At 38.5% G+C, this 125,000-nt stretch overlaps 3 protein-coding genes across 6 annotated transcripts in view; 1 reads left to right on the top strand and 2 right to left on the bottom strand.

The window, feature by feature from the left end:
* Positions 1-1,974: 1,974 nt before the first annotated feature.
* Positions 1,975-27,202, bottom strand: LOC109429543 (glycogen phosphorylase; the record flags this gene model as incomplete). Its single annotated transcript, XM_062849205.1, is given in 4 exon segments — positions 1,975-3,581; positions 3,642-3,938; positions 4,004-4,235; positions 26,688-27,202. Coding segments are annotated over 4 exon segments (2,379 nt in total), but the record flags the coding sequence as incomplete, so codon positions are not given.
* Positions 27,203-46,479: 19,277 nt separating this feature from the next.
* Positions 46,480-107,103, bottom strand: LOC109429541 (reticulon-1-A). Of its 4 annotated transcripts, none has more exons than XM_029864235.2 (6): positions 105,931-107,103; positions 88,730-88,765; positions 53,886-54,093; positions 53,604-53,812; positions 53,428-53,533; positions 46,480-48,023 (listed from the first exon to the last, which is right to left on the bottom strand). In XM_029864235.2, exons 1-6 carry the CDS (start codon positions 106,808-106,810, stop codon positions 47,969-47,971), a joined length of 1,494 nt encoding a protein of 497 aa, XP_029720095.2. In that variant the 5' UTR covers positions 106,811-107,103; the 3' UTR covers positions 46,480-47,968. The 4 variants fall into 4 exon arrangements, with proteins under 4 accessions (XP_029720095.2, XP_029720098.1, XP_019561063.2 ...); XM_029864238.2 differs by lacking the exon at positions 105,931-107,103 and adding an exon at positions 89,308-89,766; XM_019705518.3 differs by lacking the exons at positions 88,730-88,765; positions 105,931-107,103 and adding an exon at positions 81,593-82,160.
* An 11,226-nt stretch (positions 107,104-118,329) lies between these two features.
* Positions 118,330-125,000, top strand: part of LOC109429540 (serine palmitoyltransferase 2) — a 16,173-nt gene continuing 9,502 nt past the window's right edge. The window contains exons 1-3 of the mRNA XM_029864240.2: positions 118,330-118,790; positions 119,101-119,310; positions 119,387-119,541. Coding sequence (XP_029720100.2) covers positions 118,662-118,790; positions 119,101-119,310; positions 119,387-119,541 — 494 coding nt within the window. The 5' untranslated portion in view covers positions 118,330-118,661. The remainder of the gene's footprint in view (positions 118,791-119,100; positions 119,311-119,386; positions 119,542-125,000) is intronic.

Raw genomic sequence — 125,000 nt, 5'->3', positions numbered from 1 at the left:
CGTACACAAATTACGTAACGCCATAGGGGGAGTGGGCAGGGCCGGATTTATAAATGTGGGGGCCCGGGGCCACAGTGTTGTGGGGGCCTCTATATAGAAGATAATTTTGCACATAAGACCTAGGGGCAAGACACTGTGCAAACGAGAGCAACTCTGAGAAATTCGGAGTTACTCTTTTTGTCGATGATCGACGAAATTTGTTGAAAGACATCCCCAAAAGTGCAATTTTCATTCAGCGCACGCAACACTTTGCAGTTTGGCATTAGTACCAGATCACACTTTGATATGGGTGAGAGAATATCTGAGGAATTCTGAAAAACACTCCGAACACAGATTTTCTCTCGTTAGATCTGTCTTGCTCCTAGCATAAAACATGGAAAAAATAAAAAAGCACTTTTTCAAAAATGTATTAATGGTTGAATTGATGTCCTTGTGGGAGAATTTGATAATACGACAATACGCAGAGCTTGGAGAAATGCCCGCTATAATTCTAATTACATAACAGATTTGAAATTAGAATGGGAAAGAAATACAGTAAAAAAAGGTTTTCATGGCTGTGATCGCAGCATTAGATCCCATAGATTTAAAAGAAATTCTTGCCAAAGTTCATATATAAATTTCAAGAAAAAATTGTAGCTGAATATGTAGCGCAATCGCTTTTGCGAAATCCAAAGAGAGTTTCTAGAAAATTTCTACTGCCATCGCTGGGAAAGTTGCTGGTCAATTACCATAAAGAATAAATACAACAAAAACAAGCTAATGATGAAATTTCTGACTCCCGTTTCCAATAAAACTTCCTATTATTATTTTTTTGAAAGTCTTTTGCAGAAATCCTGGCCAAATTTGAAGCCAATTTCGCCACAAATTTCTTCTGCGATTTCCTCAAAGAAATCATGGGTTTTATCAGGATTTCTCCAAAAATATCATCATTTTTTTTGAAAAAAAAAACCCAACTCAAGAAATTTGGAAACTCTTCAAAATAATCTGCCAAAAATTATTACTATAATTCCTCTGAAAAAATTTCAACAGTTCTGGGATTCTTTAATTCGAAAAGTTGTAAGTCGTATGTTAAATCAAACTCTAGAGTTCCAAATAAGTAATTGACTCAAATTCCTGAAATGCTCTATGAACTCTTTGGAAAATTCTTCAAAAAGTTTCCAAAAGTTTTAGACAAATAAACACAAATGTTCAGCAGACGCTTTTTTGGTTCTCAAATTTATAGAGTATAGGAGTTCCTCTAGAATTCAGGCAAAGATTATCTCCAGAATTTGCGGTAGAATATCTTGAGCAATTGTTCAAATAAAGAAAGGAGGAAAAACTTAAAATATTGTTGAATTCAGTTTTACTCAAATGAACCACAGCATATCACATACAGTAGACAGTAATTTAAGGACGAACGGGACGGTCGAGGAAATATTCGCCATTGCTCTGTTGCTACTAAGATGGTAATCTCAGATTCTACTTCATATTTTGCAACGAAAAACCTATCATTGTGTATGCTCACTTGCAGTGCATATGCTGATTGTTTTTCAGCATCTTCAGTGCGATAGAACTCGAGATAACCATCTTCAAAATCGCGAAGCAAATTGTTAGAAAGAGAGGCAAGATAGGAAAAATATCACGGCATCCCGTTTCACCTTAACGTTCGTATGACAAAAAATCCAATCAGGAGTAGTTTCCAGCACTACTTTTTTCTTGCCTTACATTTGTTTCTGCGTGAAGTGAAATTTTGTGGTGACCCCTGAAACGTGGGGGCCCAGGGCCATGGCCCCTCTGACCTCCCTTAATTCAGCACAGGAAGTGGGGGAGTCAAACCTGTCGTTACGACCCATACAAAAATGTTTGAGTATACATACAAAAAGCGTTACAATGGGAAGGGAGGGGGTCTGAAATGGCTGGTTTTGACGTTACGGAGTTTGTGTACCATGCCTATGGGTTAATATTAGTGAATAAATGCTCATATGAAATATATACCTGATACGTGGCCGACACCTGATCCTGTGCCTTGATGTACGATTCATAATCGGCAAACAAAAAGTAGCGATCGTACTTCATCAGCACGTTGGCGATGTCTGTGAACTCGTGAGGATTTCCAGGACTGAAGAATCCACTCTGGATCTGATCGACGCACTGCTTGATATCCGGGTTGGTGTTATAGTAATCGTAGGCATTGTAACCACGTTGCTTCAGATCTTCGACCTCATCCACCGTCATACCGAAGATGAAGATGTTATCGTTGCCCATCTCCTCTGCCATCTCAACGTTGGCACCGTCCAGGGTACCGATGGTTAAGGCACCGTTCAACATGAACTTCATGTTTCCAGTTCCGGACGCTTCCGTACCGGCGGTGGAGATCTGCTCGGACAGATCGGCAGCTGGCATGATCTTCTCGGCCAACGTGACTCTGTAGTTCTCCAGGAAGATAACCTTGAGCTTATCGCCGACAATAGGATCGTTGTTGACGACATTGCCAACGGCGCAGATCAGTTTGATGATCTGCTTGGCGATGTAGTATCCAGGAGCAGCCTTTCCTCCGATCATGATGGTACGTGGAGTGAAGTTGGCCGTTGGGTCACGCTTGATGCGGTTGTACAGGGTGATGATGTGCAAGCAGTTGAGCAGCTGACGTTTGTACTCATGGATACGCTTGACCTGGATGTCGAACATCGAGGCAGCGTTGATCTTCACGCCGTAGTCCTTCTCTAACAGCTGAGCGAGCTTCAGCTTGTTTTCCTGCTTGACCTTGGCAACGTCCCGCTGGAATGTTGGATCCCTGGCAAATGCCTTCAGCTTGGTCAGTTGATCCAGATGCGCTGGCCATTCGTCTCCGATCTTGTCTGCGATCAGATCCGCCAGACCTGGGTTGCACAGAAGAAGCCAACGACGTGGAGTAATGCCGTTGGTCTTGTTCTGGAACTTCTCCGGAGTCATCTCATAGAAGCACTTGAAGATATCCTTTTTGATGATTTCGGAATGGATGGCAGCGACACCATTCACGGCATGCGAACCTACAATCGACAGGTTGGCCATGTTGATGCGCTTATCGCCATCCTCTTCAACACACGAAAGAGCACGCATGCGATTAAAGTCTCCAGGGTAGCGCTTCTCAACTTCTTGTAAATGCAAAAAGTTTATGTGGTAGATAATCTCAAGATGGCGAGGCAGAATTGACTGCAGCAGTGACACTGGCCAACGTTCCAGAGCTTCCGGAAGAACGGTATGGTTGGTGTAGGCACAAGTGCGCACCACAACATCCCAGGCCTTCTCCCAGGACAGCTTCTCATCATCGACTAGAATTCTCATCAGCTCGGGAATGGCCAGCGATGGATGGGTATCATTCAGCTGGATGGCGACCTTGTTCGGGAAGTCTTCAAAGGATGTGCGGACGGCATCACGGGTACCGAACTTGGAGGACTTGTAACGGCGAACAATATCCTGCAGGGTGGCCGCACACATGAAGTATTCCTGCTTCAGACGCAGCTCCTTGCCTTCGAAGAAGTTATCGTTCGGGTACAGAACGCGTGAAATGTTCTCAGCCAAGTTACGATCCAACACAGCCTGGATGTAGTCACCATCGTTAACTGCAAGTAGAATAGATCGTGATATTTGAGTTCTAGGCTTACAACCCTACTTATACTTACAGAACTTCAGGTTGAAATCAATTGGAGACTTGGCCGACCACAGACGCAGCGTGTTCACGAAATTGTTTCCGTATCCAGGCACTGGGTTATCGTAAGGCATGGCGAAGACGGTTTGAGTATCAACCCATTTCTTACCCTCAGCGGTATCGATCACACGTCCGTAGAAATGAACCGGAATCATGTACTCCGGACGAGCCTTCTCCCACGGGTTTCCGTAACGCAGCCAATCATCGGGTTCCTCGATCTGCTCACCGTTCTTGATCTTCTGGGCGAAGATACCGTACTCGTAGCGAATACCTGTGAATCAACGCATACAGAGATAAGTAACCGATCAAATGATCAAGACATCGTCCAAAACTTACCGTAACCATAGGCCGGCATTCCCAGGGTAGCCATAGAATCCAGGAAACAGGCAGCCAAACGACCGAGACCGCCATTACCCAAACCGGCATCCTCTTCCAGTTCTTCTAGCTCTTCGATGTCCAGACCCAGCTGGTACATGGCTTCATCGCAGGAGGTTTGGATGCCCAAGTTGATCATGGTGTTCTGCAGCGAACGACCCATGTAGTACTCCAGCGACAGGTAGTAGACGCGCTGTTGGGGATGAAGATTGAAAACGACAATGTTTTAAGAGTATTCAACTGAGTTCGAACGACGAAAGTGACCTTCATTAATTGTCTTCATTACTCTGGACCTGGATTCGCAGTCAACAATCGTTAAAGCCGTGACCTTCCTTGTAGGACACAGCAGCGTTGCATCAACAGGTGACATGCGAAGGATATCCGACCACAGTCTTTGCAATGGAAACGCTCGGGTTTTGTTTTTCATCTCTATAAATAGGTCACCAAAACAAGTCAGCGGTGGATCATCTTCTTTCCGCTGCTTGTTTAATTGCCGTGGATTTATTTTTGTACGCATCGACGCACAGTTTTCGCCACGCGAAATGTGAATGAACGCTGAAATATTTGATCGAATCCAAATGGCACACCGCGTGGGATCGTACGTTGAATGAAATCATGATTTAGTATGCATAAGGATTGTAGAATTATTTTCATTTTTGCAAAGTAAAGAATTCGAATCACGATCATATGTTAGACAGCCCTCACTCCGGAAGTACTGATGATGACAAGGACGCATTCTACGCACAGCTCGTACGCGAGTACGATCGCTGCCCAAGCCACTAGACGGATTCGCAAATCGACCACGTTCTGATTTGATGGATGGCACTTCTCCAACATTATCGACGTCAGGGCCTAGCGTGGCGCTAACATGGACTCCGACCACTACCTGGTGATGGTCGTACTGCGCCCAAAACTTTCCGTCATCAACAACGTACGGTATCGACGGCCGCCACGGCACAACCTAGAGAGACTAAAGCAACCGAATGTATCCTCAGCATGTGCGCGTAATCTCGAGGCAGCGTTGCCCGACGAGAGTGAGCTGGACGTGGCCCCTCTAGAGGACTGCTGAAAAACAGGTTAAGCAGCCATTAACGGCGCAGCCGAGGGCACCATCGGATACGTTGAACAGAGACGACGGAACGATTGGTTCGATGAGAAGTGCCGGAAAGCATTTTTGGAGGTGAAGAACGCAGCGCGGGCAGTAAGGAACCCGGCCGAACGTGGAACGTTACGAACAGAAACGGAAATAGCAGACTCATCTCTTTCGGGAGATGTAACGCCGCCTGGAAGAAGCGGTGTGCGAAGAAATGGAACTGCTGTGCCGTTCCCAAGAAACACGGAAGTTCTACCAGAAGCTCAACACATCCCGCAACGGCTTCGTGCCGCGAGCCGAAATCTACAAGAATAAAGATGGCAGCCTCCTGACGGATGGACGTGAGGTGATGGAAAGGTGGAAGCAGCACTTCGATGAACACCTGAATGGCATGGAGAATGTAGGTACGGGAGGCCAAGGCAACGGAGGAAACGACTACGCCAGTGCAACAGAGGACGGAAATGATACACCTCCCACGCCGAGGGAAGTTAACGATACCATGCACCAGCTCAAAACCAACAAGACAGCTGGTAAGATCATCAAGATTAGCCTAGAAAAGTTAGCCATCTGCCTGCACCGGATGATAGTCATGATCTGGGAAACCGAACAGCTACCGGAGAAGTGGAAGAAAGGGGTAATCTACCCCATTCACAAGAAAGGCGACTGTTGCGAATAGTTCCTATATGTTAGAATCTTTGGGGAACTGGCAACCCTGAAACACGACGTGCACCGCAGTAGCTGCCTATTACATGTTGAAAACGAAGAGCAGTGCATTTTAGTTCGCGGTGGAACACTTACGAATTGTGCGCTGTTGTTGGGTGACTTGTCCGTGAACTGATACTACAATGTAAGCTTGTTTTATACTGTAATTAAATATAAATGAATTAATAAGTGTTTAATAAATTTGCAGTTATTAAAGCTGCTTGAAATATAAGCTGCTGTCAATATGGTATCATAGTTCCGAGCGTACCACACGCCCCAACAAACTGCAATAAATTGTATTCCACAAAAAGCATTCCGCCTTGGAAAGTATATAGAGAGAGCTTTCCCTTCTAGAAAAGAAGAATGAGTTGTGGCGAAAGCAATATGATGAGAGGTTGAAACTTTTGGAACTTCGCTATGAGCAAGACCTAGCGAAAATTGACAAGGAGTTTAGAAAAGCTGTACACAAAATGGAACTGGATTTTAGCGCTAGGAAAGAAGCACCCGGATAAAAATCAACCATATAATGTTTGGTGGAAACCTTTCGTGCACCATACAGTATATCAGCTGCAATAAAATGTATTGTAATGTAATGGTGTGATTAAATCTTAGCATATTGTACCTACTATACCGTTACATCAGATTTTTATGTAACAATATATTGTACTGTTTTTCTCCCTGATTTGAACCATTCACATTTTCGAAATATTTTTTCCGTGCATGTTTGGTTTTTCGATTTAAGATTTTTTCCATGCGTTGTTTTGCTTATATAAAATGTTCTACTTGTTCTAAATGTACTTTTTGCAGTGAAGGAAAGGCAAGACAGAAGGCTAAATTTAGCTGAAAAAGGCAATGTAAATTTATTGATATCCATTAAGTGATAAACGAGATACCAAAAGAACTGATGCTGGAATCCGGCGAGGATGCCGGTCAACGACAATCATGACAACAATCTGAGCTGCTCCAGGAGTTAAGGCGGACTAGGTATGTAGAGTGTGGTGAGAGGCACGCGAATACAGGTCAATCCGGAAAGATACATGGGTCAGATTACTGTGAATCAATGCCTGAGTTTCGACATGAACCGTGACCTTTTTTTTCATTTCTATATAAGGGAATGGGGGAATTTTCTTCCCTTCCCATCTTTAACATCAATCATTTAAATTACGATTGATGACATTTATCATTGATATAGAGCCATCTTTAGCATATGGACTGGGCACTGAAAGGCTTTCTAATATACGTTCTTTTCTCCGGGTTGCAGCTGTGTTCCAAGCTTATATTTAAGTCGAATTTGTTAGTTTTCTCATAAGTAAACCTCTGAGTTAACCAGGAGTTAACTATATAATTCGACGTAAATATTTGTTATGTATTCCAAGCTTGATTACAAGTATTAGTCAAACGGGTGCCTCAAATGTTGCAATAACGGTTAAGCGCGCTGTAATGTTACTTATGTACCTCATCGCCCACTTCATGCAACTACATTAGTGGTCTAACAACACTTAGCGCGCTCGGCAAAGTTCCATCATGCCGCTCAAAGTGTTGCCACAAATAATGGTTAGTTTGCTAAACCCAGTTTTCTGGCTAGTGGGGCATGGGAGCCTAAGCTTCAGCTGCTAATGCACTCAGAGATTACCCAGTCTTTGACATAGACGATCCTATAATTGAAGAGTTATTCAAGCCGTTTCGGAAAATTTCCAAAGTACAGTTTAATTATGTTGAACTTGATAGTTTCCAGTCCGAACGCTCAAAGATAACTCTATTTCACTAAATTTTCATGTTCGTTTCGCTGGCAGGTTTCAAATGCCAATAATAGGAGCATAATTTAAAAAACGTAACATAGTACGATTTTTGTAATGTAAAACAAAACAAAATAATAAAAGAGAACCATTCCCAAACCATTAAATGTATTGTACAGCCAGTATTGACACTACAATAGGCTCCTAAAGGCCTATCTCAATTTCTGCATAATTCGATCAAGCATTTATTAAAACGAAATGTTTACTCATTTTTTAAGTATCCCTATTAGGTAAAGCCCATAAAATATATTTTCAAAAATTTTAAGAATTTTTGCAACACTCCTTGTTTAGCACTCAATTTTGGGTAAATTTTGTTTAACGTGTATGTCAAACAGGAACATTAGTTGTCAAAAGTGAGCCAATGTGATGTCTTTTGCAACCCGCCGTTTCACTTTCGTTACGTCAAGGTTGACCTCGACTGTCAAACAAGACCTGCTCATCATTAGTTTATTTTCGAGTTTATTAACTATTATGTCAATGTTTAAGTTCGGGAAAAATACCATTGAGATCGGAAAAGCATGCTTTTTTGTGTTATGTAGCCAAAATCGGGAAAATATTTTTCATTTTAGGACCCTATTCAAAACAGTACAATCCCTGTACATTTTATTGTATGAAACCATACATACACTGAAAAGCAGCTTGCAGTAACGCCAAGCATAAAAATGTTTTTAAATTTACCATGGCAAAACATGATCATCGACCCACCAACGCTTCTTGTGTGCGTTTTGTTTCTTCTCACATCAACCGGTTCGATAGCCGAGTGGTAGCGTGCCAGCCTGGTGATGTCAAGGTTCTTGGTTCTTGGTTCTTGGTTCTTGGTTCTTGGTTAATTGGTAATCGAGTCCATTGCAAAATTGAAAACATAATTCTGTTGAATTGAAAAGAAACTCAGTCTGCACAAATTTAGTGGCGTTGTGTATTTAAATTGACCCTCAGAATAGTAATTTTCACCGCAAGCCGCCGTGTATACCATACTTACAATGTACGGCATATTTGAACCTATGTATCAGAATTCACAACAGTTAATTTACAGTAAAATGTATGGTTTTGCTAAAATATTAGTATGATAAGAAATCGTTTTTTGTATTGTTACATCAACATCCGTGGTTGTTTTGTGTGCTTTGCGGACGACATGAATATTATTGCCAGAACATTTGGAACGGTTGGTTATTCTGTGTGAAGTTACGATTTGCATCTCACAAGATAGCAAAAAACACGGTCTCCTGTTTCACCTTCAAAATTTGTCCTTAATTATAAAAAAAAGAGTTCGAACCTTCGTAAAACAGCGGTCATCTCGAATTTCGGTTTGACATCATGGATTTTCTGCACATTATTTTAACCGTTCATCAGGTCTTCAAAAACGTTGCGCTTTGATGTGTCGCATGCATGGCTTTGGTTCACTTTTATATTTGACCAGTTCCGGCGGGTCACCCGTAATTGGTTCTGGAATACTACCGACAGACCCCAATGTGGTCTGAGCCTACCTTCTTAATAACCGGTCATCAGGTTATTTGAAAAGCTGTGATTTGATGTGTCGCATGCATGGGTTTGGTTCACTATTATATTTGGCCATTTCCAGCGGGACACCCGGAACCGGTTCCGGAACACTACCGGTTTAGATATGGTCTGATACTATTTTCTTGCCAACCGTTAATTAGGTTATCAAAAAAGTCACGCTTCGATGTGTCGTATGCATGGATTTGGTTAACTATTATATTTTGGCCACTTCCGGCGGGATATCCGGAACACTATCGGTTCAGATATGGTTTGAGATTATTTTCTTGCTAACCTTTCATCAAGTTATCGAAAATGCTGCAGTTTGGTGTGTCGTATGTATGGGTTTGGTGTATTTTCATGTCTGGCCCCTTCCAGGGGTACCAGTCCTAAATGGCCTTAACACCTAAATGGCCATAGCTCCGGAACGGCTGGACCGATCCGAATCATTTTTAATAGGAAACAATGGGATCAGATTCCGCGTCGAATGAACCGTCGGTCGTTAAAATCGGTTGAGATTTAGTACAAAAAAGTGATATGAGACTGTTTTCTTACTAACTGTTCATCAGGTTATCCAAAATGCCACAGTTTGATGTGTCGCATGTATGTGTTTCTTACAGTTTTATGTAATGCCCCTTCCAAGGGTACTGGTCTGGAACACCTAGAAGGCCATAACTCCGAATCGGCTGGACCGATCCGAACTATTTTCAATAGGAAACAATGGGACCACATTCCGCGTCGAATGAACCGTCGGTCGTTAAAATCGGTTGAGATTTAGTACAAAAAAGTGATATGAGTTCATTTTGTACACACACATACACACACACAGACATCACCTCAATTCGTCGAGCTAAGTTGATTGGTATATGTGATTCGACCTTCCGGGCCTTCTATCAAAGAGTCATTTTTGGAGTGAACATATAGCCTTTCCAGTACACTTAGTGTAGGAGAAAGACAAAAAGAGTTCGATACTCCGTAAAACAGCGGTCATCTTGAATTTCGGTCAGTAAATTAATAAACAAAACAATCAACCTATTGACCACCATGCGCCTCCTTTATCTGCCATTACTCCTGTGTAAAATAAGATCTTACTTTATGGCCGCCACGAAGCAACTACACATTGGTAGCAGCACAGTATGAGTGCGGTCATAATTATAATGTTCAATACATTCATGATGAAACCGTAAGATTTGATTAACCGTTATGTGTCCGACAAACTTTTTGCTTTTTTCTACACCGTGCATTTTAAATGGGCGCTGGGTACCCGAGTACCCCATCGGCCACATAAGGGTTAATATTTGCGCATATTTAAATATTTAACTACGTTTTTTTCGTTATTATGCTTCTGGATTGAGTTGTTGGAAAGAGAGTCAGAAGACTTTTGTCTGTTGATGCTTTTTATTTAATGATGGATGGTTTTGATAGTAATGAATCCACCTTTTATCATTCACAAACAATGTTGATATGGACAAAACAACAACCAGATAGAAGAAACGATTATGAAACTCGTCTTACGTTGGATCATTGAAGCAAACTTTTCTGATACTCATCGTTTCAAAACTAAGGGGCCACTGTATATGGACTATGTAACAGTAGTCAAGTAATGTCAAACACACAAGGCTACGGTGGCGCAATCTACTTATTCCATAGTGGCCATTTTCATTATTTCAATATTCCATTGATAACCCATTGTTTTCCGATTCGAAAATAATTCATTTCTGTATTGAAATTCATTACATGCACGAGATAGTGCCAATAATAATAAATAAACAAAAATGAGATCATTACATGACAGCGTGGTTAAGTTTGTGAACAACATGCGTTCATTTGTGCATTCCTTAGTTAGAATTTATTCAGATAAGATTACCTACGGAAATGACAAAAAAAAACACATTCTAGTTGGCACAACATCAACCTTGGCATCTGGCAGTCGTGCGCCACTATTCTGATAACGTTCGTCCACAAGATCATCCTCTTATCGATGAAACCTTCCGTTACTATAAACATGAACATGAACAATCAAACAAAACAAAATCCTCTAAGATCTTCTAGAAACATGGCCGGCTCGGTGCAATGTTTTTAGCCCGCTTACGACGTGAGACAGTAAACACCCATCCAAGTTGGCGCTAGCGCAAACATGTCGCCTACCGCGATCAAATCAATCCGATTAATGAAAGAAATTAGCGCCCTGTTCCCATTGATTAGAGGCTTCTATTCATACGCAACGGCTGCCTCCGCAGTAGGCCGTTCGGCGAGGGATAGGATTATCAATTGATACCGTTTAACCTTGCTGGATGGGGTCATCCATGTAACGCCTGTCTGAGGTTTGGGCAATCGTCAGTGTCCCCAATAATGGCAGTCAAAGAGGGACCGCCGGAGTTAAGCGATAGAGTATAATTTACACGACTGTCGCCACTCGCCACCGCCAAAAATCTAGCGCCGACCGCCAGAGGTCTTTTGAAAGACTTTTCCAAACCGCGAACACAGTGGTGTCGGACCTTCTATTTATAGGTCATATTTTCTGGTGCAAAAACGTGCGCTTGGTGACGGCGCGCTCACGATTCGACGACGGCGGCGTGTTGTACTACAAATTGAGACAGTAAACTGCCTTTGTCGTTGATGCTGGTGGCGGTAAACCGGACCGGACAAGGGTTGAGGGGGCGAAAAGTTGAACATGCTGTGCATATCAATGAAGTGCATTTTGTTTCTGTCATACCAGTGGTTTTCAAAAGGTCAGAATCGTTTGAACATAAAGTTATGGAAGAAAAATGTTCCATCAGATTATCAGGAACATAAACTTCATAGCAAATTTCTCTATTATGTTTAGACTAAAAAACACAAGGAAAAATCAGGAATTCATAGCAACGTTTTAGAGAAAATAGATAGAGAAGCGAACAGTGAACAGCCGGTTGAACGGCAACACTTTTTCTGTTTTGATTTCATCACTCGGATGTTGGCAACTGCCGCAAAGCAGATTATTCCTACAGAATTTTCGATGTAGCATCTGGCTGAATTTTTGTGAGAAACTTTTGGTAATTATTAGAGATTTTCTAGATGATCTCCGGTAGAAAGGCTTCCAAGGATTTGTTCATGAATGGCATGTTCATAGGAATATTTCTTGAAGAATTTCTGAAAAAGCTAATAAACTAAAATTTACCTATATTGATGTACAAATGTAAACAATTGCATGTGTGCAAACTTCACATGTCACGGTCGTGGCAGACCGTGTTAGAGTTCTATAATAATTCTCTGTAAAGAATATTGAAGGATGTTAATAGAACATTTGTTTGGCATTTTTTTTAAGGCATTGTTTAGTCATTTACAGTTCAAGGCAATCCTGGAATGTTCGCACCAATTTTGGATCAAAATTTTGAAAGATCCAATGGAAAAGTAGCTAATGTTGTTTGAACAAAATAGTAATGTAACTGCTTTTCGCATCACAGTTCATGCTGGTTATGATTACAAGTCACGATATGAGGCTCTAGAAGACTGTAGAGATCGATATCATAAACTACTCTATTCAAGTAAATCGATAATCAGTGAAAATTTAATTTATGAGTGTTCAGTATTGTGTTGTTCTTTGCTGTGGATGCGAGTGCCGAAAAATAGTGTCGCACGATTGTATCGTTTTAGCGATAGGTCGACGAGTGCTCGAATGAATGATTGATGATTGGTGAGCTTGTTCCTTGTTTTTCTTTGAAAAATGTAAATATATCTGTTAGTTTAAAATCATCCTTCATGTATTTACTCAACAAGAACTGCAAAGTTCGTCATTTCAAGAGTCGGCCAAATTTTTCAATAAAATTGTTATATTTTAAATATTTTAAATAAATTCTCCTGTAATTTTGTACAGTCCGGCACCTTACGGTGCTGGCCACACTGATTTGATCTGTAATTATGCGTGAGTATTTTGCCTAAGTTTGTGCGGTCCGTCACTGTTAGTGTCGGCACAATATTTTGTTTCAATATATCGATTGAAGTCGAGTCAAGTACAAGACACTGAAGACGACCTTACAGTTGAGGTCGAAATACGTATCTGTCAAAGGATGAAAATTCTTAGTGGAATTCAAAGGAACAGTACTTAACGCGATTTTCTTTTTATTTACAGATATTCCCCTAACAAGCCCAGGTTAATCATCGTCCCAAAGATGTTTTACTTTAAACTATAACAAAAACAAAGTACACCTTAAATCTATAAATGAATGGCCTTAAATGAGCGTCGAATGTTGCCGGAGAAAGTAATACTCTCTTAAATAAGTTCAAAAAGCACATAACGGGTAAGAACATATGCAAATTTAGTGATCCCACATTCAAGTTGTAAGTATATTTTCAATCCAAGCGAACATTATTAACTTGGATGATCAATGTTAGCCCAAAACAATCAAATCATAAATAAGATTAAAAAGCCCATGAGACAGAGTCCACGCGCTTCTACACCATGATTTTTGAACTTCTTAACACTCATAAACAAAGATAATTACTTACATTTATCTTTGAGTACTTAAAATTCTGAAAAATGTTCCCAGAAGGTGGCAAATTTCGTGGTACAAAGCCAGGATTCGCCATTTTTTGAGTTGTGGTGTCGCGTTACGCTCTGTTTCCTAATTTTGTCAAAGTTTAATCGAAAACTACTTTATCAAGAAGACATGGGACTCTGTTATTTTCCCATACTAACGGCAAGCGTCACCGACGGCACCGCCATCTGTTGAATTATGGTGGTACCTTTCGATAACGATCAACGATCAAATCTGACTATACATGTCAATAGTTGCTCCTCCGTGATTGATCTGAGCTGGTATCAATTGCACTGAGATCCAAATGAATAAGGGCTGGGACACTCCACTTATTCTCAAAGTGCAATTTAAGCAGCTCATACGTTTTTAATCAATAACGGCGCCGGCCACGTACAGTTGGGAAGGGAAAGGAATGTTAGAGTGTGCTGGTTGTTGCTACTAAAGACCGAGAGTACCTCTGCATCCCCACAACCAGCACGGACTGGGGTATTGGTTAGACGGAAAGGATGGGAGATCTGGGAGTCACCGTTGGGTCGGTGATGCGATCTATGGATAGGGGATATTTATAGTATTCGTAAGGTGATAGATTGTGTGGTGAATACTATGAAGGTCAAGCGGCACAGTTACTTGGTTGGATAAACCGGTCGGATATTCAAATGTTGATATGTTTTTCTGTCCCTTCGATCTGCTCACGATGAGGTATTTTGGAACGTCACATTGGATTTTTTGGTTACCTTGTTTTAACTCCGGGAATCTTCTCCACACCAAATAGACCATTGCAAAATTCAGGATTTTAAATCTCTGTTGCGTTTCAAACATAGGATTGCCATCATACATTTTTTTCACCACAGTTTCCAACTCCGAAAAACATTTACAAATATTCCATTAAAATTCGCAATAGTGAATTGTGCATCGCCTTCTTGAATTTGAAAATACCATCTTGGATATACTGGACTCCGGACTACTTCCCTATATCAAATACAAATATTCTCATACTTCATGGTTTTAGAGCCTTAAATTCGAGCGAGGTTTTTGGTAGTGTTGTGCTTTCTACAATGACGCGCATCCTGAAGGATTGAACAGGCACCATTTTGAATTTTGGGCAATCATCTTGGATGATTTAGTCACCAATTTTTGACTCCGGGCATCTTCTCCATACCAAATATTTATACCCATATTACATGGAGCTTAAAACTCCTTAAAACAAAAGCCATATTGAATTTTGAGCTTCCATCTTGGATTTTTTGGTCGCCACTTTGGACTCCGAGTATCTTCCTCATAATAAATATACCCATATTGCATGGTTCTAGAGCCTGATACTCATTAAAACAGCAGCCATCTTGAATTTTGGATTTTAGGTCACCATCTTGAATGTTTAACTGACATCCAGAGTTGCACTCTGTCACTGTCAACGGTAAGCAAATAGCTGACTTTGATAGGCCGACTGCGCTCCAAGTCAGCGTGCACTCTATTGAGTCACCGTCACTTTCCTTGCTCCATCAGAACTGGACTGACTGTGATGGTGTGTGGATATCACTGATAGGCTATCTTTAAAATTCGTTTAAAAATACAAATGAAGATTTACCAAGATGATATTTTAATATCTGGTACAAAGTAACAAGTTTTGCATGTTGATCATACAAAAGTTTGAGTTTTGGCGAAAACCACTAATATCACATCAGTTGCAATCAGGGATACCATTTATTCAGATTTATCTGTATTTATTATACAGAATTTTGAGCATCCGTACAGATTTCGTTTTATATGAAATACAGATTTTTGAGCTAGATGAGCTATTTTATTTTTGTATGGGATACAGATGTTTCACCTAAATTTTGTATGGGATACAGATTTTTGGACGGAATAGCGATACAGATTTTTCAAAAAATCATCTGGTAACCCTGGTTGCAATGATTGTGATCTAGGGTGCCGGTCAATATCAAGTCGTTGCCTGTCATTGTCGTTTTGATTTTGTACGGCCTGAAGTGATAGTGACGATGGTGCAATATCAGTAGTCACTTGATAAGACTGATATTGCGCAGCTCGGCTGACATCGTGGATTTTTTTGTCTCCATTGATGAACTCCGTATAAAATTCATCAACCATGTTACGGGTTACTAAAGGCGGCGCAATGTGATGTGTCACATGATGGGTTTGGATCATCTTTATATATGGAAATATCCATCGGTACTGGTTCGGATCACTAAACTGGCTATAACTCCGGAACGCCATGACCGATCCGGATCATTTACAATAGCAAACAATGCGGTAAAATTCTGTTTCGATTCGTGAAACACCTTAATTCGTCGAACTGAGTTGATTGGTATATGTGACTCGACCCTCCGAGCCTTCTATCGAAAATTCGTTGTTTGAACATAAAAACGAACCTAAAGCCTTTCAGTACACTGGTGTACAAAAATATGCCAAATCAAGCACCTTAGAACACCCATCTAGGCGTGTCTACTAGAGGTATCAGGTATCAGAAGGTCGGCTCCAGAGGCATGTTATCCTCCATTTGGGACATTTGTGCCATCGCCATGATGTAAGCCTATTTCATCATTTACCTGAGGGAGAATGGGACAAGGGATGGAATGAGATTAGAAAAGGGAAAGGTGATGAAATAGGAAGGGGTGCCCTAGAAAAGGGAATGAACGCATAAGCGCAACGAGAGCTCATAGCCCACACCACAAGGGGTTTAATCAGTGCCCTGAAAAGGACACTGTAAAACGCATAAGCGTAAAGAGAGCCAGCTCATTGGAGGTAGCTTGTGACGTCATGCAACTTTCAATATGACATTGAATGGCACGTCATCGAAAGCAGTCTCAATATTCAAGAAATTACCCAAGCAAAAACTACGTTTGAGCGAGTACTTTCTTGAAAACTTATACAACTTTGTGTAAAAGAGTCAATGTGGACATCCCAAATTGGGAGGCATGTGAGTTCACATGAATAGGCATGTCAGTCAAACGAAACGAACATCACAGATGTGATAATCGACAATGTGTTTCAAGCATTTCAAAAAGAACCAGGTAACCAGGAACTCATTCCTTCTTTATACAACGCACGCACCCTTTCCGGATAAAACTATCAAATAATTTCACGCCATGGAAATATCCAATAGAAAACTACAAGAGTTCAAAACATGTTTGAATACTCAAATCCCTTTAGAGAAAAATAGGGCAAACCACCATTTGCTCCTGGAGATTGGAAGTAAGCAAATCTTTTTAGGGCCCACTAAGTCGATTATATAGCTATAATTCTCGGGCGGAAGCTAGAGATTCGTAACTATACAACATAATGGTTTGTCCGAAGATATTTTGAACTAACAGATCAGAGTTCCATTCAGGAATACCTCTTGTGATCCGCACAGACCGCAGAGGACAAGCTTCTTTCAAAGCAATAGTTATGGTATACCACAATGGAGGGCGTTGTAATAACAAAACCACCATGAAACTCTCTTGGAGTAGCAATGGAAGCGAGTTATCCATTAAATGTGGTTGCAACCAATTAGTACAGGTTCCCCCATTTTTGAGCAGGGACGCCTAAATACGCATAGTATGCGAAGGAACACTCAAAAGTGCAAAGAAGGTCAAATGGAGACTCCTCATCTGACACATGCCAACCAGTCAACTCATGACAAATTCTGCTCATGCAGATTTGGGTTAAGTGCAATTCTATGTTAAGTTATCCATGAACTATACTACCTAAGTAATCCATCAAACTGAAGCATCTCAAATTAATGTTTGAGCTACTTCAGATGATGTAATCATCGTAGTAATACTGGCAAATATCAGCGATAAGATGCTGAATACAAGAGCTTGCTTGAAGGTATCCATAAGGAAAGGTTAAAACATACTGTTAACGTTATTCTAAGATAAACCATGCTCGAGGCACGACACTTCATTTACAATGAAAGAAGCGAAACTGGGTTCACAAGGTAACCTATACAGAAGTTACCCTACGAAAATGAACTTTTTGAAGTAGAGCCAATTGGGCAACGCACGCTTTTTACGCTGGTTTCCTAGCCGTAGCCACTACCCAAACTAGACAGGGTTACACTCTTCACAATCACAGCACAAAAAGGAAACGTCAAACAAACTATATCGGTGTCGATTGAAAAACGCCAATGGCGAAAACGCATTAAGCGAACCCATATTGTAATTTAAGCTAATTTACAACATTTGAATAATCCCGCCCTTATTTAGCCTCAAATTTGAGACTTAAGAAAGGCAACTGATTATTTCGGAGAAACGAAAGGTCCACTGCACTATTGCTCCGGTTAGAGCAGTAAGGGCGTATTACTGTGGAGGACGCCCTAATTCTCCACAGGCTCCGTTTGTGGTTAGATTTTTATTAGACCCCCCAAACCATTCATTCCTTGGCACGGTAAGCATAAAGCCGCATAACACCATGAATTAGGGGTCACCTGTTTAGTGGACTCTTACCACTGGATCAGGCGGTCCGTAGAGTAATTCTTAGCCAATTGAGACAACCGCTACCGACACTACACAGCTATCTAGGCGGATCGGGAATAGAAGTTAACATTGATGGTTAACTTCCAAACGAGCCCGAACAGCCCAATAGCAAACAATAGCAAACAATGCGGTAAAATTCTGGTTCGATTCGTGAAACACCTTAATTCATCGAACTGAGTTGATTGGTATATGTGACTCGACCCGAGCCTTCTATCGAAAATTGGTAATTTGAACATAAAAACGAACATAAAGCCTTTCAGTACACTGGAGTACAAAAATATGCCAAATCAAGCACCGTAGAATACCCATTAGTGTGGGTCATCGGAACCGTTTTCTTAGATCAAAGCTTTTTTGATTCCGTTTCGGGTCCTGAGTATCTGTGCAAAATATGAGCACGATCGGTTGTGTCTACACTTTGCGCATTGCAATTGAAATTTGTATGGGATTTTGTATGGGAAAACATATTTTTTGCATTTTAGCCATATTTTCAACTTAGTTTGTCTGAAACTTTTTAACCGATACTGTAAAATGATAGCCTAGGATGTGCTGAAAAACTTTGTTGAAGACCGCATATCGATCCGATGCTTGTAAAAATAGTTATAACCAACGAACCGCATGCATGTGTTTATGTTTTAACATGTAAAGGAATAACAATAGCAACAAAATCATGCTGTTTCGCCAAGCAATGCCAACGCTATAACTTTTTTCATAAGCATCAGATCTCTTCGCGGTCTTCGACAAAGTTTTTCAGGACACCCTAGGCTATGTTATCAATTTATCGGTTACACGGTTTTAGAAAAATTTGAGCTTGTTATGAGAGAAATGCAAAAAAGCGTGTTTTCCCATGTAAAACCCCATACAAACTTCAAACGCGATGCGCAAAACGTAGACATAACCGATCGTGTCCAAATTTTGCACACCTATTTGGGTTCAGAAATGGGATCAAAAAAGCTTTGATCTGATGGGATACCATTGAATTTTTCATTTTTGCCTTTCTCGTACACCAAGGTGTACCGAAAGGCTATATGTTCACTCCAAAAATGAAATTTTGATAGAACCCCCGGAGGGCCAAGTCTTATATACCAATCGACTCAGCTCGACGAGTTGAGATGATGTCTGTGTGTATGTATGTGTGTGTGTATGTATGTGTGTGCGTGTGTATGTGTGTATGTGTACAAAAATGTCACCTCACTTTTGGATAGTAAATATCATCCGATTTCAACGCTTTTGTTTTCAATCGACGCGAAATATTGTCCCATTGTTTCCTATTGAAAATGGTTTGAATCGGTCCAGCCGTTCCGGAGTTATGGCCATTTAGGTGTTCCGGACCGGTACCCCAGGAAGGGGCCAGATATGAAATTGCAACAAACCCATGCATGCGACCCAGCTAACCACGGCATTTTCGATTATCAGACGAACTGTGAGCAGGAAAATAGTCGCAGATTATTTCTGAACCGGTAGTGTTTCGGAACCGGTTCTGGGTTTCCCGCCGGAAGTGGCCAAATATAAAAGTGAACAAAACCCATGCATGCAACACATCAAATTGCAGCTTTTTGTATAACCTGATGAACGGTAGACAGGAAAATAGTCTCGAACCATATCTAAACCGGTAGCATACCGGAACCGGTTCCGGGTGTCCCACTGTAAGTGGCCAAATGTAAAAGTGAAACAAACCCATGCATACGACACATCAAATCACCGCTTTTTATGTAACCTGATGAATGGTTAACAGGAAAATAGTCTCAGACCTAGTCTCAGACCATATCTGATCCGGTAGAGTTCCGGAACTGGTTCCGGGTATCCCGCCTGAAGTGGTCAAATATAAAAGTGAACCAAACCCAAGCATGCGACACATCAAATCGCCGCTTTTTCTATAACCTGAGGAACGGTAAGCAGGAAAATAGTCTCAGATCATATCTGAACCGGTAGCATCCCGGAATCGGTTCCTGGTGTCCCGCCGGAAGTGGCCTAATTCATACATGCGACACATCAAATCATGGCCTTTTCGATAACTTGTACGATCAGTAAGAAAATAAGCTATGCCCACATTAGAAACTACTGATAGTGTTCCGGAATCGATTTGAGGTATCTCGCTGAAAGTAGCCGAATGTAAAAGAGAAATAAAAAATATTCGCGACACATCAAATGGCTTTTAAGGTATCCTGATGAACGGTTACCAAGAAAAAATATCTCAGATCATGCTTGGGAAAACTAGTAGTGTCCCAGAATCGGTTCCCGGTGTCCCTCTGGATGTGGTCAAATGTAGAAGGGAACCCAACTCCATGCATGCGCTTCATCAAACCGCGGTTTTTTCGATAAGCTGATGAAAGGTTTTCAAGAAAACCAGCTCAGATTACGTTAGAGACCACCGATAGTATTCCACAACCGGTTTCAGGTGTTCCGCCGGAATTGGTCAAATGTAAAAATGAACCATGTTAGTTTTCCGGAACCGGTTAAGGGTGTCCCACTGGAAGTGGACATACATAAAGTGAATCAAACCCATGCTTGCGGTACATCAAATCGCTTTTTTGTCAGCAACCTGATGATAAGAAAATAGGCACAGTCCACAGAAGTTACTACCGGTAGTGTTTTTAGTTCCGGGTAACCTGATTAACAGTTTTATAAACTCAGATCACATTTGAATATAGCGGTAGTGTTACGGAATCATTTCCGGGGGTCTCGTAAGCAATACAAAATATACTCAGATTACATAAGAGGCTACCGGTGGTGTTGCAGAAGCAGCGTTGGGTGCTTTAGCGAAATTACGAAATTGAACTAAATGAATGCAAGCGATAGATATGTGTAAGAGAACCAGAAACCTAAAAAAACTAAAGCGATCTCATTAAATCACACCATTTTAGATTCCTGAGACGTAAATTTACAGTAGGATGGATCAACCTTGTATGGAAAAATTAAAATTTAAGCGCATCAGCCCGGAACATTCTTTTAAGTCTTTATTTGCATCTAAAATTACTACGCAAAATTTTGATGCGGCTGGAGGGCGAGCTCTGTAATGTGGTTGATATTTGAATGTGATATAGCATTGGCAATTCAAATTACATGAATTTTGCAACCAATGATAATAAAATATAGCATAAAATATGCAGATAAAACTTTGTCAAAGTGTTCTGTGGAAAAAGTTTAATCCTGGCCAGTAATTGTCATCTTGGTATGAATTAGCCTCCAGTGAAGGTGGTCAAGCAGTCAACTAAAAGGACTGATACTTTCAGCTCTGCCCATACGTTGAATATAACGTCGGAATAAGTGCCCAATTCGATGATGACCTTGATAAAATTCATAATTTTCTAAATAAAGTATTCTCAGAGATTTGGGACTGATCACTGACTCTAAGGCAAGATTGATTGCGTCGACGGAAAGATCATGAGTACATATTTGACGAGAAAGGCACTATCACCTCTAGGTGGATAAATCTGGGTTTTTCATATAAACGATGACCCACTCTAATACCCATCTAGGCGTGTCTACTAGAGATACCTACTAGTGCTAGCATGACCATTATTTTATTGTGCAAATGAAATGTCAAACCCCAAAACTTGAAGATATTTGAGTTTGGGAGCATCCATTAAGTACGTCACGCTAAAATTGGGAATTTTTGACCCCCCCCCTTCCTCCATCGTACGAGTTTTTCTTATACTTAATACATTGCTTGTCACACTTTCACAAACCCCCCCTCCTCCCTACCCAAGTAACACAGAAAACATCTTTGAAAATAAAAATTTTGGAAGATGTATTACAAATGTATTATTAGCGTATGATAAAACATCTTGTGTTATTATAAAGTTCCAATTGTGTTGGCCAATAACAAACAGAAAAATAAACGTTCAATCACCTATTGGAATTTTTCTTGGCATTATCATGTAAAGAATACGTTGATTATGCACCTATAAATCGTTCCTGTAGCATCAAAAACGCTAGTTGATTTTACGATTTTTATGGAGAAATCTTGTTCATAAATGCTGAAAGATTTATCCAGCAGTCCTGCATGTCTTCTAAAGTTCTCGTCTAATTCCCAAGGAAGAACACTAACCGCAATGCGCTAGGAGCTTATACTCACCAGTATGGCCGAACCGGGAGTCATCAGTTTGGCAGAGTTCAATCTACAGGTCCACCCGCATGAAACGTCCATACATCTGGAGCTATCCGATCTCCAACAAGAGCTGCGATCCAGTTCAACTCAGAAAATTTGCTGGCCACTTCTAACAGCTGTTGGTATCCGAAGGCATCAATCTCCGGTAGATTTTAGCACCACTGGGAACCTGCACATCTCTACATGAACCTTTGTTGTTTTGATTGATGATGCAGCATCATTTGATTGAAGCCCCAACTTTTATTAATATGTGCCTAAATTCGTCAACCGTCCAATCACGTATTTTTTACACTATGGCCAAATAAATCATCGACTATCGTGGAATAAAATTCTGGTAGAGGTAGAGAAAACAACGCGATTTTCGATAAACATATTTTGACATCTGACATTCTGACAGGTTAAGTCCCACTCAGGTCTCTGTTGTAATTTAGTATTTTTGGAGTTGTATTATAGTTGTAGATTTTAATTGACACTCATAATGTCAACAACACGTTGAAGAGACGTATAATAAATGTTTAAAATAAATTCTTCAATAAAATATTATTGTGTTGCTTTTAAGACGTAGTTCTGACATGATTCCAACGTATTTTCAAATCAAGGCATTGGATTTGTGGATCAGTTTAAAAACTATTCAGATTACAGTACCGCTCAAAATTATTAATAGATAGGCAAATATATGAAACTAATTTACATGATTCTACATATAATCATTACAAAAAAAATAGTTGAACAACGGGTCTTCGAATATAAAATGTTGTGAAGGGGCTGTTCATAAATCACGTAGACTTGTAGGGGGTAGGTGGGATTGGTCATGTCAAAGTCTACGCACCACATGAATTTCAAAATTTTTGTATGAAGAAAAGTCTACGAGGGTGAGGGGGGGTGATCTGAGATGACCAAATTTTGGTTTACGTGGTTCATGAACAACCCCGAAGAGACGAACCAGCCAAGGGCTGAAAGTCTCTTTAATAAAGACAAATCAGATAATTTCAAGGAATATTCTTCACTTTTCTGAACGGCACTGTAAGTTTCATGAAGCTTGCGCCATGTTGTTTGATCTTGTGGACCGAAACACAAAAATGATAAAACAGCATTTTTCGGGTGGTTCATGCTACAATATAGGTTTATCTCAGTGGCGCTTGAATTATGGTTAAATAAAATTAAAAGTTCCACGATAAATTTTTAAGCGCAGATAAAATATCGCTACCTTCAATAAGAAAAGGCCTATGCAAAAATATATTATCCGGATAATTAACAATTTCTGACTCCATCACGTTGACATAATTTTTTGCATTGAACTAGTTGAACATTATTATTAATTTTATTATAATGTGCTTTTTATTAGTTTTTGCCCAGATTTTTGTTTTCACTTGTTGTCTCTTATTTGTCTGTTATAAAAATGGTTTATGCAAGTCATATTACCTTCATATAGCTGAATTTCAACCTATGCATATGACATGTAATATATATGCTTTCTTAAAGTCATAATATCTAAAAATAGCTTATTTGCAACCAATGGATGTCTTTGTATGATATAAGCATTTTTCTAGTTCATTTTACTAAAGAATAACTTGATTGTAAAACATGCCGTTTTGAAAGTTAGGTGGATGTATAATCATTAGTACGCCAAGTGTATTCAAATACATCTTATACAACTAGTAAGATGTTGTATAAGACGCCATTTTTTGCGCTGTTTTCAATATATAGGTGTCCGGAATGCAGTCAATAATACAGTTAAAATACAATCGACTATGTATGAAACATGCATATTTAACTACTATATAACTAGTTGTGTTACTTGGGTAGGACCGTGACGTACTTAATGGATGGCCCCTTTGGCACTATCCATAAACTACGTAGACTCATTTTTGGTCATCTTAGACCCCTCTCCCCCTCCGTAGACTTATGTTCATACAAAAATTTGAAAATTTGTATGAAGAGTAGACTTTTGCTAGCCTCCCCACTCCCCCTCAGAGTCTACGTAGTTTATGGACAGGCCCTTTTTAGGTTTTTGAGTAGTTTTATTTGATGTTAAAATGGACAAAATTCGATCACGCTATGTCGTTAAAGGTTACTATTTTGCCGAAAATTCATTTGGAAACATTTTTATTATATGTAATGTCACCACAGAAGTTGTTTCCAGTTTACCGTACTACTGGAAGCGTTTATTTGGACCCACCGCTTTGGTTGAGAAACGCTGGACGAAACAGTTTCTGAGCCAATAAATTACCAGATAGTGAGCAGTTTGGCTTTCAACATCGAATCACGTGATGCGAACCAAACACATGACCGTGCACGCGATCGCAAGCGATCCTTGCTTCTCTCACCATTCAACGGCTCCGTATGGAGGCGAGAGACCGCCTTCAAAGGGAATCTGGTTCAAAATGCCACATTTGACATTCCATATCTATTGTGAAGCTAAGTTACTTTATTGTGTCAAAATGGTCTTCTGTAAACTTACGTCTGGTGTTGACTGCTGCAGAAGTGCATGCAACAAAACAATTTGAAATTTAATTAGTTCTGGTGAGGCTATTGCCGTTTAAATTTTTTATTTTTATTTCATATTCATCGACTAAACCTTCTCGAATTATTTCGACTCATGTGTCAGACCAACTTCATGTTAACCATAATTTCCTATTATTCCTTTAACCAGAGTCGGTAGGCGTAAAGTTGTTTTTCGCCTCATGGATAATAAAATGTATGTAGGTACTTATTAGCAACCATGCGTCTCCACGAGTTTGCTATGTTAACTCCCAACATAAATTTCGCTTAATTAAGCTTGAAAAGGTGGAAATGTGGCAATTTAGAAACCAATTAAGGTGAAGATATGACGAAGCCACATCTTAAATTTTCAAGAGCACAAATCTGAAGAACTGAAAGTCGGTTTGTGCTGAAAAGTGGATCGATTGGTTATCCGCTGGTGGTGACCAATTGATCAACTTTTCAGTGCAATCTGACATTCGGTTCCGTAGATTTGTGCTCTTGAAAATTTGAAGTGTGGCTTCGTCATATCTTCACCTTAAAGGATACTCTTAACTGATTTCGGTAAAAGAGAACATATATGTTGAAATCGTTTGTCAAGGATGTTTCAAGAATAATCCAGGGGTGTTTTTAAACGTTAGGCGTTTTGAGCCACATTTCCCTATTTGCTGAACTGCATAAACACAGTGAGCCGGTAAAGAACATACAACAAAACTGCTACGGCGGAGGCTGTGGAGCATGGAATAGAGAATAGAGGATAGCGACACGGTACTGGTTGGCATTGTATTTTTGACGAGTGGGTATCATATGAACATATGAAGTTCATACAGTTACCCTAGTGAACTGGAGGAAATGAAATTCGAAGGGCAACTTGTTTTTATTTATTTAGTTTTAGCATAGAACTGCAACTGCGTCGGGAAGTTCTTAAACTATTGGAAGTTTGTAACAACATTGAATCTGCGGTAATCATTCATCAACGGCTGAGAACCAATCTGATTGAAACACTCAGGGAAATGAGATCACAACTGCCCCGAATGGCTAGTCGATTGTTGATTGCTTGTTGGTTTGTCCTTTTGCCCTCGTCATTTTTTCCAATTTTTTAACCTTCTATTCGACCTCTGCCACATATCAGAAGTGAGTCACTTGCATTCCTTTAAAAACAGTAAATGCCGCACTGGATTAAACCGGATCCCCTATGGGTTAAAAATGCTTAGTTTGTAATTAAGAGCGATAACAACGCATCGAGACCGTCATGGCCGTTTGTAGTGATGAAAATAGAGACCCAGTGCCGATGTCCAATTGACCTTTGGAGTAAGCGATATTATCAATCAGCATCCAATCTCATGATGAAAATTTTCTGTCAAAATTTCTAAGCAACTTGCTTATATAAAACGCTCCCTACAGTTTTGCTGCTTGATTGGTAAATTGTCGTCGGTGACAATTGAGAAGAAAAGGCTCATACAGATCGGACTGATCTGACGAATAACCGGCATTTCTCACCAGATGAGGGCGAAGATTCTCTTCGCCGCACACAAAAACCAATTCTACCCACTACTGACTGCTGTTAGGCGGTGCCGGTCCAATGATTAGGATCTCATCTCTGATGGTGGTCAATGCTCTCACTCTCGCCAATTTTAGAGAATAGATTGATTAAAAGGACGGAATAAAATAAAAGCGAGAGTGATCTAACAAAAAACGTTTCTTATTACCTAATTTTACTTTCACTGGATTCGATCCATGGATGAGTCCTTTCGCATGCTATGTGCGATGGAATCATTATCAAAATAGGTCAACTCTTTTAAGACACGTTCTATCGCTTCTGGCTGCTGTAAAACTGTGTCACGGCATTATCATGCGTTAAAAAAATTACACCTCTGCCGGAGCCCCCTGAAGACAATTAAAGGTCAAATTGGTGCATGCTTCCGTCTCCACCAGACCTGATAGGGGCGGTAGGACATCACCATTTAGTGATAATACCTTACCTTGGGGTCGTTTTCATAGTAATGCTGCTGCGTTCGGATCCAGCGTGACACCAGATGATCCTTGACGGTGTGGGCCAAGGCGAAGTAGTAATCGCGCACGGTGGCGACATTACGATCCTTCACCAGGGTGTAGTGGAGATGGCGGTTGAAGCCTCTCTTGATTTCGTTCACATCCTCTAGAACCGAGATTCCTCGGACACTGATCTGCTTCCGCTTCTGCTCATCGGACTGTGGTTTGGACATTTTAAGACCCGGACAATCACACTTAGATGCTACACCACAAGTATCACTCAACAACTGTCCAAAACCGTTCAATTCACCAATTAAATACCCCAAAGAAGTATCGGGAGGAGAACACTCAAGTGCGACCCGCTCGGAACCACAGTTGCACTACAAGTGAAAACAGCGATTCTCCAACTGAGATGCGGTCACCTTGTGGAAGGTCAAACATGCGCCGTCGTCGCCGCGAGTTGTTGTTTGGCCGCTCTCTTGTCATCTGTCTTTTATACCTCGCCTACCTTTAGCTAGTCGGGAGGATTTGGTCCGGCTGCTCCGCCGACTGTCATTTTGACTGGCCGCACATTTTCGCCCTCTTATCATTTTTTGTTTCTCGCGTGAAGCCATCCGCGGTGCATGTATGGATGAGTGGGTTGGCTTTCAAATATGTATGCTGAACATTGTGCATAGTATGGAGTGAGTCGGTGGTGAACAGTGAGATTGAACTCACTCGAGATGTCAAGATTTGCCACCAGAGTCACCATTAGGGAACTTTAAAAGATTGTTCAAATACAATTATAACAGAAGAGTCCTTCAGTGTAGAACACTGATTTTGAAGATTCCACGGAATTTCAACTAGCTTACGGTAGCTATCAACAAACAACAAGGGCGTAGCAAATTTGTACCTACTCGCTTTTATAACTAAACGTAGCATGAAGAAATTGAATATAATAACCTTCAAGAAATTACCAGTAGTGCCCTAATACGAGGTTTTATCTTGGCAGCTAAGCAGGTATAAGTACACTGATTGGAAAATAAGCTGGAGTGCTTTGGATTGTACCTTAAACTTGCCAAAATTCCTCCCAATGCTTTTGAAGAGCCCCTAAAACATTCCTTCATGAAAATTAATAGATGATTAAATATAGAAATTAAACTAGTAACTAATTGACACTAAGGAAGACTGCAAGTGGCAGTCGAAATACGCGTATCTGTCAAGTAATAAGCATTAGAGGGCAGTCCACTAAAAATCTGAGGTATCGTTTTCATCAGAATTTCTCCAGCAATTTGTTACGTTTGTTAAGTAGTTGTGGTGAATGTTATATAGTTTTAAGAATTTTCCATGAATTGGAGAATGCAATTCATGGAAAATTCGTCGATTGTTGCATGGAGTGTGTTACGTTTGTAAACTGTTGAGAACATTTTGTCAATTTATTTTGTATGTTATACTATGGTTTGTACATCTGTCCTGAATTTTAATGTGCATTTATAGCGCTCCAAACATTCTAGGAGCGATCCAGTACAAACACGCAAGCCGTCCCCCAACACGGATATTAAATTGTTGACAGTCTTGTGTTGTTGCCGGAATCTAGATGCCCCTTAGGATTAGAAATTCCTAGACCAAACACAAGCTATGAAAACAACTATCGTTGCGAACTAAAGGCAACCACCCAGAAAAAATACAATCACAGGATTGACTGATGGACCTAGAACAATTATGAAACCTCGTCATCCTGGGTTCGGACTTCGTTATCCATATGGATGACTGGGCACAAATTAATGTTATGTGTTGCATGTTTGTGTTTTGTGCATTTGTAATGTTCCATTTCATTTTGCGTATCTAAGTTCCCAGACGTGGGGCCCGATACGGAAAATAAAATGTGCATTCATAAGGTTTTAATTTATCTGTTACATTGGCGCCCAACGTGGGGCCAATACGCAAAAGAAAATGATGCAATTGTAAGGTTCCAATTTGTTCGTTACATTGGCACCCAACGTAGGGCGTTATGCATTTATAAGGTTCCCATGTACTATCTGTTACACTGGCGCCCAACTAAAAAACCCACGTTCATGTTATAGTTTATCGTTTCTTTGTTGATCCATCTGGTTTCGGTTAGGTAAACTTAGAGTAGATCAAATATGAGTGTCCGCAACAGTAAAAATAGATAAAGGCTAAGTGCTTGGTTGATGGCAGTTCTTTGGCCGTTGGTTAATGGCGTTAGATCATACCCTTTGCCAGGATTCGCTGGCGTTATTAGTTTTAAGTTAGCCTGGTGGCAATTAGTTTAAGGTTAGCCTGATGGCAATTTTATTCGTGGAGTTATCTGGTAAGCGTTTGGCTTACGTAATTTAGTTAGTCTAGTGACACCAAATAAAATGATCATCGCTGCCATCAACCGACTACTTGTACTTGATAGTATGGTAAATAGGATTGTTTTAGAATTTTTCAAGAATCGCGATTTCGATTCTTGAAAAATTCTTCCGCTGTTGCTGGTGTTGTGTTACGTTTGTTGAGTAGTGGTGGTGAATGTTATATTGTTTTAAGAATTTTCCATGAATTGGAGAATGCAATTCATGGAAAATTCTTCGATTGTTGCATGGAGTGTGTTACGTTTGTAAACTGTTGAGAACATTTTGTCAGTTTATTTTGTATGTTATACTAGGGTTTGTACATCTAAAAAGACGAAATCACCGAGCTGAAGAGGTAGTTAGAATTTTGTCTTCGAAGGTCGACGGAAATTCGATGACCCCGGTGGCGTATACACCGTGGTCCGGTTTTAATCGCATTGTTCGGAATCGGTCGAGAAATACGCTATTTTTCTGTAGCAGTCGCTTATCGATCAGCTCAAACTAAAACGAAACATTTATTTAGCTTAAAGTTTAAATTATTCTTACTTGAACTCACAAGAAATAGTTTTTTCTCACTCCAGCGATGCCCTACAACTACTTCAGCACTTTGTATATTTCCAGCGCTAGTCCTGTTTGCGACATTTACCGATTAGTTACACTAAAATGCACTTAATAGAATGTCTACTCACGCCTATTTGATGTAATGGCTAGCCACTAGCTTTCGGAAATTCACCGTGTTTATTACTTCCCAACTTCTACCAAACGCGTGTGCAGTAGCCTGAGGGTAAATGGCAATTAATTACAGTTGCTATCAAGTTGCACAAAATACTACTCACTAATTCACTGAACTAGGCTAATCTACTTTGATTGCCTTCCAATTCACGGATATTACACTACGCTAACACGGTTTAAACTTTAATTTTAATTTTGCTCCTCAACTTCAATCGGATTTTATTACTCCAAGTTTGTTTTTGTTTTCATTTGCTATTTCTCCTTTCTTTCATGTAACATAATCAATGGCCTGCAACCGCAGTTGACTGGCCGCGCATAATACTGTTGCGTTTACACGTATCCCTCTCAATGTGAACGCACTGTTAGCAGGGTAGAGCTCGACGCCGTCAACACGCATGCTTACTCCGAGTAACGTCCCGAACACCCCGAAACGGAAACGTGTGGAGAGTCTACCCAAGGAGAGATCATCGACAATTCGTGGTTCCAAAGCAGCGTCCGAAATGGTAAAAACAGTTCCACCACCAGAGGAGTTGTTTTGGCTCTATTTGTCAGCATTCGACCCTTGTACTTCCGACGATGACATCACTTTCTTCGATAGGAGTTGTGTGAATCTTCCTGCCGATGTAGTGCCAAAAGTGGTTAGACTGGTTCCTAAAGATAGAGATCCAGCAACCCTTAGCTTCGTCACTTTCAAGATTGGATTGAGCAAAACTCTCAAGGAAACCGCGCTGTCTAAGGAAACGTGGCCTGATAACGTTTATTTTCGGGAGTTTGAAAATCAGTCAAAAAACCAACGGAAAGCTCTGATGACTTTCCGTTGGTTTTTTGACTGTTTGCAGGGAAGAATCCGCTCGACAGACAATAGATCCACAAAGGACACCGGGACGCACGCCTGCCTGGAGCCTTTTGAAAGCCTCGGATCCGCCCACCACAGTCGAGCCCCTCCCGCCAGCGACCTACAGCCGTCCCGGTCCTGTGTGTGGTGCCGGCGATGAGGTCTTCCAAAATCTATATGCAGGCAAGTACTACGCTTACTTGAACAACCATTCGTGCCCTGAAATCTCTGTAGCTTCCAGTCCATCCGCAAAACGTGATTCCAACAGACGAATTTCGCCCCAAATCGTATTCGGAGTTGGCAGCACCCTCTCAGATTACAATGAAACTTTCTGGGTATGTACACCAAGACTAGATAAGCCACTTTGCATACTTAGTTTCTTCAAAATTTATCTGGACTGACTTTTGAAAAGGGCTAAACTTTTTTTATGGATTTTTTAAAAATGTTTTTAATCAAGAAATGACTACTCCTACAAAAAAGTGTTGTATGGGTGATTATCGCAAAATATGTCAAATTTTAAGAAAAAAATACTGAAAAAAATCCAAAATGAGCCCTACACTGAAAAAAATCATTTCTAAAAATTCAAAGTTGATTTAAAAAAAAACACCATTTTTGATTTTGATGAAATTTTGTCTCAAGACAGGTAATTATGTTCCCTACCAACCGTCCATACATCACAAGATGGGCACTCTTAAGGAAAAAAAGTTTTTCTAACAAAAACTTTTTCATGTCCAAATTATTATTTTTTCAGTGTCTTTTTTTAAAAACAAACTAAACCAGTGAAGGTTATCTAGTAATCTCAAAATGCAATGAAACTTATTGTGCCATATGCGACAATGCAATGCACCCATATTCACGCAGCAGCACTCTAGAAGTACGAAACAATATACAATTAGAACACGCATTTCATACGTGCTGCTGTAATTTCTACCCAAACGTTTCTACCCCATGTTCTTACCTAATATTAGGTAAGGCTATTTATTGGATTCGAACTACCTAATCGAAAAAAAAAACAAATCAAGAGTTGTACCTAAAGCAAATATGAACAAAACAAGAAAATGAATCGGTATCATTCAACGTGTTACTTCTCTTTGGTTATTAAAGGCAGTCCTGAAAAGTAATGGATCAATCGTATAAATCAAAATTCAACAAATTCAAGTGCAGTGCAAAAATAAACAATCCAAAGTGCAACCGTCATAATCTACGGGGCATGTCATTAAGATTGATAGATAAAATTCATTCCATGGGATATACACATGAAATCGACGAATCGATGAGTATTTGTGAGTCATGTCGTGGATTGATAAGTCACAACAGAAGCCCGAATACGAAAAAACGCCGATCGGATGGAAACGACGAAACTATGCAACCATCATTTAGTGGGCAGCAACATCATGATATTCCAGAACCATCAACGAGTGGTCAACAAATCGAACATGAGCTGGGTAAGTAAGCCTTCAACGTGTTAGCTTCTTTTATATAACTCATTTTGCAGCTCGTTGCAAAACTACATTTTTCAGTATTCTTCGTATTTATCCAACCCGGCAAGCCTCGTTGGATAAATGTACTACTTGTGCGAAAAAAAATCATTTTTGCAACTCGTTGCATAAATAACTATCATTAACTTTCCACTGCATTCATTATTATATTGTTAACCTTAACTTTTATCTTACAGATATGGTACCATCTATTCCATCATTGGAGTCAATTCCGTCAACAGATCAACTACAGGGTCCCCATAATATTGAGAAGTTTAATACCATTGCTGAAACATTGAGTTTATCGCCAATCTCATCTAGAAACATGAGAAGCAAGGAATATCGCATAAACAAATCATTGCAGATTACGAAAGCAGTTCGAAAAAATATCTTCGGAATAGATTCAACGGATGTTGGCAAAGTGGAGGCGTATGACGAGATAATTATGCAGTTAAAGGATAAGTTCAATCACCCTACAACTGACAGAAGCGAACAGATTAAAATACTATCTGTACTTCCTAAGTCTTGGTCGGTAAATAAAATCACAAGAGAGTTTAACGCACCAATGTACAGGGGATACTCAAAATATCTGGGACAGGTAAAATTTTCACTTTTCAAAAAATGTTCAACTCGCTGTAACTTTTTGAAAAGGGCATCAAATATTCTCAAATTTTTACTGTAAGTTCATCAACTAGTTGTGTATCAGTGGTTCAAATTTGGAAAAGATCGGGCTATTCTTCACGAAGATATAAAGATTTTTGAAAAGGGTATAATTATTCGATAGCCAACTTTGAGCTTTTATATCTCCGGATTCAATGAACTGATTGCAATAAAATTTTGACCACTCATGACTTATATGATGAACTCTTAAAAACGTTTAACTTATCTTTAAAATTTTAACAAGAGAAAAAGTTATAACGATTTCATTCAATTCACGATTTTTTAGTAAATTCATCAATTTCTAATATGCATCCCATTACTTTCTCAATTTATTAGCGGCTATGTTGTAACTTTCCTTCAAAACACATTTATATATAAGTCATTTAGAGGGAAATTAATTGAACTATAATTTGCATCTTGAATTTTGAAACGATGTTGAAGTTTTGGATAATTTGGTGTTTTATTAGAAAAATAATCTAATCGTTATAATTTTCTTCCGTGTTAAGAATTTTAAGTTAAGTCAAAGGTTTTTCATAGCTCATTATACAAGTCATGAATGGTCAAAATTTCATTGCATTCGGTTCATTGAATCCGGAGATATAACAGCTCAAAGTTGGCTATCGAATAATTTTACCTTTTTCTAGAATCTTTATAACTCCGTGGACAATGGTCCGATTTTCTCCAAAATTGGACTACTGATACACAACTAGTTGATGAACTTACAGTAAAAAATTGAGAATATTTGATGCACTTTTCGAAAAGTTACAGCGAGTTGTACATTTTTTTAAAAGTGAAAATTTTACCTGTCCCAGTTATTTTGAGCAACCCCTGTATATGGCGAGGCAGGTGAAGGATCTTGTTTATGAACAGGGTATTCTTTGTACCACCGAAAAAAGAAGGGGGCATGGTATTGATGACGATACAAAACAAATAGTAAGAGAATTTTTTGATGATAATGATATCAGCAGGCCAATGCCAGGAACAAATGATTTTGTTTCTGAGGTTCGAAATGAAAAAAAAAACAACAAGTTCAAAAACGACTTTTGATGATGTCGCTCAAAGAGGCTTATATGATTTTTGTAGATATGTACAAAACTGTGAATATTGGTTTCACAGTATTTACACAGTTGCGACCAAAGCATTGTATTTTACTTGATTCTACTGGTATACATAATGTATGCATATGTACTATTCATGAAAATGTAAATTTAATGTTCAACAGTATAAGAATTGTGTCACAAGATGAAATAATACAAAAAATGCTTTGCGATATTTCCACCTGAACAGATAATTGCTTTTTCCGTGCTTGTGAAAAGTGTGCTTGTAATGAACACATTGAAAAGGAACTTACATTGATATTAGAATCAAATGACAAAGAAGAGATTATATTTCAGCAGTGGTTGAATACTGATCGCTGTAATTTAGAAACGATTATTAAACCTGTTGATGAATTTGTTCCGTATCTTGTTGATAAAATTGACAAACTTATAACACACGACTTTATTCATAAACAACAATCATCATTTCTCAGAAATAAAAAAGATACATTAAAGGATGATGAAATTCTTGCGATTTGTGATTTCTCTGAAAACTATTCATTCATAATTCAAAACGCTGCTCAAGGATATCATTGGAACAACTCGCAAGCAACAATACACCCATTTGAAATTTACTATATGAAAGATAATAAACTTGTAAATGTTAGCTTCATTATCATATCGGAAGTAATGGCTCACGATACAGTTGCGGTCCAGTTGTTCATCTCAAAAATGATAGATTTTATGAAACAATTAACGAACTTTTCTAAAATTTATTTTATGTCTGATGGGGCAGCATCACAATACAAAAATAAGAAGAACTTTGCTAGTCTATGTAGATTCCAGTCAAAGCATGCATTAAGAGCAGAATGGCATTTTTTTGCAACGTCCCACGGTAAAGGTCCATGTGATGCTATTGGTGGCACTCTCAAGCGAATGGCAAAGAGAGCAAGTCTTGCTCGAGATTATGGAAATACCATAACAACTCCACGAGAGTTATATAACTGGGCAGTTGTACAGACAGATAAAAATATAACTAAATTAAATTTCTGTTACGTATCCACTGAACAGTACATTAAAATGTCAGAAGATCTCGAAGAAATATATAATAACGCCAAAACAATACCAGGCACTCAGAAATTCCATAGTTTTTTGCCTATTCCTGGCGACAAAGTAAAGGCAAACAGGTATTCTAATTCAGAAGATGAACCAAAAATATTTAGTATGATCGGAAAAAAAATAGAAAAGAACATGTTTGAAATTGGCTCTAAGACACATATATATATATTTGAAAAATTCATAATTATAAATAATTGTATATTTAAAAGTGCACTTCAATACATATTGCGATCAAACATTACATTTCCTAAGAAAATACATTTGTAATATTTTGAAGTTTTTTATGTATAGGAAAACCCTTCCAAATGATTGAATAAATAACACAAAATCTCCTAGAAAATTGAGTTTCATTGGATTCTGGGATTGTTATGGCCTTCACTGGTTTTATTGTTGATAACAAAATACACTGAAAAAAAATCATTCGAACAAGAAAAAGTTTTTGTTAGAAAAACTTTTTTTCCTTAAAAGTGCCCATCTTGTGATGTATGGACGGTTGGTAGGGAACATAATTACCTGTCTTGAGACAAAATTTCATCAAAATCAAAAATGGTGTTTTTTTTAAATCAACTTTGAATTTTTAGAAATGATTTTTTTCAGTGTAGAGCTCATTTTGGATTTTTTTCAGTATTTTTTTCTTAAAATTTGACTTATTTTGTGATAATCACCCATACAACACTTTTTTGTAGGAGTAGTCATTTTTTGATTAAACACATTTTTAAAAAATCCATAAAAAAAGTTTAGCCCTTTTCAAAAGTCAGTCGAGAAAAAAAATTAGAAAAATGAGTATGCAAAGTGGCTTATCTGGGCAAGGTCTACACACCAAGAAAGTTTCGTTGTAATCTGAGAGGGTGCTGCCAACATTTGTTCGAGTTGGCGCGAAATCCGTCAACAGCATCTCCTTGATCCAGACACCGGGACGCACGCCTGCCTTCAGCCTTTTGGAAGCCTCAGACCCGCCCGCCACAGTCGAGCCCCTCCCGCCAGCGACCTGCAGCCGTCCCGGTCCTGTGTGTGGTGTCGGTGAAGAGGTCTTCCGAAACTCTTTTGCAGGCAAGTACAACGTCCCTTTGAGCAACTCATGCACTGAAATACGTGTTGTTTCCAGTTGTCCAACTGATGGTCCAACCGTCACATCGATTCCGTCGTCATCTAGAGCTCCCTCGCCCAGCAGTTATCAAGAGACTACCGTTTACTATCAGAACGTTGGCGGTATGAACAGTAGTGTCGCGGATTTCTGTGTTGCTATCTCCGGTGGTTGCTACGACATCATCGTTCTCACCAAGACTTGGTTGGATGCTCGAACGCTTTCCCACCAAATTTTTGATGACGATTACGAGGTTTTCCGGTGTGATAGGAGCATTGAGAACAGCAAAAAACTAACAGGCGGGGGTGTCTTAGCAGCTGTTAATTGTAGGCTCAAAGCGAGAAGAGTTGATAACCCCTCTTGGATTGGTTTAGAGCAAGTGTGGGCATCGATCAAGCTGGGTGATCGCACCTTGTTTCTCTGTGCGCTGTATATTCCACCTGATCGCAAACGTGAAGTATCACTTATGGAAGCACATTGCCAGTCATTGTTCTCTATTCTGGAAATCGCTAGACCCAGGGATGAAGTTGTTGTGATGGGTGATTTCAATCTCTCTGAAATCACGTGGAGCAGAATATGCAATGGCTTTCTCTATCCTGACGTAGACCGCTCCGTCATTCACTCTTCCGCGTCTTGCCTTTTGGACAACTACAGTGCTGCAGCGCTCTCTCAAATCAACCACGTTTCCAACCAAAATAACCGCAGCTTGGATCTCTGCTTCGTTAGTGCACAGGACATCGCCCCACTCATATGCGGGGCTCCTCTAGTGAAATTAACACGCCACCATCCTCCTTTGCTGTTAGCAATCAATTCAAAGTTGCCAATTGTAAATCTGGTAAGAGGGCCGCCCTGAGGAAATTCACCAGACACCGCACACTGTTACTCCGGAACTACTATCTGAGGATCAATTACGAGTATAAACGAGTTGCGAAGCGATGCTTCCTACGTTACCAACGCGGCATTCAGAGAAAGCTCAAATCCCATCCAAAACCGTTTTGGAAATTCGAGTAGAATAACTAGCCACAGAAGTCCAATGCCGCGACTGTTCGTGTGACTAACATCTAGTTTGCCACGCCCTTACAGCGTCTGCAGCGGTACTAGAAGTGTCAAGTTAATTTTGTTTACAATAACCAAAGGTCCTCTACAAGATGGACACTGGAAAATAGTAAATTATTGCAATTAAAGTTATTAAAACAATTAAATACGAAATGTGATTACAGCGCCATTGGAGTTCTAGTGTATTTCTATTGAAATTCGTGAATAAACAGCGTCGCGAATCTGGTTTGCCAGCTTCTATGGCACTCAATGACAAAGTTGCTTCCTCTCCGCAAGATATATGTAACCTTTTCGCCGACAAATTTGCTAGTGTTTTCGTCGACGAGGAGCTGGATGATAATCACGTCGCACGTGCCGCTAGCACAGTTCCACAGTTTGGGCGATCGTTGAGCAGCGTTGAGCAGCTGCCTTAAAACTCAAATCGTCGTACAATCCGGGTCCCGATAGTATTCCGTCGGCGTTCCTTAAGATGCAAATCAACAACCTTCTGTCACCATTGCTTCACGTTTTCCGACTCTCCGCAACCACTGGCTTATTTCCAACGTTCTGGAAGTTTGCACACATGTTTCCAGTCCACAAAAAGGGGAGCATACAAGAGGTTGGCAATTATCGCGGCATTACTTCGCTCTGTGCCATCGCCAAACTGTTTGAAATCGTCATCATGGACCCGCTATTCGCTCACTGCAAACCGTATATTAGCTCCAACCAACATGGATTCATGCCAGGTCGCTCTACGGCCACCAATCGGCTGTGCCTCACCTCCCATATCATCGAGAGCATGCCGAAGCGCGTTCAAACAGACGCTATTTACACCGACCTGACTACAGCATTTGACAAATTGCACCATCGTATTACTGTAGCTAAATTTGATCGGGAATCCATGGCCCCCTGCTGCAATGGTTTCAATCTTACCTCACTGGTCGCCGCCTGTCCGTCGTTATAGGTGATTGTCAGTCCTCTTCATTTGCCGCAACATCTGGTATCCCACAAGGCAGCCACTTAGGACCGCTGATCTTTTTGATCTATTTCAACGATGTAAACATAGTGATCGAAGGACCGCGATTATCCTTTGCGGATGATCTTAAACTATACCTTCGTGTTCGCTCAATTGAAGACTGCTATTTCCTTCAACGTCAGGTGGATGCATTTGCTGAATCGTGTACCTTAAATCGAATGAACTAATCAACTAATCTAAGTGCTCGGCGATCTCGTTCTCGAACAAAAAACGGCCTATACTGTTCAATTATAATTTGTCAGGTACCCAAATTGTACGTGTTAGTCATATCAAAGACCTTGGTGTAGTCTTGGACGAACAGCTCTCCTTTAAACAGCATATCAGGTATCAGGTATCAGAAGGCCGGCTCCAGAGGCACGTTATCCTCCATTTGAGACATTTGTGCCATCGCCAAAATAACAGCCTATTTCATCATCTACCTGAGGGAAAAGGAAGGAAAAAGGATTTGGATGGGGATAGGGACAGGTAGGGAAATAGGAAAAATACCCTGGAAGAGGGTACTAACGCACAAGCGTACCACAATGGGTTCAAACAGCGCCCTGAAAAGGGCACTGTAATAACGCATAAAGCGAAAGAGAGCCTATAGCTCTTTACCAGAGCGGGTTAAGAACAACAGAATATCCTGAAGATTCAGGTTTCTGAAGTCAGTTTCACTTAATAAGTGTTTAATAAGAATACTCGTAATAAGAATACTCAGAAACGCAGTTGCGCGAAAACTGGACAGTTACATATCAAATGATACGAAGTTCCATAATCGGATTCACAGCTATCACAGGCAAATGAATCAGCTTGCTGAATATTCGCCATGTGATAGCTGAGTCGGCAGTGGCCAGTCAATGCTTTGACCAGCATGCTGCAATTCTGCTTAGACAGATTAGTTAGATACTTCGCCACCCGTAGAGATGGCTCAGCACTATACAATTTGGTTTGACGACATGACTCCAAACTATTCCAGTATTGTTTGTGCTGAGTGGCAGCCCAGGTGTCAATCTGAAGCTTTACCCAACACTTGGATACCGGAATAGCTGGCTCAGGGCCAATGAAGTCATGTGATGCTCCAGTGCGAGCTAACTCATCAGCCAATTCATTTCCAGCGATGGAAGAATGGCCAGGTACCCATACAAGGTGAACAGCGTTTGCTGAATTCAGCTCCTCGATTTGAGTTCGACAAGCGATAACTATCTTCGACCTGGAGTTGGCCGAAGCAAGTGCTTTAATAGCAGCCTGGCTATCTGAACAGAAGTATATTACTTTGCTCATTACGTGCTGCTGAAGTGCTGATTGCACTCCACACATAAGAGCAAAGATTTCGGCCTGAAAAACGGTGCAGTGTCTACCAAGTGAATAAGACTGATACAGCCTTAGCTCACGAGAATAAACACCAGCACCTGCTCGACCTTCGAGAAGGGAGCCATCAGTGTAACATACGATGCCATCTGAAATACTTCTTTCCAGATAACCAGATGTCCACTCTTCCCGGGAAGGGAATTTCGTGGAAAATGTCCTATATGGAAAATTACAAGCAATTGTAAGATCACTTGGAGCAAGGACAATTTTGTCCCAATTCACTAAAAGTGGAAACAACGAGGTGTGTGTTGATGTGCGGTTCACAGGAGTTTCCTGTAGTAGACCGAGTACCCGTAACCGGTAAGTGCAAGAAAGGGCTTCTTGTTTGAGATAAATGTGTAGTGGGGCAACGTCAAAGAGAACTTCGAGCGCTGCCGTAGGAGTTGAAGAGAACGCTCCAGACATCGCCATTAAGCACATCCTTTGGAGATGGCCTAATTTAGATTGGACCGTTCTCACTTCACCCTTTTGCCACCACACAAGACATCCATAAGCCAATATTGGCCGAACCACAGTTGTGAAGATCCATTTGATATACTTGGGTTTTAGACCCCAAGTTGTACCAAAAGTACGCCGGCATTGCCCGAAGGCCATACAAGCTTTCTTGATTCTGAACTCAATGTGAGGTGTCCAGGAAAGCTTGGAATCAAGAATGACTCCAACGTACTTTACCTGTTCAGTCGCATCGATTTCAGAATCAAAGAGACGCAAAGGTCGAACGCCATTACGGTTTCGCCTTTCCGTGAAAAGAACAATAGATGTTTTACTCGGATTAACCGAAAGGCCGTATTGGCGACACCAACTCTCAACTACCTGAAGGGCGTTTTGCATCAGGTCGAAAAGGGTGCTGATGCACATACCAACTAACAATGTTAGGTAGTCGTCGGCAAAACCATAAGTAGGAAAACCGCTATTATTGAGTTGCCTCAATAGCGTATCTGCTACGAGATTCCACAAAAGCGGTGATAAGACTCCCCCTTGGGGGCATCCACAAACACTCAATTTCCTAATCCCTGCTAGACGCAATGTCGAGAAGAGATATCGGTTTTTGAGCATTTGGTGAATCCAATTGGAAATCATTGGAGATATACCATGACTCCGTGCGGCTTCCAATATGGCATCGAAAGGCACGTTGTCAAAGGCACCCTCGATATCTAAGAAAACACCCAAACAAGATTGCTTTTGAGCGAATGCTTTCTCGATATCGTAAACAACCTTGTGTAAAAGAGTCACAGTGGACTTACCAGATTGGTAGGCATGTTGGTTCACATGAAGAGGCACGTTGGCCATATGAACATCACGGATGTGATGATCCACAATGCGTTCTAAGCATTTCAGAAGAAAAGAGGTCAAACTGATAGGTCTGAAACTCTTTGCTTCTTCATACGACGCACGACCCACTTTCGGAATAAACTTTACAGTAATATCCCTCCAGGATTTGGGAATATACCCTGTAGCAAAACTGCAAACAAGTAGTTTTTTCAAAACACGTTTGAAATAATCAAATCCCTTCTGAAGCAAAATAGGATAGATCCCATCTGCCCCAGGAGATTTGAAAGGAGCAAAGCTATTAAGAGCCCACTCAATCGATTCTATAGTTACAATACTCCGAGCCGAAGCTAAAGAATCATAACTACAAGAAAAGACATCAGTACCATCCGAAGATGTAATATCTACACATCCAGGGAAGTGTGTGCTGAATAAGCATTCCAGAACTTCCTCATCAGAGGAAGTCAGATCGCCATTTGGCAAACGAAGTTCGTTCACCCGGAAATCCTTAGATTTCGCAAGGATTTTGTTTAACCGACTGGCTTCACTAAGACTGGAAACATTTGTACAAAGGTTTTTCCAGCCGGATCGTTCAGCAGACCGGAGAGCTTTCCTGTAGGCCATGCGAGCCGACCTGAAAGCCTCCGAACCAGCCGAACGTCGTCTGTTCCAACTATTTCTACAATGTTTCCTGAGTTTCGCCAGATCAGAGTTCCACCAAGGGGTTCCTCTTGTGATCTTCACAGACCGTAGAGGGCATGCTTCTTCAAAAGCTTCCATGATGAAGGTCGTTGTAGTATCAACGGCATCATCTAAATCACTTGGAGTGTCAATGGATGGTGAATATCCATGAAATTTGGCTGCAACCAAATCAGTATAAAGATCCCAGTTTGTTGACCGAGGATTCCTGAAACGCAATGTTTGCGAAGTAACATTAAATGTTCAAAAAAGATGTAGCGATGGTCAGATAAAGATTCTTCATCTGACACATGCCAATTGGTCAGCTTGTGACTAATTCTGCTAGAGCAAAGCGTTATGTCTAACACTTCCTCTCTAGCAGATACCATGAAGGTTGGGCGGTTGCCTATGTTAAGTAATGCAAGATCTGTACTACTTAAGTACTCCATCAAACTGGAGCCTCTCAAGTTAATGTCTGAGCTGCCCCAGATGATATGGTGAGCATTAGCATCACTGCCAACAATTAGCGGAAGGCCTTTTGAAGTGCAGTATGCGATGACTTGTTTGAAAGCATCCGTAGGGGATGGTTCATCATGCGGTAAATACACAGAACAATAGACGTATTTCCTGTTGAGGTTTCCAACAGATACATCAATTGTGATAGCACATACATCTCTGGTGGTTAGTTCAGAGATGAGTGTAGCAACTATTGCGTTGTTGACAAGCACACAGGCTCGAGGCATGACACGCGAGTTTGCCATTTCATGTTTACTGAAAGTGGCAAACACCGGGTTCACAAGGTTTCCTAGATAGAAATTTCCCTTACGAAAGTAAGGTTCTTGTACCAAGACCACTTGGGCTGTACCATTTTGCATAAGTCTACAAAGATTGATCGTTGCTGTTCTTTTATGCTGAAGATTGATCTGAGCTATCTTAACCGTAGCCACTACCCAAACTAGGTAAGATCAAACTCTTCGCAACAACAGCACAACAAAGAACAGCAACAATAAAACCAAATCGGTATCGATTGGAAAACGCCAAAGGCGAGGATACACAGAATACACTGTGTAAATCGCATAATGCGAAACCATATAGGTGAAAATTTAAACTAATTAACAACATCTTCATAATCCCGCCCTTATTTAGCCTCAAGTGAGACTAAAGAAGGGCAGCTGATTGTCTCGGAGAAACACAAGGTCCACCGCACCATTGCTCCGGTTAGCGCAGTAAGGGCTACATACTGTGGAGGGCGCCCTGGTACTCCACAGGCTCCGTTAGCGGTTAGGTTTTTATTAGACCCCCCTAGCCATTCATTCCTAGGCACGGTAAGCATAAAGCCGCATCACACCATGAATTAGGGGTCACCTGTTGGTGGATTCTTACCACCGGAACAGGCGGTCCTCAATTGAAGACTGCTATTTCCTTCAACGTCAGGTGGATGCATTTGCTGAATGGTGTACCTTAAATCGAATGGAAGTCAACTAATCTAAGTGCTCGGCGATCTCGTTCTCGAACAAAAAACGGCTTATTACTGTTCAATTATAATTTGTCAGGTACCCAAATTGAACGTGTTAGTCATATCAAAGACCTTGGTGTAGTCTTGGACGAACAGCTCTCCTTTAAACAGCATATCAGCTATGTCGTCGGGAAAGCTTCGAGTGTACTGGGATTCATATTCAGAACTGCTAAAGAGTTCACGGACGTCTATAGCCTTAAAACCTTGTACTGTGCCGGGGCCCGTGGCTTCATATGCGGATGGTCATGGGTTTGATTCCCAGCCCCGGCACTTGCAATTTTTCGTCAGTTGCTTTTCCCCCGAGAGCAACTGACACTGACCCTCTTCTGAGCCCCATGGCTCAAACGGACCCGGATACCTGGACATCGACGAACTGCTACTCATAATGGACCCCCAATCAGACTGGAAAGGCAGTCACGGCCATCCATCATCATCCTTGTGCTCATCATTCTACTAGGTATAAAGTAGAAAAAGTGAAAGCAGCAGAAAGGCAAACAGTTCGATAAAGTAGAATAGAATCTAGGGGCTGTACAAAATGTAAGTGCAGCTGTCAATTGAAATTGCTCACGTAGTGCCCCAGTGGACAATAGAGCTGTAAATTAGGTTAAGTGATTAAGAATTAAAAAAAAAATCCTTGTACTGTGCCCTATCTCGATCCATACTAGAGTACTGCTCGGTTGTTTGGAACCCGTTCTACAATAATGGGGTCGGAAGGATCGAGTCTGTCCAACGACGGTTTTTGAGGTACGCTCTTCGACGTTTGCCTTGGAACAATCCATATCGTTTACCAAGTTATGAAAGCCGCTGTCAGCTAATCCACTTGCAACCGCTGTCGACCCGTAGAGATACTGCCAGGGCTTTACTGGTATCAGATATTCTGCAGGGACGCATCGAATGTCCCGCTCTCCTAGGTCAAATAGACATCAATGTCCTTGTGCTCTTCGCAACAACTACATGCTGCGGCTGTCTTTAAACCGGGCGAACTACAGCATGTTCGGGAGTGTCAATGGGCTGCAGCTTAATTTCAACAGAGTTTCTTCACTGTTTGATTTTAACGTGTCTCGTCAAATACTTCGTTGGAGATTTAGTCTGTTTTTTTCAAGGTCTACTTAGTGTTTATTCCGTATGCTGCTTTTGTTTTTGTATGTGTATTTTTGATTATAATATGTATTGTATCAATTGACTATCCATTGTTAGTATGTAAGTTTTATATGTGACTGTAAATTTTGTACTTTAAATCCTAGAATTAAGTAACATCATTGGGGCTTAAACATAGCCTGTTGATTAGACAAATAAACAGATAGGAGAATATTTGATCTGTCCCTGAATTTTAATGTGCATTTGTAGCGCTCCAAACATTCTAGGAGCGATCCAGTACAAACACGCAAGCCGTCCCCTAACATGGACAACAAATTGTTGACAGTCTTGTGTTGTTGCCGGAATCTAGATGCCCCTTAGGATTAGAAATTCCTAGACCAAACACAAGCTATGAAAACAACTATCGTTGCGAACTAAAGGCAACCAGCCAGAAAAAATACGATTACAGGACCAAGAACAATAATGAAACCCCGTCATTCTGGGGTAGGATTACGTTATCTATTTAGATGACTGGGCACAATAAATGATATGTGTTGCACATTTGTGTTTTATGCATTTATAATGTTTCATTTTATTTTTCGTATCTAAGTTCCCAGACGTGGGGCCCGATACGGAAAATAAAATGTGCATTCGTAAGGCTCCAATTTATTTGTTACAAATTTTACCACAAATTCGTGCAAAGGCTTCACCAAAATATCTTTCAGATGTCAATCACGAAATTCATGGCTTTATTTGATGAGTACTATCTGAACCAGAGATGCATTTGAACGATAGTTAATATATGCCAATCCACTTGGGCAGTGGGTATTTTGGGCACTTTGCCGCTATAATTCAGTCAATTTCAAAACAATTGACTTGAATCTTTCTTCACGGCTAGATACTATACGTATCTCACCAATTATGTCAGTTGATTAAAAATTGTCTGAATTACAACGATTAAGTGCCTGAAAAAGCTCTGCCAAGATGGTTTCGCTTTCTTAGGTACAGCTCATCAAAGACGAACCAAAAACAAGAGGTTCGTTAGTGACCCGGCAGAACAGAGAGCGGAACAAGGAAGCGAGAGTAGCCGAAATTTTATGAAAGTGTCAATAGCGTGCGAAGAAAAACAGCAGAAGATAACTTGCTCACTGATTAGGCAAAGGAAGATGCCAGGTGGAGATAGCCCTCTTCACGACTCTTTTGGAAAATCTGAACTTGATACAAATTCCGTATAAAAAAATCTGTATCCCATACAACATCAATAACTCCGCTAGCCCAAAAATCTGTACGGCTTCAGAACACAATCTGTACGAATTCCCAAAATTTTATGTATAATACATGTAAATCTGTATATTCAAACCTAACTTTACCAACAGCTGTGTGTAACAAATTTAAACAATGAATTTTGTTAAGAACTATTGTATGTAGCACCTACAATTGGGTTTAATTTGGCATGTCGCATCGCAATAAATCCAACTACGGTCCGCCATCTTTATACGATACTAGCTGGCCCGGCAAACTTCGTCTTGCCGTCTTGTGGTGGTTTGACAACTGTTGAGTTCAAAATAACACGGCACTCTAGATTGGTTTCATTTCGATCGTGTTGATTTATTTCCCAGTTCATACAAAATCTGTATTTTATCAATATTCTTACTTTTCTAGTTGATTTTCGTAGCTTTTTGTACATATAAACACAGCCACCACGAATACGAACCGAACCGTTCAAGAGTCATGCTGATCGGTTCAGCCGTTCTTGAGTTTTGTTGCCTCAAAGGAACTTCAAACTCATTTTTATATATATAGATGGTGTTTGAATTGATAATAAATTACATTCCACTATGGTTCACTATGGACAGCCTATGATATTGTGTGGGCTAAAGCCGGCCAATCTATACTTACTCCAAATATAGTAAATATACACACCTAGAAAAAATCATGTAATTTTAGGTGTCCTGAACCTGACATATACGAGCATCTTCAAAGACACAAATTTAGAGGTCAAAACATGTAAATTTACGTCTCCTAGGACTTATATTTTCTTAACGTCTAGCAATCGCTAGAACCGAGCTGATAAATAAAACATATAAAAGTAAAATATTAACATGCCTGGATTCGAACTCAGGATCTGCTGATTGTGAGCTACAACTCTTACCTCTCGGCTATTTCACCGAGTTGGAAGGTGGCAGGTGAATGTGATACTGATTCTACGTTTCTGGTGAAGTGGATTTGTTGACATCTAACGCAACCAACCAGGACTTACATGACGCGCGTAAAATTGAGTCCAATTTGTGATTCAATCTTGAAAATGTTTACGTTCATTGATGTTTCTGTCCCGTGCAAATTTCAGAATTTTTAGGTGTGTAGTACTTAAACATCTTTGCTTACTCCGCACAGTGTTTCTTGCATACTTACCTATATTTACTAAACGCCGTTTTGTTAAATGCCCATAAATTGTAAGTGCCTTTTTCTCAACAGTTAATAAAGTACTCCGCAATCTATTTGGAAACATTAGTTTCCACAAATATATGGAATCTTCAACTCAACTGTTCAGTTTCTCATCGTCCATTTTATTAGTTCATTCTTTTGCATTGATGACAATTCTTATATATTTGTTTTGTTTCTTCTTACTTTCGCACTTCAATAATGAATTATAATAATAAAGTTTTCTTTAAGCATTTTTTTTTTTGTTTCCATTCGTGTATGTGCTTGTTATGAAGTTCCTCTCATGTAGTGTTGGTACATGCTACTGATTTTTTTTCTTTGCTTCTCCAATTTACTTCTAGAAAAAGGTGAATCGAAAAATGGTTTCTGCTCATTTAGGCTAAAAACAAACGCTTACGATAACGAGTAACGGAAAAAAGATTCGATATTTATATGTTTTCTTGCATTTCACATGTTGCTTAAATAATGCACAGGTTTCAACAGAATTAGCTTAGGGATTCGACGCCGCGTGTTTTGTTGCATTTTTCTTTCAAGGTAATTTGCTTTTTGCTTCACGCTTCACTTCAAACAAGCTCTTACTCTTATACGAATTATACATTTACAAATATGAATATAGCCACTTGCCTTGCTCGCCTCGATAATTTTACACAAATTTAAGCGAATTGGATTTGTTTTTGCGCAAGCAATTTCACGATTTGCAGTTTTTAGCAAAAATATTTGAATTGGTTCAACCAACGTAACGGCTACAACGGCGCGCGCGCGTGTGTGAGTGCGGATTTCGCTTCTGTTTTGGACTTTGCTCGATTCGTTGCGGAAAAACGGAAAACAACACACGCACGAAACAATATGATCACAACCTCAAAATAAGAGTAAAGAAAACGATTATTCTGTAACACGGAGGCGGGGTGTTAACCAAAACCTTAACGACGATGGTTAAGTGATTTTTTGTTTTGTTTTCTTCATATTTTCTGCTAATACTTAATCTGTTTTGATAAACATTTAAACCGAGTTTGTGGTGTTGACTTCGATCGATGAGTGAATTTCTGTAGTGTGAGTGAGAGTGATGTAGGCGAGTGAATTACGTTATCACCACAATCTCAAGACCACAAAATGATACTTCGAAAGAATTTTAATTGTTGTTGAAACTTTTCATTGAGTGTGAATCTCAATTTTGCATTCGATTTTTCTCTTATTTAAAGAGTTTTTATTTGGATTATTACAGCTATTACTACTACGCATACTTTTGTCTATGTGTGAGTGTGAGTTTTCTCTTGTATTGATCCATTGATTATTCACGAGGATAAAATAAAGGCAACGGAAAGGTAATCTTAAACTGTTTTATTCATCATTCTTATCGCAATCTTGTTGGTAATCTGCTTAAATTTAAATCGTTCAAGTATTTAGATTTCATGTGACTCATATGGGTAGTACTTGGCAATAAAACGAATACATTCTAAACAATAGATTTGCGTGGGAATAAAAGATTCGATTTTGTTTTTCGTTTAGGTTAATTTTCATTCTTCCCATTGTAGTTAATAGTTCAATAAATAAAAAATAAAAAATGGTTCTTTTAAAAATATAAACTACATCATCTTATTTATCCTTCTCGGTTTCGGCCTTCTTGCCGATAGGAACGGCAGCCTTAATCCTGTGAAAAGAAGAAAATGTATGTGTTAGAACGACATTTGGTTCAAGTATAGTTAGGCCCTTCCACGCAAAATAACCAAACAACCTGTATTCGACCTGCTGATTTCGGTATTGACTGATGATCTCTCATAGCTCGGATAATAGTTTTAATTTTTCAAGCTAGAATACTCTCAATTTCAGATTTAAAGATTTCGTCAGAATTTAGTTCAGCAGATCTAATAAAAAAAATTCTGGAATTTCTCCACGAGTTCTGCAAGTATACTATAGAGCATTTCCGAACAAACATTTTTGCTGTACAAGAGTGGAATAAACTACTCTTAATCAAAGTTTAGCTTAAGAAACTGTTGTTCAGCTAGTTCTGTTATTTGGGTTAGTTCTTCAGAAACTGCACATGAATTTCTCCATGGTGTTCTGCCGGAAAAATATTTTAGGCAATTTTTTTTTATATTTCCCTGCTTTTCTTCTTCTCCTTCTTTTTGACGTGACGTCCTAACTGAGACCAAGCCGGCTTGGCGTATTATAAGCACTTCCACAGTCATTAATTGAGAGCTTGCTCTGCAAACGATAAATTTGCATGTGTATATCGTGTGGCAGGCACGAAGATACTCTATGCCCAAGGACGTCAAGGAAGTTTCCATTACGAAAAAAATGTTCTGCTCGGTCTAATACCCGTGTGCCACAGCTATATGTTCCCTAGAATTTCTTGCTACCGTCGATGGGGGTGACAATGGGTCTGGGGGGTGAGATTGGGTCAAAACGGAGAAACATAAAATTTGAAATAACTCGTCAACTATCGCTAATTTATATTGAAAACTTTATATTATTTCAAAGAGGATATGTTTTTAAACGTCATGATGCAGAATAAGATGTTTAGCAATAATCGTTTTTCGTTAAATTTGTGGCTAAACTTATGTGATGAAACTACTAGTAAATCACTCTGAAAAAATTTCTCCTTCGCAATGTTCCACACAAGCACCTAACCATAAATTTTGTTATAAGTAGTTAGCTGTAGGTATTACCTGGTTGATGCAACGATAAAAGTGGGCTGTCAATGCACTTTTTATTTAAAAATTCAATATTTTCGATCCTATGTCTAAATATTAAGAATGGGGGTGAGATTGGGTCAAGCAAGTTATCGACTGCACATAACCTTAATTAAAAATTCAACTTGTTATCCAGTTCCCATTTGACTTTAAAGTGGTGCCATGTTTACCGTATCTTCATAAAAGCACGCTTTTTTCGAAAATATGCTGAAGAAGCGTCAAGCGAGTGTGTTCATACGTTTAGTGCCTAAAATCATTTATAAAAATTCACCCATGCGTTTGCACAGCTCCTCTAATCATCATCTAGCCTTTAGTGTACTGCATATTCGTTTAAATGTTATTGCGAGAGAGGGTCTTATAATGTGAAATGTTGTATAACATAATATTTGAACGACCCTCTATCTTGAGAGGCCAATGATCATGTACATAAGAGTGTATAACGGAGGGCTTGGTTAAACATTTATTATACAGTATACTAAAAATATCATTTTTTTTTTCAATCAATCTTTCAATGCGTCCCTCCCTCATTGTAATCTTCCGCCCTCCTCTCTTGGAGATTGAAACTTTAAATGAGGATGATTATGGTGGCTTAAAATGGCGATACAACATACAAACGTTATTTTATCAAATGTCAACCATTTTTTCGGTTGTATTAGCCATTTTAGGTGGATTTATCATCTTTTAAAATTACCTAAATTTTTATTCGTCATGGTTACATTGTATTTTAAATAGATTTACTAGATATGATCAATAAAATTAACTTATATTCTTAGATAGGTGACTTCGAATACTTTGACCCATTCTCACCCCCTCTAAGGGGTGAGATTGGGTCAATTTTCAATCATTTGTAGTTTAGTAAGTAGTTCATATAATGTGATACTTTTTTGCTAAACTATCATTACCACATAGAAGAGTATACATACCAAATAAAAAGTTATTCCGACTTCAATTGCATTTGTTATTTAACAAACAATCTTTGAGTATCCTTTTTTGACCCATTCTCACCCCCAACGACGGTATATTTAGTTCTTCAAATGTTAAATTTTGAACGAAAATTTGATTCCGGGACTACGGCAAATATATTATTAGCAATTGCAGCTTTTCAGTGAAAATTCCATCATATTCTTCATAGCATCCACCAGGAACAAATGTTGATAATATTTCCTCCTTATTTTTGTAAAAAAAAAAACAGTTGGAATCGCTGCAGGGGAGTAAGAAAACCGCGGAAGAGTTCTGAAATAAATATCCGAAGATTGTTTTTAATCATTCAAAGAAACTACACTCTGAATTAATTTCGTATAGAATCTTTAAAATTTTTGACAGAATTCTTGAAAATATTCTTTAATTTGCTTCTGAAGAAACATCCGAAATATATTTTTTAAAGTGCTCCTGACGAAGTCAATAAAGGACGCTGAATGAGTGTCTGAAAAATAAATCTGGAAAGATATCCGGGGCCATACCTTGAGTATTCTTAATTAAATTTTTCATGAATCTTTAAAAAGATCTTTCTACAAAAAAAAAGGCGGAGCATCTAGAAAAAATCGTTTTGGGAAGTCGGAATAAACCTCTTGAATTATTAAAACAAACTGCACGAATACCGCAGTATTTTTTTTTTTTTTGAAAGACTCCTGATTGTTACTCTATACGAATCCATTAAGTGGTCTCTGAGCCACATTTGAGAAAATTACCAAAGAAAGCTTTGAAGAAACTCCTCGTGGGAAGCTCCAAAGAAATGCTCCGAATAAATTCCTGAAGGTATTGTAGAAGCAATTTTTGGATGAAGTCCTAAGGGTATCTCGTGAAAAATCTCTAGAGAAATCCCTGAAAGTTCTTTCTAGAAGGAAACCGTAAGATTTTTTGAAGCAACTTCTCAAAAAATCTAACATAAATTTTTGAAAACTTGAAGAAATCATTGCAAAAAATGCTTTCTGAATCAATTCTCCATTAAATTTCAAGAATAGGAGAAAACTCACAAGGAACTATCTGCAAGGAGTTTTATTGGAATTCCTTGAGAAATTCCTTGATGCACCTGAAATACCTGAAATAATCCTCAACAATTTCCCGAACGCATTTATAAAGATTTTCTTAAAAAAAAACTGTAGGAATTTTATATGCATCAACTTAAAAAGCTCTTAATCTGATAGAATCTCTAAAAGAACGAAGAAAAATTTTGAAGTATTTTTGGAGAAAACTCTGGAGTTTTTCTTGAGTAAATCAGTAATGGGATTCCCCCAAGATCCTCATCAGAAAATTCTGTAGAAAAGTATGGAAGAATTCCTTTAGGAATTTTTATATTTAAAATTGAATAAGCCACTGACACACACATCAATTCCTCAAACAATCTCAATATAAACCATGAGGGCATCACCGGAGATCATTGAGCGAATATCTTCCAGCGCAATTTCTGAAATAATATCCGGAAAAATATCTTTATGAATTTCTGGAGGGATATTTGTAAAAATCGCTGAAGAAATGTCTGGAGTAACTCCCTTTAAAGAAATAAAATGAGAAGCTTTTGGAACAATTCTTTTAGAAATTTCTGCCCGAATTCCTGAGCGAATCTAGAATAGAATGCAAAAATATCTTAAATATCTTTGCAGAAATTTCTGAAAAGGGAGCGTCCATTAAAACGTCATGCCAAAACCATGAATTTTCGACCACTCGACCACTCCTTCACACTATTGCAAACCGCACTCCCCATCTAAGTGTGACGTATTTTATTAATGCACTATAAGTCTCTGGCTGTTTTCAAATACGTCTGTTAACCATAAAAAATCATTCCTAAAAATTTCTTAACAAAGAGCTTGGAACTCTGGCAATATCTCTGGAAAACATCTGCAGAGCTTCGCTAGTCAATCTCTGGAAGAATTTCTGAATGATTCTACAAATGGGGACCTTTAGAAAAATTCTTCAGCAAGTTTTTGAACAGTTGTCAGAAAATTTCAGAAATCGTAAAATATAGCTATACCAATATTCCTAGAGGCATTGGGGAACCTCTATTGAAATAATTTCTGGAGAACATCTTTAGAACATTATTTTCCAAAACAAAAAAAAAATCTTGGTGATATCTAACAAAAAAATAAAAAAAATAAAAAATAAAAAAAACACGGCTGAAAATCCTGATTGATTTTTTGAAGGTTACTGAAGGAATTTTTGGGGATATTTCGCATAGGGAACATTAAAAAAAATTTTAGAAACATTCTTGCATTAATCCCATGAGGAAGTTCCCCTCGTGTTTATCCATATAAATTTCAAGGATTATGAAATTACACTAGCTTCTTTTGTCGCATAAAATTGCTTGTAATTATTCCAAATAAATACTCTGCCAAAAATTCTGTCGGATATGTCTCTCTGTATTATCCAGTAATCAAGCTAATTTCAAAACAATTTTCAGAAATTCGTCCCAGAATTTCACAGCAGCAAATTAAATAATTTGTTTGGAAACTATGCTACATTTTTTTTTAATACGTCTTTCGAAAATTCCTCTTGAGAACTGGCTAAATCGGCATTGTAATTCTTAAGTAACTGCAACATATGTTTATATGCATGCATTCTTTACGAAAACTTTTGGAGCGTTCTCTGGCATCTTAAGGAAATTTTTATTTTTTTTTTCCTACAATCCTAGAACATCACTCCACAAATTTCGCTGACAAGAGTAAAATCAACAGTTCTTCAGAGAATTCCTTCCCCTCAGAGGTGCCTCACTGGACTTCTCCATAGTTTGCTGCTCTATATTTTTCAAGGATTTCAAGGAAGGAAGTCTTCTATGTCGTAGTTTATTTAATTGGCATTTTTGGTGTCATTGATACTATTCGAAGTAAGAGGGAGTAAGGAAAGTAATGGAAGCATATGGTGGATAGATACTAGAGTGGGTCAACGTTGTATGGAGAAAATTTAAATTTGATCGCATCAACTCGGAACAAAGCTTTTTCGATTCCTTTTGGCGTCCAAAACAACTGTGCAAAATTGGGGAGCGATTGGTTGCGTCCCCGTATTCCGCATTGCGATTGAAATTTGTATGGAATTTAGTATGGGAAAACGTGCTTTTTTGCATTTTTATCCTAAATTATTTTTTTTTGTCTAAAACGATCTAACTAATGACGTTGAAATATAGCTTAGGATATGCCGAAAAACTTTGCCCAAGACCGCAAAGTGATCCGACACTTGTGAAAAAAGTTATAACGTATAGATTGTTATAACGTATAGAATGCGCGAGCTCTCAACGTAGTCAAAAATGAATACTTTCTTAGAATTTCTTGAAAAAGCAATTAGGTATTTTCAATACCAACCAAACATCAAATCAGCAGAAAAGTCCTTGGATTTTCTCATTTTGCGTGGAATGACTAATAGTATGAAACTTACTTGTCGGAAACTTCCAGGATTTTGCTTCTGACCAGCTCCAAGTAAGCATCGATGGACTGCTTGTTGTTCTCGTAGACCTTTGGCAAGGTGAACAGTGCGACAAATGCTGAAAGTAAAATCAAAAGTATCAATAACCCGTAAGAATTTTCTAATGATTCACATTTTCCCCTTCTTACCGATGATGACGCACGTCATTCCGTTGAAGATGGCACCGACGTAGGTGAGACAGTACAGGACCACGCCAAACTTGATGGAATCGACCAGGTCCTCCACCAGGAACAAACGACGCAGTTCCGTTACCAGGGCGTTGACATGTGCCACGGCCACCGTGCTCAGCTGTTGAACCTTCTCCTGCGACAGGGCCAGATCAGTGTCCAGGTATTCTCTGTGGGTAGGAGAAATATCCATCAGTCAGTAACTAATTTCTGTAATTACAACCCTATAAGCTCATAACTCACTTGAATGGGTGTCCCTCGGAGGTCTTTTGCACTGCCTGCAGCACATTTTTGTAGATCCGGAACGAGACGGTACCGAACAGGGCCAACAGGGACACGTACGAGAAGACGCTGATCAGCGAGAACAGCGACATGGCGATCAGGATGGTGAGGCCGGCGCCGAACACGGCACCCGATTTCTTCACATCGCGCCAGTAGATCAGGGATTCCACTGCAAAAGAGAGAGAGAGAAAAAAAAACGAAATTAGAATGGGGTACATTGGCGATATGCGTTATCAAAATAGAAGATTAGGATGTTAAGATTTATGGTTTTCAGTTCTGCAAAACAGTTGGAAAATATTCACTGACCATATAGAATCTTGAACCCACCATTTTGTATAGTTTTCATTGAATTCAAATTTCAGTAAACTCTTGTTTTAGAATGTAAACAACACATTTTGAGCGGTAGTCTAGAACGCATTCTTGGGCTAGCCCAGCCTAACAATGCCTGCTTCTCGACAATTATGAAACGGTTCACTTTGGTATTTTTTTCAATTTTCTGTGGAAAATTCAGTTTTCCTGTTTGTTAGGCGCAAAAGAGGTCTCTTGGGAGGCTTCAGATGGTTCAGAGGGTTACACGGAGTGTCAAATATGTTACAGGGGTATTCAGGGAGTTTCGGAGTTCCAAAGGTTTAACAAGTGCATTTAAAAACGTTCTAGGAGGTTTCAAGGGCATTTCAGGAGAAATCAATAGACTTCAGAGAGACTAATTTCCAGAGGGGTTTCAAATAGGCTTCATGTGCGTTTCAGAGGTATTTCATGTAGCTTCAGAGCGGCTGCAAGGGTTTTATGAGATCGTTCAAAGAAATTGCAGGGAGTATACAGGAATAGGGGGATTTCAGAGGGTTTAAGGGGATTTCAGAAGCATTTCAGTAGGTTTCATGGGCTCTTCAGGTACGCTTTGGGGGGATTCGAAAGGTTATAGAGTAGTGAAATCTCTCGAAGCTCATCCGAACTTTGGGAACCCCTGAAACTCTACACCCACTGTAACTAACTCTCCTGAAAACTTATTGAAACCTTTGAAAGTGACCATGAAACCCCCTTGAAACCCTCTAAATGCCTTGAATCTTTCTGAGTTTTCATATTAGCCCCAGAAACTTCCTTTGCACTTCGTTAACTCATTGAAGCATCCTTGAATTAGAAGAGGATATGGTGTAATGGTTACAGCACGTGGCCGAGGACCAGGCATCGAATTCTACTCCCGACAAACTCACGAGAACGTGAGTACTTTCTGCGGCAGGGAAGTACAGCGTGGGTCCCGAGATGACCTAGCCCGGGTATTAAATCTCGTTAATGAAGACAAAAAGCATCCTTGAATTCCCTCTGGAAGTCACCTGTAGCTCCATTGAAACCTTTAAAACGCATTTGAAGCCTTTTTCTTTCAAAACACCAATGGAATCTTCTGGACGTCTCTGAAACACCTCTACAACCCTTTGAAGCACTCTTGAATCTTCTTTGAAATTTCTATGAGATACTCTGGAATAGTTATTTATGCAACGAGTTGAATATTTCAGCACGGATCGTACATTTATCTAACGAGGCTTGCCGATTCGTAAACTTTTCATCGGTCTTCCATAGGTAGAATGACTGAATTCAAAATGTGGGTGTTAATTTATGACTTGGGACTCTGGGGACGGAGCTTCTTCGAGAAATCTTGCACAAATTCTTTCTGAAATACCATCTAAGGTTGCACCAGGAATTCTTCCTGGGATTCCTCTAGGAGATTTCGTTTCGTGATTTCTCAAGAAATATCTCCCAGAGTTCCAGAATAGCCTGTCCCAAAAAAATCGATGTTCGAAAAGGCAAGGTGCTGCATCTAAAATGAACGCATATTTGAAGCATTTTTTAGAAGATTTTGGCTTTCTAAAAGATTATTGAGAGTTTCCGCCAGTGCAATTTTTGTAAAATTGCCCTTTTCCATGAAAAATTAAAAAATAAATAATTTTTTGTAATTGTTTTTCAACTTCTGGATTTTTTTCAATATTTATGTATTTTTCTATGCTAATTTATGACATGGGACTTTGGGGACTTCTTCAAGTAATCCTGTGCAAATTCCTTCTAAAATTCCATCAAAAATAGCACCAGGATTTCTTCCTGGGAATCCTTTGAGATTTTCTCTCGTGGTTTCTTCCAGAGTTCCGCTAGAATAGTCTGTCCCAAAAAAAAATTATGTTCGAAAAGTCATGGTGCTGCAATGAAATATATGTCACAAAAGTTCAGCTTATTGGACGCAGTGGCTAAATTTCCCCAACAGGAGAGAAAAAAAGTTTTGAGGCATTTTTATAGAATATTCCGATTTTCTAAAAGATCATTTAAAGTTTCCGCCAGTGCAATTTAAAAAAAATTACCCATTTTCATGAAAATTAAAAAAAAATGTAATTGTTTTTCAATTTCTGATTTCCTTCAATATTTTTGAATTTTTCTTTGGACTCCTGGCTGGTAATTTTTAAGGGTATTGGTTTTGGAAATATTGTGGAAATATTAACGGCAGAACCTTTTTTGTGTTGATAAAAGGACAATTTTTAGAAAGTTTTTTTTTTCAAAATTTGTCAGTATCTAACCCGATACAAAAATTCAAGTCAATTGTTTTGAAATTGATTTAGTTATAGCGGCAAGTGCTCAAAATAAATACACCTGCCCAAATGGTTCTAATTTTTAAAAGATTGACCATTGGGTAAAAGCGTAATAGCTCAGCTTCTAGACAAGATATTTTCATTTTTTTAGAGAAATGACGCATATGAATAGTACTATTAGATAAACATTTCATGGTTGAAAATAATAAAAAAGTACAATTTTTTTTGGAAATTTTGACGAAAAGTTCTCAAAAAATATACCTTTTATAAGTGCTTTAGGGTTCCACAGAAAAATACAAAAATATGGAAAAAATCAGAAGTTGAAATATAAACGAAAAAAAAAATTTTTTGAGAATTTTCATGAAATAAGGTCTTTTTTTGAAAATCGTGCTGGCGAAACCTCTAAGTGATTTCTTTATCAAAATGTTCTGCAAAAATGCTTTAAATATGCATATCTTTCATTTTAGGGTTGAGCATCTTGACTTTACCATGAATTTTTTTTGGGCAGCCTACACTATAAGCTTATGCTGGGATTTCTCAAGGAGATCCTAATGAGATTCTTCGAGTGGATTATTTAAAATTCTTCTGTTCCCCAAGGGATTTTTCGAGGATTTGTTTTTGTCTATGATTCTTCCAGGAGTTCCTTCACAGAAAATTCCTGCTGGAATTCATCCAAGATTTTCTCCCGAGATTAAGTAGAAGTTCCTTTTGGGATTCTCCTAGGAGATCTTCCTTCCGAGGATTCCTTCCTATTAGGATTTCTTCTTCTGAGGATCCTCCTTCTGAGATTCTTTCGTAAGTGCCTTCTGAGATAGCTGAAGAAGTTTTTGATAGGGTTCCTTCCATAGTTTTCTTGTCCCTAGTAACACATTTGTCACAGAAGAGTCACGGCAGCGTAGGTTTTTGCTACGCAGAAGTAACTGTGACTTCTTATAAACAAAAACTTATTTGCTAGAAGTAAGTTGCAATGACTTCAGTGCAATAAAAACCTGTGCTGCCGTGACTCTTCTGTGATAAGTGTGTTACTTAGGTTAAGATTCCACCAGAAGTTCTTTCGAATATCCCTCCAGGAATTTCATCCGGAATTTCATCTGGGATTCCTCCAGAAAATTTTCTTAAGATTTACTCAGCTATTAATTCAAAAATTCCTCCTGGAATCTTCCACAAATTCTTTCAGGAATTCGTCAGCAACTCCATCCAAAACTTCTCCAGGAACTCCTTCCGGGATTTCCCTAGAAATTCTTTATACGATTCACCTAGGAGTTCCCTCAGTAATTGCCGGAGTTCTTTCCATGAGTTTCTTCTGGAATTCTTCCAGGAAGCTTTTTCGTAGGATTTCTCCTATAATTCCTTTCTGAGTTCCTCGAACATTTCCAAGTCCAATTCATGTACTTAGGCTGCGGCTTATTTTTTAAAAGTTGATGAAACCTGGAATTCGTAAGCTCTTTTGGATTCAAATGACATAAAAATAGAAACGTCCGAGTTTGAGCCAACAATATTGAGATTTAGAGGTGGCGCAATTGAATCAAAGTAGAATTTTCGAGTAATGAAAAGGTATTTTCGCTTTAAGTACCATTTTTTTTTTTTCAATTTTCAATCTTTTTCATGGATATCTTACAAATTGATTTTCAAATAAACTTGTAGATCATTATCTTTTAAACCGCTTGACCAATTTCAAATCTTTTGGCGTGCTTTAATAGATTTTTTACCTTAAAAAAATGGTTTCAACATGGATAAATATCAAAAACCGTTCAAAAACACGTATTTTTCAAGAAAGACCAGAATTTTGGGAAACTTTTTATTGTTTCGTGCTTATTTTTTTTTTTTGAAATTTCGTTCAAAAATGGTTTCTGCAAAAACGAAAAACATTTTCCACCACAAAAAAAAAATCAGAAGATACCTTGATCCATACTCTACATGTGTACGAAAACCGATTTTGAAAATATTGCTTCGTTATTTAATAAAAAATCAAAAACTAAGAAGGGAGGAAATGCTTCCAGTTTCGCTTTAAGTGAAGAAAATATTCTAAATAATTATATTGAAACCTTACACTTTAGGTGTTGGAGTGTTTTAAGTTTAAAAATATTATCATGTTCTAAAACACGTACTTTCCAAGAAAAATGAGAATTTTGGCAAAAATTTTATTATTTTCATGCTTATCTAAAAAATAATCATATAAAAGCCTTAAACTTCAATTTTTGGAGTGTTATGAATTTAAGAATACATATTAGGGGTACTCACTAAACAGAATAAATTGCTGCGTAAGCCATGATTTTCTGCTTATTTGAAATGTTTCATGACTTGGCGAATGGAATAATCAAAGATTGCCTTAGTGATCGCGACGTTTAATCAGTTTAATCAGTTTACGCTGTTAAGTGAATCCCCCTATTATTATGTTCTAAATGCGACAATTTTAGTTTTTTTTTGAAAAAAAAAAAAATTTCCACTGTGTTTTATATACTTAAAAATGATGATTAGTATCTAATTTAGAGTAAAAACTTGCAAAAATCTTCCTAAATTCCAATGTTTCACGAAAAAAATAAGTTTTAAGGCATGTTTTGTCAGTTTTTGGTGAAAATATCATAACAATGTGTACTTTAACGAATGGTTTGCATAGAACAAAAATAGACAGTAAAAATCTCTACAATAGCACGCTTAAAGATTTGAAATTGGTCAAGCGATTAAAACGTTATTGGATCTGAAATAAAAAAAATGTAAAAATAAGAAAATAATAATATTTTTTTAAAACTCATATTTTGCGTGACTTTGGAAAAATTTAATGTCCTAGGGTGCGTGTACCAGTTGTCGCACTACCTAAAGAAAGCTATTTCTACAAAAATAAGAAGAAGACCGAAGAATGTTGTCGATATGTCAAATGATAGATTTGTTTTCATGCGTCACAGATCCAAACTCACTTTTAATATTTATTACGGCGTGTGCCAATGATAGGAACCCTGTACCAGCTATGGACACATTTTTTAATTTCAGCTTCACTTCGCACTATTTACATGCATTCCTTATGGGATTAGCCTTAACTGGTACACTATGGCAAAATAGGTTGCAAGGACGCCGAAATTTTAAGGAAAATGAGTTATTTCTATAATAATTTGAGCAAATTGTGAAGTTTCAATGAATGCAATCATCTTTTGTTCACACAATTTTTCTTGTTGACTTGTATCGTTAAAGGTTTAAATTCAACTATGGCGAATTTGAGGTACTATAGCCATAACTGGTACACTGAGCCTACAAGTTTATTCAAATTTAATTTTTGAGAGATTCATAAAAAAAATTTAAAATTGGTTGAAAGTTGAAAAAGTTATGGCAGTTGAAGCGAAAACACCTTTTCAAGTAAAAATTATACTTTGAGGCGATTCGCCACCTTTAAATCTCAATATTTTCGGTTCAAATTCAAAAAAGCTTATGAATTTCAAGTTTTAACAACTTTTCAAAAATATGCGGTAGTCATTGGTTTCGTTTATGCAATTCAAGAAAGGCTTCCTTTTCAGAAACATATATTAATAATTAGTCAGTTACAAGGATGCACTTCATATTATCATATTAAATCTGAAACACAAAAGCCTTTTTTAAGTTAGTTATCAAGGAGGAAACCACACAGAAGTATCTTAAGGAGTTATGAGGAAAACCTGAAAGAAATTCCTGAAGAAAGAGGGTCCCAGAATAAAACACAAATGAAATCTCCAAAATTTTGGAGCAATCCCAGAAGGAACTCCTGAACGAATCCGGGAAGCAGTTAATGGTGAATTCCCGGAAGAAGTTTCTGTAGGATACCCGAAACAAAATCAAATGAATTCCAGAAAGAATTCTTGGAGGAATCCAGAAAACACACCTTACAGAGGAATCCAGAAAACACACCTTACCAAAAACTCGATGAGATATCCCCAAAATAAAAACATTTGAGGAATTCAAGAAACATCTTCTAGAGTAATCACATAAGATACTTCTGAAAGAATCCAGAAACAAAATTCTGAAAGAATAAAAAAAAATCTCCCGGAAGATTTCCAGAAAAATCGTAAAAATAGTTTTACGAAATAAATGGATAGCCTTTTATGGACAGCGATCACAGTCAAACAGAAACGTCAAAATAAATCAGCTGTTTAACTTGGGAAAGGTTTCTTACGCGACAATAGATCAAGCAAGTGCTATTTTTTTTTCAAAAAAAAAAAAAAATATAATAATAATAACAATAAATAAATAAATCCAGACTCAATGCGGTGGTCAAAGCACATTTTATTGGTGAGCGTCCAAGTTCAATGAACCTGGAACATTTACATGGCCTATCGTTCCGTTGAGTATCAAATTAGCATGAAATTGGCTGAGTTTTGCTCGTGAGACGAGCTTTTTAAATTCCTGAGCAGGACCCATCGCATGAAATGTTCAAACAAACAATTTTCATTGTAGGTATCAGTATCTAATCACGAATGGTATTCCGTAATCTGTGATTGTTTAGATACTACTGAGAAGCAGGCTTTGTCTTAGAAGAGGAGTTTATGTAAACTTTGGCTATGATCTGATTATTTGGTACTTTATCCATTGAATTTCATGAAATCATACTATCCTAAAATAAATATATATTGAGAGGAGCTTCACCAAGAAATTATGTACATACATGAGCATTCAAAGTCAATGCTATCAACATAGAGGCTAATTTTAGCATCTTATTTGTGAGATGAATATTTGAATATATTAAAATAAATTTTAGAGAATCTGAACTAAAGTTTTTTTTTTGCAGCATCATAGCTCTAATGGTAAAAGATTCAAAGGCTGGAAATGCACTGAAACATGGTACAGCCATAAGAAAAGAATCGATTTCAGAACGCGTGGAAATATTTAATACCTACACGAGTAGGATACCAGATGACATTTCAAGTATCTGTCGCGAAAAACTGGTTAACCCAGAAAAAAAGGCACAATCAGACCGGTTTTCCGAATCCAACTACCCAGATGAGAAGCCCGGAGGGCAGCGTTGCGTAAGAGAAATGTGAACTCCTATTATCCCATCATAGCATTGATTCACTGCTCTTTTTTTTCTTCCGGATATAAAACGTATGAAATCAATTATCTCCCCAATAAAATTAAATTTACTACTGTATAGTAGAGTAGATAACAGCGCTCGGATTAAACAATCCACGCGTGCATCTTACTGCACACAGAGACTCACCGTCGAAATCGACCACGTTGCATTCGGAATCCCCTTATCACCGGAAAGGTGAAACGAATTTTAGTGATAAGACCGTAGCGCAGACGCCAGACAGTGCCAACGCCGCAAAACGATCTTATTCCAGACTAGGTAACCGAAAGTGAATGCTTTTCACTTTCATTAACAGGTGGTGAGGGGGGAACTGGGGGCATTAAGTCAGAAAATGTTTTTTGATTGACCAACATCCAATCCAGAACTGAGACAGTTGGTTGTCGTGGCACTCGCGCTCACTGATTCTGAAAAGGACCATTTTAACATTGTAAAGAGCTGTATTTAATTGTGTGAAAAGCAATCATATTCATTTGGTCAAAATCGTGTAAATCAGCAAAAATAGAGGGAAAGGCCAGACCATCCGCGATCCGCGTGTCCATAATGCCCCCATTACCACGACGGACGATTTGTTCGTTGGGCCAGCCAGTGCAGTGCAGCAATGTGTTCGAATCGTAACTCTGCCTGCGTTCTCATTAAGTTCGATGACATAAAAATTAAGTCGGCATCGTGGTGGTGCAATATGAGCGAGAAAAAGCGAACGTTTTTCCTCTGGTTCAGTTCACTTTTTTTTGTTTGGTGTTGAGGTTGAGGCCAACAAATCGTGTCTTATTTTAACTCATCTTCCAAGATCTCTCGGTCGGCTGCGATCTTCACTCAGACGGCAGCAGCGTCAAAGCTCCTACATAGTGTGAACGCGAAATATTATATTTTCCTTTGCGCAATGCACTTTTCTCGTTCCTTTCGCCGATGCCACCGAGAGAAGCCTTTCCAATGCTGTGCGCAACGATCGTTCAAATGACGACCGGCACACGGGGGATACATAACAACCACTGACTGACTGACTGCTGCATAGTCAAATGAGGGATGAGTGTAATATTTACGACAATTTGCCACCGTTTTGGAGCGCAATCAATGAATGAGCTCAATTCATCTCTAATTGATCGTGGGTGATTTCGACAACGGTCGCCGTCGCCGTCGCCGCGCCGGTATGCCAACGTGGAAAACGTGGAAGAGGTAGAAACGAAAGACCTTGAAAAAACTTGCTGGAGCTGCAACTTGATGTTGATAGTCCTGCTGGGTTCCAAAACTGCCATGCATGCAACTTTCTGCCAACTTGTGTACGTTGTGATCAACAGGGAGGATCGGTGTAAAATGCGCTTATGGGTCACCAATCCACCGATGATTATTCTCGCTGGGGGCAAATATTTGCTATATTCACATGTCAAAGTCACGGGAAATCTTGTCGAAATCGTCTGCCCATCACAATTTTCCGATGTTTTGTGGCTTCTCTGTCTTGAAAAAATCAAAACGCTGTAATTTTACTTTGTCCGACGTTTCGGTCCGTTTGGGACCTTCTTCAGGGACTCAATAGTTACAGTGTTCTCGTCCACTGTGGTTAGGCGAAACCTGTAAAAACAGCGGTTTAATTTTGACAAGACTGAGAACTTCAGACTCTAGTTTAATTTAAAAACGCTTCACTAAAACTTCACTTTTGCAAAAGAAAATAAAAAATGAATAACTCTTTTAAAGAAAAACTAGAAAGGACGGGCAAATTCCTTTTAATTCTACTACTGTGCTTATCTTCGGACAGATAGGCCTATTTCGTCTGTGACTTACAGACTTCTTCAGTGTCAAGTGCAAGACTGAGAAGCCACAAAACATCAGTTCCCAACTACAATCGAGCACACCAACGATAACATTACAATTTTCAACCACAACTGAAGCAACAAGAACATCAAAAGTTTTCCATGGTGCTGGTACTTGTCATAGAAATTTTCTTGAAATTTTACAGTTGGCTCTTTTTGATTGTCAGAAATTTTTAGTAATTTTTAAGATTGTCCAGAAATTTTACGATAGAAGCATATTAAAGTATTCAGAGATTCTTCGTAAATACTTCCAACATTTCATTTTCAAGTCTTTTTAAGTGGTTTCCCAGCAGTTTCTGAAAATATTAGAGATACTCCCAACCCAATTCGCTTTTGAAGAGCTTTTCCAGCAATTTAAAGTTGAGTAGATATTTCAGAAATACATAGAAATTATAAACAATATGAATATATAAAATTTTGAAGCATTCTAATCGATACGAAAACCTAATCGAAAGATTCCCAAGATTTCCTTTATGGGTCTTTTATGAGTTACATATTCCAGAAACTTTAAGATAGATCATCTCATGTTTTCAGCATTTCTCCAGTGAAATATGAAAAAGATTTTTTTGAAATTTCTCATCGTAATAGGCTGTTTTACCTCACACAAATCTGCCAGGAAAAGGCCTACTTACAGCACTGATTTGCGTTGCGTAATGAACCATTACAGCACTGTTTTCAGTTTTGATCAACTACTTGATGCTTTCTGGACGCAGGTTTAAGAAATTGTGACAACTAACCTGATATGATCAGACTTTCTTAAACTTAGCTATGAACAAAAGTGTGCAGTTTGATGAACAAGTTTTGTTAAAAAGTATCCTCAAGTAAGAATTTATGAAATTGCAAAAAACGTTGTTGCGAAAACTACTATTCCAGTGTTAGAAATGCTCATTATTGCAATTCTTTATGGAATATATGACGAAGCCACAGCTGTATTTTTCAGGAGCACAAGTCTAAAGAACTAAACGACGGTTCGCGCTGTTTATCGATTCGTCACCACCAGCGGGTAACCAATTGATCAACTTTTCAGTGCGAATCGTTGTTTGGTTCTTCAGATCTGTGCTCTTGAAAAATCGGAATGTGGCTTTGTCATATCTTCACCTTAAGCCTTCTAAAGGAACCCAAGATTTTGAATCAATAATCCTAAAACTGATTTGAAATTCGTCCATTTCTTCGAAATTTCTCTAGGAATGACACTAAACCAAAGTTCGAGAGCTTCATCTGAAATTTTTCAATGGAGTTTTTAGTTTTTACTGTAATTCCGTCGTATGTTTTCGCGAAAAAGTGAAGTTTCCAGAACAACATAAAGGAACCTCATTGATTTCCAGGAACATTTCTCAACTTCTTCAAGAATCCAAATCGTATTATTTGTACATCTTTAGAGGTATTTCAGGAAGATACTTGCAAAGGTGTTCATAGAGCTCAAAATCGAAAAATATTTAAACATTTTCTAGGTTTCCAATCCTAAATGTTCGTGCAAACAATTTCATAAACAGAAAGGTCCAATTTTTGCAAACATTTAGGCCGTTACAAATAATAATTTACTTTTTGTCCCGCCACTTTTTGGTTGATCAATGGGTGGGAAGATAAATATATAAAAACGTTTAATCTGAAAAATATTATAAACTCATCGGATTTGTTAAAGAAATTTTAGCTAGACCAGATATTTTGAAAAATATTTTTTTATCTGCCCTTTCAAAATGCAAAAACCACCCAAAAGTGTGTGATGGAAAGGGGGGAAGAAAAAGTCAAAATTAAAATTGTATCAGCCTTATTGAAACATCCAAATATAATCTTGAATCTCTAGGGGGTTAAAAATGAGTTAAAATTCGCGAAAAAAATAAAATTAAAAAAAAACAAATTAATCCTCCTAGCGGTGATGGAGTCTGTCTCGTGCCTTCGAAAACCCATTTCAATAAAACTCAAGTTACATGATGTTGATGAATATCGCACTTTCATACGTTTAACAAAAATCAATTCCATAGCAACAGAAATCACATCGTTCATCTGACTTTAGATGTTTTAGCTTTAAACTCCTAAAAAGAAGCCACAATCTTGAATTTTGAGCAGCCATTTTGGATATAAGTCCGCCATCTGGAAAATTTTAGTCACCATTTTTAAACTCCAGACACTTCATTCCCATACCAGATATATCCATATTGAGTGGTTTTAGAGCCAAAAACTCCGCCATATTGGATAATAGACCACCATCGTGGTTTTTTTGGTTGCTATTCTGAGACTCCGTATACCACTGAATACCAATTGAATGTTTTATTAGCTTGAATTTAACTTTAAACACTGTTGAATTTGAATTGTTTTGAACAACCGTTGAATTTTGGGACGCCATCTAAGATTTTAGATCGGGGGTACGTACAAAAGGCTGAAACACGAAAAGCTGAAATAACAAAAGGCTGATTAACATAAGGCTGAATTACGAAAGGCTGAAAGTTTGAAAAGGCCGAAATATTAATTCGACTAGTTTTCAAACAGCGGCAGCCCAAAAAGCATACATAATGCTAATGACCATCCAATCACGCAAACATAGAAAAACAGATGTATGACTCCAATTTTTCCCATCGTACACTGATTCAACGGTATATTTAAAAATTTCTGGAGCAACATTTGAAAAGGGCATACAAGCATTGGTAAACAATGACTTCACACGTCGCTCCTGAGCCCCCCTCAGCTTATTCGCAAAAACTAAGACCGTTATCAGATAGAGCAAACATCGATCTTTCGGATAACGGTGTTCATTTGCGTGGGCGGGCTGCTGTTATGCCCTACGGAGCGTTTTAGAAAAAAGACACAAGACCTCTTGGGCCCTTTTCAAATGTTGCTCCAGATTTGCTAGTTGGTCGACAACCAAGTCATGGAAATTGTATTAGTTTGGTTCAAGCTTTCAACACTAGTTCAGGGTTGGCTAAACTAAGACTTTATTTTATTATTGGGCGAACATGCTTCCGTTATTATGCTCTGGATTGGTAAGTGTTACCCAAGTAGCACAGATGACAGAGAAGAATCACGGCAGCGCAGATTTTTGGTAGCACAGTTATTTGATTCCAACCCAATGCTAGAAAAGCTTGGCATACTCTTGTGCAACGAAAATCCTGCGCTACTATGGTTCTTTTGTGACAAATGTACTGCTTTGGTGCAATTGTTTGTCAGCGCAATCAATTCCATGCTATGTATTTTTGATGTCCTACAGTATATACAGTGATAGTATTTCTCATAAGAACAGCATATTTTTTAAAGAAGGGAAAATCTCTCGCAGCTGTAATGAATCAATCTCCATAACATCAAAACTTTAAAGAACAGCTGATGTTTAAAGAAGGGAAACCCTCTTTATGCTAAGCACAAGCCTACAAGTAGTGCCCTTGTGACGGGTTCGATTCCTGTTTCGGGCAATAACTTCTCATAATTGTAATTTCCTTAAATTCTTTGGGCATGACGATATACTAATAAATGGCCATTGGCCGAGAAAGCTCAACAATGGAAGTACTCATAGCACTAAGCTGAGAAGCAGGGTCTGTCTCAGTTGGCACGTTACGCCAAGATGAGAGAAAGTGCTGTAATTAGTTACGTAGATTTTAGCATTTTCAGCCTTTTGAAATTTCAGCCTTATGTAACAATTTAATAATTTCAGCCTTTCGTGCATTCAGCCTTTTGTGATTTAGCCTTATGTTAGCGTCCCTTAGATCGCTATCTTAGATATTCTGATCGCCATTTTTGAACTCCGGACATGCTCTCTAAACTATATGTACCTATATTATATGGTTTTAAAATTCATAAAACTCAATTAAATTGAATTTGTAGACGCCATCTTGGTTGTAGATTACCATCTTGGAAAGTCATTTTTCATTTCATTCATCAATTTATTTGAATCAGTAACTTAAGATTATCTGTCTTATCTATGCTACAATGTTTGTAATGTAGAAGCAGGGCCACATTCCAAATATAAAATTTCAAACTTTGGCTTTTACACAATTTTTGAAAAAAAAAACAACATAAACATACTCAATAATATTGGCGTGAATAGGGGGTGGCCCTTAGATTCAGGCGATAAGTATCTTTGGAGCAGTTCTGGAGTACAAAAAATCAATATCGACATGGCCGTGCCTCTCTAGACTTATGATCTAGTTACGCTTATGGTCAATAATTCAATTAAATTCATTGGAAGGGGAATTCCAAATGGTAACATCTCTGACAAAAAAAAGGAATTTCTGTATCATGTAGAATATTCTAGTCGCAATTTTTGGAGTCCGGACATCTTCCCCATACCTAATATACCCGTATCACATGGTTTTAGGACCTAGAGCTCCCTTAAGCAGACGCCATCTTGAATTTTTAGCCGCCATCTTGGATTTTAGACCATCATCTTGGATATTCTGGTCATCATTTTTGAACTCAAGGCATCTTCCCCTTACCAAATATACCCCATATTGTATGGGTTTGGAGCCTAAAACTCTATTAAACAGCCGCCATCTTGAATTTGGAGCTGCCATATTGAATATTAGGCTGTCATATTGAATGTTGGGCCGACATTGTTGAATTTCTGGTCTCTAGTGTTTATTTCCGCACAAAATTCGTTAACCATGCTAAAGTTCCAGTTAGCCGGCGCGTTAGATTCCTGTTCCAGTCGGGGAAATTTTTTCGTCTCCCTGGGCATAGTGTATCATTGTGCTTGCCTTACAATATACAAATTCATGCAATGGCAGGCAAAGAAGTAATAACTGTGCTCTTCAGGTAATAACTGTGGAAATGTTCAAAGAACACTAAATTGAAGCGAGGCAGGCCAAGTCCCAGTGGGAACGTAGATCCATAAAGAAGAAGAAGAAGCTAAAGGTAACAAAAAACGGCACAGTTTGATGTGTCGCATGATGGAGTTTTATATACGGACAGTTCTACCGGTGCTGGTCCGGATTACTGAAATGGCCATAACTCCAGAACGCCTTGACCGATCTGGGCCATTTTCAATAACAATGCGGTTAACTTCCGGATCGATTCCAGCTATAATCCGAAAAATCGGCCAATGGGAAGTGCCTTAAAAGTGTGTTACCTTTTTTTACACAGACACACGCACATACATACACACAGACATCATCTCAAATCGTCGAAGTGAGTTGATTGGTATATGTGTCTTGATCCTCCGAGCCTTCTTTCGAAAACTCGTTTTTTGAGTACACTTACGTGGAAGGGAAAAGAAACAAAAATCACAATCTATAGAAATCTTTATGAAGTTTTTTTTAAATATCAGTATTATAGTTTTGCAGCATTTCCCATGATATTAAAAAAAATCCTTGTTATGATACTCTTCCCAACATTCATCGAGGACAATTTCTAGAATTTCCGAAAAGTTATTTCAAATATTTTTGACGCCTTCTAGAGTAGCAGAATAATCATATTCTGATGTTCCAACATGATTGCAACGGAATTATGTCCAGAAAAGTACTTTGAAGTTTCTGTAGAAGTCCATCCTAAATTTTTTGAGTAGTTTATTTAAGAATGTCACCATATCATCCTTCAAGAGTTACTTTAGAAAATCCATTACGGAAGTTATGATTTTATAAAATTTAATAAATTATTGAATATTGCTTTTACAATATCCCAAGATTCAGCTCAATAAGAATTTGATATTGAATTTTTAATGATTTTATTTTTCAGAACATTAGAGGAAGGTTCAAGGTATCTCCTGATTTTTTTTTTACAGAAATTCTTTTTTAGCTTTAGGGAAACCATTTTTGAATGAAATTTCAAAAAAAAATGGTTTATGAAAAATTGGTAAAAGTTTTACTCTTGAAAAAAATCCAGGAGATAGCTCGATCCTTCCTCCTCTAACTGTGTATGAAAACCGATTTTGAAAATATTGCTTCGTTATTTAATAAAAAATCAAAAACCAAAAAAATGTGGAACTGCGTCCAGTTTCGCCTTAAATAATTCAATGACATGCCAAAGAAACTTATGGAAGAATTTTGGGTTGAAGCTGATAAAGAGGATATAATGGCGCCATTTGTAGTAAGTACTGGAATAGAGTTCCTCGAATAAATACTTGGATAACTTTTTGGACAATATTTGACGAAATCCAAAATAAGGTTCCAAGGAGCGCATTCTTAAACAATTTATGAAGAAAATCTACCACAATTTAAGACTGGCACCATATTTTTTTTTTGAAAATATCCCAAGATTCAGATCTTATTGCCTTTTACAAGGTTCCCAATAAGTATCTAAAGAAATTTGACGTGTTACAACATCTTGTTGTACGACTCGTGTTGGTTTTGCAACTCTTTGCATTCATAGCTCTTACCAAGTTTCAGAACAATTTGCAATTACAGATGTTTCACAAATCTCATATCGCAACAGTCATTTTACATCGACCTCCCCTGCCCGCGAAAGAAAATAACACGCGGATTGCCTACTAATGCAAGAAAAAGCAAATAAAATAAGAAGCATTTCGGCGCACGGAATATGTAGCAAGTCTCTCACTGTAAGACACTCTCCGCCACAATCTTCCACGCGTCCAACTCTCCTCGGTTGGTAGAGGTGCCAAGTTACAGCTTCTTCACGCTTCAGATCTTTGGATAGGCTTCTTGTTCGCACAGTTGGATTAAAAGCTTTTCCAAAATCGAACCCCACAGACCCTTCACTTGCAACAAGATAGGCAGGCTCCACATCGTACCCATTCCCAAACCGAAAGCGTCGTAAACATTTTCATTTTCACTGGCAGTCATCTGTAACGCTAACGAGAGATAAATTATATTCAAATTCGTAACATAATTAGCACTCGATCGCCGCGGTTCCACGTTCACTTTGAATATCCAACGAATCGAGTTGCGTTGCGAGTTGTTTTCGATCTCCGCCGCCGCCGAATGACACGTTGCCAATTATAGAGCAGCGCCCATTCCCACATCCCGTCATCTGCCCCCGTTAGCAATAAAGACTAGCGATCGGCTAGTCCGACCTTCATCCCTCATCGATCCCCCAAAGAAATCCCTGAATTAAAAATACCTGGTCCTCGCGGGGGAAGTTCTTGCCGCTGGTATGCGTGGCCATTTCCGTTTCCGTTCGTGTATCGGGAGTTCTGACGTTTCACCATTGTCACCGCAAATAAAAAAGAACTACACACTTCACACTATCCCTAACTTTAAAGCCTATAAAAACGTCGATGACGTTGAGAGATCCCCGGTGGCAGCAAACGAACTGAACACCGACAACGCAGTCTTACTTATGAGCAATCCGATTGGGGAGCATTGGCTGGCTAGGCTGGCTGATTGATACACCTACCCAGTTGCTGCGAACGGGCCTTCCAAAACCAAAACCTGTGCGTCGTGGCTCTTCAGACGGCCAACCAGCAGCCATCCAGCCAGCCAACAGCAGCAGCAGCAGCCGGAGACAAGATAGTGGAATTGGTTGGTGGTGTGGTAGAAAGAGATGGACAATAATACACGAGTGACGACGGACGAACGTGAATGGAAGCTCAAAACTACACAAGACGTAGTAAAAAGACCTGGGAAGTGTAAACTTCCACTAACACAGCCGAGTGTGATGTGGCTCAGCTGGAGTTTACAGTGTTGGCAAACTGAATGGTGATGCTCGGTGTTCGAGTTACACCTGAAGGTGATCGTAGATAAGCGTAGTTCAGAAAAATTGGGTGTTTTGAAGTATGCTATATTGTCTCCATATCTGTCATTGCGGGGGATTCTTGGAATAACTCTGGAGGAATTCCTGGAGGATTCCCTGAAGCAATTTCTGGAGAAATACCTAGAGGAAAGCCTTGAGGAACTTCTGAACAAATTCCTGGCGGAATTCCAGGAGAAATTCTTGGAGAAATTCCGTGGAACTAACCCTTCTGGAGGAATCCCCGAATTTTGAAAATTGAAAATTCCCTGAAGATTTCTGGAGGAATCTCTACAGGAATTCTGGAAATTAATTTCTGAAGAAAGTCGTAGAGAATTTCGTAGAGGAATTCCCAGAGGAATTTCAAGAGGAATTCTTGGAGGAACTTTTGGAGGAATATCTGGAAGTATCCTAAGATGAGCCCCTGGAGAAATTTTTAAAGAAATCCCTAGAGGAATCCCCAGAGGAATTTCTGAAGGAATTTCTGGAGGAATTCCAGGAGGAATTCTTGGAGGAATTTCTGGAAGAATCCCTGGAGAAATCCCTGAATAAATTCCTGAAAGAATCCTTAGAGGATTTCCTCAAGAAATTCCTGGAAGAGTTGCTGTAGGAATTTCCGAAGAAATTCCTGGAGAAATTCCTGGAGGAAATCCTAAAGAAATACCTGGAGCGATTCCTGGAGGAATTTTTGTTGGAATTCCTGGAGAAATACCAGGATGAAATCCTGGAGGAATGCCAAGAGGAATTCCAGGGGAATTTTCTGGAAATTCTGGAGATCCAGAGATCCGGAGAATTTCTTGGAAGAAACTTTGAAAACAGCAGTTGAACAATCGCTGGAGGAATCTCTGAAGATATTCCAGGGAAAATCCCCGAAGAAAGTCCCTAGATGAATTCTTGAAGGAATCTCTGGAAAAAAATCATGTTGGAATCACTGCAACAAGCTATGGAAAAGTTCCTGGAGGAATTGTTCATACTCATATGGTTTACGAAATTGGAAACAAATCTAAAACAGTCATTTTGCTCCAACAGCAACTTGTAAGGAGCATCCAGACAGGAGTGAAGGACTTCTCCGAGCTGGGTGAAATAAGTGTTTGTTCCATGGCCAGCACGGAATGCATGCTGTCGATGATCCAGTAGGTCATGGGATTCCAGAATTTACTTCGGCTCTCGGTTTGCCATCCTCACCATCACCTTGGAAATGCAGAAGGTCTGGGCGATGGGTCGATATTTGGAAGGATCGCAAGTATCTTAGGAGTAGGAACAACAAGGCTTTCACTCCATTCCGAGGGTGTCGGTAACAGTTCATGATTAGTTAATAAGCTCCAGTAGATGTCACTTTCCCAATGTCGTCCGGGCCAGCGTATTTTTCAGTAAAACATTTCAGCGCGAAAAGGAGCTCATCGACAGGGAAAGGTTGAATTATCTGCATGTTGTCTCGATCTTCGGGGATGACATAGGATGTTACTAAGTTGATAGTAGGTTGTGTACGGCGCTTGATAGATTCATTGTAGTTGCTGATGTTTGATAGATTCTGAGCTAGGTTACGAAATACCTCTTGATAGTTGCCTCAATGGGCCTTCTCGTACATCCACTTTAGGCGACGAGTTATCGCTAGCGGGGTGGCCATGGTATTTTGGCACCCTAGAGAAATTCATAGAGCAATCTTTGGGAAAATTTTTGGAGGTATCTCTGCATAAGGATTCCTAGAGAAAACTCTAAAAATCCCAAGAGGGATCTGTAGTAACATTTTTAGTCAATTAGTCTAGAGGACATTCTTAGAACCATCATAAAACCAATATAAAAAGTATAAGGTTTTATGACGGTTTGAAAAACCTCGACAAGAATTATTGGTCATCAAAATGTTACTTGGTATCACTGGTAAAATTTCAGGTGAAATTTTTCAAGAAATCCCTGGAGAAATTACACGAGGAGTTATAGGACGAAACCCTTCTGGAATTCCGTAAGTAATTTCTGTAGAAACGTCTGGAGGAGTCCCCGGCGTAATTTCCGAAGGAATTCCTTTTGCATTATCCGATGAAATCCACAGAATTTCTTGAAAAAAAAAAATGGAGTAATTTCTATTGTAATCTCTGAAGAAGTTCCTGCCAGGATTTCAGATGAAATTCTTGGAGTAATCCATGGTGAAATTCTAAAAAAAATAAGTTCTGGGAAATTATGTACAGAATCAGAAGAATTCCTAGCAGGGATTTTTAGAAGAACCTTTGAAGGAAATCACAAGAAAAAATATTGAAGAAATACTAATAAATATTCGTGTGCGAATACCAAGAAGAAATCCTGGAGGATTCTCATGAGAAATTCCCAAGAATTTTATGGAAGATACCTAGAGAAATCCGATGAGGAATTCCTGGATAAGTTGTGTGAGTAATTTCTGGATAAATAACTGAAGTTATCCATAGAGATTTTTAAAGAAATTCCCAGAAGGTTTCTCGTAGAATTCCCTGGATGAATTTCTGGTAGCAATTTGTGGAGGAATCCCAGGAGGAATTTTAAAAGAACCCCTTGAAAATTCCATCGATAAATTCGTGACTGAATCTACGTAGAAATTCTAGGAGTAATTATTGTAGAAGTTTCTGGATACATCCCTAAAAGAGTTCCTGTATAAAAATCCTGGGAAAAGTCCTGCTGGCAGTGTTGTCTTTGAACACGATCAATTTGCGTTTCAAGTTCACACTTGAAACGCTGCGATAAAAATTATTTGAACATTGTTCAGTTCAAAATTTGAAACGCGAGCGAGCTCGTAATTAAGCGCAACTTGAACAAATAGCAATAACTGAACCTGTAGAATGCCAACATGGTACTTTATTACCGGGTAAATTGAAACTGTCATATTTCTACCATTTTTTAGCCAATTTAAGCAAATATTGGGCTCATTCGATTCAGAAATCACCTTCTTTCGAGAGGAGCAACCGTGGATTGCGGGAAATCCAGATTTCGGTGCAGAATCTTAATGCCTGATGCCACAACGCCGCAGGTCTTTATGGAGCATTTTTCCTTGCAACAACACATGCAGGCTTCAAGAATACCAGCAGTTTCTGAGGGAGCCCCAAGAAAAACAGCAGGAAAAATGCCTGGAAAATGATATTAGTGAAATATTGAAAGTGTTTCTTATTAAAACTCCCGGAAAACTCCTGGATGCATTTTCGGAGGAATTCCTGTAGGAACACCAAATTCAAAAAAAGCCGACAAAATCGAGTCACCACATTATGAGGAATTCCACGGAGTCATGTCAGTCGATCCTGAGCGACCATTTCAAAAATATCTGAAACTTTGCACAGTTTTTCAATTTCATATAAATCGCCATTTTTTGATATTAAACCTTCATATTCACTCACGACTAACTTTTCAAAAGGGTGTATGCGAAAATAGTTCTAAAATATTCTAAAAGCTGTACAGCAAAAACGGATTGTTCGATTGTTATAAATTTTTCAGCAAAGTTAGATAACTAAATGATGATTCCTTAGAAAATATACACTGTAAAAAATTTCTTTTTCTACTTTGAAAAAATATGATATTTGTCACAAAAACTCAAATATCTCAAAACCCTATCTTTTTACCAACTTCAATTTTTTAGGGGAAATGGCCCATTATATCAGCTATCTACCATAAAATTTTGGTGATGGTAAACTGATAAACAAAAAAGTTATGACATTTCAAACATTTCACAATTTTTACATTTAGTAACAAAAAAAAAATTTTTTTCTGTGTAAATTATTTCGAGAATTATATTTTGATGCTGATTTTATTGTAAAGGCTACCGCCTGAATTAAACAAGTTGTTTTCATGATACTTTAGTTTGATTATTCGTAATTACTATAGTATCTATTTGAAACTTAGACGCGATCCAGTGTTGTGATCAAAAATATTGAGATTGTCATACTTTTTATTGTACGTGACTGGTGAAAAAATCCCTTGATAGTGTTGAAAAGCTGTTGATTATAAGAAAAATTGAATTGAATTTATTTTTAAGACAAAAGCTGTATAATAAAAGTTTTTTTATACGCGTATACGTCTAGTTTATCCGCAAAAAAAATCCCTCTTACACACTTATTTCTGAATTGCCTGTTCGGTACTTTTTTGACGAGATTATAACAGCAGTACGATCTCGGTAGTTTCGGTAATCGATTTTACTGAGGCTCAGTAAAACAACTGTCAAAATCGTATGGAAAAGGTAAACAATGCATTTTTGCTGAACGAGTTCGGTGCTCAGCAGTTTTAATCTCGTCAAAAAATTACCGAACTCGGTAATCAAAATTAAGTGTGTAGAGAACAGACTTTATGATCGGAAGAATGCGAGTAACTTCAACAACAACAAATGCATAAGAGGTACATACCACAGACAAACAGACGAAACGCCTAGAACAATTTTAGTGAAAATTCATCGCCCAGTTCACACTATCACCACCTGGTGGAAATGTTTCACGAAACACTGCGTTGTGCAATATCGTCATCAGAAGGCGCTAGTGTGAAACGTCAAACGCAAAGAAAAACGATGGGCGCTCTTCTTGTTATGAAAGCCACAACCAAGATTCAAAATGATCGTTGAAGGCGTGGTCAATGAAAATTTCGCCAGTGTTACGTTTGTTTGTCTGTATACATACCTGACAATGCTCACGAAAAAAACAAAAAAATACTACCGCTATGAATATTAAAAATTGTATAGTATTTTTTTTCTTCAGCCACCAACACCAAACAAGTAAGTTAAAATTAATAAGTGATTTTGTTTATTATAATCTAACGAACAAGATGAACAGTCGCTTTCTCAAAGGTCTTCAACTCAACGCTCTCTTGTAGACCGTTTGATGAAAAAAAATGTTCAAAAGAGTTACGAAATCTCACCGAAAGCACCATAGATAAACTGAAAGAGACTGGTTATGCCCAAATGTCCACATTGTGTACAAAATTACGCATTTGCACGTCCTGCCGTCTAGAATTTGACAAACGAGCCATCTGTATATCATCGGTAAAGCAGGGCGCAGGAAGTTTGAAAACGACATACCTTACCTTACCGGTCAGGCTAAGGCCGGGGTGGCTTCTGCTGTACATAGTAGCCGCCTCCATTCCACTCGGTCCATGGTTGCTTGTCTCCAGTTCCGCACTCTGCGTAGGGTCCGCAGATCGTCCTCCACTTGGTCGATCCACCTAGCTCGCTGCGCTCCACGTCTTCTTGTACCGGTCGGATGACTCTCGAGAACCATTTTAGTCGGGTTGCTATCCGACATCCTGATGACGTGACCCGCCCACCGTAGCCTCCCGATTTTCGCGGTATGGACGATGGTTGGTTCTCTCAGCAGCTGATGCAGCTCGTGGTTCATTCGCCTTCTCCAAGTCCCGTCTTCCATCTGCACTCCGCCGTAGATGGTACGCAACACCTTCCGTTCGAAAACTCCAAGGGCGCGTTGGTCCTCTGCACGTAGGGTCCATGTTTCGTGCCCATAGAGGACGACCGGTCTAATCAGCGTTTTGTAGATGGTTAACTTCGTGTTACGGCGAACTTTATTCGATCGTAGAGTTCTGCGGAGTCCAAAGTAAGAACGATTTCCTGCCACAATGCGCCTCTGAATTTCTCTGCTGGTGTCGTTGTCGGCGGTCACCAGTGAGCCCAAGTACACGAATTCTTCAACCGCCTCGATTTCATCACCGTTGATATGAATTCGGGGTGGCGGGCGCGGTGATTCCTCCCTGGAGCCCTTTGCCAGCATGTACTTTGTCTTCGACACATTAATGACTAGTCCGATTCGCCTGGCTTCACTCTTTAGTCGGATGTACGTTTCCGCCATCGTCTCAAATTTACGAGCAATAATATCAATATCATCGGCGAAACCAAGCAGCTGAACGGATTTCGTGAAAATCGTCCCACTCGTGTTTATCCCCGCTCTTCTTATTACACCCTCCAAAGCAATGTTGAACAGCAAGCACGAAAGACCATCACCTTGCCGTAGCCCTCTGCGAGATTCGAAGGGACTCGAGAGTGTCCCTGATACTCGAACTACGCACATCACTCGATCCATCGTCGCCTTGATCAACCGTATCAGTTTATCCGGGAATCCGTATTCGTGCATAATCTGCCATAGCTGTTCTCGATCGATTGTATCATACGCCGATTTGAAATCGATGAACAACAACAACTGAGAAATTGCCATCAGCGACATCTGTTTAAACAATTTAATTACGCCCCTTTTCAAAAATGCCCTGTAATATTCTTCAACATCTATACCCATTTCAATATTTTTAACGTTGCAAAACACGCTTTCAACATTCATCTTGAAGAAGAGGGAAAGCACTTGTCCTCAAATGTAACAGCAAATTAATGAATAAACGACTAATGCGCGGAGGGCGTGATAAAATCGGAACATTACGGTACATAGTATATTTTATATTATATGTATATATAATATATAATAAAAACAACTTGTTTTACTCACGCAAGGCCATTAACAATAAAATCAGCATCAAACTTCAATTTCCGGCCGAAATAATTTACACTAAAAAAAATTATTACTAAATGTGAAAATTGTGAAATGTTTGAATTGTCATAACTTTTTTGTTTATTTTCATGGTAGATTGCTAATACAATGGACCGTTTTCTCTAAAAAATTACGTTGGTAAAAAGATAGGGTTTTGAGATATTTGAGTTTTTGTGACAAAAATGATACTTTTTAATTTTAAAAAAGATTTTTTTCACAGTGTATATTTTCTTAGGAATCGCCATTTAGTTATCTAACTTTGCTGAACAATAAAATCAGCATCAAATCGCGATTCCCGGCCGAAATAGTTTACACAGAAAAAATTTTTTTACTAAATGTAAAAATTGTGAAATTTTTGAAATGTTATAACTTTTTTGTTTATTAGTTTACCATCACCAAATTTTTATGGTAGATTGCTAATACAATGGACCGTTTTCCCTAAAAAATTCAAGTTGGTAAAAAGATAAGGTTTTGAGATATTTGAGTTTTTGTGACAAAAATGATGTTTTTCGAAGGTCATATTACTTATCAAAGTGAATCCAGACCCAACGATACCTTTCCCACTAACAAACACTCCTTCCTGCAGCCTTTGGTGGAGTCGCAGCGGTAAACGCGGGCCTTCACTTAACAAAGGTTGTTACTAATATTCCTTCCCTCTTCCAACCTGACTGCAAGGACGTGGCCGGCGCCGTTATTGTACCGTTAAAGAGAGTCTCTGAAGCGTGCACAGTGAGAATATTGACCACTCCCAGTCAATTATTCAGTTGATTCATTGTGCAACTGTCATTGGTTCGGGTCAATCACGGAATAGCAACCATAGATGTGTGCAGTCAGTCTAAGCTAAGCTAAGCTAAGCTAAGCAAAAATGATGTTTTTCAATGATAAAATAGATTTTTTTTCACAGTGTATATTTTCTTAGAAATCACCATTTAGCTATCTAACTTTGCTGAAAAATTCATAACAATCGAACAATCCGTTTTTGCTGTGCATATTTTTGAATATTTTTGAACCATTTTCACATACACCCTTTTGAAAAGTTAGTCGTGGCTCTAAATAAAAATTTGATATCGAAAAATGGCGATTTAGATGGAACTGAAAAACTGTGCAAAGTTTCAGTTCAATAGAAAATCATGAATTAAAAATTTTCCTTAATTTTGATGCTGTTGCTTGGAATCGCTCTATAGCTAGTCTCGAGCCGGCATTTAAAAACCGCAGATATTTCTTTATTGGTTTTCACCTGAGGGAGCCCCAAAGTATGAAATTATAACAAATTTTGCAGATATGGAATGTTTTCTTACTTTGTTGCACTATTTGTGGTATGTTTGTCTATTTAAACTGACTCATAGCCCTAATTTTCTGCTTTCTTCCTTGGGCTGTTCGGGCTCGTTTGGAAGTTAACCATCAATGTTAACATCATCTGGAGTAGCTCAAACATTAATTTGAGATGCTTCAGTTTGATGGATTACTTTGGTAGTACAGTTCATGGATAACTTAACATAGAATTGCACCTAACCCAACTCTCATGAGCAGAATTTGTCATGAGTTGACTGATCGGATTGTGTTCCTTCGCAAAATTTCCGTATTCAGGCGTACCCGCTCAACAAACTAGGGAATCTGTACTAATTGGTTGCGACCACATTTCATGGATAACTCGCTTCCATTGCTACTCCAAGAGAGTCTCATTGTGGTTTTGTACCAACAACGCCCTCCATTGTGGTATACCATAACTATTGCTTTGAAAGAAGCTGCTCCTTCGAGGTCTGTGTAGACCGCAAGAGGTATTCCTGAATGGAACTCTGATGATTCAAGTTCAAAGATGTTCGGATAAAACATTCTTTTGTATAGTTACGAATCTCTATTTTCCGCCCGAGAATTATAGCTATCTATCGACTTAGTGGGCCCTAACTAGCTCCGCTTACTTCAAATCTCCAGGAACAAATGGGGTTTTGTCCTATTTTTCTCCAGAGGGATTTGAGTATTTCAAACATATTTTGAACTCTTGTAGTATTCTATTGGGTATTTTCATGGCGTAAAATTACTCTATAGTTTTATCCCGAATGGAAGGAATGATTTCCAGATTTATCTGGTTACCTCGTTCTTTCTGAAACGCTTGAAACGCATGGTCGATTATCACATCTGTGATGTTCGTCTGGCTAACATGCCTATTCACATGCCTCCCGATTTGGGATGTCCACAGTGACTCTTTTACACAAAGTTGTATAAGTTTTCAAAAAAGTACTCGCTCAAATGTAGTTTTGCTTGGGTGATTTCTTGAATATTGAGGATGCTTTCGATGACGTGCCTTTCAATGTCATATTGAAAGTCGCATGACGTCACAAGCAACCTCCAATGAGCTATAGGCTATCTTTACGCTTATGCGTTTTACAGTGTCCTTTTCAGGACACTGATAAAACCCGTTGTGGGATGGGTTATGAGCTCTCGTTGCGCTTATGCGTTTATTCCCTCTTCTAGGCTACCCCTTTCCCCATACTAATTCCCATTCCTTGTCCCATTCTCCCTCAGGTAAATGATGAAGTAGGCTTATATGTATGGCGATGGCACAAATGTCCCAAATGGAGGATAACGTGCCACTGAAGCCAGCCTTTTGATACCTGATACACTTTGTTGCACTATTTGTGGTATGTTTGTCTATTTAAACTAACTCATAGTCCTAATTTTCTTCTTTCTTCTTCAGGTAGGCGTCATTTTTATGACGATGGTACAAATTCCCCAGTTCACTTATCGTTAATGAACGTTACGGCAGAGGCGTCTCTCAGGGTGGACCAAAGGGTCACGTAGCTCTCAAATGTATGCAATTCGCCGCAAAACTTGATTTTTACAGCACTCGTACTATTTATCCAACTCGACAAGCCTCGTTTGATAAACGTAGGACAGGAAAATCTTCATTTTGTAATTTGTTGCAAATCGTGTGAATATCAAAATTTCTTAATTGGAATTTTGTTTTTCTACTGTTGTTGCACGGAGAAACAAAAGTATCCAATGGTGAGTCAATTTTAAATTGGTGAAATCGATCATATTTTTGTTTAGTTGTTCGCGTATGTTTCCATGAAAAAAAAAAAATTTCAAGAGCAAGTGTTTTTTACATTCAACCGAATGTTTTATTGTTTTATTTGAGTACTTTATGCAAATTCATAATCATCATCACTTATATTATGTTTCTGGCAAAACCCAATTCACCTTGATATGAAAATTTGTTTTTAAAAATAATTGAATTGCATACTTAATTTATTCAAAAACTGTGATGGCACATAAATCCATTCAGCTGGTGAATATGTCAACAGATTATGCATCAGAAATAAATCCGATTTTAACAAGATGCCGAGAAGCACAAGCGTTCATTTGCCAACCGTGATATACGACCGGCTACAAGTAATCCCATGGTGTAGTGCAATTCGATGGAGCTTTGCACCTGCACTTTCTTTGCACTGAATCGTAGAAGCGCGAAAAGGAAAATCACAGAATCGCACCGATGATGTTACTTAGCCGTAACGTTGCTGCCTGGTGTGCTTTTTCACACACCACCCATCGAAGAAAAAAAAAAAAACGACAACAGTGGGCAGCTAGCTATAGGTACGGTCCAACCGGCCAGCCAGCACACCTATAAAAGTGCGGAATGTGTATTTTTATAATTCCTCCACCGGCTGCTGGCAGAAAAATACACTCGCCGATGATGGCCAAGTCCACTACACAAGGCTGCTGCCGATTGATTCGGCGACCGGCTCTGTCCCGCTTCAAGCTCTTTTGTCACATTTCAAGCGGATGATTTTTACGTAACCGAAATGACAGAATGTGAAAATGAGAATATAGGTATGTATATTCTACAGCTCCGCGCCCGTTACAGAGCTATCCCCTTTATTCACTTCGCGTGTGTTGTATACACTTCACGGCACATTGCACTGCTGGGATCACCCTACTCGTCCCTACGTTCCTGTGCGGCCCCGCTTCACTCCAAAAGCCAAGAAGGGTTGAAGGTTTGCTTGTTTGAAATATCATCGAAAATCTGCACCACGGCTCGTGATTCGCGCCATACAAATAGCCAACGACGTAATTAAGCGAAAAGGTTGATCGAGCAGGGCGCAGGGCTATCGAATTACGTTACCACAGTGTTCGCAGGTAGATCACCACTTACATCCCTCTTTGCTGAACTCGATCTCCCGGAAAACCTTAAGGTGTTCCATTGCACATTCCATTTTACTGCTGTTGGTGGGTTTCCTGTTTTCTCAGCTGCACTCGATATAAGTTACTGCCAGACGATGGGGTTTTCCAGATGAATTTTGCTTCGCACTGCCCACACACCGCAGAACGCACACACTATTCACACGCGGATTTTCCACTGTCGCGAAGGCGCGATTCTTCTTCAATCCACTCGAGAGGATCGCACTTTTGGTTCGATTCTTCAACGCTCGATTCACTAATCCTTTTTCACACCTCGATTCTATCTCAGCCGTCCAAATCACAATCCCTCCAAACAAGAGCACAATTTATCCCTGTAAGGGAATACCAAAAACTCCTGGCCGAGGTAAGTCGGTTTTATTAATAACTTTTCTCCTTACACTCCCCGTCTATTTTCGAGACTAAGACTAAAATTATATATTCGCTACCACTCGTCGTCGTAGTCGTCGTTAGGTGAGAAGTGCAGTTCTTCTCGCGAGCAGCGTTTCGATACTGCGCTTCTTCTCACCAAGCGCGAGCGACCCCAAAGAGCTCGGTCGGACAGAAATCACAGCCAGCGCGCAGAGAAGCATGGGCGCTTGGTTTACCGGACTATTGCGCGCCTTGCGGCTGCGGCGTGCGCGCTGTAACGAACACCATCATCTCCGTTTTTTTTGCGCACATGTTGTGGGCAGCGTAGTAGAGAGATAACAACGACGACCAGCGCGACGACTCGACGGCGACGGTCCCTTAGCACTGCTGCAGGTGAACTGCGGTTTGTGTTAGTAGGATGATTAAGCGGAGCACAAATACTACACAAGTTGGTTTACGCGGGTAGCTTAGTTTAAAGTTGGTTTGTGTTCGATTTTTTACAACACTAATGTCTATAAGCTGCACGTTTTGATTGCAATTGATGTTATATGTCAGGTGAAGTATAATGCGGCTCCATATAAGTATAACACTATGGAGCCAGTTGTTCTTTGTTGGATCTGTGGAGGTAGGAACGAAAATTGTTCATGCACTTAACGAAAAGTTACAGCTAGCTGACTATTTTTCAAAAGGGTAACATATTGCCTATCTCGATCAAAGGGATATACATTAGACACCTTCAGTCTGAAGTTCGTTTTATAGTCAACAATGATCAAAGTTTTACACTTTTGCTCAAATTACAGTATCAGTCCTGGTGATCACTCTCAAGATTCTGGAAAAATTTCTTCATGGACTTTTGATAGAGATCATGAATGAATTTTCATTGGATTTTATTGTGCATTTTTGTAATAGTAGTTTACGCAACAAGATGTAGAATGACGATTTTTACAGCATGAGTCGTACATTTATCCAACGAGGCTTGCCGAGTTGGATAATTACGACGAGTGCTGGAAAAATCGAGTTCTGCACCGAGTTGCGTACAACGTTTTTTGCAATTTCATAAATTATCATTGAGGATAGTTTTAAACAAAACTTTCTTATCAAACTGCGCACACCGATGTTCATAGCCATGTTTAAGAAAATCTGATCATAACAGGTTATACTGTGCAGTTGTCGCAATTTTTCAAAACTGCGTCCAGAAAGCATCAAGAAGTTGATCAAAACTGAAAACAGTGCTGTAATGGTTCATTACGCAACGCAAATCATTTTCATTTTGCAGCATTTGGTGGGGCAATGAGAGCGCAAGTCAGTCCAAAGCCGATGATAAGGAGGGGTAATGGCTGAATAGTCTTTGCTGACCACATAAACGCCATGGGATAGGAAAAGGGTATTTTGGTGTGGGATTAGGGTGTTGGTACAGACTTGACAATATCAATGTTATTCATATGCAAATCAGTGCTGTAATGAACCATTACAGCACTGTTAATTTGATGTGGGAAAGTAGGCCTTTTCCTGTCATATTTGCGTGATGTAAAACAGCTTATTACGATGAGAAATTGCAAAAAGATATTTATGATGAAATTTGGTTTCAAGTCTGATTTGTAATTGGATTATCGTGAGCGCAATTTCAATCCCTACTGATGAACTGATTTACAACAGTACTAATAATATCAATACCGCAAGCTCTAGTAACTTTTCATAGTTACAATAAGTTCAATGCTAAGCAAGTCTGAGTAGCATATGTCATTTAAACTTCGTATTCTGACGTCATTATGAACGGGTTCTGCTAATAGTTTCGAAGAAACTAGGCTCAACATACTGAGAGAACCTTCCTCTTGATATTGAACTACATACATCGGTTCGGTATACCAAGCCAATTCTAAGAAAATATAAACAAACATTAACGTTTGTCGCAAAAGTAAAGATGATGATTTCAATTATTATGAACATATTTTTAACAAAATTTAAAATAACTTTGTCGACTCTGTAGATTAACACTCATAGGATGTTAAGTTTTTCACACCACGATGGCGTAATGTATGCTCAGTGTGCCTGTCTGGGTCATATAGACCTCAACATCAGTATACGAGATAGATATTAGCTTTGATGAGTGGATCAACTTGCTTTGGAGAAAAGTTTTGCCGTTTGTACAGCGGTTCACTCTTCGCTTCTCTACTTGGTTCCTCTGAACATATGCTAGTCCACTGCACAGGTAAAAATCCGGCACGCAAAACATTACGAAAAAGTCATAAAATATGCCGCTTCATGATAACATGACTACTAGTCATAATGTCATGACGATGATGACGAATACCATAAGTATTTTCTACAATTTTCATTAAAAAGTCATGGTTGCCAAATACGTTACCTAAGATAACGCTTTTCTTGATAACCTTTGTTAACGCTGTGCTATAGAACCATGCCGCTGATTTATGGAGCTATGCCCTTTGAGTCATAAAACTATAAAACAGCGGCATGAAGGAATGTACTCGTTACACAAATCTGTGAAGCCATTTGTTTTTCATCCCCATTCTAATTTGCGGTGTTTCGTGGTAAGACAAAGTATTCTTTTAAAGTTTTAAAAGTTTAAATATTTTATTACTCTTAACTTGTTATCAACAATATGTCTATAGTTTTTCAGTACAGTAGTGTAAAGTGAGGTTAAGGATTGTCTGCAGCAGGAGGTAAGTGCTTGTTTTGCATACTGAATTTACACTTCCCAGAATAGTAGTTTACGCAACAAGGTGCAGAATGACGATTTTTACAGCACGAGTGGTACATTTATCTAACGAGGCTTGCCGAGTTGGATAATTACGACGAGTGCTGGAAAAATCGAGTTCTGCACCGAGTTGCGTACAACGTTTTTTGCAATTTCATAAATTGCCCTTGAGGATAGTTTTTAACAAAACTTTTTCATCAAACTGCACACTGATGTTCATAGCCATGTTTAAGAAAATCTGATAATAACAGGTTATACTGAGCCGTTGTCACAATTTTTCAAAACTGCCTCCAGAAAACATCATGAAGTTGACCAAAAATTGAAAACAGTGCTGTAATGGTTCATTACACAACGCAAATCAGTGCTGTAATGAACCATTACAGCATTGTTAATTTGATGTGGGAAAGAAGGCCTTTTCCTGTCAGATTTGCGTGAAGTAAAACAGCCTATTACGATGAGAAATTGCAAAAAAGATATTATTTCTTCATCAACCATGACGGCGTCAAGTGGTTGGAATTAGAAGCGGTTACGATACATCATAATTGAAAAATCATAATTGACCACACAATAACTAATTTAGAATAACATTGCATTATCATTTTTGCAAGAAATGGAGCCAGAAACAGTGCAGTAACAGTTCAGCCACAGACAAACAGATGTAACACTCTGCACTATTATCGATTCAAAACATAGTCACAGAAACAATCGTCCAATGCTAAAATACTGAGTTTGACCAATCATGAACTAGGTGGCTATAGTGATCAAACGTCAAACTCGAATGAAACCTATGCGAACGCCACGAGTGATGGGAATGTTTAAGGCGAAACAGGATCCATTTCCTCACTTTTTGGTTTTTGATTTTTTATAAAATAACGAAGCAATATTTCCAAAATCGGTTTTCGTGCACATGTATAGTATGGACGTGTTACGTCTGTTTGTCTATGATTCAGCATTAACAGAAGAGTACTTGGCAGAAATCCTCGAATCCTAAATCATAAATGACAACTACCAATTTTATAAATGTGGCTTATGAATGACTGCATGCGACATGTTATTATGACACAGTTTGCCACTTTTTGCAGATTGAAAACACAAGAGAAATGCACGAGTTCCATGAGTAAGGCTCATGATTTCATAAATTTTCGTCATGATCTAGAGTACATGCGGCATGGTTTCGTGCCGCAACTTTAATTTTTTTAGAAATAAATATAAAAATTTAACGTTTTATCTTGATTTCTGGTGAAACTTTAACATATAGAGAAATAACACACCTGTTTCTGGCCACTTTCCAAAAAATGGACTTAACTCTGAAAAGAACTTCTAGTGAAAATTCATGAAGGTATGTTTTTTTAGTGCTATTTCAAGTGTCATTTGTGGAAAATGTTTAAGAAACTTTAACAGGCACCAATGTTCAGTTTCAATTGAAATTTCTGATTTAATATCCGATTTTTTGTGAATTTTTCTTCAAATTTTTTAATAAATCTGAGATCAGACATTTTTTGAAGAAAATGTGTTTAAAATGCAACAGTTTCTTTATTAAATGCTTCAAATTACTATTGTAATCGTAAGCGTAAGTTTTCTACTAATGGTCTCAATTTGCGAAAGATAAGGCCATTCTGCAAGAAGTAAGAAAGATTCTAGTAAAAGACATAGTTATTAGATAGCCAACTTTAAACTTGTCGGGGCCCGTGGCGGACACGTTCGCTTCATAAGCGGATGGTCATGGGTTCAAACCCAGCCCCGGCACTTGCAGTTTTTCGTCAGTTGCTCTTCCCCCCGAGAGCAACTGGCACCTGACCCTCTTCGGAGCATATAGCTCCTCCAACGGACCCGGAATTTCGATATCGGCGAACCGCAACTCATAATGGACCCCCCAATCGGACTGGAAAAGAACAGCAGCCAAACATCAGCATCATCGTGCTCATCATTCTACCGTGGACAGGGTAGAAAAGTTGAAGCAGCACAAGGCACCAGTTCGATATAGTTGAATTAGAATAGAATACATGTAGGCGCTGTACAAAGAGTGCAGCGTCCAATTGGAATCGCTCACGTAGTGCCCTAGTGGACAAAAGAGCTGTAAATTAGGTTAAGTGAATAAGAATAAAAAAAAAAACTTTAAACTTTTATATCTTCGGATTTCATGAATCAAATACAATTTAATTTTGAGCGTTCATATCGAATATGAAGAGCTTTAATTTTTTTTAATTAACTTAAATTGTTAACACGAAAAAAACACAGCGTTTTTTTTTTTCAAAATCAAACACAAAATTAGCCAAACCTTCAACATAGTTATAAAACATCAATATGGTAATTAAAGTTCTTTAAATTTTCCTCTAAATGATTGTCATACAAAAATGTGTTGAAAGAAACAAACAAAATAACCGGCAAATATTTGAAACAAGTTCTGGGATGCATGTTAAAAATATAAAAAAATAACTAAAAACTCATAAAAGAATTAAGTCGCTGTAACTTCTATTCTCAGAAATAATTTAAGTAAAGTCGTTTTTCAAAACTAATTATATGAAGATGAAACAGTTCTAAGTTGGCTATAGGATAGCTATGTCTTTTAAGACAATCTTTCTTACTTCGTGTAGTGTAGACCTGTATATTCTAAATTTAGATCAATGATAGATAACTAGTTGATCGACTTACAGTGAAATTTTAGGATGCACTTTTCGAAAAGCTACAGCTAATTGACCATTTTCTGAAAAGGGAAGCTATAGTCTATCCCGATCATTTTGGCTATCCCAAGACATGCAATATCGTTCTTGGCAGAGGAAGCTTTCAATTTATAACTGGAAGAGCGGAGAAACAGGTTTTGTCCCAGTCCTAATCTCAGGACATTACATCAAGAAAAATAAGAAGAAGATATAAGACATTAGACTTCGTGGAAGTTATGGATAAAATCCGGGAAGCTCCTTAACTCAATTCCTGCAAAACTATAACTACTAGAAATAAATTGTGCTTCTAAGGTTTCCACTCGAAATTCCTTCTCGATTACTTCTTCAAAGGAGCCCTCAAGAACTTTCTCCAATGATTCTTTCAAGAACTTCTATGAGATTTTTGAAATATTTCTCCAATGATTTTCCAATTCTTCCAAAAATTTCTCTAAGAGGTTCAGTGATTTTTACAATAATTCTTAAAAAGATCACTCCAGAAGTTTTAGTTGGAATCCCTACAGAAATTCCTTAACAAATCTTTTCTTCTCATCTCGGGTTATTCTTAAGAATCGACTAAGAATTCGTATAGAAATTCCCCCAGGGATTTCCCTGAAAATTCAATTATGGATTGTTCTAGGAATTCTTCTACGGAATAGTTTTGCCATGAAAAGTAATTCCTCCATGAGTTGCTCTATGAATTCCTCCAGGATTTTTCCAGGAATCCCTTTTTGATTTTTTAAGAAATTCTCCTAGAGTTTTCTCCAGAGACTGTTCCAAAATGAATTCCTTCATAAATTCTTTAGTTTTCCATCTATAGATCCTCTGCGGATGGATCTAGAGCTTATCTTGAGATTTTTCCGTGATTGCTTCTAAGATTTCTCTAGATATTCCTTCCGGAATTCCCTTAGTTATTTCACCACCAATTCCTCGAGAAATCCCCTCCAAAAATTCCTGTAAGAAAATTTTCGAAAATGAGACTTCCTAAAAGGATTCCTCTTGTGATCTCTCTAGGAATTCCTCTATGAAAAGGAAATCTTTTCATTTTTCCTCCAGTCTTCTTGTGATTCCAGCAATAATACCCCTTAAGGATTCCTCTAGTATTTTCGTTAGAATTTCTACAGAAATTTCCATAAGGATGTTTTCTGAAATTCCTCACTGAGCTTCTTCAAGCATGCTCCAAGGGACTTCCCGAGGAATTCCTCCAAATATTGTAGCAGGGATTTCTCCAGCCATTCCTGTGAGATGTTCCAAACAAAATCGATGGGGATTGTTTTCTTAAAATATTTAAGGGTGTTGAGCAAATAAAATTTTCCATGGCATCAGGTTGAAAAAAAATAAAATTAATAAAAAGCACGTGCACACTTACCGACTGGGTGCAGTTTTTCCGGCTTGAACCAAGCATCTGTGAAACAAAAGGGAATAGAAGAGAAAAACAATTAAAATTGAACACTTTTTATATTACCAATCACAAGGATTCATTCGTTTGCCCTTTTGCCTTCTATACAACTAAACTATCTATAGCTAACACCACTTATCAGTGCATGTATGTATTTTAACTGCAGTTGTGGTGCACTACTCGAAGGGGAAATTTAATTAACCAAGTTTTTTTTTTAAATCCATGTATTATAAATGCACCCGCAATCTTTTCAAAGGACTTTCGTCGGTATTTCTTATTAGAGAATGACTTCTCTAAATTACAAATTTAGAACTTCGTTACTGTGAATCATTCTGCAATAAACTCAATCAAACTGCGGGATCTCCACACCCATCGATATCCCTTCCGCCTTCCCCAAACCAGCCTGAGGTTTCATAATTATCTCCTGCAGTGCCCTTTCGAGTGCATCCTGTCTCCAGGCGGAAGTAATGCTAAATTTGGGTCATTAAGCTGAGACCCACCGCTGGAGCCACATGTGACAGTGACAAAACAGTAATGGGAATACTTACAGGGATTCATCACACTGCAGATTATGAGCGGACTGGAGGTTTTTGCGTTTCCTTCCATTGCGTTCGTTAGGCTCTGCCGAAAGAAATTGGGAATAATCCACAGGAAATGGAAAATTCAGCCCTTTTCACCTTTGTCACACGCGAAAACGCAATCACTCACTTTTCGTGTATTCTGTCAATTAGGGCAGATTGGTTTATTAATAGGATCCTGATTAAAGGGTATCAATCTTCGCGAATTCAATTATTCCGTTCAGTAAAAACCAGCACGTACGATGGTTCTGGTCGTATGGGTATACTTTATCGAAGAGTTCTGTGCGAATATCGATTTTTCCCTTGAAACGTCGTCACTTGATATACCACTCTCTTCGATTGCTCCTCTCACCAGCACTTAACCCTCGCTTCCTCGTTACACTGCGCGTCTCTTCTATGCTTTCCGTGACCGAGTCGTGCGAATTCAACCGACCAACTAGTGAGTTAGGATAAAAGTCCTGGCTAGAGTATCTTTAAGGATCAATGCGTGAATGCATGCACTCTTGTTCTCCGTTGGCCTCTCAGTGACCAGCAGGCAGGATGATGACTCTCTCACCAGCCAACTAGTGTTAGTGGCGAGAGTAGAAGGATACATCATTTTGCGCTGTTCCTAGAAACGCAATACCGGCGCATGAGCACTAGGCGACCCCGATGGGTGCGCTAGGAAGAAAAACATCCCCTCATAAAAACAAGAAGAAAGCAATTTTCCGCAAAACATTGTCCTCAAAGCTGAGATCTGTCAGTTTTTGTTGTGATGAATCATCGTGCTCTTTAACTGACCGTCGCCGCCGGAATCAATACATATGCCGACACCTCACCATCAGAGCAAACTCCTTGCAACATCAGTCTAGAATAGATCATAACCTGTTTCCTTTGTTTGTAACAGCAATAAAATTGCTGCACTACTTATGTGCTATATGTATAAATAGATAATTGCATTTCCTATTCCTGGTAGACACTGCACATGTGTTCAACGAAGAATGAACGCAAAATTGAACAATGTGCCACTACACGTGAGTGGCTGAGGTAACATGTCGATTTGGCAGGTACCCGTGACAAAGACCAGGGCTGCAACCTGTTTCGATGCGAAGAAGGTAGCAATCGATTCGGATAGACAATGTGTAATTGCCGATATGAGTCATTTTTATCTGCCTGGTGTCATTACTGCAGGCTGGTGGTGGTGAGGTGGACGCACCCTAAAAAGGATAAGGGGAAAGTTTGCTGCGTATTGCGACTTGTTGAATGAATCATTTTGCTTTTGGTAAGAAAGGGCTGCGTTTGTATGGTATGAGGCACAGGGATTATAAGACGTAGAAGGCTGATTTATTGTTTCAATTTCGGTACGAATTATTAATGTTTGTGGGTGTATTCAATATTGTTCTAGATATAAGTTATATCTGGTCAGCCCTAGATATAATCCTTAATCAATTGAGGGTTTTAGGTGCCTTCAGAAAACTTGATCAGTAGAATGACGATCTTTGACCCATTTTGAACATGTTTGCACGATAATCTACGACGAAACGCGGTTCGGAATTTATCTGCTGGATTGGTCCTAGTGTAAGAATTTCCATACTCTGACAATATCTCGGAAGATTTGCTGTAGTCATTATTGTTCTTACTAGTCGAAATTGTGTGTAGAATAACATGTGTGTCCATTATTTCTTTTATGTAGAGTTACCAGGACCAGTACTCATGATGGACTAAAGTAGAGCCATCTTGAACTAAGTGTGTAGTAATTATCGGATCGTAGTTAATGGCGTAGCTAGGATTTTTTCTAGGGGGTGCCAGTTTCGAAAGCTTCCAGTTTGTTCTAGTTTATCTTTTGAATTACCGATCTGCCCTCAATTTTTTACTGTATGCTGCGTTGAGGGAAAAATTAACCCAAAAATTAAACGCAATCGTAAATAGATGTGCACAAATGCGTCAAATTGTGTTGGTGTCATTAACGCATTATTCTTGAGGTATTTTACGAACTTATTGTAGAAGACGTCAAGTGTAAATCGATCGTGAGTCGCGTTCTTAAGCTTCACAAACGTATATCTGGTGAATGGAATGCAGTATGAAGCTGAAATTGTGACTTTGGTTAAACTTTGGTTTATTAATCAGTTAAAATGTCAGCTTCTTACAGCATTCCGTTAGCAAGATACATATTTTGGGTAGTTTTAAAATTCGACTATGGATAATCGATTTTTGTTTTTGTTTTTGGCAAAACACTCTTTCGGCAACTCCTCCCTTATGCTATTCGGTATTACTTGAGCATTTTCTTCAGTATTTTTTAAAGGAATTCCTGCAGCTGATTCTTTCGGAATACATTCGGCATTTCCAATGTAATTTGATTTGAAAATATCTTTGGCATATCATTAACAGTTCCTTTGGAAATTTCTTCGGTAAACCTTTTAATGAAAAAATCATCGGCAATTCTTTCAGAATTATTTCGAACATTCTTCAAAGTTTGCTTAGACATTCCCTCCGCAATTCCTAATGGAGCTCTTTCTGAAATTCTATCGGAAATCCCTTTGATGATTTTGCCAACAATTCCTTCTAAAATTTCTATGTCATATTCTTTGAGAATCCCTTCGAAAAAAAAAATGTTAATACTTGTGTGAAGTTTTATAGAAATTTCATCGGCAACCCCTTTGGAGTACATTTCGGCAATTTAATTTTGTACTGGTCTTGACCAATTTTCCTTGAAAAGTTTCCTTAATTTTTTTAGGAATGCTCTTAATAATTCTTCTGGGAATTCATTTGGCATTGTTTTAGAAATTGCTTAGGTAATTTTGATGGAAATTTATCTGGTAAGTTGTTCGTAAATTTCTACGGTTTTTTCTTTTTTAATTTTTTTTTCGAGAATTTCTTTGCAAATTGATTTCAAATTTCTCGGTTATTGTTTTTTTTTGGAAATCGCAATTTTGTTGTAAATTGTGAATTTCTGAATTTCCAAAGGAATTGTCAGAGAATTTTCAAACGAATGGCCGAAAACATCCCCAAAGCAACAACCGAAAGAATCCTTAAAGAATATACCGAAGAAATTGTGAAATGATTTTCAGAAAAAATTGTTTGAGAAATTTCCAAATTGACGGCCTATGGAATCGATAGCTAGGCTGAGTGTACCAGTTATCGCCATAGGGGTTCCCTATTTGGCCATAGTGGTTATTTGGGATTGTTTAAAATTTTGCATCATTTCAAGAGTTTTAATGACAAGATACATTCAAATTCTTGCTACTAAAACGTTCATAGTAGGTCAAAGCTTGAAAACATTCTAAATAACCACTATGGCCAAACTAAATAACCACTATGGCGATAACTGGTACACTTACCCTACATAAAGAGCCGCCCGATTTGAATGCGGTCTTCGGTAAAGTTGTAGCTGATAGAATAGCCTAGGAATATCAAGGGTCAACTAAGACTCTAGGACACTTGGGGTGATGCTACGGTCAATTGAATGAAAAACGTCCTTTTCCCACAGTAATTCCCATAGGGTACACCGGGGCAAGTTGAAACGGGTGGGGCAAGATGAAACACGTAGTTTTGAAACAGATTTCAATAAAATTTGGTAATTTATCCTGCGTTAACAGATTGTTTGAATTAAAAACTATGCGTTATGGCGATCAAACTGTTTATTATCATTAGAAAACATCATGTTAATTTGCTGTTTCATCTTGCCCCACCCGTTTCCACTTGCACCGGTGTACCTTACAAACTTTGAAGGGCTTGTGAAAATGGCCAAGCTATTGAAATTGCCGTTCCCACTTTTTGGGAGGCATGACAGTGGGAGTACCAAATTAGGTGTATTGAGCGATAAATGAATTTCGGTTAGTTGTATTTGAGCATGGCCCTGCATAGAGCTTGAGTATTTATTATAAGCTGGCTGAAAGGGAAATATCCTGAAATTTGGTTTGTGAAAGTATCTATTTTCTATTAAAGAAGTCAACCGTGACAGGCCACATGTCACGCACTCAGTATTTAATAACTGTAGACTTTATTGAAACTAATTCGAATGTAAAAAAATCGATCTAATAAAACCTTAAGGGTCGTTAAAGCAAACTGTAAGTTGTCGGGACAGGAGACTCTGCTCAGAGAAGTCACAAAAAAATTATTCTTTGTTCTAGCAAGGCCAATTGGCGAAAATCGTGTTAAATACTGTTCCTTTTAATTCCACTAAGAATTTGCATCCTTTGACAGATTCGTATTTCGACCTCAACTGTAAGGTCGTCGTCAGTGTCTTGTAGTCGAGTCAAGTACAAGACACCGAAGACGACCTTACAGTTGAGGTCGAAATACGTATCTGTCAAAGCATGAAAATTCTTAGTGGAATTAAATGGAACAGAACTTAACACGATTTTCTTTTTACTTAACTTTTTCAAGCAAAATAGCTTGAAGATTCACAAAACTTTGTTTATTTAATTTTATTTATTTTAATTTGTGAAGAATTGCAATGCAAAACATATAAATTTGTTAAATACAGTAAGTAGTTTACCAAATTTCAGATGAAAATTGATATGAAAATGGATTGATTAGAACCTGTCAGGATGGCCGACAGCGACGGTGTCAGATTTGCAGATTTTTCTCAATGAGGAGATGAACAAGCCTAGGGCTGAAAATCTCAATAATGAAGACAAAAAAAAATACGATAGTGATGTAAGTAAAAATGTCGTTCCAAAACATATGAGACATGATGAAGACCGAGAATTGACGGTAATTATTCTGAAAAGAATTTCAAAAATGTTCCTTAAAATATTTATTTTATAAAACCGAAAATTCAGCAGAATCATAAAAAGTCAAAATTTTCGCAAAATTTCGGAAATCAAAAAATGTAAAAATTCTAAAAGTCTCATGAGAATATCAGAAATGCCGGAAACATTCGATGATATTGGAATAAATAATTTTTATTTGAAAATTTGGAAGAGGAAAAACTAAAAGGACTTTTTGTATCGCAGTCTTCCTTAAAAAGCATAGACTTTGGTTTAGAATACAAGAAAGGCTGTGTAGGCTGTAAAGAGGCAACACTAGCTTTACTAAACAAAACAAAAACAGCAAAAAAGATGTTCCCCCTTCAATAATAAACGTTTGTTATTTGTTATTTGTGGGTTCAAGAGCTTACGGCGCACCTGAGAATTGTTCACGGCGTACCAGGGCGCCGCGGCGCACAGTTTGGGAAGTACTGTTTTATGGTAAACATTCTAATAAAGCAACATTGTTTATATTTCTTGCAAATGTAAAAAATAAGGCTCTGCACACTAGAGAATCGATAAGAAAACATATTTCTAATATTCATTAAAAAATATTTGATCAAGATCCATCATTAAGAACCTTCTTAATGGACAAATTTGTGTTTCAAATGACTCAACAACACCAGTAGTAACAAACGTTGAGCAAACGAATACCTCAATTAATGTTTATTGAATTAGTTTCAATGGTAATACAGTTCTACCATCAGAATGATCGAATCAGCTGAAAAAAAAACAATTCAGTTTAAATTATATGTGTTCAGAAACGCTAAAAAACTGTGTGGTTGTTCCTACACACTTATTTCAGAGTCACTTGTTCAGCTGTTCTATTTTCGGTAAATGTTCGGATTACCGAAGTTCAGCACAGTTTACCGAAGCTCGGCTATTTTTTACCGAACGTTCGGTAAACATTACCGATGATTCAGTAGAGTTTACCGAACGTTCGGTAATTTCTTGACGAATTTCGGTAACATCTTGCTGAACATTCGGTAATCTGAACTTTTACCGAAAATAGAACTGCTGAATACGGTACTTTATTTTAAGTGTGTATGTTGCGTAGAAAACCCTAAAAAATAAGAAATTTGATTTCAAAAGAAATGTCGTGGAAATGTTTTTTTTATTTTCCCAGGTTTTGATGAAAGCATTTCATAGGCCAAGTTGGAAAAGCGAATAGGGAAAAAAGTTAGATAATTTATAGGTTTTAGTGATAAATAATGTTGGAATGATTGAAAAAAAAAACACCTCTGTGCAAATGTAAATTTGAAGCATGAAGTAAACTGTTAGAGAACTCGACTGTTCATCAACATATCATGACAATTGAAAGGAAATGTAAAAATGTGGAGTTTTGGATCTAAACTCAAGAACAGTTTAGATGACCTAGGATATCCAGAAATAAAATACATTTGCATAACTGCATAATTATAGCTTACGCAGTAATTTTATCCGTTTAATGAATACACTTAATATAAATGAGTTTAAAAAAGATCGTTTACCAAAGTCTTTCCAAAAGAAAATAAATATCTATAACTGATAGTAGTAAATATCTATTACTGGTAGTTACTTATGCTGAACGTTCTTGAAACTTCATTATGTAGTTCGACTGAGAGTCGAACATATTTTACATTAAGTACACTGATACAATTTAATTAAATCTCTTATTTATTTGAATTGCCAATGCACTATCAGCAGACAACACAACTGCGTAAATAGTCGTTCTGCTCATGAACTTGAGCTTGCGTGTTATTCAACATGCCTGAAATGGTTGTAAAAATCTGTCAACCATAGCACGTATCGCTCCCTAGCCCAGATAGCCACCGTCCGTAATCTCGCATCCAATCCTAGCGTTGCGTTGTTGTAACACTCATCCGTCACTTCGTATACCTACCTACCTAGGTACATACGTGCGTGACTCATAACAAACGAACGGTTTTGTGCTCCCCTCAGTTTAACCCAACACTGCACTGTACACAGTTGCTGCACTTCGACCAATTTTTGAATCAACACAAAATGACACACATGTGTAATTTTCAATCTGAATTTTCTCTACCACCCGCATGACACATCCAGCCAGCTCGCTCCCCGTTCGGTTAGGTTTTCGGTAATAACACACTGATAAGCGATGGCTATGGTGGGGCAGCTTATTTTTTACGACCGTAGAATACGCAGCATGCTTCTCTTTCTTCCTGGTCCTAAAACATTTTTGTGTCATTTATGTGTTTGGTCTCCAGTTAGCCAAGTAGTTAAGGCTATGGATCGCCAATCCAGAGACGGTGGATTCAATTCCCGTTCCAGTCGGGAAAATTCTTCGGGAAAGTCGGGAAAGAATACTTCTGGGCAAGGGCGTAGCCAGCTTTTCGGTCAGGGGGGGGGGGGGGGCAAGCACCCTTAGTAAAAATGTATCTACTAGCTTTTATAACTAAACGCAGCACGATGAATTTGATTATATCTATATCTATATCTATATAAAAATGAGTTTGAAGTTCCTTTGAGGCAACAAAACTCAAGAACGGCTGAACCGATCAGCATGACTCTTGCACGGTTCGATGCGTATTCGTGGTGGCTGTGTTTATATATACAAAAAGTTAAAAAAATCAACTAGAAAAGTAATAAAATTGATCAAGTACTGGTTTTTCATGAGCTGGGAAGGAAATCAACACGATCAAAATGAAACCAATCTAGAGTGCGGTGCTATTTTGAGCTCAACAGTTGTCAAACCTCCACAAGACGGCAAGACAACGTTTGCCGGGACAGCTAGTATGTCATAATAAAGAACCTTTGTACCGAACTGGACGTGTTTCCTACATTTCAGAAGTGGGATGGAAATCTCCATTTTCTGGAACTATTTCGCCAAAATTTAGAGTAGCTTGTAAAGATGAAGGAATCAATGGGGGATTGGAAGATTGAAGATCGAAATAACTACAATTGGCTTCTTTAACGGTGTGTACATAATTCGATATTGTGAACCTGCATGTAAAACTGAGCCGAAATTCAAATTTTCATGAATTTTGGAGCCAGAGAACCTATTTAAAAATATATTTGAAGTTTGTATGGGAGCGATTTGTCGAATCACTCCTCGTCGCAGTTTGTACTGGGCGGAGCTGTCAAACAGATGCCCAGCTGTCAAAAAGTGATTTAAAAAATCTCTTTGAAATTGATTTTAGGTACCAAGATAAGGTTCTAAAACTCGATTGAAAAGTGAATATTACATCGAATCTTGAAGCGGATGCGTGAAGAATGGCACTACGTTCAGTGAGAGAACGACTATGTCAACGAATTGGAGCAGCTGTGCACATTGAGGATAATGTGTTTGATCAGGATGGCCGAACTGTAGTAGGCTTTCCTGTAATAAATAAGTTGTAATACATATGTCATAATAAAGAGCCTTTGTACCGAACTGGACGTGTTTCCTACAATATGCTGCTAATTGGGGTTTCAAATAAAAAAAATATAAAAAAGAGCTCTTTTTTGAGCCGCTATGATTTTTTTTTCAGATCGCTAGAACTTTTTTTTGGTTCCTCAAATCAATTTCAATGTTATTTTTCAATATCAATATGATGACTTATGATGCAGGGGTTTTTGGCTTTTTGACACGCGGAGCACTCCAGTTTTTTGATAGATGCTTTCCCGGATAAAAACTAACCATAGGGTGTTTGGTGAAAACCATTCCTGCACCATACAGTGTACCAGCTACAATAATGTATATTGTAATGAAATGGTTCGCTAAAAGCTTCGCACGTTGTAGCTACTATACATTTACATTCGATTTTTATGTAACAATTTATTATACTGTTTTTCTTACGTTTGAACCATTCACTTTTCCGAAACATTATTTTTCCGTACATTTTTAATTATTTATTCAGTTTTAGATTTTTTCCGTGCTCTGTTTTGTTGATGTTTGTGACTTTTTTGATGCAAAGGAAAGGAAAAAGAAAAAAAGTGAATAAGTAGAAACTTCAATTTAAAGTCAATAAAATGTTTAAATAAATAGTAAACCAGAACTGCAGATCCAAGAGATATGGTGGGCTAGGTTTGTAAAGTGCGATGAGAGGAATACGATTGACGAACTTTATCTTTGACGTAGAGCCATCTTAAACATATGGACTGGACTGAATACTGAAAGAAATTCTAATATAGGTTCGTTTGTAGGTTCGATTTTTAACCTAACTTATACTTAAATCGAACTTGACAGTTTTCTCATGAGTTGTTATATATTTCCCCGTATATTTGGTCAAACTGGAGCCTCAATATTGCAATAACGGTTCAGCACGTCATTACTTATGTACCTCGTCACCTACTTCATGCAACTACATTAGTGGTCTAATAATACTTAGCGCGCTCGGCATAGTTCCATCATGCCGCTCAAAGTGTTGCCACAAATAATGCTTAGTTTGCGAAACCCGGTTATCTGGCTGGTGGGGCATGGGAGCCTAAGCTTCAACTGTTAATGCAATCAGAGACTACTCAGACCTCGACTCAGACTTAGACGTGGGCAACCCAATATATGAAGGGTTATCCAAAACGCTCTGGAGAATTCCCAAAGCGCATTCTCATAATGCTAGTAAGCCTAAGGTGCCATTAACAGGAGGAAAATGACAAGATAATATAACATTATATGGTTTATGTTATGTAAAACAATACAACATAACATAAGAGAACCATCCCAAAAACATTTAATTAAATGTATAACCAGTAGTGAAATTACATATCAAAACAATATATTAACAGTACATTTTATTGTTTGAAACCATACGTGTACCATACAATGTACGGTTTATTAAAACCCACGTATCAGAATTTATAACAATTCATTTACAATATAATATATGGTTTTGCAAAAAAATATATACACTACCCGTCATAAGTACGGACTCACAAAAAGTATTGCAACAATATTGCATCACCCTGACTCACCTCGATATCTCCGAAACCAGAGGACTTACAAAGGTGCTGTCTTCAGGAAAGTTATTCAGAAGACCAAAAGCAACAACTTTTCTATAGGCGGCATTTTTGTAGGTGTTCTGGTTTTAGAGATATCGAGGTGAGTCAGGGTGATGCAATATTGTTGCAATACTTTTTGTGAGTCCGTACTTATGACGGGTAGTGTATGGAGAAAAATATTTTTTTATATTGTTACGATACTTAACAACCCGTATAGTATATTGTAAAAATCTTATTTACAATTTACTGTATGGTGTCTTACATTACATTATATTGTTTTTGTATTTTTATTTTTACAGTGGTGTCTATTGTAAAAATATGGTTTTAAATAGTACTGTTACAATACAACGTTCGGTTTTTCTACTGTATTTTTTATTCGGGTTATACTGTCTTGGCGTGTAATCCGCTTCTTTGAATTGGAAAATTTGTAGCAAATTCTCTAAAAAGGTATTTGTGATGCTTCGGCAGATTACTGCCAAGGCGTTTGATAAATTATTTCCAGTGCTGCTCATGATAAAATCAGAGCTAGATATTAGCGTGGTTCAAAAAATCGTTTTTGCTCAACATCGCTCATTCGATTCGTAACTAGATTCTATGCCTTCTTCCAAAATTTGAGCTCATTTGGTTGAAAATTGAGACTGCACAAACCCTTCAAAGTTTGTATGGGAATTACTATGAGAAAACGATGTTTTTTTTATTAAATCGACCGTAGCATTTCCCTAACTACCCTAGAGACCCTTGTCACTCCTAGGCTACACTATCAGCCACAACTTTGCCGAAGACCATATTCAAATCGGACGCCTTATTAGTTAGTTATCGATTTGAACCTGAAGAAACTTTAACAGTGATCCTCCAGCTTCCCAGCAGGCAACATTGCTGCATATGGCGCCAAAGATAGCACCCTGGAATCATGGCTACTATGTTTCACTACAAAATTCATTGATGCCCACCGAGTATTTTAACCATCATTAGTAAAGATTTCGATTCTGGATAAAAATCGGTAACTAATTAATGAGGCATGAGATTTGAATGCAGTCTTCGGCAAAGTTGTAGCTTATAGGATGGACTAAGAGTACCGAGGGTCAACTAACCCTCTAGGATACTAGATGGTCGATTGAATGAAAAATATCGTTTTCCCATACAAACTTTGAAGGGCTTGTGCAGTCTCAATTTTCAACCAAATGAGCTCATATTTTGAGAGAAGGCATAGCATCGGCTATGAGCTGTAGTGCGAAGGTGAAATAAGGACTGTTCAATTTATAAAACGGACAACTTTACAAGGCTATAAAAAGAAGATGCGTAGTTCAAATTTAACCACCCTTGTTTCGTTGTTCTGTGCGTCATCTTCCATTATAGTAATCATTTTTGAATCGAATAAAAATAGTTTCATTTTATAGAAAATCGGCCAGGTGTTAAATGAGGTGATTTTTTCGATTGCTGAAAATTGAAAATGTATGTAAAATTACTGTTCACATGCGGTATATTGTTTTTAATTCCAGAAAAGTATGTGCCATGCTGCAGCACCATGAGTTATAAACATTATGGCAGAATTTAAACTCAATTGGAGAATTAAGTGTTGAGATATTAAAGTCTCAAGTGAGATTCGATTTTTTGAATAAAAACACTAGTTTACAGCATTTTTGAACTCGGTAAGCTGATGATCATTTTTGGTGTAGAATCATGCCCTGAGTTCGAAAACGCGAAAGAAAAAATTTACAGTAGAGCGGAAATTTTTTCGACTTTCCATACAAGGTTGATGATTTGAAATCGATTTTTGTTCTATTTATAAGTAAAGTCGCTCACTTCACACATCTCATTCTCCGTAATCAATGCTCCGATTGAGCTGATTTTTTTACTGTAACTCGCCTACATATGATATGTCAAATAAACGTTAAGAAAGAATTTTTAGATTGTTTTTTTCTTATTGAAAAAAATACATTTCTTCAAAAATTTTTGGGAATTTTGCTTAAATTTAAGAAGATCGTCCCTAAAACTCGCCAATATCTTGAATTTCATCAATCTGATGCAAAACCTGTATTCAGATGATCGAATGGTATTGTATTCAGCTTTTAATTTATGGAAAAAGATTTAAAATTGGTTGAACAAAACGCAATATATTTGAATTTTAATGAATTACATATTTTGAAAAGTTGCAGAACTCGATATTGAGCTAAAACTCAAAAACTGTTCTACTTCAAAATTTTTGAAGGTCGGTTTCGAAATCAGCACTAAATTGTGCTTCAAAAATTTTGGTCGTTGACAGAAGTTCACGACTTTCGTTTTATTTTGTAAACTTGTGAAATCAATTATAAAGCAAAAAGGGCATGAAAATATTAAATAATCATTTTTTTTATGCATCCAGTCGAAAGTGGGAATAATGTGGTTTTAAATGCAGAAAACTGCGTCTTAATAGCATTGCTGGTTTGATTACTGTGCGCCATTACAGACACAGTAATAAAAAACAGTTTCGTTCTCTGAAGGTTCTTCCAAATAACCGTGCAACCTAATGCAAATTTTGCATAACAATGATGTTGGAAATAAAAACTTTGCACCCGATTATTATTAAATAAGGTGTACAATAGCATAGGACTAACTTTGTTGAAAATAAATAATAACAAGATTCGCTAGAGTCGCAAATCTGCATCAATGGAACAAAAAAATATGGAATTTTTCAATATGGCCATCTTTACGGATTAAATTTTTGATGAAAAATGCAATAAAAAGTAAATTTCTCTTCTGTATCATTCAGAGAGCAATATTCTACTACTCTGGACAATTTTTTAGCCAAATCCGTGGTGCTATTGCAACACAGGACTTGAATGGACATTTTTTTAATAATTTCTATGAAAACAAGGCAACTTGCTATATCAAGCTGGAGGCTGCTTGGTGCATTATTACTGACCAACTATTGAACTTTACCTTTAGTAGAATAGTATAAGATTCCAATACATTAAAAACTTCATGAAAATGTGCATGTTAAGTATGTGGAAAGTTATGTCGAATTTTGAGAAATGGGTTTTTATTGATGTTTTACGAAAATCGCTTCAGTTACACAATAAAGAACATTGTGCTTCATGTTATATTTTTCCTACATTTGAGAATAGCTATAGAAAGTTATGCAAAAAACTGATAATGATTTTATTGAAAAGTAAAAAAGATATCGCACAAGCAAGTTGTCCGTTTTATAAATTGAACAGTCCTTAATAAAACGAATTCGTTTGATGACAAAATTTGTGAGTAAGACGACAGTTAGAATAATTATAATTAACTAATACATGCAATTTTTATAGCTTTGTAGCTGATCACTGGAAAATTCAATCGTATTCCTTTCTGCTGAAAGAATCGGTTTTTGCCAGTACCTTCCACGTAAGCAATAAGAGGGCGCAGTATCATAACGTCCGAGGTCATAAAGTCCCAGGACTTTATGGCATATTTTTTCGGGGCATAACTTGCAGATACGCCATGAAGTCCAAGGAAAGAAGGCACATAGGATACATATTATGACACATCCAAACTTTTAGACGCTATTTCGCAAATGACCACGCTACTAGATATTCAAGCGCCCCTTCATTGGTTCAAGCCCATTTTTTTCCCCTCCGCTGTTGGGAAAATTAAGCAACTGCGTCCAATAAGCTGAACTTTTGTGACATTCCTATGGATGAATTCCTGGAGGAAGCCCGGAAGGAACCGCTTGAGCAATTCTTGATACTGCTGGAACAACTTCTGAATAATCCCTGTTGAAATATCGAGAAGTCCCTTAAGATACTTCTGAGAGTTTCGCTGAAGAAATTTCAGAAGGAATTAAAAAAACCTGAAGAAAATTCTGAATGAATTCCTGAAAGAAGTTCTGAAAAAAAAACAGGAATATAAATTCCAGGAGGAATACCTTGAGACCCTCTGGTAGAATATCCTACAAAACCTTTTGAAATATTTTTGAAAAAAAAAAATACCTGAAGAAATCCCGTAATAGAAAATCACATTTTTTTCAAATGAATTCCTGGAGGTACGTTTGGAGGAAATTCCTGGAGAAATTTCTGAGATAACACATGTGAACTTCTGCAGGAATCTCTGCAAAAATGTCTTCCAGCTTTTCCGTAAGAATCCTTATGAGAATCTCTGAAAGATAAATTCCTGGAGGATTTTCTAAGACTTTCTAAAGAAATCCTTGGAGCAAGCGAAATGTCTTGAAGGAATATCTAAAGGAATGTGAAGAAATCTTGGGAATTTTCTTAATAAACTCTTGTAGAATTTCTAAAGCAATCTTTGGAGACAGTTCTTTAGAAAGCTTCTGAGAATTTTTTTAAGGAGTTCTGAATTTCATATTCTTAATATATCAGTGAAACATTTTCTAAAAAATCTATGGAGTATTTTTGAGAAAGTTCATAGATGGTTTTCAAGATAAATGGTAGAATCGTAGATGAATTTCTGGAACAATCTATGCTCGAACTTTTGGAAGGAATTCTTGAAGTATTATCTAAAGGAATCCGTTATATCCGTGCAAGACTTTATTAAAAAGTTCCTGGAGAAATTTCTGAAAGAGTTTCTGAGAAATTTTGTGAAAGAGTTTCTGACTGAATTTTTTCATGATTTCCTTAATGATTTTTTAAAGGTAATCTACGAGATGTTTCCAAAGAAGTCCCTGAAAGTATTTCTCTTAAGAATTCCTGGGAGATTTTTTTTTTAAATAAACCGTAGGATGGATTTCAGCAGCAATTCTTGGAGAAAATAGTAAAGAAAACTTTTTAGAAAAAAAAAAAACTGGTGATATTTCTGAAATTATTGGTCGAATTTAGAAAACAAAGGAAGAATATCTGCCATAGAATCTCTCGAAAAAATTGTGAAGGAACTCCTAGGGCAGTTTCTGTAGGAATCCCTGCAGAAAATTCCCAATTGGATCTCCATTTTTTTTAAAGTCCCTCACGGACAGCAATTTTCTATTTTAATGAACACCAACCATCATATGCTTAAATGAAGCATTATATATTATTACTTGAATCCGTGTTGGCCGAGCCTCTTGACTGCTGTTTACTCAGGCGATGAAAGATTTCTTTCTGAAACTACATACAACTACTGGGGATGGACAAAACAATCGGGACAGGCAAAATGTTCACTTTTCAAAAAAAAAAAAAAAAAAAATCAAAAAGGAGTAACTTTTTGAAAAGTGCATCGAATATTCTCACTGTAAGTTCATCAACTAGTTGTGTATCAGTGGTTCTAATTTGGAAAAGATCGGGTTATTCCTTGGGTTATTCTCCACGAAGTTATGAAGATTCTTAAAAAAAATATAATTATCCGATAGCCAAATTTGAGCTGTTATATCTCCAGATCAAAAGAACCGAAAGCATTTAAAAATTGACCTATATAATGACTTTTGACTCAACTTAAAATTAATAACACGGAAAAAAATTATAACCATTATATTAGGGGGATTCACTTAAAAGCGTAAACTGATTAAACTGATTAAACGTCGCTATCACCAAGGCAATCTTTGATTATTTCATTCGCAAAATCATGAAACATTTCAAATAAGCAGAAAATCATGGCTTACGCAGCAATGTAATCTGTTTAGTGAGTACCCCTATTATTTTTTTTTATACGTTTTCAGTTGGAGCTGCGTGACAGCTTGTTTGTCAAGGCTGAACCCGTTATTCAAATTTCATCTCTACAAAGACCAATGTTTAGACGGAATAGTCTGTGTTGCCCAATTTAACACTAGTTTTTACATTGTTCGAGCATACATTGTGTAGTTTTAATCAAAATTTTGCATTTTCCCTCCCATAGATGTATTAGCCATGTCCGCCCTCAGTCATGTAAAGTCTATGAAGCTATCAGAATAAATCTTAACCCGTGGAACCTGAAGCCCCAGGAATGTTTATGTCCTTGCTTTTACTTCTTGGAAATAACATAAACAAAATGCTGTCTATGTTGACAACTGTGCCTATGCTATCTCCAAGAAATATTACGGTCAAATACCAATTGAAGACAACAGCCGTTACTGCGATAACACCTATGTTGGTAGCCACCTACAGCTCTGGCGCCATCCCCAATGACAGACACTAGTTTTGAACATGTCATGGGCTTCCAATGATACAATTATAACCATTAGATTATTTTTCTAATAAAACACCAAAACTTCAACATCGTTTCAAAATACAAGATGCAAATTGCCTTATATATAAATGTGTTTTGAAGGAAAGTTACAACATAGCCGCTAATAAATTGAAAAATATACATATTAAAAATAGACCAATTTATTAAACAATCGTAAAATAAATGAAATCGCTATAACTTTTTCTCTTCTTAAAAATGTTGAGTTATGTGCAACGTTTTTCAGAATTCATTATATAAGTCATCAATGGTTGAAATTTTATTGCATTCGGTTCATTGAATCTGGAGATATAACAGCTCTAATTTGACTATCGGAAAATTATACCTTTTCCAAGAATCTTCATAACTTCGTGCAGAATAGCACGATATTTTCCAGATTCGGGCCACTGATACACAACTAGTTGATGAACTTACAGCAAAAATTTGAGAGTATTTCATGCATTCTTTGGAAAGCTACAGCTAGTTGAACATTTTTTGGAAAGTGAAAATTATGCCTTTCCCGATTATTTTGACTATTCCCTGTGAAGATCCTTCAAAAAAAAAAAATCAAATCGACCATCTGGTTCAAAAGTTATAACTTTTCGAAAAAAAAAACAGGTTTTTTTTATCTTGCTTCTTTTGGGTCACCTTATCTTAAAAATGGCCATCCTAATGACAAAATTGAAAAAAAAAAAATCGAGTCAAATTATTTTCATTGAATTAAAAACCCACCAAGTATCACGACATTCGTAGTTGCACAATCAATTTTCTATGGAATGGCTGTATGTGCATGATGGTATTTTAACTGTCGCAAATACCTTTCATCACCCAGTACACTTACCTAAACCGAACTGTTTGAATATTTTCTCAGCTTGAATACACTGGTCGTTGGAAGTGGATGCCTTAGAAGATGAAGCTGGAGCGGCGGCGGCCGGTGGTGCCTTTGGTTTATCCTCAACGGGGGTCTTCGCTTTGGGTGGCTCAACCGGCGGTGGTGCTGATACCACAGGAGGAGCTGGAGCCGGAGCTGGAGTAACGACGGCTGCCGGGGCTGGAGCTACGGGGGCTACAACAGCCGGGACCACAGCAGCTGACGATGATGAATCAGCGAACATGGGCTCATCGAATAGATCATTTTTCTTAGTGTGACTAACAAAATCATCGAATAAATCATCCTGGTTGGTGGATGACGGCGGAACAGCTGGTTGTTCTTCTACCTTCTGACTTTGCACTGGAGTAGGACGAACCTCGGCGTACGGGTTCATGTAATCACTTTCAATTTCGTCCTTTACATGCACCAGCTCATCCGACCCGGCACCAAATGGAGTCGAGTCGGTAAAAAGGGATTTCTCTGGTTCGTTGTTAAATTTCTTCTTTGGTTCGAACATATCGGGTTCACCCACATCAATAAGATTACTAATCGAGGATGCTGCAGCGGCCTCGGAATTGGACTTTTTATCTACCCCCATAAAGAAATCATCAAAGTTTTCTTTTTCTTTCTCCAGCACTTTATTGTCCGGCGCAGTATGAGTGGCAGAGGGCAACGTAAAAGAATCTCCCAACAGATCTACCTCGGATGGAAATTTTTGTGAAATGTCTGTTTTTTCTTCGCCACCAGGAAAACGGGAGTGGTCCGTTATGAGGTCACCGAATTGTTCCTTCGACATTTCACCCAAGTCCTTTGGAACACCACTATCCGAACTTCCCAAGAAACTATCCATCTTCGCACTTATTAGCCTTCAACACTAGCCGAGAAAGGTGATCCTTAAAAAGATATATATTCTGTGCGCACTTGAAGGACGAAACCGACCGATGGAATGGATTTGTAACAGTTGAGGCCCAAGACAACAGGACGTTTCTCCGTATCACCGTATCACAGAATACACAGCAGAAGAGATTCTCTCACCACCGTCTCTGATGGATCTGCAGGAAACTATTTTCACATCTGATTCCAGAGTACGAACGACCGTTTGACAGTGTGTGCGCGGTGCACGGTTTACAGCAGCTTACTGCGTGCTACTGGAGAACGTGAGTTTTCGTAACAGGCCTGGATGGAGTTTGTTGTACATGCGCGCGTGGTGTCTCAGGGAATCCAAAACGCACACTTCAATCTGCTCTCTGGTGTCGTGGGCAGCAGTTGCATGCGGCCGTTATCCAGAAAGGATATTGAATGACACCGTTCTGTGTCAAGAATTGATGTATGAGTGAATCCAGTCGTGCGTTTGACAGGGATAAGGATCAATGTCAAGTCCTGGCTGTCAGAACTTATCTAGATTCTTTGAATCCTTGGATACACTATTTTGATCACGCAGGGCTGTGGTGTTTTATCTAGTGACACCTCGTCAACACGACGTGTGAATTAGTACAATTAGTGCATTCCAGCGGAATATTCTGGATGGCAAAAGGGCCATTCATAAACCACGGAATATCACGTTCCCTGTCATTAACTTTTATCCTTTTTATCCATACAAAATTTCAAAAATATGTATGCAATGAAGACTTTATATTTCATACTTGATTCATTATTTCTCTCCTTCTCCACACTTGTTTTATACATGACCCCTGATGAGAGAACAACAGCAATCCAACAGCGCTGCGCTTGGGATGTAATGCGGGTCTGGTTCGCGCACATGGTAGTTAGGTGTTAGTAAATGTTCCCATATGCAAACAAGCACTAATCTAAATACTCATATGTCTGTATGTTCGACAAAGGCGCGAAAAAACTTTCGGAGTGGGTTTGAAGAGAGAGAAACGTTATTTAAATCATCATAACAATAAATCAGTATAGCTGTAAACAGATTGACAAAGGAGCAGCATCCAAAACTGTTCGTCGCAGAGTAAAAACCTGTTAATTTTGCTTATCGTTTTTCGAATTTAGACAATCGGCTAGATTAATTCATAAAAAACAGCCATCTTACTGTTTTTGATCAATGCTATTAGGCAGCATCCATTTATTTTTGTATGAAAATCCGATTTTTTATGGGCCGTAACGCTCGGCCATAGTTTCCCTATCACCTACAGCGTAACGTTATTTGTGAAGGGTCCCTATTAAAATTTATCTATTGATAGTTCTTGCTTTTTGAATACGCTTCGTTATTTATGTCATGTCAAAGCCGTGGGGACGCATGGTTGCCTACAATTTTATAAAGGGAATAGGACAGATCGGTGAAGTACTAGTTTTGTAGTAATGAGCTGAATTTTTGTATGGTGAGAAGGTCAATTCTCCGTTTCTGCAAAGAAATGGTGCAAAATGCGTGGGTATTATGATTCCTTGCCTAATTCGATGCTGTTTGAGCAAAACTTTGAGCAAGGGTAGTAGGGTAGGGCGGGGCAAGATGAGCACCCTAAGGATCACGTTGAGTTTATTGAAAGTTAACACAATTTTTCAAAGTACCTCACAGTAGTTCTTTTCTATGTCATGTTTTCTATCACCCATAAACATGGGAGGGTTCAAGATTCACAATAAGGATGATTTATTTGACTAAACAAAAAAGATGTTTTATGGTCAGTTCGAACATGCTACGGGGCAAGACGAGCACTTCAATAAAATCCCAATATTTTAACAATAAATTGGTCATACAGTGATTGATTTAGTGAACCTTGTTTATAGCTATGGTATCTCGTTCTAAAATTATCTTTTTTTCGATTGTTGAAAAAAAATGCGGTTTTATAATACTTTATACAATATGACCCGAAAAACAATAAACGACTATTAAGTTGCTTATTTAAAAAAATTTACGCTACAAAATAGTTGCAGAGGTTACGGAAACCAATGTTCAGCACTATTGAGTGGATTATAATAATTTCAACATATTTTCTATATTCCCATCAGGGGTGCTCATCTTGCCTCACTATAGGTAAATAACTAAAATTGAATAAATTTTAATGTTTGTTTTTAGAAAATATTTTCTGATGTAAATAAAAATGCTTTGCAGTAAGCTAGTAATGATAGCTGATAACCAGAATGATGGTGAAAATTTGATTCTGATATAAAAACCTTATTTTATTCTCATGATTTCTTATAAGAAAATACCAAAAATCCATACTATTGACTAATTTGACGATATTTTTTAACTCGTTCATTATGAAGTAACTTTTATCAGGTTTAAAAACAGGATGAACATTATTCTAACGGATCATGAAGTTGTGTAGGCAAAATTCATCAAAAAAGTAGTAAAACGAAGGGGTGCTCATCTTGCCCCGGGTGGCCATCTTGCCCCGTCCTACCCTATTGTTGTTTTCTCCATTTCTTGCAACATAAACAACATAGTTATCATAGGCGCCAACTTGTGACGTAGTTGGGGGGGCGAAGCTCTCCAAAATTGGACAATATTCAACTTTTTTTAACTCAATGTACTAGTTTTCACGTGAATATGACTAAATGAAATGAACTGCGTTGCTATTTTTCGAATTTCATTGATTTTGAGAGGACTCGCCCCCCCCCCCCCCCCCCAACTACGTCACAAGTTGGCGCGTATGATAGTTATCCAAAGTTTTGATCAAACAACATCAAATTAGGCAAGGAATTATAATACCCACGCTTTTTGCATCATTTCTTTGCAGAAACAGAGAATTGACCTACTCACCATACAAAAATTCAGCTCACTACTACAAATCTAGTACTACACCGAACGTGCCCCATTCTTGTAAACGTATTAGGTAACGCATTAAGCAACGATGAACATTGAATCAATGTAGGGGAAAGTGGGGTAAGATGCCGGAAGTGCTGCAAAAAGGCCATCTGCCATGGGGTAGGACGCCACTTCATGAAAACATTCAAAAATTTCGTTTATCAGTTTTCGGGCATTTCCAACTCTCTTTCCCCCCTCGGTCCCGTTTTTCATATACTCAATACACGGAGTGTCACCCTCCTCCCCACTGAACGATGGTCGTCATATTTGAATGACCCCAAACATGGATAGCGTAGAATCAACAACCATGCGCCTCCATATGTGTCTCAATCTTCTTGGAAACACATGGCTGGTAATAAAATCACCTGAAAACCTTAATTGCAAGCACGAAAAACCGGAAGTTGCTTTTTTTTTATTCTTAATCACTTAACCTAAGCTGCACTTACAGTTTTGTACAGCGTCTAGATTCTCTATTCTACTTTATCGAACTGGTTGCCTTTCTGCTGCTTTCACTTTTTTCTACTTTATACCTAGTAGAATGATGAGCACAAGGATGATGATGGATGGCCGTTGTTCCTTTCCAGTCCGATTGGGGGTCCATTATGAGTAGCAGTTCGCCGATGTCCAGGTATCCGGGTCCGTTTGAGCCATGGGGCTCAGAAGAGGGTCAGTGTCAGTTGCTCTCGGGGGAAAAGCAACTGACGAAAAATTGCAAGTGCCGGGGCTGGGAATCAAACCCATGACCATCCGCATATGAAGCGAACGTGTGACCAACTACGCCACGGGCCCCAGCTACCGGAAGTTGCTTATTTTCATTGAGAAGTCGAAAGATTTCCCGTGGGTTTGGTGGTCTAGCTTCTAGAAGAATGTTTAACGCAAACATATCTTGACACCATTCACCTATAGTTATGATTAAGTCCCATTCAGGAATGATTTTATGAGTTTGGGCCATTTTACCCCATGTTGGCATGTTGGGCTCTGTTCCCCTACTAATGCCGTTTTTCTTTTACAACATGGATTAAAACTAAGGCCCCTATAGCCACAGCTTTAAAGTTGTGGTTGTTCGGTATGACCATGCTGAGGGTGACGCTGAGAAGTAAGCTCTGTTCCAGTGGGGACGTAATCCTTACAAGAAGAAGAAAGAGAAGTTTGAACAGTATTGATGGAAAATATCAAACAAACGTTAAACAAATTGGAGCACAAGCAACCCTAAGTCAGATTGGGATGTAGCTGTAAACTTGATCCAGTTCCAACCCTTGTTGCCATTTGCAACGCCTAGCGCACTAAGAGGCGTTGGTTCAATCTCGTTGACAATAAGTCATTTTTCAAAGTCACTAGTACACTAAATTCTTTTTTTACACGATCTTTTTTTACGCGGTTTTATTTTACACGATTTTTTTTACACGATTTTCTCGAAATTACGCGATGTGCTTTTGGAAAGATTCTTCTCTCCTGGTCGCTATTTACTTCCGACGGGGCTTAAATTTCTACCAGAGATCTCTCTTATCATCCTTGACACCCTGTCAAAATTTTAGGATGATCCGATAAAAAAAGTTTTGAAAACTTTTTTTACACGTTTTTTTTTACGCGGAACAAAAAATCGCGTAAAAACAGAATTTAGTGTATTGTGATTTTTTTTACTGAAAATGGATGGATACTTAGATAGTTGGAGAATAATGCCCTATACTCTAATTTCCATCAAACAAACTTATGCAAAGTCTGCTTTAGATAAAAGCTAAGGTTCATATGTGTACTACATTTTTCGATCAAAGTTTGTTTCTTGCCATTTGTTTAGGCTAAAATATAAACGACTCATAAAAAAGTGATCATTTTCCATTACAATATCAGAAATTGTCAATAAAAAAGTAGGGGTGGGAGCAATAATAAACTACAAAATTTCCATAAACAAATCAAAAAGTGCATAAATAAATCAAAACTTCCCATAAATAATTGATTTTTGAGCAATAAAAAATGTCAGAAATTCGACAAATAAATCAACAATTGCAATAAAAAACTATATTTTTTCCAACAAAAAAGTTTAAACTTTCCATAAATAAATCAGTTTTTTCCAAAAATAATTTTAAAATTTCCAATTGAAAAACATCAAAAAAGCAATTGAAAATTTAGCAATAAATACGAACTAATGAGCAAAGTAACAGTACCATGCGGCGAAGCCGCATTGAGGATTGAGGAACTGAGGCGGCAAAAGGCCGCCGAAGTTTCCGAAATCCGATGCGCCGTAACTGTGTCGATTCGATTCTAGGCAATCCACAGATCCAAGAATTTTCCCGGTATAATGCAAACAGAGATGTTATCCTTTTTTAAAGTCCGACGAGCGTCAGCGAGTTCGGACAGCAAGCGATTATCTGTTAAATTGCACAATAGTTTCAGTTTTTCTATCATAGTTCTATGATCTAGTATGTTCGAAATTTTTTGTTGGAAAAAAATATAGTTTTTTATTGCAATTGTTGATTTATTTGTGGAAATTCTGACATTTTTTATTGATCGAAAATCAATTATTTATGGGAAGTTTTGATTTAATTATGCGCTTTTTGAATTGTTTATGGAACTTTTATAGTTTATTATTGCTCCCACCCTTATTTATTTATTGGCAATTTTCGAATTATTTATGGACAATTTTTAATTTATTATGGGACGATTAATTGTCTGCCATTTGTTTATATTTTCAGTTTTTGAACCTCAGTTACAATGGACAGAACATACCACAAATATTGCAACGAGGTGATAAAACCAATTCATGTCTACAAAATTTCTTATACTTTTACATTTTGGAGCTCCAGTAGGTCATCTGCAGTTTTTTTGTAGCTGGCGATTTCTGGGTAGAGACGGCCTATAATACAAGCTTGTTAATCCTTTGTGAGTTTAAAAGAAAATCTAGCTGCGTAAAAGTACGCATACTTTTGAGATATCAACTCAAGATATCAATGAAAGCAGAAATTGCATACTTTTAGGTGTATTTCATCTATGTGGGCAGCTATTTGGTTTTTCAAAATTGATTATATTTTATCAAAATTCATTCAGTTAAGCGTTTCGAGGCCATAGTCTAATTCTATTTCGTTTGATTTACCAAGAATAAGCGTTAAATAATTGAACAATTGTTCAAAATGTGATTTTACAGATTGAAGCGATAAAAAAAAAGAAATCTTCATTTTTTTAAAAGAAAATAATTATGAGATGGAGTTTCTTACTTATAGCTTTGATCTTCGTTTAAATTGCTAAGCTGATCGATGGAATCAGGAATCATAGTTTTTACTTAAAGCATGCAATGCTCCAATGTAACCAAAATTCAAACTGGCATAGGCCACACCTCTCATCTTGCATCTTGGTTCTTGCAAGTAAAAGCATTTGTTGAAGAAACACTAGAATCTAATCTAACATTTTTATATTTTTGAACACAAAATTTATCAAATGCACAATGTGTGTTTATGTAAAAAAAACATAACTAGAGAAATGTAAGGTCCGTAAATTTGAATTTACTGTCAAACTTCTCACATGATTTTACAAAACAAGAACACTGGAAGATGTTTAGAGACTATTTGGCCGAATTTACCATTCCCAGTGTTATTTATGGAACCATGATACCCTCGGGGAAGAGGACATAGCGTGTCTTCCTTTTTGATTTGCTGCAAAACTCTCTATTTGATGCCAACTTTTATCTTCAACACAGGGATGGGAACACTCACTTGCAGAGAGTTACACTCACTTGATGTTTTCTCAGCTTAGAAGCGTGCAATCAAGAAATGATGTATGGACGACTTTTGTCTTGTGGTTTTGTCTAAAAGTTTGCCGGTGTCGCACACGCATATCAAAGTCGTGAAGGAGCTGTGAAAGCGACTCTCCTCGAGGTGAGTGTAATTTACATTCACCTCGTGGAGAGTTGCCTTCGCAGCTCCTTCATGACTTCGGTATGCGTGTGCGACCCCTACTCTATTCGGCAAACTTTTAGACAAAACCACAAGACAAAAGTCGTCCATACATCATTTCTTGATTGCACGCTTCTAAGATGAGAAAACATCAAGTGAGTGTAACTCTCTGCAAGTGAGTGTTCCCATCCTTGTCAACAGCGTTGATAAGCATAATTAGATCATTCGGGAACTGACTACTGGACATAATTTCCAAATAAACTTGTTATGTATTGTATTCCAGGCCATTTTTTGGGCCTTAAATATGGACTTCAAAGATATAGGTATAAAATTATCTATTTAAACCATTACTTTATTCTTGGCATGTACTCAAGATAACTGATAGATTTTTCCTTTTATCTGTATTAACGAGATGTTTAGCCCTAAGCTAGTTCATCCCGAACCTAATAGAATTATATGGAAGATTATTTAAATTAAAAAAAAACGCTGTTATTCCTTGAAACTATGATTGACCCCGGGAGTTCTATGTTCCGTCCCAGACGGGGACGGCCCAGAGCCCCAAGCTGGTCCAGCCAACGGCAGCTTCCGGGGTGGGCTCAAAAGGCCTCTTTCGACTCCCGGGTCCCAGGGCGTATGAGAAGGGGAGCTTTCGGTGTGGCGGACCTAATATACAAAAGTAGTTACCTGGTCAACGTTTATTCAGCGGCTTGGCGGAATAGCACACAACGGGTCGGTCTCCGTGGCTCACCGGCTGGTGTAGGAGGGTTGCACCGGTGGCGGATTGGTGATGGTGCACCCGACAGCGTGGAGCGTGTCTGCGAGCGGCGGGCACAAGGGTCCAGCGGACCGGGGGATTCAAACGAAGTTCGGTCCGGTAATTTCACGTGGCGGGACAGCTGGTACCCCCGCGGCGTAGCGCAAGGCGTGCGCGACGGCGAGGCGGGACGTTTGGCGGAGATACGGGCCCACCGGCTGGATAGCGGACCTTATGTGCCGCGAGCTTCTCAGTTACACGTGCGTCACTGTGGAGTTTTGGATGGCGTAGCGGGACTTCCAGAGGCGGAACGGTTCTCTAGGCAATAGGGCCGGCCTTCGGGTGACAACCCAGCCTTCCGGTGACAAAAAAGGGCTTTCAAGTATCGCTGCTGCCCTTCCGGTGGTTACCGGGCTCTCCGAGGGAGATTCGGGCCTTACGGTGACAAAGCGGGCCCTCCGGTGGCGAAGCAGGCCTTCCTGCGGCAAAGCGGGGTTCAGAGTGGTGTCGCCGATGTTGGAATTGACCTTCCGGGAAGACTTCCCGGATGTAACCGGCCTGGAGGCGGCCAATCGGACTTTCTGGCTGCGAGAGGGGCCGAGTGGGTCTTCCAGCAAAGAAAAGTGCTTTCTTCCAGAGCACGAGGGATAAGATTTGGCCAGCACTCGATCACTTCGGCAAATGTAGAACACACGTGGCGAGGACCACTCGGGAAACTGGCTAAGCGCCAGCATGCTACCGTGATGGACTCTCCAAAGCGAGTCATCGATGTTCGTTGCTGCAGGCTACGCAGCTAACCTTGTGGGTGCGATGTGCACTAGCTTCTCTCTGAAGCAATACCTTCTTGGTGGTTCCGGAGAGACGTAGGGTTTGGCGACCATAGGAATGGTTTAGTGGGTACGAGGAGAGAGTAGTCCTGGATTTTACTTTTGTTGTAGAAGACGGCCTGTCAGACCTACACTACCCTAACCTTCTGTTGGGGTGTCTGTTGAGCAGATTATCCCCCTATGGTTTAGAAGGAAAAAAAAAAAAAAAAAAAAGAACACACGTGAGTAACAATTATTCGGCTTCTTGATGCACCTTGATGGTCTGATAATCGGACGATAACTGATCCCGCTCTCAACCGTGGTGTCGCACAGGCCTCTTTTCATCGTCATTCTCCCATCGAGTGAGCGGGTGATTCTCACTGGATCCGGCCCCATCGATGCCACCTTCACTCCCTTATCAAACTTCGCTACCCACCTATCACTCGTGTACGCGACCCATCAGCCACGATCGATCAATTCAAATTGAACGTTTTCTAACTTCCCAATATTAATCCCTAATTCCCCACACCAAACAAAATCTAGTTACCGTTCGGTAACATCCTCCAAAGATTACTTCGAAATTTCTTGCAGTTAACGCTCTAGGAAATTCCGCAGAGATTCTTCCTGAAATTCTTATCGGGATGGCTTCTTACCATTCCTCTAGGAATTCTTTCCCAAAATCTCTCCAAGAATTTCTGCTGTGATTTCTCTAGAAATACTTCAAGAGATTGGAGAAATCTATAAAGCAATCACAGGAGGGTTTTTGAGGAATTTCAGGAAGAATCCGAAGTGCAATTCCTGCATAAATCCTTGGAAAAATTCCCTGAATGAGTCCAAGCAGAAATTATTGGAGGAATCCCAGTAACATTCCTGAGAAATTTCAAGAGTATTTTGCCGGAAATTCCTCATGAAGAATTTTTTTCTTGAATTTCGTCAGAAACGCCCGTGCTTTCTCTAGGAATTCCCCCGATAACATCGTTCAACACTAGTTCGCGTTATGAGATGAGAAAAAACAGGGGTTTGGGACCCTAGAAATGTCATAGTGAAAGAGTTTTTGAAAAATATTGCAACGGGACTTAACAGTTTATGACCGAAGTTTGTATGGAAAAGATGAGATGTTCTATTGATATGCACATTAGAATGTACTGCGCATATATTTAGGTGTTAGAAAATAGCGAAACAAACTTAATTACCGAAAAGCCTACATATGTGCACGGCACGTTCTAATCTGCTGTGTGCAGCATAGTTGTCCCATGTTAATAGGGATTCCCATAGAACATGGGTCACAACTATGCTGCACATGGTAGTAATGTGCGTATCAATTGGATACCCCAAGTTCTTCATACAAACTTCGGTCATTAACTATGAAGTCCCATTCCAATATTTCTCCAAAAACTCTTTCACAATGTTAATTCTAGGGTCCTAAACCTCTGTTCTTTTTTTCTCATCCCATAAAGCGAACTTCTTTTAAAAAATATCGAGCTGTGTAATTTCCGCTGTAGTTCTTTCAGGGATTTCTCCAACGATTCCTTCAATAATTCTTCTTAGAATGCCCACTAGATTTTTTTAGAATTTTTTCATGGGATTTCTCGAGAAGTTTCTCCATGTAATCCTCCATTAATGCCTGCTGGGATTCCTACGGAAATTCCTTTTGTGATCCCATTACAGATTTTCCCAAGAATCTCTTAAAACTCTCCTAGAATTTCTCCCAGATTGCTGCTGGAATTCCTCTGGAAATTCTTAGGGGAATCCTTCAGGATTATTTTTGCCAAGATTGAGGAGATTAGATCTAAGAAGTTCCCGATGGAGGTCGTCAGAAATCGAACACAGGATAAATCCCAGCTGGAAAAGTTTACAAATCTTAACAAGATTACCTAAAGAAATCTTGATGGGCCTATTTGTACCTTTTTAAAAGGGGCGGAATTAAAAGGTACAAAACTGACACTCATTGGAACATTCAATCACTGCAAACTATTAACAATATAGTAATATTTTTGCTCATCCGGAGTATGTAATGTAAATATTATCAATAATTTGGAATGATGCTTATGTACTTTTCCATGGATGAAGATCGATGAGATCTCTGATAGTTAATGAAGGACTACAAGTCACATGTCAAAGTGTTCAATAGTCTTAATACCTAATTGTTTATTTATGAGTGGTTGAGCTTACAAGTTTATAATCTCGTGAGCAACTTTTTGCTACTTAGTTCGTTTTAACAGAGGTGTGTGCGAATAAACAGTAAAATAATATTCAAAATTATTCTATCGTTCAGCCATTCAAAGAGGCAATATTTGTAGTTCGTTCGCTCTGACTCAGACCAGCACGGGTTAGCGGCTACATAGTATGCTTTGTTTTACAATACTAACATTTGTTTAAAAAAATGGACTTTTTACAGTGGAGTGTCGTATTTAAAAATTGTCCCGATTTCAAAACTCGTTTACTATTTATTTTCACTCCAATTTTCATAACGCATAAAATCATTCATTGTGAAGTTATTCTTATAAATGTGAAACAGTGTTAAAAAAATCCATGTTTTTTCCTATGATTTCCATCGAGGACAAACAATGTATTGCAGTGTACCTCTATGCTCCATTGAGCTAAAATCGTACAAAAATTTATACGAAATGAAAAGGAAGAATACAATACTTTCAGTATAAGCTAGCAAATAATAACTATTAGGACTCCTAAATGCCTACTTTCCAATTTCAAATGGTCGTTATCTCTACCCTCGAATCAGCCACGAATACTTCGGCTACCCAAGCGTTAAAAGTAAAAACAAAAATGTACAACTGATTATTTCGGCTCTGTTATGCCCATGTGACGCCCGAGTCTTAAAAAAACGAACAAGTATACAAATAAAACAAACCCTATTTTACATTTTATTCAATCGCATTGAGAAACTTTTCCGTTAATGGAACCTAGTCGAAACGGAGCTTTCAGTTGATCACAAATACGAAAACAGCTCTTCGAAGCGTATGTCTGGGTAACGGTCGTTTTTCGTTAGTACCATGTGGCTGTTGCTGTATAAACGCATAATTCGTGTATGAAACTCTGGCGTATGCTACAACCAAACAGAGCGGTCTCCATGTGTTGGAAAGATCCCCTGGTGTTGTACCACGGTGAAGATATGGATAGTGCGCCTAGTACGGCACATGACATATATAACTGTCAGTTTCGGTCGGCCCGGTGGATAGAGATATTGGGTGACTGCTGGCTGGTTGCACGTACCTTCCGCAGCGGCAGTCCTTGCGCCGCCGTTCCGTCGTCCCGTGTGCGTGTGTGTTGTGGCCTCTTCAGCCCTCTATTGCGGTTTTGACTTTTTTCCATTTGCATATATCGATTTTGTGTGCGCGGATCCAGTGGTGCGCGAGTGGCGGAGCAGCGAAAAAGTTGTGGCACGGTGAATTTTAGAAAGTTTGCTTTTCTTCGGGTACGACGGATTCGAAAACGGGACATTTTTTTGGTGAATTGGGGGTACGTTTTTTCGATAGGGGATGACCGAGTTGAAGGAAAACGGCCACGCCTTGCACAATGGCACCGTGGTGAAGAATGGCCACCACGTCCCGCTCCGGTCCCGGTTCCCGGAGTTTCAACAAACCAATGGCACCACTAAGAACATCTCGGTGAGATTGGGATTTTTTCGCTCTCTATCTATGTTCAGTTCGGTATGAGTCATGGGAAGTGTGTAATGTTGATACCTACTATCATCGCCTGATACCGCGTCAGGTACGAAAGGTACAACTGCGAGTGTGTCCAGAATTAATTAACGCGTCGCACACGCCCTTGCGTTGGCTATGGAATTTCGTGAGCTAATGGACAAAAACTAAATGGCTTCTCATCTTTTTTGTATGCGTTTCTCCCTTTCGTGTCACCTGCCTTTCTACTTGTGTGGTTTATGCGGTTCCTGCTTCCTGCCCGCCCCTATGTGTATAGAATGGCTTCAGCAAACATCAGCCTGAATCGCTGCCTCAGATGATGTACGATGATTACGGGAGTGAACCCGAGCCCCAGAAGTCGTCGTACGAGCAGGTGCCACTCCACACCGCCTGTTTCACCTACCTGGGCTTCTATCTGCTCATGATACTCGGTTACATAAATCAGTTGTTCTTCACCCCCAAAGTGGCAACCGAAAAGCACCGGGACGTAAGTCAATTGATCTGACACCGAACCCAATTGAACCGCCTCTATATTCATCACCATCAACATAATCGTCTTCCAGGGATACGTGCCACTGTATGATGCATTTGAAAAGTTCTATCTACGGTACGTCTATCGGCGGGTGAAGGATTGCTGGAATAGACCGATCTGCAGCGTTCCTGGCTCGGAGGTGACACTCAAGGACAGAATCACCAAAGACTACGGTTGGTCGTTCGAGTGAGTATCGCGATTTTGTCAAGTAGACGATAATTGTTGAGTTGTTTTGGGTAGCGTTCCGAGAGCGGCCATAGAATGCATCGCATGCATCGTAACAAACTGAATATGTAGTGTACCAAATATTATTTCGATAAACCAATGAATAATTATTTTTCGTTAATTCATAAGAACTCAATCAGTTTGGTCAATTTTATATTGAGCCATTAATACGCTAAAAACGAAAAAAAAGAATGTGACACATTCTACCGTAACGTTTCAACGTTTAGACGCCTTTTTGGTTAGATTTTCCACTATAAATCATAAATACGACCGTAAACCTCAAATATTTTTTTCATATTCGGATTCCTTGTAAAATTTGTAGTGAATATAGTCTGTTGAACATTTTGCTTTCAATAGAAAAGCTTGTTGAAAACTGGAATTAGAAGCGTGACGTTACAACGTTATAACGTCTCGGTACTAATTCCCATTTTGAATATAATATTCAAATGAAAACTAAATGTTCAACATAAGCCCGTGCACAAGGGGGGGATCGGTTGTTAAACAATTGCAATCAAAATTTAATGATAAAATGAGAACCATTTTGTCATACTCCAAATTAATAATCATGGAGTAAGTTAATCAACGTATTTCTGGAAATTTGAGAATCTGCTTGATGTTTATTACTACGGAAAGGCTTTCGATCATTTGAATGATGAAAATTGAGTCAAAGGTTGAAATATAAATTTGAAGCCGAGTTAGCATCGAGTAGGTTCTTATCTCATAGCCTTTTCAAAAATATATTATTTATTTCATTTTGGTTTTATGATGCTTTCAAAGACCATCTTTTTTACTTAAAAATGTCACTTGAATGAAGTTTCGGATAAAACACAAATATCTAATACAGGTCGGACTCGATTATCCGGGGGTTAAATAAACCGGGGGCCCGATTATCCGGAAAAAATGGCTTGATTATCCGGGAACCAAATAATTTTTCGAACGGAGAAAATCGAAGGGGAAGCTCGCTGAGCATTTTGGAAACGTGAAAAATCCGGAAATTCTTTTACAAATTATCCCCAACGGTGAGTGATACAAGCATTGGCGGAGCCAGCATTTTCTTTTTTCTCACTCACTCTCCTAAACATACACGAGAAGGAGAAAGATAGAAGAGGGGGCAGCTTGCCTCCTCTTTCATCTGAATTTTCGCAAAACAAAGACGCAGTTTACATTATTGCTTTGTCATGTTATACAATTTTACCACGTAACAGTTGTTCTACGAGGAATACATAAATTTATAATATGTCTTCAATCACATTTTTGATATTATTATTTTCTTTCACTTTCTCCAGCCAAGAATCTCACCTGGAATCTTGACCAAGATCTTACATGTAGGCTGGACTTAGGAAGAAATCTATGTAGTAAAATTATTACCAAAAAACTGCAACATCGCGCAAAAGATCATGAGCTTTACACCTAACTAGCTAGGACACTGCTTCAAGTGGATTTTAATGGGTCTGGGAATAAATGCAAACAATGATGAGTAAAATCTGTCAGAGTTCTAAGCAGAAATATGAAAAACTTGCAAAATATCGCATCTTCCTAGAAAACTTTGAAAATCACAGATTACCTCTAGCACAAGCTATCTAAACAGCACCCTGATAAAATGAAATACGTGAAGTATTTTTTAAATAATATGTTTGGGGTTAATTGAAATATTGTTATTGCCTTTAAAAATACGGAAAAATGAACGATCAAATAACTTACGAACATCGCATGTACAACACCATATCAGCAATCAACTGCAGGCCAACCCGAACAAGAATGAATAACTGACACATAACTAGAGAATACCAAAGTTAGGTATCATACCAAGACAAGGTGTTGGTCGGTTATCCAAGTATTGAAAATAGCTTATTTTGGTATTGAAATTTGTAAAAAATTGTATGTATTGATACAATACCTCAATGAGTTATTGGGTTGGTGATGAGAACTGCTTGAGGTGTTATTCAGTTATGGAAAAATCGCTATTTGTATGGAAAATTGCCGATTATTATTCAGGTATTGCCATACCTGATGTCATTATTCACGCGTTATGCACAGAATACACACCAGTTATTATTTTAGGTATTTTTGCAGGGCTACTTTATACCTCATTCAGGTTGTAGGTATTCGGTTATTTATTATTCTTCAGCTATTTTCTCCTGCTCGGGAGCATTTGGCTTTTTTTGGGAATTTATTCATTGATTCCTTCGAAAATTTCTTAACTTATTTAATTGAAAATATTGGAATATTGAATTTTCTTTGAGCAGTCTACCGGTAATTCCTTTGAAAAGTCTATAAGCAATGCTATTGAAATTCCCTCTGTGATTCCTATGGAACTTATTAAAACAATTTCCATCGCTTTGGGCACTTCTTTCAGCCCAGTTCTCGAAATTCCAAAAACAACCCAGACAATTTATATGGAATTCTTTCCGCTGTTTTTTTTGGAACTTGGGCAATTGCTTTGCTTGCTTGACAATTTCTTTGGAAATTTCTCAAGTAATTACTTTTGCAATTTCTTTAGGTTACTTCTTCGGTATATTCTTTGGGAATTCTTTCGGAAAATTCATTGTGAATGCCTGTGGTAATTTGTATGGAAATTTCTGTATCAACTATTATGGAGTCTTTAGACAACTATCATGAGAATTGATTCTTCCAAATTTCTTGAAAATTGCTACGGAAATTTCTCTTGCGTTTTAGTTCTTATTTCATTGATAATCCCTTTAGACGCTTTTTCAAAAACTTCTTCTGCAACTTTTTTGGTAATTGGTTTGACCAATGCTTCTGGGAATGCTTACGCAATTTCTTCGGTATTTTTTTTACAATTTGTTTTGAAATAAAAATGCAGTGGTATACGTGGGACCACTAATAACTCGCGAACGGAACGTCCGTTTTGAGTCGTCTTTGTTTTGTTCTGTTAGATTTTACCTAAGAAAAAAAAACATTGACAAATGAAGAGCTCTTCGATTCCTTAACCCTTTATAAGGCAGTGGCAACTATATTGTCACCTTATACACAATTTTTTTTCTGTTCGTTTGGAAAATTTTTATAACTTCTGTATTAACTGATGGACACATAAGGCCTTTGTGAACTCTCATTTTTTTGGTGTTTGGATGGGCTTGGTGGTCTAGTTGTTACCGCTTCTGATTCGTATGCAGAAGGTCATGAGTTCATCCCTGGGCCGTCCCATTCATCCTACTTTGTATTTATCTATCCACTTGCTCTCTCTGTATCTCTTCTCTACATATTCAACTCATGTATATCCATATGTTCATAGCCATCGCTAGAACCAGAAACGAATTGCAAACACTTCGTTTCCCTTCCTTCCAACTTCCACAGCACAGTGTATATAACGCCTACAATTCTGGAGCAACATTTGAAAAGGGCATACAAGCACTGGTATACAATGACTTCAAACGTTGCTCCTGAGCCCCCATCAGCTTATTCACAAAAACTAAGACCGTTATCAGATAGAGAAAACATCGATCTCTCGGAAAACGGTGTTCATTTGCGTGGGTGGGCTGCTGTTAGGCCCTACGGTGCGTTTGCGAATAAAGACACCAGACCTCTTGGACGCTTTTCAAATGTTGCTCCAGAATTTATGCAACCAAAGCGAGCTGTGCCGCTTGTCCTTCATAGTAATCACCACAAAATCTCTCACCTTACGAACACTATAAAATATCCCCTATCTATGGATCGCATCACCGACCCAACGTTGACTCCCAGATCTCCCATCCTTTCCGCCTAACAGCTACCCCAGTTCGTGCTGGTTGTGGGGATGCAGAGGTGATCTTTGTCTTTAGTAGCAACAACCAGCACACTCTAACATTCCTTTCCCTTCCCAACTGACTATAAGAACGTGGCCGGCGCCGTTATTGATCAAAAATGTATGAGCTGCTTCAATTGCACTTTGAGAATAAGTGGAGTGTTCCAGCCCTTATTCATTTGGATCTCAGTGCAATTGGTACCAGCTCAGATCAATCACGGAGGAGCAACCATTGACGTGTATAGTCAGATTTGAGCGTGATTTTTGATCGTTTTATAATAAATGGGAATGTACTAAAATTCCCATATCGTCCAAAATAATTGACCAATCGAGTTCAAATCCACACATGTAACTCATGAATATTAGGGCAATAACCTGTTAAAAAATCAGCATGATTGATAAACGCATCACAAAATACCAACATTTTAAAGTTTGTTGAGAAAAAAGTTGAAATTTAGACAATTTTTTTCATATAAAATCGACCATCGATTTTTTTGAAAATAAAAACGTTTTTTTTTCATTACACCACAAGTACTTTATATTCCAATGTAGAACGAGTAGATTTCGTGCCTGGTTCTCTCGGCCTTATAAAGGGTTAACGATTTTCGTACGTTTTCAACAGGGATGCTATGACAAGAAATGTCAAAAAAGCAGTAGGCAAGGCAAACTTTGCTGGGGACAGCAGGTTTGTTTTGAAATTTCTGCGGAAAACTCCTTGGAAGTTTCTTTGGCAATTTCATAGGAAATTTTGATGTTTTGGGTGGCTTTCTCAGTCTTTAAGTCGAGAACGAATTGTTTTCTACTCTCCCGACGTTTCGGCCGAAGGGTTTTTGGTCTTTCTCAAGGGTCGGGAGAGTAGAAAATAATTCGTTCTCGACTTAAAGACTGAGAAAGCCACTCAAAACATCGATCAAACATCTAGTTGAAACCCTCATGAAACATAGGAAATTTCTTTGGCAATTCCTGTGGAAATTTCTTCGATTCCTATTTCCAAACAAGTTGTTTGAATATTTTTTAAAAGAATGCCCGGATTTCCGAGAAAACTTCCAAAGAATATGCTGAAGGTGAACCTGTCAGCACTCGGAGTTTTAGGCAGGATACGTTGTAAGAATACCAGAAAACAATTGGGAATAACTGTAGCACCACATACAGGATCACAACTCGCTGTGACCCGCAGGTTGTCCCAAAAATATGAAATAAGCTCCCTGTTTGATGTTAAATGGCATTACAAGAAGCTCCGATTCATCGTACTGAACAACTTGAACAACTTTTCGTTGTTTGTACAATACGACATTCTGTTGCTGTTGTTGTTGAAGCTGTTTGAGCAAAACTTTATGTAACGTGTTGTTTAAATTGTAAGAAATAAAAAAAAACACAGTTACTCAAGGTATTGCTCAAACAGCATCAAATTACACTGAAACAAATTTTGTTGTGGAAACTACCGATTCCATAGTAAAATTACTAACCGTACCTATGATTCTCAACCGGCAACAAAATCTGTTAAGTTCACTGAAATATGATTGAAGTTACAATGCATTGCAGTAAATTTGACTAAAAGCGTAGTCGCCTCAACAACAAAACATTGTCAATTTTTCCAGGACACGCACCTTACAACACGGTATGGTTAAAAATACAATGCCCAGATGTTAAATTTAGATTATTTTCGGTAATTTTAACA

The sequence above is a fragment of the Aedes albopictus genome, chromosome 2, assembly GCF_035046485.1.
Source record: "Aedes albopictus strain Foshan chromosome 2, AalbF5, whole genome shotgun sequence".
Lineage (NCBI taxonomy): Eukaryota > Metazoa > Arthropoda > Insecta > Diptera > Culicidae > Aedes > Aedes albopictus.
Note: the sequence above shows the minus strand (reverse complement) of the source record. Positions and strands in the feature narration are given on the sequence as shown.

Bases quoted from the DNA above. Each gene is read 5' to 3' on its own strand.
- LOC109429541 (XM_029864235.2), bottom strand. From the start codon at position 106,810: ATGGATAGTTTCTTGGGAAGTTCGGATAGTGGTGTTCCAAAGGACTTG. The intron at 53,813-53,885 runs GTGAGTTATGAG...TCCTACCCACAG, and splicing joins TCCGAGGGACACCCATTCAA to AGAATACCTGGACACTGATC. The intron at 48,024-53,427 runs GTAAGTTTCATA...TTCTTTTCACAG, and splicing joins ATCCTGGAAGTTTCCGACAA to GATTAAGGCTGCCGTTCCTA.